The sequence below is a fragment of the Sinohyriopsis cumingii genome, chromosome 1 (genome assembly GCF_028554795.1).
Source record: "Sinohyriopsis cumingii isolate HCF-2022 chromosome 1, ASM2855479v2, whole genome shotgun sequence".
NCBI lineage: Eukaryota > Metazoa > Mollusca > Bivalvia > Unionida > Unionidae > Sinohyriopsis > Sinohyriopsis cumingii.
In genome coordinates this window covers 132708290-132829452 of record NC_142961.1, presented here as the reverse complement: position 1 = coordinate 132829452, position 121163 = coordinate 132708290, and the positions used below count along the sequence as shown (strand labels likewise).

At 37.9% G+C, this 121163-nt stretch overlaps 1 protein-coding gene and 1 long non-coding RNA gene across 3 annotated transcripts; one reads left to right on the top strand and one right to left on the bottom strand.

Moving 5' to 3' along the window:
- Positions 1-8039: 8039 nt before the first annotated feature.
- LOC149807884 (uncharacterized) lies at positions 8040-29596 on the top strand. The gene is made up of 5 exons (XR_016423679.1): positions 8040-8432; positions 8934-9055; positions 19452-19566; positions 28927-29033; positions 29486-29596. It is a non-coding gene; the product is annotated as an uncharacterized LOC149807884 (long non-coding RNA).
- A 7870-nt stretch (positions 29597-37466) lies between these two features.
- LOC149807883 (uncharacterized) lies at positions 37467-74955 on the bottom strand. 2 transcript variants are annotated; one of them, XM_089971580.1, is made up of 5 exons: positions 74493-74955; positions 50639-50789; positions 45798-46087; positions 42243-42415; positions 37467-39565 (listed from the first exon to the last, which is right to left on the bottom strand). In XM_089971580.1, exons 1-5 carry the CDS (start codon positions 74556-74558, stop codon positions 39445-39447), a joined length of 801 nt encoding a protein of 266 aa, XP_089827706.1. In that variant the 5' UTR covers positions 74559-74955; the 3' UTR covers positions 37467-39444. The 2 variants fall into 2 exon arrangements, with proteins under 2 accessions (XP_089827706.1, XP_089827709.1); XM_089971583.1 differs by lacking the exon at positions 74493-74955 and adding an exon at positions 65930-66157.
- Positions 74956-121163: the final 46208 nt, after the last annotated feature.

The following is a 121163-nucleotide window of genomic DNA, read 5'->3' as shown; positions in this document are numbered from 1 at the left end:
TGCATTTTCACCCATTTATATTGGCACAGATCTATTTAGACTGATAAAAATTTATCAACTGATATCAAACGTGTCAAAATCGTTCTTTGCGATTGGTATGACTTATTCGCCCATATGGAAAACTTTCGTATAGGTCAGATGTAGGCACACGGAAAGACAGATAAAGACGTGCTTAATAAGATACATACACATATTTTATAATTATGTACAGCTTTAATTCTATGCTTCAGATCTATAGTATTAGCATGGACGTATGTGCTACCATCGCAGAACGGGAACGGTATATGAACGTAGCAAGGATATGAAGATCAGTAAAGTCAAACCCAATATTCAGTAAAAAGTACACTTTTTTGTATTCTGCATGTTCACACATGTCTGTTGGCACAGATCGAGTTTGACAGATGAGAAACCTATATATTAATATGAAATTTGTCAAAATCGGTGTTTATTTACTATTGGTATGACTTATTCGTGTATATCGAAACCGTTCGTAGAGGAAGGCATTGGGCGCACGAACATACATTATGAAGACGTACTTAATAAGAAGATACATAAACATATTATTTACTGTTGTACAGCTTTAATTATATGCTTCAAATCTATAGTATTAGCATCCAAGTAGGTGCTACCATCCCTAAACGGGAAGGATGGAAGCATCAAGGATACGAAGATCGGTAAAATCGCAAGCGACAATGAGTCGCAAATAGCAACTTTTTTATTATTCATTTTCACACATTTTTTTTAATTTTTTTTTTTTTTTTTTTTTTTTTTTTTTTTGCACAGATCGATTTAAACTGATGAGAAACCTATAAATTGATATCATATATGTCGAAATCGGTGGTTGTTTACGATTGGTACAACTTATTTACCTATATGGAACATGTTCGTGTAGGAAGGCATTTTGGCGCACGGAAAGACAAATGAAGACGTATTTAATAAGATATATAAACATGTTATGCTGTTGTTTAGTTTTAATTTTATGCTTCAAATCAGTAGTCAGCATCGAAGTATGTTGTAAACTCCCCCTCCCCTTAGTATGCAACTGCAAGCACACTTTGTCAAATGCTAAAAGGCACTAACTTTCTTGAAAATTATAATAATCAAAAAAAATTCCGGATTCGTATATTATAACGTTATAATGCGCTTTCATTTTCCGTCAGGTGGGTCTCCAGGTCGAGTTGTTATGAACAACAGGAAACAGTATCGTACATTCTTTGCTAAGCGATCGCTCAGGTGGTGCAGTGTCTGTACAGAGCGTCCGCCTTGGATGCGAGAGGTCGCGGATTCAAACCCCTGCCGAATCACACTAAAGACATAAAAATGGTACTAGCAGCTGCCTCTTTTGGCGCCCATCATTAAGATATTGGTGTGAGGATAATGTGATTGGGTGGGACAAAATGCTGTATGTTTGTGGCATGATGCCACATTGCTAGACATCATTATAAACTGTCACAATGCAGACATGGTAGCGATATGATTGCATTTTTTTTTAAAGCTACGTTAAAAATTACACACACACACACACACACACACACACACACACACTTTGCTTAGTTATTTGCTATTTGAAGAGATGGAATATTGTTCATATTTCAACCGCTTTTTATTAATGATCATCGATGTGACCAACATATACGATAATAATACTCCCGATGATGATGATGATGGTTGTTGTTCTGATTTCTGTATTACTACTGCTCCATGGGTATATTATATATCGAACTTGAAAACAGAAGCACTACCAGCAATAAAGCAGCTTTGAAAACAAATCGCACTTAATCGATATCAATATATATTGACATCAAAATGAACGTCAAATGCTCTGTGCAACTGTATCGAAATGAACTATTACATGCTGGGTTTTTTTTCTTTTTTTTTTTGGGACAGTTTTAGACCGAAAAAAGTAGTACTTCAAGGCTCTGTCTATGGTATAAATATGTTCATGTACACTTTTCCATTGTAACTTTAAGTGTATAGACTGCAAATACGATGAAGCACAAATCGAGGACGTCGAGTGTTAGCATTGGAACAATGTTACTACTTCGGTCGAGAAGGATAACGACCTATATATGTATTCCTGCCCACTACCATGTAGGATGTATCAAACTGTATATTACTCAAGCGCTCTTTGTCGAGCGTGCTGGTGTGTGTGTACAAAAACAAATGGAATATAATAACTTTAACTGAAATATATACAATTAAATTCTATATAAAAGTGATGCGGCACCTGGGAGTAAAGCAAAAATGGAAGAAACAAATTTCCGGATCGCTACTATCAACAGCAATGGGATAGACAAAGCGAAAGCAGACAAAGTAGCCAAAGAAACAAACTTTGGTGTAATAATGATACAAGAAACACACTATAGAATTAAGCCAGAGTTCGAAATTTTAGTAGAAGACAAACTTAACGCAATAAAGATATGCAACAATTTTGCAAATAATGATATTAGAGTTGGTTGCAACAATAATATTTTTAAAAAGCTGGGAAAGGTTTGAGGAGGGGGGAATTTTTTAAGGGACGGTTGCTACGTGTTAAAATGTTTAATTGGCATATTATAAATGTGTACATGCCAGCTAATAGAAATAAGAAACTAATTTTAAAGAAAACTTATACACCTACCTACAACAATATTCGATGGAAAATCTAATCATAGGGGGAGATTTCAACTGGGTAACTATAAATTAAACCAGTCTAGCAGGATTGATAAATTTTACGGAAATTTTTATGATCCATTAATATATATTAATACTGCAATAACCAACCAAAAGCTATCAGACCATTTCATGCTCACTATTGACCTAAAAATGAAAAAAATAGAAAAATGTGGGTCAGGACTATGGAAACTAAATAATAAGATTTTAAATGACAAAGAATATGTCGAAATAATAATTAAAAAAAGAAATTGAAACCGTCAAAAATGAAGAAAATATTAATATAATAATTGATTGGGATGTTTTAAAAAACAAAATAAAAGGAATAAATATTCAGTACTCAAATAGAGGGCGGAAAAACCCCAGAAAAAAAAGACAAACACGAACTCAAATTAGAACTAAGCAAAACAACAAACGACGATGGAGAAAGAAAAAAAAAAACGATTGACAGACAAAATTAAAATCGTTGAAGAAGACGAAAATCAGGGGAGAATAATAAGGGCGGGAAAATTTACAAAGATCTACAACGAGGCAAAAAACGTATATAAGCGAGAAGAATTTAGAAAAGGGGGTGATACAATTTTAAACAATATCAAAATAAACAATGTAACCCATACTGTAAAAGAAGATATCCTAAATAATATTTCCAAATATTATAAAGAACTATACACCACACACCACACAGAACATATACTTCAGCACAATCGACAGCTACTTAAAAAATGTCGACTGTGAGATGACATCAGCAGTACATAGAGACCAATGTGATGATGTCATCTCAGATGAAGAAATCACAAAAAGTATATCAACACTCACAAAAGTCACCAGGGAAAGATGGACTCATCGTGGAATTCTACCAAAAGTTCCACGGTGAACTGACGCCGATCTTAAAGGCTTTGTATAATAATATAGTTTTAAGTAAAAATAAAATGACTAAATCTATGAGGGAGGGAGTTATCACAATTATATACAAAGGGAAAGGGAATAGAGACGAGATTAAAAACTGGAGGCCTATATCACTTTTAAACACGGACTATAAGATTTTAAGTGGGATTTTAACAAATACAGTAAAGGGTAGGATAAACAAGATAATTAATGTAAATCAAACTTGTGGGGGAGGGATATACAAAACAATATTTTAAACATTAAAACTATAATTAACTACATAAATGAAACTGGTATGATGAGTGCTATGGTACTCTTCGACCAGGAGAAAGCTTTCGACTGATTTGAACAAAACTGTATAAAGAATGTTTTTAAAAAATTTGGTTTCGGACCCAATTTCCAAAATGGACCAAAATCCTACACACTGGGATAATTAAACGGGAAATGCACGAAAGAATTTGAAATACAACGATCAGTGATACAAGGATGTCCACTATCAATGCTAGAATACGTAATGGCAATATAAATCCTACGTCACACGATAAGAAACAACCCAGATGTGCAAGCAGGGGCGTATTAACCATTAAGCAGACTAAGCACGTGCATAGGACACCAGGGCCAAAGGGGGCACCACAAAGTTGAGAAAAGGGTGAAAAGAAAGAAAGAAAAAAGAATGAAGATTTGTAAAAAAAACTGATACAACTAGTGCAAATTGATCATGATGTTCTGTTTCTTGATCATGGTACACCCTAGGGTTATCTTCTCAGGTGTACGTGGAAAAGAGGAGCGCGCCAAGATTTGTCAGTGCTTAGGGCACCAGTGAGCCTTAATCCGCCCCTGATTATACAAGGCATACAAATACCAAACCTAAAAAAGAATTAAAAAATGCTCTAACATGCATATGATTGCAACATCTTTAGAAGAGAGGGGAAATGCTATAAGCGTCGGGTTCCAAAATAAACCACAACAAGCACGAAATCTTAAAAATAGTTAACTGGAGGGGCAACCACCCTGGATTATCGCCCCCCCCCCCCACACACACACACTTACTGAGAGACACTGTAAAGGCTCTAGGGGTTTACTTTGGTAATAAAAAAAAGAAGCTGTAGAAAATTATGAACATATTATCAATAAAATAAGAGAAAATGTGAAAATCTGGCCATGGCGCCATTACCTATCATGGAGCGGGCCCAAGTGGCCAAGACTTATTTATACTCAAATATTAACTACATAATTAAATCCATAGATATGGATAATACAATTTTAAACAAAACAGACAACGAAATAATAGATTATATATGGAATCATAAAATGCATCATGTAAAAAAAGAGACATTATATAGGGCCAAAAGTAGAGGGGGCTTGGGGTTGCCGAGCCCTATACTACTATAATTAACTAACATAATCAATAGATTAAAAAAAAAAAAATGCACTCAGACCCGGCTACAGCGTGAGAAGCACCGTACATCTACTGGTTCGGCTTCACCTTGAGAAACCGACCAGAGATATACAAAAATAACAAATTAATATAAAAAAATCGAAGTGCCACGCAAACATATGAGAACTAATTTTAAAATATAGAGACAAAACAGATTTATGCAAAATTTAATAAGTAAAAGTCACGCTTGGATTAGGGAGGAGGTAACCAAAAATATAAAATGTAGAGTAGAGCAGGACAACTGAGGGTGTAAATTGGACAAAAAAATTGGAAAAATTGGGGAAAATAAGATCTGTCAAAACTCAAAGTATAATTTTTAAATACCTGCACAACACCTGGCTAACAGGCGAAGAAACAATCAAACATCGTATGCTGAGGATAATGCCGAAATGCCCTTTATGTAAAACAGCGAACTTCACCAAACTACATACGATTGTCCAATGTGATAAAACTAAACATAATAGGATAAAGTTAATAATGAAAATTTGCAAAAAATATAAGTATAACAAAAATAACATTTTATTCATAGATTTAGACTACGAAAACAAAATCGTTCTAAAATGTATAGACTATATAGTAACTACGATGATATCCTGTGGACAGGTGATAAAGATTTTTAAATAAGATACGTGGTAAAAATAAGAATATTAACCACAACAAGAACTCAGTACGTCTTACGACGAATAGATACTTACCGTCAGGTTGATATAACGCAATTGATGTTGGAATTGGGGGAGAGAGGGGGAGGGAGGAATAGGTATTACAGACCGAAGGGTCGCGTAGCGCAATTGCGAGCTGATGCCATACCCATACCCCCTCCTCGCACCCCACAACAGCCATATTTCAAAGAAAATTTCAAATTCTATTTCAAATATTTCAAAGAAACCCATATAACTTTTTTTTTTAAAAGAGAAAAGGGAAGAAAGGAAGAAAGAAAAAAATAAAAGAATTTTGTAATTTAATTTTTTTTCTTCTTTCTCTGAAAGAAAATTCTAAAGACATATATAGGAAGGGATACAGGGAAAATACAAGGGGGAAGTAAATGGCGATGACATCATGGGGCTAAGTCACAGGGCTCAGTGAAGTGCATAGGCCCATCATGAGTCTTTGAAAACACCCAATGTAGAACATAAACAGACAAAATAAAGACACAAATACATACTGTATAACACTTAGTTTAAAACCCTACTAACTTCTCCCGCACTGCATGGTTGACCACTATAGAATAATGTGGTCTCATAAATACGTTTGGATCTTTCAATAAAGCATAATCAGATAAACTAAATAAAGGAGGCCTAACGCGACCCAGGAAAAACACATAGAGAATAAAGAAGCGTGAACCTTGGATCGAGCGTAACCTACCTATCAACATCTTTAAAGACTATTATGAGGAACGACACATATTATCACTCGAATAATAAAATAGGAAATTATTTTTTTTAAACAAAATCTAAATAGTACACCATTCCATCGTCAAAATTAGAAAACCATAAAACAAATTAAAAGATACAATATAACATCATAAAGGAAGAAATACAACTGGGAAAGATATTTGATCTATACTTGCTGTCTCAAACATAAAGAAAATATAGCATACACACAATATAACACCATTACATATAGCAAACACTGAGACCTAGGCGACATATAGCAAAGGTTACAAAACATTTCAAGGGAATGAACTTCGAGCAAGGTGAGGGAAACCAGACTCGGACGAACAACCCTTTAGATAACACTATGGAAACATAAATACCCCATCAAAAATTCTAAAAACTAAATTTTTTATATAAAATTTTGTTTTAATAAAACGTAGAACACATCTGAGGGGGAAATACACAAATATAAAATACTTTTTATTTTTTTGGGGAAATGGGGGCATCTGTCCGTTGCCCCCCCCCCAAAAAAAGTGTGTGTGTGTGTGTGTGTGTGTTATTATACCCATTACATTACTTGCAAAATATATATGGTGCTGACATTTTTGGCAAGAGGGAGACCTACCGATATTCTGCATATAATTATTTTAATGTTTTTCAGAGCGAGAGTATTGGGGCCTGATCTGTTCAATATATTTCTCAACTGATACAGCAGGTATAATCAGAGGCGTAGCTGGGGGGGGGGGGGAAGGGGAGTACATATGTCCCCGGGCGCCAAGGTACAGGGGCGCCAAAATGAGGCTTACAACGTTACATTATAATAAGTAAACAAGGGTAATATTCAAAAATGTGATTAAACGGGGAGGGGGCTGGGGCGCCAATTTTATAGTTCGTCCCCGGGCGCAAAATATCATAGCTACGCCTCTGGGTATAATAGAGACCCGCCCCCCCCCCCCCCGAGTTTGCCACAGAGCGCTCGTGTAATATACGGTTTAATACAAAATACATGATTGTGGGCAGGAATATACAAAATTTGGTCGATATACATGATCGTTGGTATCTATTCAAACGAGGGCCATGAAATACATTAGCAAATTCCTACAGTATTTTAAGGCAGGCGATTACGAATTATTTAAACCACGTTTTTCATCTGTCACAGATTTTATAATCATTTTGAAGTGGCTGCTTTATCTCGAGGAAAACGAGCGGTAAGTGTTATACAAAACAAAATCTTAATAGCAATTTGATCACTTTTGCGTCATTTGACAGTAAGAATAGTAATAAATAGAGGATAATTTCTTTTCCTACGTTAGGCCTAATACCTGGTATGTTTTTTAGTGTGGTACACACACAAAAAACAACCCCAAAACAACACTAACAACATTTTAAAAAACCCACAAAAACGAGTGCCGTGCCGAAGCCACGGGCTAAAATGCTTTATTATCATTTTTTTTTATTTATAGCATCAATCACAAATTGAAATATATACAGTATTAGCGTTGGAAAAGAAAGTTTTCTTTTTGTTATATTTTTTTTTCTCACCCTAGCGAAACACTTTCTGCAAATGACCTTAATAAAGAAAAATAATAAATTAACCTAAACCACTTTGAATGTCGACCGTATCTTTTATTTACACGGCATCATGCGCGGAAGAAAATACCAACTGAACCGGGATTTCAGACAGCAGATGAATTGAAGTTGATTCATTGAACATCATTAGCAATTGTACAATCAAACAGATGCAACAATGAAAAGTGGAACTATGAAAAATCGAGAATGTTAGATTTGCGAAGGATTTATTCCGAATCATTGTCTGCTAATAGAGAATTCATGTCAGTTGCTGTGTCGGCGATGCCCACACAGCGCGCCGTCCAAATGTGAAGTTGCGTTTTGCTGACAGACATAACACTGTGCCATAATTTATCTGATGGCATGTAAAGAAGCTGCTTAAATTATAGTATTTAAAAGTTTCTTCATTTTGTAAGAGCTCAAGAAATTAATTCTGGTTTGAAAGACAAGATGACGGTAAAACTCAGAAGACGTAGCTGTACAGTACCGTTGGTGTTGGAGACATCATAATAAAGGTAACTGCGTTAACTTCGCTTTTTGTTTGGTAATTTGTTGGATATTATCTTTTGCTGATCTTCTTTGAGCTTGGAGTAAATTTTACATTCTGAACATTTTTATTTGCACTTATCTGCTTAATATGTATTGCTGGGATATCATATAGAATATGAAGTCAGTATAATGGTACTATATTACATATTTGAATGATAAAAGACTGGTAAATGATATAATGATAAACTACAAAATAAATAATTTGCCCAATATCCCAAATATGTTAATTAAAACAAACATTGAATGTAAATTCAGATATAATGAGCAGTTGTAAGAAGTAAGAAATAACATTTTATCCATTGAACCTGTTATGTGTTATCATCATCAGTTTTAAAATAAACACATGGAGACAAGTTTGCTTAAATTCTAAAATTAACACACACACACACACACACATATGGTATTTTAATCTAATACAGAAATGGTGACATTGATATATGCAGACCAATAGTTTTTTTCTTCTACAGATATAAATTAAAAAGCCTAATTCTGAGAGTTTCACTTACAACATTCATGATGGGAAAGGGCCACTAATTAAGAGCTGACATATGTGGAAGAAAAATACCATCCATGTTGAAAAGGGCTAGAGGTAATGTGAGAAAACATAATTTATCAATCTTATTTAACATTATTGTTGATATTTTATCTCAACTGGTCAAAAGGCTAAGTGGGTTTATGTAATGGTCCAGAGTGTGTTATTTATTTCACATCCCCTTCTGTCTTTCAACAGTAAGAAATTAGCTACTTTGGAGTCCATAGTTCTGATCAATTTGTTTATATAAAACTTGGTTTTGGGCTTAAATCAACATCTTGGATAAATCTAATAATGAGGAAAATCCAAGTATATACATGTGATCATGTATAAGATTAGTTGAGTTTTTTAACCAGCCTAAAAGCCATACTTCCACAATATAGGCTAAAATCATTAAGTTGTCCTTGAAGTTTGATGAGTGTTAACCATTAATAATAATAAGGTGATCTTTCATCTGAGTATGTTACCACCGCATGCAATATTTATACATGTAGTGCAGTTTTTACTAAACGTAGAATACATGCTTATATAAATGAGATCTAGATTGAAGAAGTGAAGATGCATACAAATACATGAGGTTATAACCACTACTGCTGATTCAAGTTTGATCATGCTTGGCCATTGGGCTTATAGAGTCAAGTTTCACAATGATGCTTATTATGAGTGTGATAAAGGTATGGTAGTGAAGTGACCTTGCATCTGATTGGCAGAGTTTCTTATGATTTGCACAACAGTGTTTATGATCCAATTTAGATCTGACTTGTTTAATTATTTGCTTGTATGTCTGAGGCTATAAGCAAAATCTATGCATATAATGTGGTGGTTCTACATCTCACTAGCCATTCTTGCTACTGCTCTTAAAACTATTTCTCATTAATTTCATCAGACTTGGTGAATAGATTTATCTCATCAAGATATAGCAAAAGAGCAATTTTGTAAAAAAAATATTCATTCATATTAAACTCAAATTCTGCATCTGATTGGTTGACCTTGCAAATACTATAAGGGCTCTATTTCTGACAAAAAGATTATTTTGATTTAATGTAGCAGAAATGCTTATATGATCAAAACATTGAACATATTTGATGACAAATAAGAAATAGTTTTTCATGCAAATTTGATAAACATTGATAAATCAGTTCATATCATTAAAAGCTTGGAAGAGTTTGATTACATGCGAGACCATCACATATTAATCATTCTTTATTTAGAGAATTATTTTTGTCAGGATTTAGTAAAATATGTAAAATCAATATGGACTGGTTTTGTTATGTACAGCAACACTAGTTGTTTACTGAGTACTGAGGGAATTGGAGTAAGGCAAGGGTACATTGCAGTAGGTAACCTGGTTGACTTGATAACAGGATTTTAACACAAACATTTTTATCAGGAGTCTAGCATACTAACCATTGATTCACTGCAGATCCTGCCCCCATTAGTTACCTTTTAATACATAAAGCATTTGGGTTTTTTATGTCACAAATCCCATAGGGATTAAAATTAACATCATAGGTCTCACTGGATAGTTTCGTATTTTGACATCCCTCAAATTTTTAAGGTAGAAGGCATGAACCTAATTATCACAAGCCTAGCATTTATAAATTTACACATAAGCTAAATCTATAATGTGGTTCAGATTTACTTTGAGTTAGGCATGGAAATAGGTTGGCTTGTTGGTGACTGCCTGTCACAGTTAGATGAGCATTGGAGATCATATGCGTAACTTAGTCTGCAAATGAGCTGCCGACTTTTATTTGTGTCTGCTACAGAGGTAAATATAAAAAAATCATGATGGTAGAGGGGTGATGAAAAGTATGCTAATTTGTTATAGTACTAGTGAACTTTATTCATGCATAAGGCACATACTGATTCTTTTAGTTGCCTTGTCACAGAAAAATATTGAAAATAGCTATTTCTAGTAAAAAATTAATGTAAAATGTACCTGCATCCTTTGACCCTACCAGAACCAAACTAAAAGCTCAAATTTGTGCAGCTGCTTTTGCTCATCACAAACATAATTGGGAGTATAACTGCTAACCCTACCCTCTAGCACACATTTCATTCATTCATTGGATTAAAGTCACGTGCACCTTTCGGTATGTGCGACTGTTTAGTTTGTACACGTTTGTGTACTTTTTGAATTTAGCGATTAACTTATACAATGCCCCCAAGCAAGCAAGCCGAAGCCCAGGTGCCCCAAAAGGTCCCGCCCAGGCTCTCGTCGCTGCAACCTTCTCCATCGTTGTACTCCGTTGGTGGTCTGTTTCTGCATCCTGCATCTCCTTCCTCTCTCATTTCAGGCAGTAACCGAAGCACACCAGCAGCAGTATTATTAAATTTTTGTTGCAATCAATGCCCAGTTCCCTATATTTATTGGGCTATTCCTGTACTATCTTGCCAAACATGTGATTGTCACATACGCTTCAGATATTCCTGAGTTGTGAATTTTCCTATCTTTTGTAAGGTCTATTAAATTTTGTGTACTTTGCGTACTTGAATTTTCCGGAAATTTTTTCACATCTAGTAGGCTTTTAGTAGCCCTTTATTTTGTTTTGGAGATCTCAATTTGGTTAAGTATTTCGTACGTGTGGCTTTAAACCAATCAGTGTGTTTCAGGGCCAGTAAGTTGTTGGTCAAAAGAGGGCTTTCGTGGGTCAGAATGAAAGCCCTATGTGGTAAAATTTGTTTGTAAAAAAGAAAAAAAAAAAGAAAAGAAAAGAAAAAAAAGGTGGGTAGGGAGTGTGTATGCTATATTTGTGTGATGGCTATAGACATTTTTGTTCGTTTTTCTGCTTTTCCCACATATCTCGACAACACACATTCACGCTCACTTTCTCATTCACACTTATAAGTAGATGTTGGGGGGGTGGCCTTATTTATTTTGTTTGATTTCGGGAAGGCAATTCTTTTCATACTGGGGGGTGGGGGTGGTTTGATTATTTGAGGCATACTCTTTTCATTGTTTCTGCCTTCATTCCCCAAGGTCTGCAAGTGTCCTGTTCTTTCTTCTTTTACTGCCTTAGGACGTTTAACTTCATTCTGTGCCTTTTCCTGCTCTTCTTTATTTCAGCTCTTTCTGCCTTATCCCGTGTCCGTTTCTGTTTTGGTCTTCTCGTCCTTTTGATACTGCCATGTTCGCCGTGAGATGTTTTCTTCGAGGGAGGTGGTTTGATTGCCTTTGTTTCCCTTCGCTTTGACCACTTGGCTATTTACCTGTTATTTTTGTTTAGCTTAGCTATTTGTGATTTATTTTAATGTATATTTTTTTTATTTTTATTTTTTTATATTTTTTTTTTTTTTTTGAATCTACGGGGCCTAGCATGCCATTATAATTCCAAAACAGTGATTTTGTAATATTCGTCCTTATCTGGTTTTTATTGTTCGGGTTATGAGCGGCGGTGTCAGTCTGTGAACCCACTAGCCCGAGCTGGCCGTCACAATTCCCAAACAGTGATTTGTAATATTTTGATTGGTTTTTTTCTTTTTTGGTTCGATCTTTTAGGTTTATTGGTTTTAATTTCTTTACATGGTCTCTCTTTATACCCAACCCTTCATTCGGTTTAGATTTGTCCCCTTTTGCCTATTTTGTTAATGAATGTCATGATGTTATTATAGGTCATTCCTATGTTATTGTTTTTTGCCACAAGTAACTCCGGGTATGTCCACCGTTCTCCTATTTGTTCCTGTTGAGATTTTAGTTCGGCCCTTTCCTGGTTGTATTTGGGGCATATATTTATTAAGTGTGCGATTGTTTCTGGAGTTGGGCAGTAGGGGCAGTTTTCGGTTGGTCCCCTTTTTATGTGTTTCCCTGCGCATCCTGCCAATAGTGTTTTACCTGTTCTTATTCTATTTATTATTGTTATATCGTATGGATTTTTGAAGGTCGGACTTTCGACTTTTCTACTTACTTTTTTCATCATCGTGTGTATTAGACTGTTTGCATCCGATTTTTCCCATAGCTCTTGCCACATGTCATTGATCTTGTCCCATGTTATTGATTTCAGTGACGCTGTATGCTATATTTTGGGCTTTTGGTTCGTTTGTGGCGTTTTTTGCTTCTGCATCTGCTTTGTCATTGCCTGGGATTATGGATGTGAGAGGGTATCCATACGAATTCAACGTGTTTGTTGTTTTTTTCAATCTCTTTAAGTAGCGATCTTGCATGATTAATCATATTAGGTCTGCTCTTGGATTGGTCCGTTGCTAACGATTGTAGTACACTGTAAGAGTCGCTTAGAATGACTGCCTTAGTTGTGGGGTATGTTTTGACGTATGTTAATGCCATTAGTATTGCCATGAATTCTACCGTGTATATAGCGCATTGGTCTGGGAGTCTTTTTCCAACGGTGACATCTAATTTTGGGATCACTATCCCTGCTGCAGTTTTATTTGGATTTTTGGTTTCTGATCCATCTGCGAAGATTTGCGTGTATGTCTCGTATTTGTTGTCAATGTACGTTAGTATTGATGCTCTTAGTCCTATCGGGTCATTTTGTTTTTGTCCTAGTTTACGTAAGCTAAGATCTATTTGTGGTGTGGGACAGGTCCACGGGGGGTCTGGGTAGTACCTTATTTTTTCTGGGTTGATATTTGCGATTTGAAATTTCCTTTTTAATTCTATAATTATTTTCCCACTAGGTATTTTTTTATTTTTTCCTTTTGTATCGAATGGTTTGTCGCATGCTAAGAGGGCTTGTAGCGTGAGGTGGTTGGGTTGGTGTATTGATATTCGAGTCGAGTATCGCAGCATCAATTCCTTCCGCCTTAGGTCTAGCGGGGGTTCTCCTACTATTATTAAGATATCTTGTGTGGGGGTACCATTTAGGACGCCGGTGCATACCCTTAGCGCTTTTGATTGGACTGTGTCTAGTTTCTTTAGTAACGTGGCGTTCGCTGCTCCATATACCTGGCAACCGTAGTCCAATTTTGCTCTTATAAGTGCTCTATATAGGGTAACGAGTGTTTTTTGATCAACCCCCCAATTCACCCCTCTGAGGTTTCTGTGGAGGTTGATGTCTCGTTTGCACTTCGTTACGAGTTCTTGGATATGAGCTGCCCACGTGAGTTCGTGGTCGAATACCATACCTAGGAGTGTCGCTTGTTTTTCGAATTTGATGGGTACCCCCTTTAGGGTTAACTTTGGAGTGGGTGGGGGGTGGCCACCTCCCGGATTGGAAACTATGCCTACTGTTTTTAGAGGTGACAATTTAAATCCCCATTTATCTGTCCAATTTCCTATATCGTTTAGTCCTTTTTGTAAGTGCTTGGTCGTTTCTCTGCTGGCCGGGTTGCCAGTTTTCCATACGGCGCTGTCATCGGCGAATTGGGATAAGTCAAGGTGGTTGGGTTTTACCGCTGTTTCCAGGTCGTTTATCATTATATTAAATAAAGTTGGGCTGATTACGCTTCATTGTGGCGTGCCATTTTCCAGTTTGTATCGTTCGGAGTAGTCTTGTCCTAGTCTGACTTGTATCTTTCTATCGGTTAGGAAGTTAGCAATAAATTTGTATATATTGCCAGTTATTCCGTATGGTTTAAGTTTACTTATCAGTCCCTTAGTCCACATTAGATCATATGCTTTTTCCATGTCTAAGAAGATGGCTGTAACATATCTGGATTTTTAAAATTTTTCTCTAGATGCTAATTTGACAGCGGTTTCTAGTCTCATGAGTTGGTCTATTGTGCTTCGGTAGTTGCGAAACCCGCTCTGTGTATTAGCTAGTAGTCCTTTGCTTTCTAAATGGTATTTCAGCCTGTTGTTTACCATAATTTCCATTATTTTACATATATTGTCTGTTAGTGATATGGGCCTGTATGATTTTATATCGCTTGAGGGTTTTCCAGGCTTAAGAATCGGGACCACTACTGCCTTTTTCCATCTTATAGGTATGGTACCGGTTTCCCATATTTTATTAATGAGGTTAAGTGCAATTGTGACAAGTTTTTTGGGTAGGTTCTTGTACATTTCATACCCCAAAGTGTCCTCCCCGGGGGATGTGGTCTTTTTGCCGGCGAGGGCCTTTCTCCATTCGGCTTCTGTAAACGGAAGGTTTAGTGGGCCGTCATTATTTCCTGCTTCCTTTATGTTGTCAGAGTTGCTTTCCTCAAATTGCCTTTTATGATTTTTAAACTTATCCTCTAAGTTGGTATTGCTACACATGTTGGCGAAATAGTTTGCGAATAATTCTGCCTTATGTTTGTTGTTTTGTCCAGGTATGTTGGGGGTTATTGATTTAGTTTTGCCTCTCATTTTTTTAATTCTTTGCCACACCTCCTTCGATTTTGTGTTAATATCTAGTTTTGAGCAGAATTCTCTCCATGAGTTTTGTTTAGCTATCATAATAGTTTGTTTGGCAGTTTTTTCCTTTTCCTTGTAGTAGTTAAAGTCCCTATTATTTTTAGTTCTTTTGAATTTGTTTAGAGCTCTTTTTTTCTCTTTAATTGCTATTTTACATTCATTATTCCACCAGGGCACCGTGGGTTTGGGTGCTACTCCTTTAGTTTTAGGAATTGTTTCTTGGGCCATTGTGTTAATGGTTTCTATTAATTTGTCATTAAAGGTGTCAATGTCCCGGTGATATATGGTTTCTGGGTTGATTGAGTCACCTATCTGTTTGAACCTAATCCAGTTGGCCTGTTCGTATTTCCATCTTGGTGTGAAGGACGCTTTATTTTGAGGTATTCTAATTTGTATTTCTATATTTATAAGGTAATGGTCACTTCCCATAGGGTCGCTTTCATCAACTTGCCAATCAGAAATGCCTGCTAATCTTGGTGTGCATAGAGATAGGTCTATTGCTGATGTGTGGCCTGTTCTGTCATCTATCCGGGTGTGCATTCCGTTGTTTAGAAAAACTAAGTTGCATTTTTGTGCCCATTTTTCTACAATTTTTCCTTTAATGTCCGTCTTTTGACTCCCCCATAGTTCATTGTGCGCATTGAAGTCCCCGCATATTACCACCCATTCTCCACAGTCTTTAATCATTTTGATTGTTTCGTCTGCACTTAAATTGCGCTGCTCATTTGTTTCATAGAGGTTAACGATTAGTACCTGCTTAGTTTGAGCGGTTATTTTGACTATCTGTATTTCGAAGTCATTGGGCGGTCTACTATCTGTTAATTTATGCATTTCTGATGTAATTCCATCTCTAACAAAGGTTGCTAACCCCCCTCCTCTTGCTGTGGGGGATCGATGCTTTAGGTATTTGGTGTTGTAGCCTATGATGTTTGGGATACGTGAGGTATCATTTAGGTGGGTGTCCTGTATGCATATAACATCTGGTTTTCTTTCCTGTTCAAGTATTTTGTTATTTAGTTGGTCAGCGTGGGCCCTAAGGCCGCGTGCATTCCATTGCCATATTTTGATTTCTGCTCTGGAATCCATCTCTAGTGCAAAAAGTCTTAATAGTTTGTTTAATTTACTGTTGTTTTCATTTTATGCGTGTTTCCTACCAGTGAGGGTGCTACCTATTTATTTTGTTTTTGGTATCCTGATTTTTGTTTTGGCCTGCTTATAGTTTACCCCATGGGAGATCATATATTCGACTATTAGGGCTTCTCTAAGAGCCCTGGGGCATTCTGCGTGGTTTGGTTTGTGGTTACCACTACAGTTAGCGCAGTGCTGATTGGTGGCGCTACATGTTTTCCGGTCTGGGTGGTGAAGACCACATTGATTGCACCGGAATAGGTTTCCGCAACTCTTAGAGTAATGCCCCCAATTTTTGCAGTTGCCACAGAACTGTGGTTTGTTTTTGAAAGCAAAAATTTTTTTAGCCTCGAGTTTTTCGGCTATTTTGATAGTTTCTGGGGTGGCGCCCTTAAAAAAGAGTACCACTGCAGTGCTATCCTTTCCCCTTCTTGTTTTTAGGCGGATTGCTTTCTCTACTTCCTGTCCTTTACTCCTTATGTAGTCTACTATTTCATTGGTTTTATTTTGAGTTGATACGTATATGACTCCTTTGTTGTGTGTTTTTGGGGGGTTTGGGTCTATGTGTTGTTTTGTTCTGTTGTGTCTAGTGACCTGAACATTTATTTGGCCTATTCTTTCAATTTCCATATATTTGGCAATCTGTTGTTCAGTGGTGCATTTGATTATCAGCAAGTCGTCTCTAGTGCTTTTAAGCGTGAATTTTCCTTGGTGATGTTTGTTCAATTGCCATGCTATGGTTTTAAAGGCTAACTTCGTTATTTTGGAATTTACTCCCTTGACGAAGAGAGTCAGTTCAGCGGGGTGTTTCTTGTTTTGGATATTTTGCAGACTGGTCTTTTTTCCCCTGGTGTTTGTCTCTTTAGCTGACTTTGTTTCGTTGTCCATAACCGGCTTGCTGGGTCTTGTATTGACAGTTAGTGTGTTCCTTATTCTTTCTAACTGGTATTTGGGATTTGGTTTTCCTATTATTCTTACCTTTTGTTGAGTCGTGTGTGACTGCTTTATTTGTGGTAGGGTGAGGGCGTTCTGTTTCATCTAGTAGGTTCTCAGTTTGAGTCCCCTGGCTGCTAGTGTTTTTAACCAGCGTGGTCTGGGTTGTTTTTGTGCTTGTTGAGTATTGTTCCTCAGTTTGGGTACTCATGTCGGATGTAGTTTTGCGGTTACTCGGTAGATTGTCCACATTCTCGTTTACGCTTGGTGACAGGTAGAGTCTACTCATCGAGTCAGTTGGGGTCGAGTTGAAAATTGGCGTTAAGAACTGTATCTGTCGTTTTTCTCTTGGGGGGATGAGACTGCTTCGGAGTAAGTTTGCCTTAGTTTATCTGCCTTTAGGTTGACCAGGCAGCTGAGATAACTATTTGATGATGTGACATTAATTTTGTTGTTATCCATCTTGAGTTTCTTTATTTGATGTAAGGTATATATGACGGGATATTTCTTTATCTGTCTTAACTATACTTTATTCTACTTAGTACTATGAAAAAGCAACAGCTGTAAGGGGATATGCAAATAGCTTTTATTCTGATTTGTGTAATTAATTATTATATTACTATTATCCAATTTAAACTTATTGAAAATTATTTTCTAGCCAAATGGTCAAAGTAAAAGGTTTTACTTACCCCGATCCAATTTTCTTTTTAAGATCTTTAGAGTTTTTAAATACAGCCTTCTAATTATACAAGTTTCATTACATTGGTCAATAATTAGTCACATGTGATGACACTTGTAACTAATCAAACCACAGCAACTGAGAGCAGACTAAGCACTGATATTTATATGGTACAGTGGCAATATACAGTCTGTCTGCTGCAACACATGAAACAAACTGGACAAATCTGAAAGCCTTGAATTTGACTTTATTTATCTGTATGGTAGAACAGAACCTGAGTTGAAAAGCTTTTAAAGAAAGACCTTGATATCAAACCTAATAATAACTGCAGGAGTTATATTATGGATAATTAACCATTCTCTCAGTTTCAAACTGGGCATTCCATCCCATGGGGTTCTAAATGTAAACCAAGTGTAACTGATATCCTAATGAACTGTAAAGACCATAGCAGCACAACAGCAGGGGACCAGGTATGTCCAGATCCAGAAATCACAGACCAGTTTCAAACTGATGATGAACCACATAAAAATTACACATCTGCTAGAACTTATGTTATGAAGATAACTTAAATTGCATTATTATTAATCCTCCTCCTCACATTCATCATAATTGAGATGCATCATATATGTTTTATTGTAAAATAGTTTATGCAACATAATTCAGTGAAGACCTTTGCTGCCAATTTACCAGTGAACCATTTGTTTCAATGAACATATTTTATGTTGTAACAAGGAGCATCATTTAAACATTATGATACACTTATCATACCTGTATATGAAATCTTAATACTAACACTTATACTTGCAATACTACTACTAATAAAAACACCTGCATTGATAATTTGATTATGTTCAATTGGACTTGTATCTAAATGATCACCAGCTGTATGAAAAGACATATTTTAATATATAGATATTGGATGGAATACTAGTTACCACAATTGAATAGTCATATGATAAATGATATATTATTTTAAACAATTTATATTTGCAGTGAAACATACTTTTACATTATTTTCACTTAAATTTCATTTATAGAGCAGTATACTCTGCATTCATTAAATTACTGAAATGGTTATAATACAACAACAAATACTGCAACTTCCAGAATCACAAAAATCAAAAGATATAAACAAAAACTTCCCTACATGTATCAACAGTTGTCACTTAATAGACAGAACTCTGAAGATTTAGAATAGGATGTTAACAAATTAGGTATTCAAGTTAAAAAGAAAAAAATACCAAGTAAGCTTACTACCAAAAAATCAAACAATAACAGTGAATTTTAGTACATTCCCAGGAAACAGAATATATGATTTTTCTTAACTTGATCTGATACATCTTAAATCTATAGAAAATGATTCATATTGTATGACTAAAATATTATGTAAACAAAAATTCCATCACTTTTTTCAGATGCAACATGCATACCCCAACCCATCCTTCTTGATCATAAAGTATACCAGCATTCCACTATAAGATGGGGAGCTGTAGTGGCTCAGTGGTTAGCTTTCTGGACCTGTGAAATAAGGTAGGTTCAAATTCTACCATCAGACCAACCTGGGTTAGCTACCATGGTGTGTCCTTGGGCAAGGCACTATACTTAAAGTGCCTTGGCACTAAATAACTTACTTGTGTTGGTTTACCATAAAAGGCCAAACCAAACACAAAAAAACAACAACTTTAAAATATGAGTTTTGTCAATACTAAGTAATTGAAAATCATACTGAAGAAATGTTTTTGTTAATACAGATTAATGGATCTAAAAAATCTCTTTCTTCTGCAGGAGTTTAAAATGTTAAATTAAAAAGGTCATGGTACACATTGCCTTGTTCGTACACATCAGGCTCCGTAACCCATATCCAACTAAAAATTTTAGTAGAGTCTGAATAAAACATATTTTAATCTGGATGATAATATTCTTTCTCCATTCATATATTACACCACCAAGATTGATCCAAATAAGATTACATTTTACTATAACACTGAGGATGAGTATGCCTCTTAACAACTTACAAATGTGGAGAGAATGGAGTTAAACTGAACTTTGATTTCTTTTCAACCATAGCACAAGATGATCATTTATTATGAAAAAACCTGAATAAAGTTGGAGTTCATAACCATGACAGTCTTGATACAATATAAATTCAATATATTATTGTTGTCTTGAGGTATAGTTCTGTATATTACAATCTCACACAAGATCAGGGTATATTTTAGTACCATACAGTTAATTCGGGATTGTATTAATACCTATTCTGGTGAATGAACATTAAATAAGATTTACTATTTTGGAACCAGTTGCAATAAAGTTTACTAAACAAGAGAAAATATGACTTTACTATAATATCTAAAATGTAAAATCTGCAAACAGAATACTTGCTTGACTTTACACTTCAACTATATCATAATATTTATTTGAAATGAATTTATACAAATGGCATTAAATTGGGTTTCAGGCTGGTAATGACAATGGTAGTAGTGAATAGGGACGGTCTACGGACTAGGGAACTTCCATGTTAAAAAGGGTATATCCACTCTGGGGACTATGTAATTTAACATGGGAGAAAAAAAAAATATCCATTCTAGGGACAAGGGGAATTTAACATGGGAGAAAAAAAAAAAACTATTCACTCTAGGGACAAGGGAAATTGAACATGGGGAATAAATCGTGGGACTGTCTTGGGACTAGGGGAAATGGAACAGGGTCGGGACCCTATTTTAATAAGGTCCCGACCTGATGGGTCTATGAAAATGGAACAGGCAATAATTGAAACAGGGAGGGGTCTCTATTTTTTTATTATTTTTTTAAACAAAAAAATAAAAAAAGGGGTAGGCAATTGAAAGTCAAGATCTTTTCGAGAGATAGGAATGGCCCTGAAAAGGGCCTTTGGTTTTATGTTAATATACCCTTAACATAAAGGGCATCTGTGACATCTTCTTCTTGACCTTAGGCTGTGCCTGACTGCAGGACCATAGATTAAGACTCTTTTGAGGCATCCTTGATGCTCCACATAAGATTCTTCGCATCCACAGGCTGGTGTCTGTCCTGTGGATAACTGTCCAGTTGGATCGGACATACATTGATATGTCCGTCCGGAACATCATCGAAGACGCAAGCGTTGAAGATTGTACATCGGTCCACATGTTGGGGTGCTGAGTAACAGGTGAAGGAATGCAGTGAACTGTACTTATTTATAGGGGGAGGAAGGATTGAAACGGATTGAGTTTGTTGACCAATCCAAACACGCGTTACAAAATTCAGTCAGCCCACGTCCAATCCGAAGAGAGCAGTCTGTGACGTCACATAGTCTATATAGATTCGCTAGCGCCTGTGCGTAGTCAATCTAAGCGACAGTTTTTCAACATGACGGAAACTCAGAAAACGATCAGTTTGGGTGCACTGATGGTGGAGACTACCCAAGGGAACCCAGACTTACTTTCAGAAGAGGTGAATTGGGATTTTGTGGATTTTTTTACCTTGCAAGAATTTGTTCCTGAACCTTCGTCACCTTCTCCTTCATTACCGCACATGGAAAATTTTAGACAGAGACAGAAAGAAGAATTGGAGAAATTTATACAACAGCAAAAGGAAGCGGAACAAGCTTTTCTCCTACAGCAACAGCAGCAAGAAGAAGAGGTAAGAAAAAAACAACAAGAAGAAGACGCAGCAGCAAAGAAACAAGGGTGTCAAAATCAAACGGTCACGGTACTGTTAGACATTTTAGTTAAGAAGTCTGAAACAGATGTATCAGACTTCTTTATTACGGCCGAAGAGAATACGACCTTCCCAAGCTAAACACTCCAACCCTGTGACTACGCCTACTGCACCATCCTTAGTGATTTCAACGAAATCATCATCAACAGTACGCAGTCCAGAAGTAGGCCTTGGCCATGGCAAAGGCTTAAGACAGTTAAAGTTGATTGTTTAAACTCACCCCTTACACCAAAAAAGGCCCTTTTCAGGGCCATCCACGTCTCTCGAAAAGAGATAGGCTTTCAATTGCCAATAACTAATAAAAACCATTTTACCCAATAGTACCTGTCTGTGTATGAGTGTGCGTGAGTGTAGGTTCTTATTTTAAAATCAAAACCCAAAGACACTTACCTTTTATAATTAATTTATTCTTTTATAAATATTTACAATTCACAATTCACAACAGAGCACTTTAAAAAGTTCATAGACTTATTCTGTCTCATTGTTCACTCTCTGTTTTTTTAATTTCTTCACCGTCATAGTCTTTTCCTCCTCTTCCTCTTCACTTTCTTCCCTTCTTTTCTTCTCCTGTTTCTTTTTCTTCACCTGTCTGTTTTCTTCCTCTTCTTCTTCCTCTTCCTCTGAAGAATCCCTCTCTCCTTCTGACTCCTCTTGTTTCTTTTTTGGGCAGTCTGGTGACCAATGTCCTTTTTCTTGACAATAATAACAGGTATCTTGACTTTTGTCTCTTCTAACCCCTTTTTTTTCTTTTTTGACGGTCTGGACACTCTGAAGACCAATGCCCTTTCTTCTGACAGATATAGCAAGTATCTTGACTTTTATCTTGAAAGGAAGGAGAGTAGTCCCTCGGCTGGTCTGAAGAGAATTTTCTAATGACCCCTCGCAAAGCTCTGATGAAACGTTCGATCTTGGTAGTCTCTTCCATTGTTGTGCTCAGTTTGAGAGTGAAATGAATAGTGAAAGGACAAGACACATACCCTTTATATACGCTGGTCTGCTATGACTATAAATTAATCCATGGTGTTTAAACTTTAGTCATTTGACTTTTTGCTATCGAGATGAAATGATCCAATTCATTTGAGAAGAAAGAAGAAGAAAGTAAGAGGCAGAAACGTGATCTATCGCCTCGTACTAGGGCTGAAGTCTTGGCACAAATTCATGCCAGTGATTTTGAAGAGGACATGAGTGAACCAGAATCCAAACCCTCTAAACAAAGTTTACCACCCTTAGTCAACCCTGAAAAGTACTATGACATTCGAGAGACGGAAAAGCGTCCCTCTAGAAAATTTAGAACTACGGCTTACAAATACACAGTGAAGTTTAAAGATTTCAAGTCTGAAGTACTGTTAGAGAAAGCAAAAGGGTTCATCACCGACATGTGGGATTCTTTGCTCACCACACTCAAGCGACAATGTCAACCCAAAGAAGATGATCGCTTGAGACTTTCCATACAACATGATGGCTTGAAATCCCCTGTTTGGATTGAGTTTAGCAGCCCTGCAGAATTGACCACTTCCAAAGTCATGGACAAGATTCAACACGTGCAACAATCTAATGACCAGTTTGACATCACCGATGGAAAAGCCACACTGGACATGACCCACGTCTCTCCTCCTCAAGGGACCGGACAATGCAGAAAGACCTTATTGGTCAACAACCTTCGCATTACCAAAACAAGTCTTGTCCAAATTAACAATTTTCAAGACCACATGTGTTTAGCCCGAGCCATCGTGGTGGGATGAACCTATGCCGACAAGAACGACACGGTAGAATGGAAAAGAGCCTGGGAGAACATTCGAAAATCGAACCGAGCCAAACAACGAAATGAAGCAGAACTTCTGTTACAACAAGCATGCCTGTCCAAAGACACATCCTGTGGCATTCCTGAGATGCAAAAATTGCAAGATGCCCTAGCTCCACGATACACCTTGAAAGTGCACCCTCAAGAAGTGCGCGGGTCTCTGTTGTTTCGAGGGAAAGACTTTAAGGATGGAAAATACATTCACCTCTATCATCACGATGACCATTTCGATACCATTACCACTATCACTGGATTCCTGGGATACAAATATTACTGTGAGAAATGTGACTTATGATGGTTATAATAATCGAGAGCAACACAAACATTGTGGATCGAAATGCTCAGGATGTTTGGCCTCTCAACCCTGTCTGAGCGAAGGGCAAGAACCAGTGCATTGTCCTGCTTGTCTGCGCACATTTGTCAGCCCTGCCTGTTACCAACAACATCTGAAGATGCAAGGTTCACAGAAGAAATGTGCTTGTCAACTCCTGAGATTGTGCCCAATGTGTGGACAAGGTCTATGTATCAACAGTACCAAGGCACACGTATGTTCAGGAAAGAAAAAATGTCACATTTGTCACTGCATTGTGGACTTGGAACACCAATGCTACATACAAAAATACCAATCCCAACCAGAGAAAGAGGATGGTCACAAGAAGAAGAAAGGCAATTTCATCTTTTTCGATTTCGAATGCATGCAAGAGACCAGTATTCACATTCCTAATTTCTGCGTGGCTCATCGAGCGTGCGAGAAGTGATTCAAGAACCTATCTTGAGTTATTGCCCTCACTGCAGTAAGATTCCTGGAGGGCGTGAAAAAATCTTTCAAGGACTGAACACACTAGCCGATTTCACACAATGGGTCTTAGACCCCATCGACAAGACGTGGAGCCAAGAGGACATCGAACATTATTATGGAGATTGTCATCACCATGCCACGGTGATGGCTCACAATTTCTCCGGATACGATGGACAGTTTCTTTTGAGATGTTATACGGAACGTGGCATCGAGCGTCCTAAAATCACTTTGAACGGAGCCAAAATCATTTTCATGCAAGTGGGACAAGTGCAGTTTAAAGATTCGATGAGCTACTTAGCCATGCCTTTGAGTCGAATGCCTAAAATGTTTGGAATGACAGAAATGGCTAAAGGGTACTTTCCACACTTTTTCAATACAGAAGCCAATCAACACGCCGTTCTACCCCATTTGCCTCAGGCTCACTATTACGACCCTGACAACATGCGTACTGAACGAGAAACTTTCTACGCTTGGTACCAGGCTCACGCCTCCGACCCTTTCGACTTTCAGGAAGAAATGCTAAAGTATCGTCGTTCCGACATGGACATTTTACGGCGATGCTGTGGAAAATTTCGAGAACTGTTCATGGAACACGGAGGGGTTGATCATTTAAAAGAGGCTTGCACCATTGCCAAAGCGTGTTCCTTAGTCTACCGACAACGATTCATGCTTGAAAACACTGTGGCTGTCATCAGTCCTCAAACGACCAACTATGTCAAACGTCAATACTCGGTCAAAGCCCCATGCTGGTTGCATTGCTTGTGCGACAAGGAAGACAAATGGATTCAGCATGCCCGCAACGGACAGGGCGAAAGATCATCGGAATGCATTCGGTCAATGGCTGGGACTTAGAAAACCCCAAGATCATGTACGAGTTTAACGGTTGCTTATTTCACGGATGTCCCGTCTGTTACCCTGACCGCGGCACTAAAAATCAGTTCTTACAACGAACCATGGAAGACTTGTACCAGGCCATTTGTCAGCCACGCCTAAAGTTAGAACAGGAAGGATAGCAAGTGGTGGAAATGTGGGAACACAAATACAATCACCGTTTGAACACCGATCCTGAGTTTAAACGCCTCATGGAAAGTTACCAGTTCATGGACCCCCTGAACCCAAGTAATAGTTTGTACGGAGGAAGGACCAATGCCACCTGTTTGCTGTACCAAGCTGACGAAGAGAAAGGAGAAGAAATCAAATACTTGGACGTGTGTTCACTGTATTCCTATGTGTGCAAATATTGTTGCTTTCCTGCAGGGCACCCACAATTGTTCACCGAACACATCGACCTAAAAAACATTCGACAATACGAAGGCTTGATCAAGTGCAAAGTTTTGCCTCCCACGAACCTATACCGTCCCGTCTTACCTCGCCATTGCCAAGGCAAACTTGTGTTTCCTTTGTGCCGTACTTGTGCTGAAACGTGCAACCAAGATCAACCTTGTCATCACACCCAGGAAGAACGGGCCTTGACGGGGACATGGGTCAGCGTAGAATTGTTCAAAGCTCTGAACATGGGATACCAACTGTTAGAAGTGTACGAAATTTGCCACTTTCCCAAGACACAATAATTCCACAAGGGTGACCCCACGCAGAAAGGCATTTTTGCAGACTACGTGGATGCCTTTTTGAAACTGAGCAAGAAGCCAGTGGCTATCTGTCCTGGTGTCACACTCCCGAAGACCAAAAGACATTCAGAGAGAAATTCTGGGCACAAGAAGGCATTACTTTAAATCACATTGAGAAAAACGAAGGCAGGCGATCGTTTGCCAGAGTGATGTTAAATTGCTTGTGGGGTAAAATGGCACAATGACCGTGTTTACCCAAGACGGAGTATTTGACCGAACCTTCCCGCTACTTTCAGATGATTCACGACAAAGCCAAATTCATGAAACACGTGGACGTCGTTCGTGAGGATTTGATCTTGGTGAATTACGAAGAAGATCTGAACTTTGTAGAAGATGACCCCTTTGGAAATGTCATCATTGCAGCTTACATGACAGCTCATGCTCGCTTAAAATTGTACGAAGCTTTAGAACTGTTAGGGGAACGTGTCTTGTACTTTGACATGGACAGTTGCATTTATATCGATCACCCGAGTCAACAGCACCCTGACATCGAAGGAGACCGTTTAGGAGCCTGGACAGACAAGCACCCCGATGACAAGATTCTAAGTTTCGTTAGTGGTGGTCCCAAAAATTACGGCTACGAATACTGGGACAAACAAGGAGAAGTGCACACGAAGTGTAAAGTGAAAGGACTTACTCTGAATTATCGTACCAGTCGAGTGGTCAACTTTGGCATATTGAAAGAAGCCTTGCAGTCTAGAGAAAGTGACCACCTATCAACCCAACAAGATTGTACGTTTACCCACACACCACATCGTCAGTTGACCCTTGGAAAAAGTCTATCAAATCGTGTAGCAGAAGCGAGTGCGGCTTCCCACCCACTTTACTTTGCCGTATGGACATGTCGGTATAAAACATTGGTTGTAAGAGGATAGCCACCCACCAGAAGGATGACTTCGCCGCAGCAAGAATCGAGTGAGAAATCCAGTGAGAACTCCAAGTTCAAACCCTACCATTTTCCAGTCTTCTTACCTGACTATTGTGATTGTGCCCGTCGATTGGACACGTTTCAAAAATGGCCTACGGATAGGGAAGGATTACCTTCTTCGTATGTTTTAGCTAGAACAGGATTTGTCTACTTCGGACCCGAGTCAGGATTGGGATACGAAGTACAGTGTTTCGCTTGCGGACTGAAGTTACGAATGGATCTATGTATCTACAAAGATTCAGCTATTCTGGAACATACTCGATGGTCTCCGCACTGCCCTTACCTTTCAATGGCCTTTCCACCCATTAAACTACGGTACAATTATGACGGTACCTTCCAAAACTAGACGTAAACACATTGCATCCTATTTCATTGTTGTTTCTTTTCCACATAATAGCTTATTTTTTATAAAATGTTAAACTTTACTAATCTTTTTTCAAGATCACTTTAGTTTGCAAAAATATATATTGTCATTTATTGGCATTCTACATTGAATTTTGTAAACTAGCTATAAACCTGACCTAATTACTCAACTTAACTGCTGACAGAAACAGTCTACAGTAAATGTATTTCATTTCTATAGCTCGATGGATAAACATTACATCTTTTAAAGCTGTGCACAGAATAGGCCGACATATCACGAGTCAGGAAAACATGGGGGTGGTATCCCCTGTGTCCAAAATTAATATCATTTTGAATAGAATATTCTAGTGACAATTGCCTCTTTTCAAATGGTAAGCATTGCTTTTTTTTATTTTCATCAATCTGTCAAATTCGGTATGCATTTTGCTTTAATATTTGAGATGGAAACCTTAGGTGCATAGAAATGTCAGACAGCATTGTACATCATGGATGGTGTCCAACATACTTTTATGATCATAAAACAAAATCCCATTTTTTAGTTATGGCCACTGATTTAAAAAATATTCATCCAAGCTAAATATAATAATAATAATAATGAGGACTTTGTATAGCGCCTAATCTTTAGAAGCTCTAAGCGCTTTGCAACATTAGACAACATAAAAACATACACAATGATATGATTACAAAAACAAACACCATGAAATTAGAAAACATAAAAAACATGCTGAGAATATTTAAGGTAGTTAACATTATTAAGTCATTAAGTTTGTTTTTGTAGTCAGAATAAGTAGTTTTGAGAGCACTCTTGAATGGGATCACTGCGTCTTTGTGTCTAAGTTCAGTGGGCAATTCATTCCATGTTGCTGGGCCCTGGTATGCAAAAGAATGCTGTCCATGTGACTTTGTTTTCATAGTGAGAATAATGAGTATATGATTGTCGGAAGAGGAGTGTAAGTATCTTGCTTGTGTGTACACATAGGTGAGGTCGGATAGGTATGTTGGACTAGAGTCTGTCAGTGAAACGTAGCACAGAGAACTAATGTTGTGTTTGATTCTGGATCGAATGGATAGCCAGTGTTGGGTACAGAGCAGCGGGGAGGTGTGCTCTGATTGTGGTACTCTAAGGGTGATCCAAGCAGCTATGTTTTGAACTTTTTGAAGTCTCTGCAGTAGATATTAAGATGAACCAGACAGAATTGAGTTACCATAGTCCAGTCTTGAAAGCAGTAATGAACACACAAGTGTTTTAGTGGCATCAACTGAAAGATATCTGAGAATGGAGCTGATGCGTCTCAGCTCAAGATACGCAGCCTTGCATATGTTCATGACATGTTGGTGCAATGTGAGAGTACTGTCCAGAGTAACACCTAGGTTTTGTACTGATTGTGTGAATTTAATGTTGGTGTTGCTGATATTTATTGTGTGAGGTAAAGGATGTGAATGAGAAAGTCTTTGATAAGTAAGTATGGCTTGATTTAAATTGTGTTTTTCATGTGACTTGCCAGAGATTTTTAAATGAATTGATAAAGTAACTTGAGACACATTTCAAAGTACATGTTTTAAAAATATTCCATTGATTATTGCTGGCATTTAGAAAAATGCAATGCATCCTTTGTTGTGAAACTTATTTTAAAACATTGTATTACTCATGCAGAAGCCTGCTTGAAAACTAATGGCAAAGCAAAGGCAAATGGAATGGAAGAGACCATATCAGAGACCCTCAAATATGCACCCAACCAACGCAGAATGATAAAAAACAAGGTAATCCAAATGACTCTTATTTCATCAATATTGGATTCAGTTTCGTCTTTTAAAGCATAGTATTTGCAAAGCGGATGCATTTCTAAACTGATAACAAAATCAGCTTATCCTATTGCCCAGGACTATCAGAGCTAGAGTCCAGCTAACTACAATATGCATATATCTTGTCTGATCGGACAAGTGCCTCCATTTGGAATTTTTATTCACATGAAATATTTGGATGAAATAAATTCATCTTTGTGCAAATTGATTGCACCATCCACTTGCCAGAAATGACAAGTAAGTGCAAAGTTATCTTGTATCATGGCTTAACGATAGTAAGGGAAGCACAAGTGCAGTGAAGAAAATTTCATACATTTTTATAATGCTGATTAACATGACTTCTGCATATGTAACTAGTGCTGAGATGATATGACTTTATTTAAGCATTACAATTTTGTTTTAATTTGCAGGTGCCTGAGCAGAAGAAGTAATAGATAAACTTTACAGTGGAGTTGGAGACTGATTCTGATTCATAATCTTAATTAAATCTAGAAAATAAACATTAAAGTCATATTAAAATATCTGTTGTATTGTTTCCTTCTTTCATTTTTCTCTTAAAAACAAATGTCTGAACCTTTAGTCTGTAAATTCAGTGGATTCCTTATCAGCCCATCTACTTTTACTTTACACCATGCTACTTTAAAAAAAAAATGAATTATCCCCATTGGGGTAGGTCCCCCCAACCCCCCACCCTACTTTGTCAACTTACCTGCCACATTTAAATCTAATGGAAGGCCCTGCTGTAAAGCCTGTTAGTAAAACTACCCAACAAGAGGATTTCATATATTTGCAACTCCTAGATGGATGGTAATGTTTTCATTTTTGTAATGTAGATTTGGACATTCTTGCCACCAGTATGGAATATGTGTTTCAGAAACACAAGCAGCTTTCATCAGATTTGCATATAGGTTTTATATGTTGTGAGTATGTTGTAGGAAGTTTTTTTAAATAACATCATATGAGATGATGCCAGTGGAAATGGCAGAAAAGTGTCTGTATTGTTCACCAACTACACCTTGTTCTTACAAAATGTGGCTGTTACACATTCCCATGATGATGTCACTGACAGCCATCAGTGAGGAATGCCCCAACAAGCATAATACAAATTGCTTCCATTGTAATTGTTACAATTCCATTCTGACCACTCCGGTGTCCTAGTGGTTAGAGCGTCCGCCTCAGAAGCGGGAGGTCATGGGTTCAAACCCCAGCCAAGTCATACCAAAGACTTACAAAAATGGTATTAACAGCTACCTCGCTAGACGCTCAGCATTAAGAGGTTAGTGTTAGGACTGATCGGCCTGGTGTCAGGATAATGTGACTGGGTGCAACATCATACTACATGTTTGCAGCATGATGCCCCAGTGCTATACATCACTATAAACTGCCACACTGCAGACATCGTAGCAATATGACTGAAAAATTATTCAAGCTACGTTAAAAATCCAATCACACACACACAATTCCATTCTACGATCCAGAACCAACACTAATTCCGTACTACAGTTCTTGCATTTCAATCCAATTTTGCTTTTGAAATGTAGTGCCACTCAATTCATAATGAACCCATTCATTTCAAACACTCGCAAATACTTATTATTCCTGTCTACAACTGAAAAATATCTATATAAAAAAACGTGTAACTGTGTTTTATGCAAGGGCATGGAGATGCACAAAAACTTGCACCTGAAGCTTGAATAAAACCCCGACTGTGGATAAGACTTTACCCATCGATTACCCCAGCTTGGGGATAAATTCCGACCGTGGCGATTTATTATATATCCTATGACTGCTCCAGCTTGAGGGCAAAATCCAAGCACATCCCTAAAAAGATAACAAGTATAGCGGCTCTTTACCTTCTGTAAATGCCACTTGAGCTTCCTGATGCTGTTGTATCTGCCATTTGACAGAATCACGAATGTGGATATATTTCTTAATTGCCTCTAGTTGTTGAGCTAGTTTAGCTGTATGAAATTCCTTTGTGCAGACTCACTCATTATTAATATTACAACAGTGATTTAATTACACATCACCTGTCAGCACACCGATGATAAGTCAGTTATTTTATAACACACCAACAAGCTTGCCCCTTGCACCCCCCCCCCTTTTTATTTTATTTGGGCACCTGTGGACATGAATCTGCAAGGCTCAAATTGTCATTTTTAATATAAGATCTCAACATTTTTAAGGCCTTAATTTTAAAGACATCCTTAAAACCCCCAAAAGGTTATCAACTGGATCACCAGCCTTCGTTTAGAGTAACAGCAAGTATATATATATATTTAGGTCTAAGGAAACACAATAAAAATGTTTGATTTAACAATGACATATTTGCCTCAGGTCTGTGATCCTGAAGTGAATATTAACTGTCCATTTATTTTCTTGGCTTTTCTTTACTAGGAAATTGATTATAGAGATTTCTGCAATGGTGAAGGCAATGTAAAAATTGGTTACTATAACATACTTTTTACGCCATGTTTGAAAAAATAAATCCAATGGAAAGGTTATAGTCTGAAAATCTTCATTAAATTAAGTTAATATAGGGGAAAAAACTTTAAGAGTTCATAAATATTTTTCAGTGCTGAATAAAGATATAACATAACACTTTCTGCTGTGATTTTAATAGTTTCTGAGAGCATGAAAAATTTCTAGAACTATAATGTATAAATGTTTTCAAAAGATTATATTAATATGAGGGAAAAGTCTGTTATGAAATAAACTGACAAGATCTTGTATGAATTCATGTTATCTTTAAATATGATATTTGTGTGAAAATATCTGGAAGAAAAAACAAGATGGTGCCACTCACACATACAATGTGGTTGCCACAGTAGCCATATTAAGAAACTTTTTATCGCTACTTCTGAATGGATAATTGTGTCAGCGTGTCAGCATGTGTACAAAATACTTATGTTGATGTCTAGCAGGTCCTGAATGAGAATTATGGTGCTGTACAGACATCCTATAAGGCCACCAATGTGGCCATCCTGAAAATCTTGGTATAACTACTTCTCCTGAATGAATCGTCATATCAGTGAAAGACTTCTTATGTCTAGTTGGACGTAAATGAAAATAGTGCCAATCTAACCTCCAATATGGCTGTTTTAATGGGCATCTGGAAAACCCCTTCCTTGCTACTTCTCCTAGATGGCTGGTCATTTTGACATTGTGCTTTCACTAGATGACCTATTTGATGTCTGGTTGGCCGTAAATGGAACTATGCATATGGTTTTGATGTCTAGTTGGTCCTAAATGTGGTTTTTGCTGCTCATAAACTTCTAATGGTATTATAGTTGGTTCCTTAATGAAACTGCTGTACAAAATTAAAAGGCCTTCTCACTTTCTGTCAAGTTGGATACAATTATCTTTACCAGCTAGGATTTCTTGATCCTCTTTTTTATACATCAACCCTTCGCATATGTAGTTAGCTAAAACAGTATTTTGAACAATTAATTGCCCTCTTGCAAATACAATCCCAATTGCATGCTTTTACCAGTGTGAGAGCTCCTTATATAAGTAGCTAAGTATTCAGTAACTGAATTTCCACATCCACATGCATCAACTCAGAATTAAAAGTTGCAAAACATATACAAATTTGAAAATCTTGAGACATGTGTCACTTTGCATGGTGGGTGTTATGATTTAAATGCAACAAGGAAATTGAATTAGGGTTAATTTCTTTAAGCTGTATTCAATCATGGGGCCCTGGATTATAGAATGGTCTAGGCATACACATCACTAATCAACTCTCTCTAGTCCAACCAATGTGTGTATATGAGAAAGCTTGCCAGTAGCGTTATGTGTGTTGATTTCTTCCAATAAATATGTTGGCTGCCATGTAAAGTCTATGATGTCCTGAAAAATTGTGTTAAGCTCCATACAAGCAAGCTAAACAATCAATGATATAATGGAACAGTAGACACCATTTTAGCTAAATATGCCAAGAATTGATTTAGAGACTTGGTTAGTGATGATGACTTAAAATTGGCAAGGGATTAAAAAGATAAAAGAAATGACCTTTCATGGCACTGTAATAAAACAAATGAGGAAAAACAAAAGTTTATTGCATTTGAACCTTTTGTTTTTTCACAGTTTCAATTTAAGTCATAAGGCCCCTTATTTTGCCTTACCAAACATATAGCAAGTTATTACCTCAAGCCCTAGCACTAATAATGCCTCACAAGTAAGCAGTCTTTTATGAAGTCTCAGGTCTGAGTATATGTCTAGCAATACTTATGTCCAGTTTGTTTATAAAATTCTTTCTCACATGGTACAGTTTTCAGAGAGACACGATAAATTCAACAAGTGTGGTAATGAAGGGACAGGCATTCTTTATTTATGCACACATCCCAAAGGGACATTGCTATGTTTGAATCAACACTGAACTGAAGAATGGAGCATCAGCTGCATCAATTAAAATATTGTGGCCCACACAAAATACTGCAAGGACTATAATCAATTTATGAGTGCAATGGGCATGAATTACTGTAGCAGACTGGAGGAAGTAATCCGAATTTATTAATATCTTGAAGCTAAATATAGTAAAGTTTTCATCTATAATCTGTGGAATCATTTTTGCACACAGTTTGCAGGATTTGTCTTTGGGTCATCGTTTTTCTTTTTCTTCATCTTTCTAGCTTATGGTATCTTGATAAGTCTTATGGTGCCGTGCAACTGCACTTGATGATTACCACAGCCAGTGACATTGTATCAAATCTTCTGGGAACAGATGATTCAATGCAAATTCCACATAACCTATCACCATCCTCATGTTTGCCATCTGACTTACTAAGTTATTTTGCCTAAATAATAATAAAAACAATCTGGTCTGATGTATTGATAGCGTTCTGAATGACCATAATATATTCTCTGTATCTATCCTAGAAAATCCTGAGTGGATTGCTGTTTGGTTTTAATAAACCAAAGTAATCCAATGAAAGGCATTTTACAGACACAAGTGTCTGTTTCCTGTATGCAGTGATTAAATGATAGTATTATGTCTTTATTCTTTTAAAACTGATGATACATATGATCACCTTCAATGTGCAATATTAGTTATGTTAATTAACGAGTGGGCAATATTTGAATTTCAAAGATAAAAGTGTATGCCATGATCACTTTAGTAGGATGATTTGTCAAGTGAGGTTATCTTTTCTGTTTGAATAAATATTGTTAACTAAACTATTTTCGCAAGTTATGACATAAGAATGATTCAAAGAAAGAAAATTCATTAAATTGAACATATAAAATGTAATACTGCAACAGAGTCTAGATGAACTATTTCTTCAGAGACACAATCCAGACTCTGTGGCAGCAAAATTATCAAATAGGACACAACTAAGAGACAATCACATTTTCAGTCACAATGGTTTGACAATTATCAATGGCTTGAATTCATTGACTGTGAAGGCAAAGTGATTTGCAGTTACTGCAAAAAAAGTTCCCAAACTGTCACAGATTTTAAATTCTACCAGTGGACTTGTAAGTGTAACTGACAAATTCAGGATTTAATCAAGCAAGTCTCATGATAGTATTATACCTAATAAAGCAAAATGTAGCACAGTATATTCATGACACTTAGGCCAGCATGTACAAAATATTCCTCAAGTTACAGTTGCTAGCACTCCACTAAGAAATGTCATTTTATAATAAATAAAAATGTAATGGAAAAAAAAATCGATAAAGTGATTGCACTCTTTAACATAGCCTACTACCTAACTCAATAATGAAAATGATTTGGTTCATTATATCTTTGTGTTTTATGGAATAAATGCATACATCTGATTGAATTTTAGGCAAGAGACTGAACTTTTGGGTTAAGTTAAAATGTATGTGGAACAAATGCATTTTCTAAAACTACTTGTATCAGTGTGCATTGTGACTTTTCTTTAAGATAACTCTAAATGGTACTGGGTATATATCATTTTCTTCAACTGCACACTGTTGTCTTCCATTTGATTTGATGACTTACAGCTATACTGTCTACACAGTAGGCCTCAACGTCAGGAAAAATTCTGTATACTTCAGTTACAGCTGAAATAAGTTTTGCATTAGTACCTGAATCAGACAAAAAAGGTTGTGTTCTGGTGTGTGAATAGAAATGGCTAAAAGTAATATAGACAAAAGCCATAAGAGTACACAAGTTACATATGAAAACCACCAATTCACTTGCATGTGTGGCATACAAGTTCAAAGATTTGCTTCAAGTTTATTTGTGTACACAGATTGTTCAACTCATAAGATATTTTAAGAGCTATTTCTCTATTGTATGCATAATTCATTTACAAATGTGATTAGTGGGCCACACCGAAGGCCATACTATTAGTTCACTTGGCAATATGGTAACGTCAGTTGAAAAGCATAATCATCCATTAAAAGAGCATTATGATGTGAACATTAGGTATTTAGGACATATAGATTTTTCTTTTCCAAATGGAGTCCAAGTAATTATTGCCCAATCCAGGTATAATTTTGTACACAAGTAAAGAACAAAATAAGATAAATCTTCATTTATTTGCAATTGACAATACACTTCTTAATGAATATACACTTTTGCATTTATTTTGTATCACTTGAATAAACAATATTTCTTTCAGTTCATTTTAAACTTTTATTTTATATCACTTGAGTAAACAATATCTCTTTCGTTTCATTTAACACTTAGAAACAGGTTCTTCCAGTTACAATAATCAACTCTGGAAACAATAAACAAACTGGAACTTTTGACCTAATTATATTACATTTACTAGGGTTAAAACAATAAATTCCTTAACATAATAAATTAACAGTTCCAGTTAATCAAACACAAAATCACCTTTTATACAGGGTGTGAACTGTTAATATTTACAGGATAAAGCTTATAGTTTCCAAATTGATTGAAGCTTACATGTTGCAGTTGCTGGCACATATCTATTTCCAGCATGGTTTGCATACATTCCACCTTTAATAATTTTGTTACTTCCCTACCCCACCCCATTCAGTAACAAGTATCAAAAATCAGGCTCATTCTAAGGCAAAGTCTGTAACTTGTGTACCACAGTCATCAGAGAGACAAAGATGCAAAACTTTATGATGCCTGTCAAAGGAAGAAAACAGTTTGTTGTTTACCCAAGTTTTGAACCAGTTAACTTGAATTCTCAGACCATCAATTGCTACAGCCCCACTAATTACAATTGTTAGGGAATAATGAGAACTCACCTTCAGTTATCTGTGTATATATATAATTTTAATAACCAAGAATACCGGATGTCTGGGAACATTATAGCATTCAATGGTAACGTCAGAACTGAGATGAGAGAATTAAACAAGCATAGTACATGACATAATATATCCATAAACTATTGACTGGGAAAAATACTACAGAACACCATTTCTGCTGGCAGTAAGATGTTGAACCTATATGTCATAAATATCAGGTTGGACATCTAGGACCAGTAATATTCATAATGGGCAGTACCCACCCCCCACCCCCAAGTGAGAAGGGCCTGATTTGTAATCTAAGCCACCCAACCTATCACAGCCTTTATAGTACTTGAAACAAATATTGAGTAATAGTAAAACAAACTCTGAAAGTTATTAAAACCAATTTGTTATATTTCCATAACTCTGCATAGTTAACTGTGCAAGCAGACTTAAACATATCAGTGTATGACAGTTAAATTGAGCTATAGCATCGATTAACAGAAGCTACGAATTCATCAACAAGCAGTGAACAATCATCTTCACAATAAATGTCAAACATTAGCATCCATAAGCTGTCAAGACAAGTTGTTACACTGGATATATAATCATCCATTTATTTCAAACAAGCTGTGAAAAACGAACCTCACGTCCGCTATATGTACGCTGGCCATTGCAAAGGATGCCTTAATAGATTAATGTTTATCGTCGTGTCTTGACAACCATTTTGCGCGCGCACACCGGAAAGTCATGCTATATATTTGTTACTTGTGAACGTATTCGTGGGCAGTACGCTATATATTGTTCCTATGGCCGTATTCACGGGCAGAATGCTATATGTTTGTTCTTCGTGAACGTATTTTTGGGCAGTTACTTTGTCATCTTCAACCTAAAGGTCAAAACTGCCCATGAAATATATATATCTGCCCACGAACCGAAAACATGAATAGGACTATAACATAAGTGTATATACTTATTTTCAACATATACATAATTACTATGTAAGAAATACAACCTATGTATATGTATTTTGATTCGAAATGTAAACTATATCATGTCCTTCCCGTAAACCCACTTTCGGGATGACTGCCCACAACGCACCTAAAACGTGTATATATATATATATATATATATATATATATATATATATATATATATATATATATATTCCGATTAAGTTCCTGGGGAATCACAAAGCTGCAAATAACAAATATATCACAATACATGTTTTAATTTCAAATTCAGATGAAAAATACAGAAACCCACATATCACAATAAACAGAAGTTTATCGTTTACAATGAAGAATTCACAATCATGACTGTGCAAAGTGCAGCATATTTCGCAAACCAGTGAAAAGTCAAAACTATTCACTGATTCTTTTTTTGCTAGCTTAAAAAACTCGTGTGATTGAAAGAATCACTATTTCTATAACTCATTAATGTGGCTTCTAAATGATGTTTTAACTGTAAATCGATTGATTTGCAAAACAACAGATATCACCGGTGAAATGTATGAGGTATTTATCGACGAGAGTGTATTCCTGTGGTAATGGTTACGATGACCTCGTTTTTCGGCTCGAAGTTGAATAGTGTTTTTATCGTCGTTATTGTTTTTGTTGTCGTTAACAATTAGAGTATCACACTTTGCGAAGGTGTATGGATGAAAACTAATTATATCACACAAGAAATATTGTCAATACTTGCTTACAAGTCGGATCCAGCTTAAAACAAACTGCAATGACCCAGATAGGGTTTTTCTTACTTGCAGTTAGACCAGCTTATAATCGAGTACAAATAAAATATACTGTCAAAGAAATACAAGATGCCTACATGACAAAACAATTCCTTCAAATAATTAGTAAAGCAAGGCTGTAAATATTCCCTCTCTTAAGTCTGACCTACCAAAACAGTATGTCCATTTAAGCTCCTATATACACTAGTGTTTTTCCTTTGCATCGATACGATTTCATTTTGAATAAATTGCAATAAATAAAAATATTTCTTGGTAGAGACAAAAATTAAATAAGATCTATCCCTTTAATTATTCTGATATTTGTGACAAAAGATAATTTTCTTGTCCATTATGTGTGTGTGTGTGTGTGTGTGTGTGTGTTAAATTATCAATTCATAACGGCGTCAATGCAAAAAAAAATAAATAAAATCCCAGCTTTTCAAGCTAAACCAGCTCTTCGTCAGGGGAATAAATACATCCACAAAACAAATACAAAACACAAAAGCCAAGAGAATTCTTGACTCTTGCATGTTTGAACAACTGGAAAATATACAAACAAAGGATAACAAATAGAAGAATGATAGAAGAATAAAAGATTGATAAATAGTCTTAAAATGGATAAGCTATGCATCTATTTTTATGCTGCTATCAACCCCTAAGGTTGTTTGACAAACATCAAAGAAGTATATATATATATATATATATATATATATATATATATATATATATATATATATATAGAGAGAGAGAGAGAGAGAGAGAGAGAGAGAGAGAGAGAGAGAGAGAGAGAGAGTGCGTATTCCGGGGAGCTGCATCTAATTTTAAGTGGTCAGCAAATTCACATAACCTTGCAGGCCTCAATGTACAACTATTAGTGTGATTATTTTGATATACGAAATATGTATCATGCCTTTGTAATATTAATCAATCACAGAAAAAGAACATTAAACAAAATTATAACTAAACACTGACATTAAAGTTAACATTACCAAGTCAACATTGAAGATGAAAAAATGATGTCCTTAAGTGGACAATGAAATTTATCATTTTCAGTATATGTTGTAAACATACAGATATAGTGAAACTGTATGCCCTAATGAAACATGCTAAAAGCAAATAAAATAAAGAAAATTGGGGAAAAACAAAACCTTCCAATGCTGACCCGTTTCTGCGAAAAAATGGCGACATAATGAAAAATCATTCACCCTTATTTTTAGTAACGTTCAATTATGGGAACACGCACAGCGTTACGGGGTCTAATATGCAACGGTATCTTTACTCGAATCTCTATGTATGTAAAAAGAAATATAGGTCACACTTTTCTGCAACAGTCACACATAAAGTCTCTTTTTCAATTCCGCATGCCAATTCCATGCACACCAATACCGGCCCTTGTTGGTCTGTACGATAGCAGAATTGTTCTTATGGAAGAAATCCCGTTAACCCGTTATTTATAGTCCGTCAAAATCTAGTATCTTTAGTAACCTCCGCTCGAGTCTCCCTTCCGTCTTCTTTCTTTTTCTTCATCTCTTCCAGACGTTCTTTAACCTTTATCTCTTGCTGTTGTTTTTTCTCGGCAAGTCTGGAAAACAAGATCATGGACTGACGCATTACTAGAGCTACGATAATGACTGCTATCTAGCAATACAAGTTCTCTAACAGGCAAAGCTTACGCTCAATGATAACTGATAGTGCAATGCATTTTATGTATAATTTATTATGTATTAACATAGCATATTTTTGCATTTGAAAAAAGACAATGGAGGGAAGAAAAAAAACAGCTTGGAACACAGTACGCGTAATTGTTATCAAGCAAGCACTATCTATATGTCGGAACGGTTTACATTCAAACGTACCCAAACCGAAACGTACCCAAGTCAGAACGTACCCAAACCGAAACGTACCCAAGACAAAACGTACCCAAATTAAAACATGACCCTCACTCATTCTAAAACCTGACATAATGTTAGTGTATTGTGTTTCATATGACAGAGGCCGGCCTGATAAGCAAAGGAAATCGGCAGACGCAGTGAAACTATCCTTAAAAATCGATATTATTTAGCAGAAAGAAGTCAAGTATGATTCAAGCTGGCATGACTAAAATACGTAATGTATAAATCGAACGCAATGGAAATAAAATAAAATACGAAATGAAACAAATGGAACGCGACGCAAATAAAGATGCAATGGAAATTATTTTTGTTTTTAATTTTTTAATTATAAAAAATCAGAAGAAGTGTGTAATTATCAAATGTATGCATATATGTTTGTACTGAGAAATAGAACAAAATTATTTTTCAAAAATGACGCTAATAATTATATGAACCATGCACATTCGAGTACTGTTTAAAACACATGAAACAGTCACCAAGCATGGTTTAGATCAGTTGGTACGATGTTCTCCACGGGAAAACATAACATAAATATATTCAAATAATACTTCTTAACTTAAAGATATATTTTTTAATGCGCCTTGGAGCTGGTTCATATTAGATAGTTCCATTGCCTCTGCCGATTTCCATTGCTCATCAGGTCGGTCATTGTCATATGAAACATAATGCACGATAATTATGTCATTATTTAAAGCGAGTGTCATTCATGTTTTAATTTGGGTACGTTTTGACTTGAGTACGTTTTGACCAGAGTACGTTTCCATTTGGGTACATTTCCATTTGGGTACGTTTTGATTTGGGTACGATTTGACTTAAGTACGTTTTGACTTGGATACGTTTCGGTTTGTGGACGTTTTGGCTGGGGTACATTTCGGTTTGGGTACGTTTTGACTTGGGTACGTTTTGGTTTGGGTACGTTTTGACGCTGATTTAGACAGTACAGTGGTGATCACGCAGTGAAGTACATATAGCCCAGAATGCTCAGCGGGCCAGTGTAGTTTAGAAACTTGAGAATTTATTTTACCAATGTCTGGGTGGGGTTAGCCATTTGCCAGCTGTCAACATCTGGGTTTTTTTTTAAATCATTATTTTGTTTTGTTTTATTATTTAAAGGCACGATAAGAAGAGTCAATTTAATGAACAATTTCAGTCGCAAGCATGAAATTAACGATCTTGTTTGGGATCTTTCCGTTTTGTATATTTCTATATCTGCATCTTCTAAAAAATATTCATATAAAAAAAAATTATCCTTTAGACAGTGCAAAGTTGTTAAGGCTACAACAATGAGGCGTGGGAGGATTAAACAACATCTTACATTTGAAATATAAAGACAACCAAACTGAAAAAATAGTCGTTTTATCCCAACATGTTCCTTGTCCACGCGAGTAAACTTGTACAGAATCTGAGTTTTTAAAGGATCACGTGACACACGCAGCTTCTTCGTTGACAGAAACTGATGTAAGAAATCTAATAAACAGGAATGAATACGGACCGACAAGCGGACTGTGTATATAAATGAATCTACTGACGCAAACGAAAGGTTTTTAAAATCAGAGTCGAAGGCAAGACGTAGTATTCTGCAAAACTCCTTTTGCTACGATTTTAGAAACACAATAACACTGACACAAATATGTTTGGATATTTTGGGATATTTGTTTTCATGCATTTTTAGTTTTGGCGTATTGTAAAACTTTATGAAAGAAAGTTTTTGTGTATATGAAAAACTGTATGCAATGAAAGATATCTTCTGTGGGAAAACTCTCTCAGGGCTTAAACATCTTTTAATGTCATAGTGTGTTATAATTGCAAATAAAATTAAAGATTGAAAATATGTTCATGCGAACATAGCAGTTTGTCTCAAAAATGAATTTACAACTATATAGCGAGAAGAAGATAACAAATATAAGAACGTCGAAATTAAATATCAGAATAGGAAGGGAAGAAGCAAGAAATAAGCTGAGAAACACACAGAAAGAACGGTAGCCGCCGAGGAAAACTGGGGGTGGTGGTGTAATATGAATACAAAAATAAGCTGTAACATTTTGACATACACCAAGAGATGCAACATACACGGTTCACGTCAGAAGATACAAACCCAGACGAGAAGCCATTGTATCATTCCCCAAGGCTGTGCATTTTAAAGCTAAGGCCTTTGGTTGGACCATATATTGAAAACGGTTGGGATGGTCCCATCTAAGGAAGACCACTGTATTATGTCATAACATGACCGTGCATTTTCTTGTTTACAATTAATCACTTTCAACAAATCAAGTACACTTTTCAAGATAAAAAAGAACCGTGTTTATTACTTGAGAAAATAAACCAAAAAAATAAAAAAAGTAAAAAAAGAAACCAAACAATACTCACTGTCTGTCCATCAATAAGGCTTTTTCTAGAAGTTCTAACGCCTTTTCTTCTGTGGACTGCTTCTGTTGGCGTCTCCTTTCCTTCCTTTGTTCCAGTAGTTCAGTCTGGCGCATGCGCTCTGACTCAATCTTAATATTTGCTGTTGTCAAGTTCTTCATAACCGATTCAGTTTCCTATAATAATAATAATAATAATAATAATAAATGATTTCAATCAGACTGATTTTACACAGTTCAAATTTCTATCATGATCGACCGTATCGTAAGGAAGATACTTTTCTTCCACATATTATATGCAACCCAACCGATCCCACTCTACTAAATCCATCCACACTGGATGAATATATCCAACCCAGTTCATCTCGCTCTGCCAGTCCCACCCTCCCCAAGTGAATATATCCAACCCAACTCATTTCGCACTACCAAACCGGGTTCCCGGGTGGCTGAGTGGTCTAAGGATTACTGACATATCACCTCTGTCCGCGTAGGTTCGAATCTCGGACTCAACGATCGTAGGTATGTTAGAAAGCATGCAAGTAGCTTCTCGTGGGTTGATGACTTGTCCCAGGGGCTTTCACTGGTTCTTCCTCCACCAGATATGCTGGCCACTATGTATAGTCTATTATGTGCTGAACTATGGTGTTAAACCCTCAGCAGCAACATCAACCACTTCCAAACCCACACACCACACCAACCCCACCCATCCCCAGACGAATATAAAACCCAACCAATCCCACTTTACCAATCCCACCCACGCATGGGTGAATATATCTCACCCATTTCATCCCCCATACTAATCCCACACACCCCGGGTCTATATATGTGAAAAAATAGTTACTGAACTCAAAATTTAGGTTAACAATAAAAATGGAACGTTTTATATTTCTTCAATTATGATCTATTTCTAAAATTGAAATCGGTGCGGGCGAACAGAAGAACTTCCAAAGGAAGTTCTTTTAAATAACTCTGAATCGTGTAGCGTGTAATTTTTGTATGGATATACAGCCAATAGCTGTGTTCAGTTACAAGTCACAGTCTCCTTCAGTCACTGAGCTTTGTTGTCCAAACAGAAAAAAATGTTACACAAGTCTGACACTGCAGCTACTTCGATGGCGAATCTACGCGCTTTCAGTTATATATTGCCCTACCCACATCAAACCCCTTCTTTTCCAGGACCGTGATCCACGGCTCAGAACCCGCAATTAGTCACATATAAAATTATCTTATTACTATGACATACAACAGGTTCTGTCAAAAATATTATAGAAAACCAGGTTTTCTTGGAGGTGACGTGTAACCAACAGACGGAAGACCTTATCTAACGGGCAAACGCGGTGGTAGGCGGTTATAAAACCGTACCCAACGCTAAAGGAAGGAAATGAATTTTTAACTTCTCCTTATACCTCAGTCACTGAGAGGAACTAATTGTAAAGCAGTCGACTGTGAACAACAACAACTAATGTGGAAATTTATTGCAGAGTTTAGCCATATAACTGCTGTTTAATTTAAGTGATACTAGATCTGATTCATTCAATTCGAATGCGTTTCCACAAAGCGTGCTTAATGGAACTAATGAAACATAATGTAGTTTGATTTTCCATTCCAGGCGGTTTTTAATCAAGCGTTTAAAAATTATGTGGCAAGGAATAAACTGCAGTTTATTTCTTCTATAGTGTGTGTTTGTGTGTGTGTGTGTGTAATCTTATTGCAGCTTTCGGTGATTGGACATTATACAATTATCAGAAAGCGTAGTGCAATCCTTCAAGTTCTATGATTACAGCAAAATCATTCTGACCACGTGATAATTAAATAGCGTATTTGGGACAAGATAGGTTCACTGTTTACTGCACATCTCGTATCCAGTCGCACCCCACCCCACGACAGAAACCCAGAATCATAATACAAAATTTGTCTTGTTTTCTTCTTCTTCTTCTTGTGGTGAGATCATTATTTTGAATGTTGCTATGGGCCAGTAGAGTCATTGTGTTTGTACCGCGCACACAGTAAAGTGTGGGTGTTACGAAATACCCGACATGGCTCATTTAGTCTTCCATACTTTTCATATAATCAGGTTGTCTTGTTTCACGCACCGTAATATTTCTGTAAATGTAATTTTTCGTCGTATCGCGTGACGCTTTTATTGCTCGCGCGGCACGTGCGAAATAATATATTATTGCGCACTACTATACATATCGGGTAGAGATATTGAAGGGCACAGCCAATATAGAGGGAAGCTCTAAACATATTCAGCTGTCGGGCAGGTGCCACTGTAATTAGTTAGAGCCAAACAGTTGGGTGAGTCGACTGTTTTTTAGTCAACTCTTTTTATTATTTACAATAATTATTCAGTTTCGTAAAAGCACGTTCATTGTTGTATTATGTGGTCACATCGTTTATCGTATTTGCAATTCAGTTTATTAAGATATAACCTAGGCAATGTGGTAGCGAGTTAATTTCATCTAGTCGCTATCACGACTAATTTCGAAAACATATTATGTATGTATTAATGTCATAGCATTACGTATATTTGTTTTTATTGCATAGCATTCCTATGTCATACTTCGTACCTATCGTATATTCTTAAAGTAGTTGCAACAAAACCCATTCCAATTAAATTAGACTATTGGAAAGGTGTGTTTATTTTCCATATTCAGCTCGCCGGTTATGAGCAGCCGGATGGGCTTGTGGATACCATGACGTCTGGTGTACCATTACTAGTATAACCCACCAATTCAGTGCCAACGTACGGGTACAAGTGCGGAGGGGAAAGTGACCGTGCCAGAGAGCAGGCCGTGTCAACCTGTATTTTCCAATCAAGTAGTGTTTTGACTACAAGTAAAGCACAATAACAAGTAGTGTATTGACTACAAGTAAAGCACAATAACAAGTAGTGTACTGACTACAAGTAAAAGCATAATAACAAGTAGTGGTTTGACTACATGTGAATTATGACAGTAGTGTCTGACTACATAAATGTTTGCAACCAGTAGTTGATTATATAGGTTTGCAGCAAGCATTTGTTTATATGAAAGTTTGCTAGAGATATTTGTATACATGAAGTTTATATGGAGTTGCTAGAACTTTTTGACTACATGAATGTGACATAGTAGTCAAAGTATATTTCATATGTGTTTTATATTCATTTTATATGCTTTTCTGTGTTATTTTCATATCATTAGTACCAGTGTTTAATATATTGTCATTTGTCATCCACGAACGTGTTTATTGTTTCTTTAAAACTCTGCCCGGTCTCAAAGGGTCAGCTCGACTACGTTACAGAGGGTAATGGTATTAAGGTCTTGTCAGCTGTTTTTCTGTTAAAATTAACATGTCACACCTTTATAGAGTATGTCATGCAGCTATTTACTAGTAATTTATTCGACATTGTTACGTAGATTGCTCGTTTCAATAGAAAGCCGATCATCGCTTCCAGACCTTTGCGTGACTCTTAAACATCTACATCAGTCTTGACGTAGGTCTTTCAAAGTCTCGCAAGAGATGAGGTAGACTGACTGAACATTTCAGGCTAACGCTACAAAGGACAAAGATTACAAACCTCTTCTATCGTCCTCGAAATTGCTGGAGTGGGCAAACTGCGGGTAGAACGAGTGCTAATGACGCTAATTGGTCGACTGCGTGACGTATCCTGAACAGAGGCTGTACTGCTACTTCTCGTCATTTCAACAGGATCCACATGTCGCTTGCCACGCTTTTTGCGAGAGTTATGCACGTAGTCTTGGTTCTTTTGTTCATCTACGTAAGAAAGACGTGAATTTCTGGAGGCAACGCCCTTCTTCCTGATGTCTTCGTCAACGCTCTTCTCTTCGCACTCCTTACGCCTTTGTTCTGGAAAGGTCGAAACGCAAAATACATAATAGAACTCGTGCATAGAAAATCATCTGTAAAAGTTTGTCTTTTCCTGCCAGCCCTGCTAACTTTACACGTTACTGAAAATGACGGCTTGTCGTGCTAACGTCGTACGTCGTATCAGACCGAGAAGCAGTTACTACCATGTTGATCTTTACGACTCATATTTTTCGGACTTCCCGTACCGGATCACATCAGCAAAATTAGTTTCCAAAACAAAATGCTATGAAATTAGTGGCGGAGACGGATTTCTGAATTTAATTTCTGAATTATAGTTTAATATTTGGAAAGGGCCAAATTTTAGCAAGCTCAAAAAGGTAGATCTACAACGTTGATTATTTTTTGAAGCATCAAAGGGTAGTGCAGTTATAATTATGACGCCCCAAATATTGCTCTGAATGTATAAAAATATCTTTTGTCAAAAAAGCGAAATATGGCTGTGATCATCATGTTGTGTTTTTTTTAAAAAAGTATATACTAGTTTTTTATGACAGTCTAAATGTGAGCGAGATACAGTTTTGCATGTTTTCAGTGCGTGGCAAGCCGGATTATTTTTCCGTCTTTGACTCGAACCCGTCACCTCTTTCACAAAGATATCTGGCTTAAATGATGCGCTTCTTTATGAATAGCCTCCCTTCAACTTTGGAATGCAACTTACGTCTACTCTGATACCGGAAGACATGGCTAAAATAGGTTTACAGTAGATAATCAAACAAGCCTTGTACACCATGTTTACTCAGAATGATCACCTCTTTTGCAAGGACATGATACCAGCCTATGTTATTTCAACATGAACTAGTGAGTTACTGATGTTATCAGACAAAACGTGAAGTATACAACTTTTACCGGATGCGTAAATATTACTTATATACAAACCAGACACCAAATATGGTGGTGTTATCTTGGTTTTAAATACAGCCGAGACTTCACAACGTCTCTGGTTTATGTTCGCATTAGAATCATAATACAGAAATTATTACTAAATCAACGTAATCTTTGACTGCTTGCTTACAGTTGAAACGTAATTAAATCTATATTTATGCCTGCGTAAGACTTCGAATTTAATTTTAATTAAGAACCGCTCAAAAGATTTCGTGCTTCTAACAACCGACATTGTCTATATACTAAGAATGAAGATTTCGTACAACCAGCATACAGCATTGTGAGAGAGAGAGAGAGAGAGAGAGAGAGAGAGAGAGAGAGAGAGAGAGAGAGAATTAGTAGAAGACAAAATACTGAGATAAAAGAAATGCCTCTGCGCTAGGACGACGTGGAATGGAAAGCCAGTGTCACCCAAGATCGGCAAGAATATTGTCTGAGCCATGTATGATTCGTCTTGGATATTTGAATAAATAGAATTTCTCAAACAAGATGACAGTATGCTTGGTACTTAGTAAATGACGCCATATTAATATTTGAAAGTTTTGTGACAGACTGGTTTCCTGCTCTTTCCGACGATAATAAGAATTTTTGTGGATGCGTTTATGGTGGAACAGAGATTGCTTGATATGTTTTGTCACTTCTATTATACAGACTTAGACGATTTGTACACGTATTAACTCCGTGATTCTTTCTGCATTAATACCTTTTTGGTATCAGAAAGATAACTAGAAGCTAACATTTTCTATGTCCAGACACCACAGTGCTGAATTAGATTACGCACAGTAATTACCATCTCTTTATAATTCATTAATTTTCTAATAAATCCATTCAGATGAGAAAGTCGCGTGTATCTTTGATTTTTTCTTGGGGTGGGGGGATCAATATTGTAGGACCAATGGTGTTATTCGCTCTGCCATGTTGCGTTCTTACCGCATATTTTCACTATGGTCTCTGAGCAGCAGCCTATGTTTCCAACGAATGATCTCATTAAAACTTGTGATCCTGTACGGTGAAAGTGATAATGTTGAAGTAAAGAATGTGGCTTTTGGTTTGATTTCCTTTTACCCTTTTCTACTGTAAAATGTTACCCGGTTATTAATCTCGTAAAATGTTTTTACTGTCCTTTTTTTGGGGGGGGCGGGGGTGTTTGTTGGGGCGGGTTTGCTTTTTTTATAGACGTATAGAGGACAATATTTGTGAAACTGGTTTAAGTAGAAACATTGTTTCAAGCGGTCGGTCTGAAGTGTTTCGCCGGCGATGTGAATCTTATCTAATGTGCATTGTATTAGTACACTTTTCGTTTTCTTTTCTTTTATAAATGACACAAAAAGATGAAATAAACGGATATTTAAAAAATAAAAATAAAATCTTTTTGAGCAGATCTCTACTATTGCGATCATTAATATTATTTGAAAAGACTGGGTGATAGCCTTCAATGCCTACATTTTTCCATTGCCCTTGGAACAGTTACAGCTTCTGTTATGATAGATACGACAGAAGGTATAGTCTAACATTTTCATTTCTTAAGGCACACCTATCACTATTAGAGAGAACAGGTAGCATATGCTATAGGGAAAATACGGGGTTTACTGTCTTAAATTTTTTTGCGAGGACGAAGAAAGAGTTTGAGTCCATGGTACGAGGTCTTTTCCGCTTGTTCCGGCAAACGTTTGTACACAATGAACCGTTTGTTGTTGTTATTGTATCATCAATTACAAACTAGAGAAACTGTCTATCAAATGCCAACAACAAGAAACTTTCAAACATGAAAAAAGACCGAAATAAAATCATAAGAACTGCACGAAATTAGGATGTCTGAGAACAGCTGATATAATAAACACGCTTGACGTGAAATACGTCTAAACACGCCCGATCATGTAAAGAAGTGTGTAAATGAAAGCTATTATGTGTGATGCTGGGCTGATGAAAGGGAAATACACAACAAGAAAATCGTTTATCAGTATTTTTATAGCATAGCAGTCTTTGATTCTGTATAAACGCAACATAGAATGTGGGTCAAAGAACCAACTTGGAGACCAAGTGAATCGGAATATATGATTAGTATTGATTTGGACACCCAAGGTTCCTCATGGAAAGAGGTTTAGCCTGGTACATTGTTTTTCTGTTTTCATTGTTGATACTAAGAAAGGCGTTGTCAGGAAACCATGCAACGCAGTGCGTCATTACACCTACTGACAAAAACATCCGTATTAGCTTGTCCTTTCTGGTTGACCTGTTTTGCGGGATATTCATATTATAGTTATAATTAAAAAAAGATTCGAACCATATTTCCTTTGATCCTCGATCATGCAAGAAGTAAAAGCTGGAAGCTTTTGAAGACATTGAAAGCATGGATGATGGATCCAGTAAACTGACCTTAATCAAAATACGTAAGGCGAATATAGATAACATTCCGGTAAAAGCGAAAGCGAAAACAGAAAGACATACGCAAGAACCTGTAACATGTTGAACAAACATCAGCGAGAATTCCATAAGTATGACTGATTAAGGGTGAAGTCTTTGGTTTAGAGAACCTTTATCTTGACCTGTCCCGGTAAAATTCTGTTCAAGTTCTTTTGACCATTTCTTCAGCGAGAATTCCATAAGTATGGCTGATTAAGGGTCAAGTCTTTGATTTAGAGAACCTTTACCTTTAATTGTCCTGGTAAAGTTCTGTTCAAGTTCTTTTGACCATTCCTGTTGTCTTTTGGAAAAAGGCATTGCATCAGGAGGAAGGGGGGGGGGGGTAGGAGAAAGGCAACGTTTACATTGGGTTTCATTTGGCATGGATGGAGCCATTTATTTATTTTGTGGATTCAATTATTGTTCAAATTTATATTTACTCGTCGACGGTTTTTTCCTTCCCGTGTTCATTATCTCAGGTGAATAGCATGCAAATAGATGAACAGTTAGACGAACCACACTACAGGAATCTCAAATTAGACAAATTCGTAAGTCTTTTCCGGCCCTTGTCGCTAGTAATAGAAATAAAATCAAAATAAAAATTCCAAGTTCTTATAAATAAAGAAGCTAACTGTGCTAGGTTACGATAAAATCTCACGAAAATTCGGAAAACTTTCACCTACAAAACTGTAAAAATCCATACCATAAATCTAAAAGACTTTTGTTGCGCGCCATATCCTTTAAAAAAACAACAAAAAAAACATGGGTGCACGAAATGTTTATTTTCTCCCAAAACATTTTACTTTAAGGGCAGCCTTGTACTACTTGCATTTTAACATCTGAATGTCCACTCAGTTTATATAAAACCATGAAAGCATGAGATATTTGGATTTATTAGCCAAAATCGCTTATGAACTTTGTAATGTATAAAGAAATTTCTCGTATTTCAAAACTGCTATAAATTCTGCAAAACAACCAAATCTGACACAAATCCACACATACGGTGAAAAATCCCACGTAATATCACCCTGAAACTGGTAGAAGTCATTGGCAAGAGATAATCAGGTCAGCTATAAGATTTAAAAGTGCAACAGAAAAAAAGAAGGGTGCCGGACGCAATATCTCAGATTCTAAGTGGCTGAGCAAGATATTTATATACAAAAAAAAACCTTTTTCAAACTTTTCTTTACGATCGCGACAGCGAACATCGTCACAGTAATTATGTGTGGGCCATGTACTGTATACCTAACATCCTTGACTCTGCCCTTAGACGGTCAGTGCCCTCTGTGAAGGAGAGGAAATCCCCTCTGAGCTCCATTCGACTTTCTTCAATGACGTCGATCATTTCCTCCGTCTCCTGTTCGTATAGATCAAGGAGCGACTCGATAAAGGCTCTCTGGAAAAAAATAGAATCAAGATTCAATGCTCTGAATATATAAACTGTGTCTCCAGTGTTGTGTTTCGTAAATGTTACCAACCTTAGGAATGCAAGACAAATAAATAGGGAAACCAGAATTTAACGAATTCCTCACCATTACTTGCATATTAATTTGTTTTATTATTTATGTCACCTTTATTGGATTAAATATGCTTAATATACTGAGCTTGGTCGTGGTCGAAGACCTCAAGCGGAATTATATGGGGGGGGGGGGGGTAATTCACGCTCCCGCCCCATCCTCATCCACACTCCAGGCCCTCGCACCTGTAGAGTTATGAAAGCCTCGAGTTGCAAAGTAGTGCTTGGTTGATACACACTGATACACTGTGACTGTTTTCTAACGAAATAAACGAATATAGCAAAGACTAGGAAATTATATAATAGATACAAGTCATAAAATGTCGCGTGTCTAATGCAAAATGTTGATCCCGATGGTGGATGTTTCCTGTCCTACACTGAAGCATAGAGATTCTTTTTCTGAGATAGCTAAACTAAAACGTGGCCAGAAGTAAAAATGGTCTATTGTGAATACTGCTGTAACTTTCCAAATGGCAGATCACCCATTGAAAATTTACCTACCGTATGTGCGTAAAATCGGTTTACACTGTAAAAATTTCGTGTATATACATATTTGTTTTCAAAGAACCGTGGTAATGGCAATACACGGTTCTTGAATTGTATGATGCAGATAGCATGTGCAATGAAACAAATAGAAATAGGTAAAATATAAAATTCACTGTTGTCCATAAAAACTAATCGGGACAGACAGAAACTAATGAAATAGTTCTCGATTCAACTTTGATCTGGAACTGATTTACCAATCAAATAATGGGAATGGGAATAACATTACAATGCTTTTTCGACTCGAAATGGACTACTGTTTCTAGGTCGATCAGTGTGAAACGGCCTGTTTGTGGAACTCTTGGCTTCAACGGCTGCTCGTTTTAGAACGTAAATATGCTACAATTAATGTTTATCTGGATTATTTAATTATTGTGAAAATATATTCATGTCATGATTGAACCTGGAAATGGTTTCGCTACTTGGTGTACACTTTTGCTCGCAGTAGAAGTTAAAAATAGTTCACAAGCCAGGATAAAGGTCACGTCTGAAGCATGATAGAGCTATCCTGACTTATGTTTAAAACTGGACAACACGATTATACCCATATAGGAATATGAGAAACCATAATTTTAAACGAAACAGCTTATTAAACGATTGCATATCCCGCATATTGCATATACACGTCTGACATGAAATATGTCTTTACCAAAGGTAGAAAAAATTCGACGGTCAAAACTAAGAGTTGTTTCACAACGTAACATTTAACTTAAACAACAATTATATTTACTTATTAATTAATTTATTTATGCAATGTTTCGTTGGTTGCAAATTAATAGTATCGGCATGAAACAATGTTTTAAAAAAAGAAACATTTGTATCTGTCTATAGCTAATTATATACCTGTAAAAGGTAGGTGTATAGAAACGTTTAATTTTGTAAGTGTACGTGCACTAGATCTGAGGTAATGGGTATGTTTTATCTAGTCTCATAAAAATTTAATGAACTGGAAAATTTATTCCGTCACTCATTCAAACTCGGTGACATTTTAACTATAAATTGAGGTTTCTGTATAATTTAGTGATAATGCTTTACCTCAGAAAACAAAAATTAATTTAGTAGAAAATCTATAACGAGTAACCGTGGTTGTTAATCTTATACATTGCACAGTTTATTAAATCAAAGAGACATACTGTTGTAGAAACCTATATAATTTTCCCTGATGTTTGCCTGCCAAACGTAACGTCATGCACGTCTGTGGAGATCCGAATTTAATCAGATTTTACAACACAGTTGAAATTAAGATATATTCTGACGGGCATTAATCTATTCACTATTGGGAGATCGATTCTTATTTCAGTGAAACTGTACATGCGATGCTGTTTATTGCAAGAAACTAATCAACGTGTTAATGACTCGTCACAGCCGTTATAATAGAATTGTATCAATTACTTCTGGATCCCCAGATTAATGTGAAACCAAAACTTTCCCTGTTAAGAAAAGAATTTTTATGACAAGAATAAATTTGCCAAACACGGACATAGTTCATAGGAAAACTATATTGTAATCCAAACACGGACATAATTCAAAGGAAAACTACCAAGTAATCTATACACGGACACGATTCATAGGAAAACTGCAGAGTAATCCAAATACGGACATAATTCATAGGAAAACTACAAAGTAATCCAAACACGGACATAATTAATTCTTCTTAAAACTGCCTGGTAAATTCAAAATGGACGTAATTAATTCATAGGAAGTCTGCAAAGTAAATCCAAACACGGACCTAATTAATTCTTAGGATCTGCCAAGTAAATCCAAACCTCTTATCTAGGAGTGGGCCTCGATTTGTCTCTTGGGGCAAATGCATCACTGGAGTAACGCATTATTTGCAACAATTGCAAGCATATGTGACCTTTAATCTTTAGTGTCGAAGTAATCAAGCTAATTATTAAATAACGATAGCGTTTTGATTTTTGCCATAAATATTTACTAACATGTATCCATTCAAAAAATAACTAGTTTTCAGAATATCTTTAGATCAGAAGATTACAGAATAACAGGTATTATGTGAACTTGTCTCAGTGTGTATCATATTCATCAGTGTTAGATTCCGCGCCCCTCACTGACAATATCAAACGTTGACAACTAGTTCAACCAGCAGAAAGAACAATCCGCCTGAAAGTGAAAGCGAGGTGCACTGCGTCCAACTAAAACTACCCACCTAAAATTGGGAGTCAGAAGCACTGCGTCCAACTAAAACAACCAACCTAACACTGACAGGTAAGAGCAATACGCCCACCTAAACAACCGTGATTAGTTCATTGTCCTCATATCAGTGTAAAGAAAATAGTCGATATTGTGTCATTAGTCTGGTACCATTTCGTCTTCGTATATTATGAAATAATTGAATTATTATTACTAGCCGCAAACAATTTATGGAGAAATCCCCATGCGCGGTTCTCTTTAATTAGTACTTGGCTAGATATTGTCAGTCTGAACTTGGTGCTAAATCTTGTCATGAAAAGAAGCGGTGATGATTTGTGAAAACATCGTAGCTCACCAAATAGACCACTATACCAGCCATTTATCTGGGCTCTTATTATTGCTTGCGCGACTCAGATGTTTAAAGATTATTAGATTGTTTTAAGAAGCTTATATTTATAGCTAACGCAGAAAAGCCCGAAGTAATCCAAACTCCACTGATGTAGAAAAGTGAAATTGTAATCTAACGACAAGACGATCTTCTAAACTACCACCACCCCAGAAGATATCTACTGCAAATCATTTACATTTTATATTGAATTATTTTTTCACGGCGAACGGTCTTTTTACTTATTCTCAAAGAGACTGCATGTGATTGAATTGCAAGATGGGTTACATGTGCAATGCGTGTAATCAAACGAAGCCAATATCTTGATAGAAATGCTGGATACATAATCCCCACTGACTCGATAGGACGAATATTTCAAAAGGACGACTTTTGGAGCAATTGTTTAGTTCCCCACGTATAGTGATGCCTACTGGCCACAAATTTAATAATTCAAATCATGAGTATGTTGGACCGTCAGGCATAAAGCATTCTGTTACTGTCAGACTGCCTAATTAAACTGAATATGTCACGTGACCAATTACGCATTAGTGAAGAAATAATTAAAATTGTGTTTGTTCCATGAGCCACTATAACGAATTTCCATAATTTTTGCTCGTTATCTTTGATCTTCCACCATAAACCAACTTGTAATAGATAGCCATATCACCTTTCTCCGCAAGAGAAGATTTTGTCGCAGTCGCTGAATGGTCAGGATCGTTTCTTCTTTGGGTAATGAAGGATTGGTAAACAATAACACGATTCTACAGATCAAATGACAAATTTATTTTATGTGAATTCAATACTGGTAATTTTACTCCCACGATACCGACTGTTTTATTTTATTTCCATAACCTTGCGTGACCGTTATATTGCAAGCTCCTTTCAGGACAAAAATGCATTTTTGTACTTAAAGGAGCTAATAACACAACTGCCGTGCAAGGCAATGGAAATAAAATAAAACAGTCGGGATCGTAGCAGTAAAATTACCAGTACTGAATTATGATAATGTCGAATTTAAAAGATACTTCACCCGCAATATGTATACACCTTATAAATTATTCTTACATGATCGTAAAGTAATGACTTCCGCAAATAAGATTGTATTCAGTTACTATGTTCATTTACTGTGAATTTGTTCTTTGTTCACAAATTGTTTTTTTTTTTCCCTCTGTTATATCTCTATCCCTCTAAGTTAGGTTTGTATCCATTCTTTTGGAGTATTTGCCAAAGTGCTGTGATTCTGTTTTATTCTACTTCATTGCAAACTTTCTTTATTGTCCATGGCTGTGCACTCATGCAAAGCTGAGATATCAGTTTAACCCCACATGCTACGTATTGCAACTCGAGTGGGGAATTATTTTTTTTTTTATATCTTGACTGGTCTGGTCCTACTGCGCATGCTAAGCATCAACACCAGAGTCATGGGAGTTATGGCCATCGAGAGTACTTTTGAAGTTGCAATCGATCAGCATTTTTTCACAAAGCGTGCTTGACAAAAATCTCCTTGCAGCCAAGCAACATCCTCTGGCAGATTAACGCTATTCTTTCTCGCCTCGTGTTCAGAAAATTGATCTAGGTTTTGTTACAAGTGAGAAAATCATTAGCTGTTATGTAATTCATCAGCTGTTATGTAATCCAATCAGTAGCTATGTAATCCAATCAGATGTTATGTAATCCTATCATATGTATGATGTAGCTTAGGAGTGAGTCTGAGTATCGGGTACCATCATAGCACCAATCCCTCTAAATTTGAAATGTCCTTGACAAATTATATGGGAATCCACCCAATAACAAATTAATACCACAAGGCACTTCTAGAGTATCTCTCTCTCTCTCTCTCTCTCTGGTTATAGAGAACATTTGATTAATGACATATTATCATCCATAGAAGCCACAAATTAAAAATAATCACTTCAAAAATGTATATTGTTAAGCATCGTGAATTCGATAAAAGTGAATAAATGTCAAGTGTGGTGAACCACATAAACGTTTTGCATCTTTAACAGCATAGGGTCTTAATATCCATAGTATGTCTGGGAAATACGGAGTCGTTTCATCGTTAAGTACGTAGCTTTAAATACGGAACGTTTTATCACGGAGTCAAATACGGAACATTTTAACATGGAGTCAACTATGGAACGTTTTAACACGAAGTCAAATACGGAACGTTTCTATCACGGAGTGAAATACGGAACGTTTTAACATGGGGTCAACTATGGAACGTTTTAACACGAAGTCAAATACGGAACGTTTTAACCCGTAAAATCGTCATCAAACTACAACTCTGACATTCATCTATCTAGTATCAATAAATCTTAGCGACATCTGTTTCAGAAATTTATAATGGCTCATTAGTGACGCAATCACCGAATGTCCCTGGTATTAAATCTAAGTTTCGCCTAGTGCAAGTGTGACACGCACAAATTGCCTATTGACCATGTCGAGGGAAGGAAAATATGCTTGTTATTCATTTATTTATGGTATTCATTTATTTATGGTATTCATTTCGCTTTGCTGTTGATATTAGCAAAGATAAGATATGGCATAGATTACCTTTTATATTTTCAATGTGTCCTCATCTGTCGCTTATCAGTTTTAATTTCATCAAATTTATCGACTGTGGAACTGTTTATTCACCGATTTTCTTTTTGTAGATGTAGTTCTCTATATTTATTTTTTAATTATATGAAACGGGTTGGTTTATTATTTTAAACTGACAAGAAAGACGTATTCTTTTCTAAGTAACATCTAATGGATTATCGATTTGGTTTGCTTCGGTCGATACCCATCATCATTTATTGAATCCTTTATCAAGGCAACGACGCATATACTTCTTTATATGTTTTTGATAATGAACGACAAGCACACATCTGCTTAATGGAATATCTTCCATGTCACTGGTAAGGTTTAAAGCAGTCAAGTATATTTTCAAGGTCATCTCTATTACGCAACAACCAATCTTAAATAATCATTTTCTTCTAGTTTCTTAAACTGAATTATCTTAGGAATGAACGTTTATCAAGCAACAGCCTGTATGAGGTGGCCAGCCTTTCCCTTCCCAGAGGTGGATGTTGAATACAGGTGGGTCATAAAACAGGTCGTAACTCTTTTATAAAATCCAACTGTGCATAAAAATCAGATAAAATAATAATTTTTTTTTATTAAGAAAACAAGACTGCTATTCCTATGGGAGATGTTTCAAGACAGGCTTCTACTGCAAAATAATTAATGAGAGACTAAACCAGCATGTGGGTGTGATTTGGATTTTTAACGTAGCTTTAACAATTTTTCAGTCATATCGCTACGATGTCTGCAGTGTGACAGTTTATAGCTGTATCTAGCACTGGTGCATCATGCCGCAGACATGTAACATGATGTCCCACCCAGTCACATTATCTTGACACCAGGTCGACGAGTCCTAACACTAACATCTTACGGCTGAGCGCCAAGCGAGGCAGCTGTTAGTACCACTTTTGTAAGTCTTTGATATGACTCGATCGAGGATCGAACACACGACCTTCCGCGTCCGAGGCGGACGCTCTGGTCAGTAGGTTACTAAACCAGCATAGAATGTCCTTAATGAAAAATACTCCACACCACACTGCTCTTATTCAAAGGACACTTATCGCTACAGGTTTAATTGTTTGCTTTTTCGTTGTTTTTAATCGACCATAACCTGTTCAAAACGATGCAACCAACTTTTCTAACACACAAAGTAAACATTACTATCGCCTTGGGGAGCACATATGAAATGTTACAGTAATGCCAGTCCTATTATCACTAGATTCAGAATTCAATTTCGTCTGCACATTAGACTGCAATTCGGTAGTTATCATCAGGCTTAATGTTTGTAAAACAAAAATAAAAACAACAAACAAGAAAACAAACACAAACCATGACGCATCCATGTTGGAGTGTTCAAAGCAAATACATCACCTACATATACTGGACTTAACTTAAACATTTTTGGTACAAAATGGTTCAAATACGGTATATGCTTTCAATTAGCTGTATCTGTTATTGGAAACATAATACAAACAGTGTTTCCACCGTAACGAGGCTTTCATTTGGCGGGTAGACAGCACCATTATTTCCACTTGGGTTTTTCCATCTGCGCCCGTAAACATTGTTCCTACCCCCACCCCAGTTTTTATTGTCACTAAAAGGATAAAGTTTCCCCGCAATCAACTGAGGGTACATGAAGAATCAATTTTAAAAGTCCCTTTAAAAGACATAACTTCTGACGCAGGTACATGTTCTGAATTTACACTAAAGGTTTAAAACTTCTGACTGAGTCACAAGTCCCAAATGCATAATAACCTGAAGGAGACAAAAGACCCGGATGTACACTTAAGACTTGCATATGTAGCTAGAGATGTGTGAAATAAATTCAGAGGTGTGACCAAATATTTTCATACACGTACCAGGTATTTTATTGTTTAGGACCTATTTGTGTTCATTTTTCAAAACTTAATGCTCCGACTGTTTTGGCCGTGACTTTGAACTTAACTGTTGATGTTTACTGCCGACAAATCTGCCACAAATGAACTGGGTTTTTTTAAATCATAGCAGTCATTTTCTAAATTTATGAATAAGAAACAAAGAATCCTGTTCAAGTGAATGCAATTCCTTTCGTTGGATCTTCAGTAACGGTAACGTACTTGCGACGTCACATGTTACCCACACTCCATTTTGTAAGTTGAAAGTGCAATTGTGGAATATTTCATTACGTGCAGTGTCAATCATTTGTCTTGTTTGGTTTCAGAGTTTACGTAATAATGAAAGACTCGCGTGCTTAAATTGTCCATATCTATTTTCCTGGGACTGAACATTTTTAATTAATGTCATTGGTTGGTCGATGTAGAACTGAAAACCTTAAATAGTGCCCGGAATTTATAGGTGTAAAAAAAAAATATTAAAAAAGAAAGTTGCCACCACGTGATCGTTTGCAGGCACTGACTTAATGATGTAGTAGTAACGGCCAATTTAAAACTGTGAATATTCAGTTATTCATTTATTATTTTATCATATACACAACTTCTTTAAACATGACTTCAAGTTTAATCTTTGTGAACCATTTAGCAACAAAAGTTGAATACTTAGTTTAAATAAACTGTGTAGATTATGGAAACCCCTTACTGTTTTTAATAGATGTTGCCAGTAATTGACTGTATTAATTGAAAACTAAATTATAAATGATGTCAGATTGATTAATTATGTTTTACATCACTCACTGCTTAATTGATTGTCCTTGTTTTATATTACGTTCGCAATTCCAATTTATCTGAAATCATTTCTATTACCACGAATATTCAATTAAAAGCACTTCATGATCCGTGTTTCACCATAGTTTACGACAATGAAACATAATGAAGATTGATACCAAAAATAACATCAAACGGTCTCTCTTTAAATGTGATCCACAAGTGGGATGCATTCAGTGATTTTGCCCGCTCATTTTGTGTTTCTAGCCTGGCTCCGTAAATTAAATTAATTTACGGATTTTACATCGCTGTAGATTTCATTTAATGTTAACAAGATAACGACCCCCACATCGTCTACTAGGCAATCGGCTTTCGCGCAACATATTTCGTCACTTTGGTAGGAATTGCAGAGCCACGGATTGTTATGCAAAAAGGATCTCTCCAAAGACAATTTGCCTAAAATCGAAAATAATAATAATAATAATAATAATAATAAGCCATCCAACATTGCGCCATCAGGCACAGTCAGGTGGTCAATTTTCATCAGAGAAAGAAACAATAAGTAACATTTCACTATATATTTAACCACTAAAACCAACCTAGATCACATCATAAAACACAACCACGTTTAGCTGAATAAAACACATATACACACAGCTGAAGAAATAAAAGGAAACAAAAACATCACAACAAAAAATCACATTACTGGCAGTAATGTCGCCCAATTTGTTTCTCGTATGAGAAGACGTAATAAATGACGTAGACAAGGTAAGCACCAGCATCCCACTTATAGATGGAAAGAATGAGACGTCATCGAACTAGTTCTACCTTCCCTAAAATTAGACCAAGACCTTTAAATACTGAAGAAAAATATCCGATTTTGATATCAATTCGAAAACTGTTAACGTGAAACAATATAAGGAAAATAGTTTTTATCGAACGTACACATTTTCAATATTATTAGTTATTCCCTTATGTAAAAAATAATGATTTCCATAAATTTTCTTACACAAAAGGTCACATTTTGAAAGAAGAATATGTGTGTGGTGCTATTTTATGTTATAGGTGTACAATTTAGATTAGTTTATTACTTGTTTCATCTTTAGATACTTCAATATAGTTTGACATCTAAATTTCTTTGTTTTTAAACATTACTTTTACATCTAAAGTGATAGATCAGGGACAATTATTTTCGTAAAAGTTTTAAAGAATGCGTGACACTAATGCATCTATTGATGAACGTTCTCTATCAATTCAATATATTTATGGTACATTATACTAATATCAAATAAGTATATTTATATTACAGTATACTAATATCAAGTAAATATATTTATGGTACAATATACTTATATCAAGTAAATATATTTATGGTACATTATACTAATATCAAATAAGTATATTTATGGTACAATATACTTATATGAAGTAAATATATTTATGGTACAATATACTTATATCAAGTAAATATATTTATGGTACATTATACTAATATCAAATAAGTATATTTATGGTACAATATACTAATATCAAATAAGTATATTGATGGTCCAATATACTTATATCAAGTAAATATATTTATGGTATAATATACTAATATCAAGTAAATATATTTATGGTCCAATATACTAATATCAAGTAAATATATTTATGGTATAATATACTAATATTACTAAGATCATGGCCATATTCCGCACCTTAAAGCCTCTTTTACTGGTTAGCTGGTCGGTTTCATTTCAGTGGCACTTAAAACACATTAATGACTCTATGATCGGTCATGTGTAAATTTCCATCGAAGAGACATTCATTATTTATATCCTGTTTCTCCCTCATTATTCGTAGTAATATCAAGAATTCATGATTTAATATTGTTTGTGCAAGGGACTGTATCTATTACATAAACATTTTTGTGCAAGTCGGCTTCAAGAATAAGTTTTAAACAAGGCAACAATGTATCAATACGGCTGCCCAATTTTTTTGTTGTTGCGCTGTTTTGATGTGCTTACCAAAAGTTTGATCGTGAGTGTTTTTTTTTTGTGGGAATTCGGTCCGTTCATTAAAGTAATATTTGTGACGCAATTTCACCACTTTGTATATGAGATTTTGTTTAATACAGGTTCTCGATGGTGTTACAATCGTGAGTTTTATGGATTTTTACGCGTGATGAGGAGGCGGATTGGTGTGAATATAAAGAGGTTTTTCCCAGAAAGCTGAGCTTTGTCATTCCAATCTTTTCACATATCTGGTTTCAACACTCCCAGTATTTATAGGTTACTGCATTTTGTCTTGAAAAATATGAACGAGTTTTTCTGAACAATGCTATTTTTAGGCGCGCGTGCCTTGCAGTATAAAGGTGTTCAGCATCGTAAAATACTGCACAATTCTGACAATGTAAAGTTAACGGAGAAAAAATGGGCATATCTTAGGTATAGAGATTAACAGTTATTGACTTTGTTTATGGCAGATGGATTCAAATGTTAGATGTATATCCTTAACCATAGCCGTCGAAGAAAACTATTTAATGCTACCTCAGTGAGTGTTCGTATACTGTTCTGACTTACTTATTTGGATTTTTAGTGCTACCTTAATAAGTGTTGGTATACTGTTCTGACTTACTTATTCGGATTTTTAGTGTTACCTTAATAAGTGTTCGCATACTGTTCTGACTTACTTATTCGGATTTGTTACTTTCATAATTGAAATTTGGATAATATAACTCGTGAGTTTAATTTGAAATGTTCCATTGGTGAAGTATAATTAAATAACTACCCGCCAAACCCCCTTTTCTCTTTGTGCATGCATAAGACGACGATTTTTTGTGCAGAAACAAATTTTTGCCTGTCAGGTTAGAGATTACATTTTGGCCACGATGTAAGATTATCCATTTTGTGTGAGCTCTTTTTTATCAAACTTTTCCGAGCGAGTATTTTTGTAGGTAATCTGTCGGTTCGTGTTTACCTTTCATCTTCGCCTGAATATCTAGAACGCAATTAACAACGCCTTACATATCGTACAGTTGGGGGGTGGGGGTGGTTGCGCGTTGCAGAGAGAGGTTGGTGCAACAATAACGGAAGTAATCAAAGACCGATGGGATTTGTCGTGCCAATCTTTTTACAAAATCGGTTTCTCAGTTTTCCGAGACTGGTAGTTATACGTATGAATTGTTATGGAACTTTATTTGACAGCAGGTGTGTTCAGAGTGAGGGGTTCATCCTAGACCGTCGCCGACATATATTTAATGCTGCCTTGATGACACCAAGAAGGTGGGAACTGAGTGTCTTTCCCCATGGGCACAATAAGGGTCCCACTAGGCTTCATGTATGTCAATAAATGCAGAGTGCACTGTGGTCAACATGAATAGATATACAAAATGTCACAAATCTCTAACACATATGTGAATATCACTAAGAAAACAACTATGTCTCTAATGTCATTTTGAAAACTTTCTAATTCTGGTAATATTTTCAACTAATGTTCGAACAAATTAAGCTCATTTAAAAATGATCAAAATATGAAAATCTGATTTCAAAACATAAATTTTAAACAAAATGATCGGGTGGTGAATGGAGATCAGAATTGCCACACTCCCTCTAACGTAACAGTTTTAAAAGAACCTTTTGTATTTTTTATTTCTCACCTCATCCGATATCATTATTACAACAAACCTCGATGACGTCACATAGCGTCAGCCATACACATGACGTCACACAAATGTGTGCTTTGTGTACCTTCTCTCTGCAGTTAGTTTTACGTCTGTTTGGACAGCCATAGCTGTTAGACGACTGTGCGGAAGTTTAATGTAATGTTTTCTCAACAAAACGACATACGATGCCCACCAATGTTCAGACAAGTTTCAGCTGCTATTACAAATGTGAGATCAAGTTTTATTGATATGCATATGAGAGAGTACAAACAATTTCGCGCAATTTTGCCGAAATTTCCTTGATTTTTATGTTCGTCGACACTGTTTATGCACGTGTGATACATGTGAACCAGTCTGTCATGTACGGCAGAGATGGTAGAATGTACTGCCGACGAATCGTACAATGCACGCCAGTTTATGCTCACGGTGACTAAACATAAAGGTCTGATGATTTTGCAAGAATTTCTATGGAGAAGGGAAAACTTGTACAATAAAACTTTTCAAAAACGAAGTCCTTCATAGAAGAACAATTTCTTTTTAATTTTGAGGGGTTTTCGATTTACTGGGGAGCTATTTTTTTCCACCTCAGAACGAAATGTGATCAGGTGATCATTCCAAAACAAGTAGAATATCAACAGCTCTTGATCAAAGCAAGTGACTATTTTTAGAGCAAACTATAGATGAACCAACCAAAGTAATTATTTTCTTACCAACAAGTTTCTTATCGACTAGTCGTGCCTGGCATATCTGCTCAAGTTACTGTCTACGTCGAATCCAGTCTCCGTCCAGTGAAACCAAAACAAGTGTGCATGCATAAAAAAATTCAAATATTTTAAAAAATGACAAAACTATGGAAACTTCAAGGAAAAGCTGATGGATTTACACCACTTTTCATAACAGACACTCAGATCAAAACTGTGTGACATTTGGCATTTGTTAAACAATAAAATGCATTCAGTAAAGGACACATATTCCCGGACCGCTCCGGTGGCCTAAGTGGTTAGAGCATCCGCCTCGGATGCGGGGAGGTCGCGGGTTCGAACCCTGGTTGAGTAATACCAAAGACTTTTTTAAAAACGGGTACTAGCAGCTGCTAGACTTGGCGATCATCATTAAGAGGTTAGGGCTGGTCGGCCTGGTGTCGGACATCACTATTAACTGTCACACTGCAGACATCGAAGCGATATGACTGAGTTTTTTTTTAAAGCTACGTCAAACACACACACACACACACACACACACACACACACATCCCCTCCCTGGTGGTATAATCATGAAAGCGTTCATTAATCGCTTGGTTAGGTACAAACAGCGTAGTAGAAATGAAGTGTTTTCTATACATAAAACACACAGAAGCACGGAATAAAAGAATATACAACAAGACGAAAAAGAAGTATAAAGATTATAGAAACTTGCATACGTGGAGAATCTGATTCTTTTCAATGACAAAGGTTCATAACTATAAATTGTTATGGACCTTCTTCAATCCATTCGGAAAATCGGCAGTGCTGGAGTTTCGCCCCTAAGGCACCAGGGAAAATTTTACTCTGAGTCGAAGGATAAGAAAATATCCTGAACCAACGGTACCAGTCTTCACCGCGGAAGATAAGAAATGTTTATGGAACACCGTTTCTCTCCACGTCTAAAGCAACTATCAGTACCGATGGCGTCTATGCGTTACCGAAGAAACTGAAACCTATCCCCGCTAGCCTACTGAAGTACCTGTCATATGAAATCTCATCACTACAAACTATCACTTTCTAAAAATGCCACAGCTCCCGAGAAGTTCAAAATGAGTGGAAGAAGGCAAATATGTCAGCAACTTTAAAACAAAGGGGGTAGGGAAAGTAGAACGTCAGCCGTTACTGTCAAGTATTTTTTACCAGTCGTGTGCTACAAGAAACACGAACATACTACATTAAGCACCATTACGAAACATCATGATTGGCACCGTTTCCTTATTGACTGCCAGCATGGATTAAGAAGCTGGCACAGCTGTGAGACAGAACTGATCACTAAGATACATGAATTGTCATCAACCTTTAATGTAGGCCGGCAAGAAGACATTATAGTCCTTAGCTTCATTAAGACATTTGACAGAGTACCACATGAAACCGTTCTAGCATTGTTAAATTACTGTGGAATAAGGGTACTACATGAACGCGTTCTAGCATCGTTAAATTACTCTGGAATAAGGGTACCATATGAACGCATTGTAGCCATGTTAAATTACAATGGAATAAGGGTACCATCTGAACGCGTTTTAGCATTGTTAAATTACTGTGGAATAAGGGTACCATATGAACGCATTGTAGCCATGCTAAATTACAATGGAATAAGGGTACCATCTGAACGCATTCTAGCATTGTTAAATTACTGTGGAATAAGGGTACCATATGAACGCATTGTAGCCATGTTAAATTACTGTGGAATAAGGGTACCATCTGAACGCATTGTAGCCATGCTAAATTACAATGGAATAAGGGTACCATCTGAACGCATTCTAGCATTGTTAAATTACTGTGGAATAAGGGTACCATATGAACGCGTTTTAGCCATGTTAAATTACTGTGGAATAAGGGTACCATATGAACGCATTGTAGCCATGCTAAATTACAATGGAATAAGGGTACCATCTGAACGCATTCTAGCATTGTTAAATTACTGTGGAATAAGGGTACCATATGAACGCATTGTAGCCATGTTAAATTACAAAGGAATAAGGGTACCATCTGAACGCATTCTAGCATTGTTAAATTACTGTGGAATAAGGGTACCATATGAACGCGTTTTAGCCAAGTTAAATTACAATGGAATAAGAGTCCCATATTGAACTAAATTAGAGCATTTCTATCGGGCAAGACAAAACAGTGAATAGTGGATAGAGCCACATCAGAGTCAATTCCAGTGCAAATATACCATCCTTGACCCATCCCATTTCTGTTATTAATTAACTATCTGCCACCGGGTGTCTGGTCCAAGACACGCCTCTTTGAATAACTGCGCGGTTTACTTAGAGCCCTCTCTGACGGGACTACAAAAGTCTTAAAGGCAATTTGAACCAAGGAACGGGCCGGGAAAAGTCATATCTTACCTCGTTCCACCCAGAAAATGGCAGCATCCTGTGAGGGACAATATAAAAATCCCCCATGACCTATAAGCACACGTCAGAAGGTCATCATCTGACAATCGAGGAATCTACAAGCTATATGGCAGCTGTATTGGCACATAACAAGTAATGTAAGATGCATACAGACAAAATGGTAAACAGAGCTAACATTACACTGGAGTGTTTGAAACGAGGCTGACAGATCAGAATTGAATCAGTCTAGGCCAGTTCTTATTTCACCCATTACAACGAAATCTTGAATATTGTTAATCAGATTTTAGCCTCAATACCCAGGACCATAACTGAACGATACACTGTTAATATGTATAGGAACACCAGGTATAGGAACACCAGCAATGTTGTATTAATCCTGGAGTACCTAAAGTGGAAATTACTTGAACCCAAGACCCCCAAAAAACAAGTAACAATGTTCTACAAGATAACGAATTACACTGCTGACATCCAAGCCTGAGATCACTTGACACCTGCATCCCGTTGCATCGGGGCCAGTCTCTATCTGAAATTTAGACCATTCCCTGCCTCAACAGATTAGTATAAATATAGTTAATTCCCCAGAACTCTCCGTCTTTGAAATACTTTGCCAGCCAGGGTAGCTAAAACACGTGACTTGGTCTCTTACAATCTTGAGCTATCTAGACTTATTTGCTATTTCAAAATGTATTACTACTACTACTACTACTATTATTATTATTATTATTATTATTTGTTGTTGTTGTTGTTGTTAAACCCACTAAATAATTTTCTCTTTCTTTTTCGCCTCTGTTATGTTTTTATTAATACTTTTTTCCACAAAGGTAATAATTCATTTTTGGCTGCATTGACGTACAAGATAGAAATAGAATATTGTTGTAACAACACATTTTCCATTCAGTGTTTAAAACGGACATACGTGATAATTCATTGCATCTGTGTTGTGTTTTATTTTCCACTGTTTCAGGTTTTATTTTCCACTGTTTCGGGTTTTATTTTCCAGTGTTTCAGGTTTTATAATGACCATTCTATGTTATACTATGTCAATCAATACTCTTTTACCTTACCTAACACATTTGGCTAACAACCGTGTCATCAGCGATGGGAACATTGTTCGGCCATTTCCGTAAAGTTGTTTCTTTCTTCTCTACCTGGTGGAAAAGGCCGATGATGCTACGATTAGGTAGGTCATCGACTGTTGTCTGGGGTGAAATTTTGACGGTATGGCATTAAAGCATATGAAAGCAGAAATTACCAAGGTCACTCAGTGTCAACTACAATGCAGAGAACGTGTAATTTTAATAATTTCAAAAGTATTCAATGAATTCAAATCGAATACTGAATTTAGGTCATTTGGATTTCCGTTTTAAATATACGAGGATTTTTTATACTAAATTTTAGAGCTATTAGTAATAATTCCTATGATAATTAGGTGGGCGGAGTCAAGGGCAAATAGTGAAACCACTGGCTGGCCATATGTCTGATTAAGTTCCGGTTTTAATAGGAATCATTGTTGTTTAAAAAAAAAATATTTGGTGCTGAATATTCCTTCCGGTTATCAGCGTAGAGGATTTTCAGTTTCTGTGTAAAAGTTTGCATAAAGCAAAAAAAAAAAAAACAAAAAAAAAAAAAACATTCGGGACTAGAAAATTGATTCGGTTTCAAGAGAATTTTTGTTTTCTGAGGTTTCTGTTTGAAAGGTTTCTTTTCCTGTAAAGAAAAAAAATTGATATCTGGAGATGGAAAGAAACCAGTGGGAAGATTGGTGACACGATTGATGTTTTAATGGATTGTGGATATACATGTTGATTGATATGTTAAAGACAGACAAACATACATTTGCAATATTGTTCATCCCATATGAGTCAGTGTCAAGGTCAAACGTTACAAATTATTGTTGTAAATGCATCTCAAGACATGTAAAATACACTCATTTGATTGATAAACTTTTTTAAAATTTATTCTACCAAAGAATATATATATATATATATATATATATATATATATATATATATATATATATATATATATATATATATATATATATATATAGATAGATAGAGAGAGAGAGAGAGAGAGAGAGAGAGAGATTTTTTTCATGTGTTGCTTCTGTATATGTATCTTACTTTTGGTACAACATCAAGTCGGTTAATGGATAAAATTTAATTTATAGTACCAGAAAATATCGATGATTAAGTGTTATTGAATTACGAATAATGTGTAGATGAAGTTTCAATTTTATGCGTAGTTCATCATTTGTCACACAAATAATTATTAAATTGGACATCTGAATTGCGAAACATTCCCTGATTGGGATGTTTAACTAAGGAAAGTATAACTATTTGAATTGGATAATTTATCGATTTTTTTTTTCTTCAGAAGTGTAAATATTTTTACGTATAAACTAATTAAATTGTCTTTATATCCTTTTGATGTCCTTTTGGTCCTCACGTGGTGAGAGCCGCGGTAACGCCTTTAGTGGAGCTTCCGACTCTTAATCCCAGGGTGGCGGATTCGATACCGTCGGTTGCCTCGGAGTGCCCTTCGGAAAGTCACTTAGCTTTCATTACCTGGGCATGATACAGCCAATAGTGTGTTCAGAGTGCCATAAAAACAAACAGAAAACAAGAAAGCATAGCATCTCAGGACGTACACCTATCAATGTAGTCACAATGAAAACTAAATAAAATTTTGGCATAATTTTACTAAAGATTGAGGTAGAATTATCATAATTTCGGAGTAAGTGTTTTGTACGAATGCAAAAGTTGATAATTTTCACTGGATTATTAATCTGGGTTTGCAACTTCTGCGTCCTAAATATTAGATAGAGTTTGTGCTCAGACTCCACGTGTGTGTGTGTGTGTGTGTGTGTTTAATATATTGCTTCTGTATGTGTATCTGCCAATAAAACAGTTCTTACAATTGGCGCAACATCAAGTCGTTTTATTGATAAATTTTATTTATTTACAGTACCAAATACTATTCCTGGCTAAGTGTTATTGAATTTCGATATCAGTATTATAACTGTACAAAGGAAAACGCATCGTGTGTGTTGGTGGGAAGGTCGGATCTATTTTTCTTTTTTGTGAAATTTATTTTTGAAAGATTTACCACAGACTTCAATGGGACCAAAACATTTAGAATAGAAATTTAAGTTAAGCGTGAATCCAGTGCTTTCCCGCTACATTGGAAGATTATAATTAACTCCAATTGAACGAATTTCCGGATATAAGAAAGTACTGATTTATAGATGCATTTTAATACAATCCACTACTTTAAAAAAAAATATTTTAACTAAACTTGATCAGTTAAAAAACATAGATCCCCACGTATTCCTGCTGTACCCTTCGCATTAAAAAACTAAAACTACAATAACGTGAACACGATCTGGATGCATTTACGTTAATTCACGTGCGTGTGATATGGTCTGTTTCAAAATATGACAAAAACGATCTCCTGATCTGCTAAAGGAAACACTCAAATCTCGTTTCGGCAAAAATTAATTATACATTAAAAAATATAAAGTAATATTCTTCTCAATGTAATGATATGGGCGTTTGCGTTTTTTTAAACAAATGCGTTGTGCCGTGGAAAGAAATATATCCCTTTGATGTTGTTCCTACCGCCCGGAAAAAAATTCCTGCAGACGCCCATAGCAATGAACATACAGATGTCCAAGTATCCTTAATATTCACGAATATCATTTGGAATAATTTCCGTCGGCGTTGTTGCAAAACAGACGATATCGTTCAAAAAGCCAATTCCATGAAAGGCAATTTCCTACATAGGTCCCGATCTTGTGATTCACTAAGGAATTCGTTTTTCGCGGGTATATGACAGCTTTATTCTTTGTAACATTGTTTCAGTAGATAGTATAGATTTGCCAACCAGGTAGTTACAGACTGTGCAAAAATTAGAGTCATCGACTTTGGCGAGCAAACCGTAGTGTTATTTTACAAAAGGAAAACTCACCAAAATATTATTGAACACGCCACCAAGGCTTATTCTACCATTTGCCTAGGGGGCCCGAGTGGCCGAGTGGTCTAAAGCACTCTCTGTTACGGATCACTGCCATCTTACCTCTGCCTGCGTGGGTTCGAGTCTCGGATTCGGCTAATGTGCGTATGTGAGAAAGCTTGCCATTAGCTTCTCGTGGGTCGGTGATTCTTTCCGGAGTTTTCCCGGGTTCTTCCTCTACCATTAATACTGGCCGCCATGTAAAGCCTATCGTGTGCTGAAAAATGGCGTTAAACCATACAACAACAACAACTATTTGCCTAGGTATGTTTATACGTAATGTGGATAGTTTGGGTTTTGTTTGGTGCTTTACGGCACAGCAGTACAAGTAGGTTATTTAAGTGAAGTGCCTTTCCCAAGGACACACACCGGTTGCTGACCCATACTATTCCGATGATTAGAACCAGACTCTGTCGCGATTTCGACACGTTGAGTCACCCTGGCTTCGTCTGGTAAATAGATTCATTCGCAGCCTTTCTCCAAATTAATGTTGGATAGGAACAATTGCTGGAGGCGACTACATAAGTTAGTAGTGTAAACATGATCGCAGCTTGTAGGATTAAAAAACAAGAACGTTAACAGCTTTATATTTCAATGAATTTTTAAGGGCAATATCGATCATATTGTTAATGGAGACCCGAACATGCCTGCATGGAAACCTATGAAGATATCGGCTAACCAAGATTCGTAATATCATCTTTACGAGCACCAAAAGGCGAATATATTCCTCCGATAATTCTGATTCAATTACGATATGTACTCGCTTACGAGTCGGATCCAACTGCAAACAGCAAAGAACCTGACCTCTTGTCGCATAATATGTTGTCATATCAAGGTCTATGTTGATTACTCTCCTGTCTAATCCTACCGAACTGCATAGACTCAGATCTGCCGGCGGATGATATCCAGTTTGCAGTTGGATCCTACTTGTATGTGAATAAAAACAGTAAATAACTTAATGCAAATTTGCAAAAAATCTCTCAGTAAATTGTGAACTGCGAAAGGTTAATCGATAAGGTAATACAATAAAACGCTAAACGATAAGGTAATACGATAAATCGCTGAAAGATAAGCTAACACGATCAACGCTAAACGATAAGGTAACACGATAAACGCTAAAAGATAAGGTAAAACGATAAAACGCTAAAAGATAAGGTAACACGATAAACGCTAAACGATAAGGTAACACAATAAAACGCTTAAAGATAAGGTAATACGATAAAACGCTAAAAGATAAGGTAACACGATAAAACGCTAAAAGATAAGGTAACAAAATAAAACGCTAAAAGATAAGGTAACACAATAAACGCTAAAAGATAAGGTAACACGATAAAACGCTAATAGATAAGGTAACACGATAAACGCTAAAAGATAAGGTAACACGATAAAATGCTGAAAGATAAAGTAACAAAATAAAATGCTAAAAGATAAGGTAACACAATAAACGCTAAAAGATATGGTAACACAATAAAACGCTAAAAGATAAGGTAACACGAGAAAACGCTAAAAAAATAAGGTACCACGATAAAAGCTAAACGATAAGGTAACACGATAAACGCTAAACGATAAGGTAACACGATACACGCTAAAAGATAAAGTAACACAATAAAACGCTAAAAGATAAGGTAACACAATAAAACACTAAAAGATAAGATAACACGATAAAATGCTGAAAGATAAGGTAACACGATAAAACGCTTAAGGATAAGGTAACACGATGAATCGCTAAAAGATAGGGTAACACGATGAAACACTAAAAGATAAGGTAACACGATGAAACGCTAAAAGATAAGGTAACACGATAAACGCTAAACGATAAGGTAACACGATGAAACGCTAAAAGATAAGGTAACACGATACACGCTAAAAGATAAGGTAACACGATAAACGCTAAAAGATAAGGTAACACGATAAACGCTAAAAGATAGGTAAACAAAATGTTCAAGCATAATGCATCGACACTTGTGCATATATTACGATTTTTTAATATATATTTTTGTCAACATTTTTACTGAAAATAGGGTTTAGTGGATCAATAATTAACATATCTGCACAAGTGAATGGAATTTCCTGGTCTCTTCAAAAAGCCAATAATCAGCAATATTAAGTCCATATTTGGGTCAAAACTAGTTGACCTCATTTTTCAGCTTTTCTTTTTATTACAAAATCTGAACAAACCAGTGTAGTCTTTTAATGAGGCTATTATATTTAATTACCATTCTTGTTCATAATCAATTTAGAATCATCTATGACAACACTATCCATAATTATTTTAGGATAATCTATGACAACACTATCCATAATTATTTTAGGGTAATCTATGACAACACTATCCATAATCATTTTAGGATACTCTTGAACAACACTATCCATGATCATTTTAGGATACTCTTTAACAACACTATCCATAATCATTTTAGGATATTCTGTAACAACACTATCCATGATCATTTTAGGGTAATCTGTGACAACACTATCCATAAACATTTTAGGATACTCTTGAACAACACTATCCATAATTATTTTAGGGTAATCTATGACAACACTATCCATAATCATTTTAGGATACTCTTTAACAACACTATCCATAATCATTTAGGATACTCTTTAACAACACTATCCATGATCATTTTAGGATACTCTTTAACAACACTATCCATAATCATTTAGGATACTCTTTAACAACACTATCCATGATCATTTTAGGATACTCTTTAACAACACTATCCATAATCATTTAGGATACTCTTTAACAACACTATCCATGATCATTTTAGGATACTCTTTAACAACACTATCCATAATCATTTTAGGGTAATCTGTGACAACACTATCCATAATCATTTTCTGGTTTCTAGGATTCTAAAAACAAACAATAAAATGGTGTGTGTGTGTGTGTGTGTGTGTGTGTGTGTCCTTTAGTTGGACTACAACAGACAAATCAAAAAGGGGAGATGTCCTCGTCGGTCATATTACCTTAATATAATTACTGAGGGTAAATGTTGCTTTTGTCAGTTTGCCACGTGAATTTAGTTAGAAAATATCAGTCTGGGACCTTTATGCCGGGAGAAATGATAACGAGAAAATATCCGTTTGGTCTGACTCATACCCTGTAGCAATTATGAAGGGAAAAGCTAAGTTTACATTGTTTATTGCGGAGTAATTCCGGAGGAAAAATAGGAGTTGACATTCTTATGACGGAGTAATTACGAAGGAAAATATCAGTTTGTATTCTTATCACTGAGTAATTACGAGGGAAAATATCAGTTTGCATTCTTATGACGGAGTAATTACGAGGGAAAATATCAGTTTGCATTCTTATGACGGAGTAATTACGAGGGAAAATATCAGTTTGCATTCTTATGACGGAGTAATTACGAGGGAAAATATCAGTTTGCATTCTTATGACAGAGTAATTACGAGGGAAAATATCAGTTTACATTCTTATGAAGGAGTAATTACGAGGGAAAATATCAATTTGTATTGCAGAGGAAACTTTTTTTTTATATTTTAGCCTGATTACCTAAACAGAATACACAAATTTAAAAAAATGTCTCTTCGCCCATCATATGACGGACTAAATATAAAAATATGGAGTAATCACGGACAGAAATTTCGCTTTGATCCTGGTCAATATCGAAATAACAGATAAAAACCAGAAGAAGCAACCAAAGTGTTAGATGATGATTTTTAATGACCAATCCCCAAAACAAGAAATGAAGAAAAATAACCTGAAATTTATTTGGGGAAATGGTACACCCCAATATAAGCTATGAACATACTAAAATTTAAAAGTTCTCATAATCCCAAGAATTCAAACAGGGGCATCTACAACATTTTTTTTTTGGGGGGGGGGGCAGGGGGGCAAACATGCAGTGGTCATCTAATACGCTTTACGGATATAGACCAAAACATATTTAGAGGTGAAATCCGGGGGGTGGGGCGGTGCACCCATGCCTTCAAAATAGCTTTCGAACCAAACTGTTATCTGGAATATGAGCATTTATCGACGAACATGTTTGTTAAATGTCATCTAAATAAATTATACATGTCATAAAATATGGAATAAGGTACTAAACAACTTAAAAAAAGACCTATAAGAAACAGAACAGAATCATAGTTGGATGCATGTATAGATATAAGAAAAGCCTTACACTAACGTTGTAACGGGGAAGTTTCTTTTTCGAAGTCCAAGAAAGAAAAAGAGGTAGAGAGAGAGGAAGAGAGAGAGAGAGAGAGAGAGAGAGAGAGAGAGAGAGAGAAAGAGAGGAAGAGAGAGAGAGAGAGAAAGAGAGGAAGAGAGAGAGAGAAAGAGAGAGAGAGAGAAAGAGAGAGAGAGAGAGAGAAAGAGAGAGAGTGATGGTGATGGAAAGGCAATAAATTTTAACGTGTTCAGTCTTATACTTTATGATTTCCTGATTTATTTAGATAATATATCTAAATCAAGAAACGACTGCTTGTTTTAAAAAGAAAACTGACCTTGCAATGGTGTGAAATAAAATGAACAGGGTATATAAAATATATATAGATTTGTTCTTACCTTCACTGGTGCAGACAAACTTTTAATTTTCGCTCGAACCGCATCGTTTTTCAGAAGTTCCTCCATTTTGATTATGTAGTAATTTCCTATATATTTGTCGATTCACGTATGGAATCAAAGTAAAAGACTGGATTGTTTCTTTAGTTATGCCTACAACAAATTATCAAATACAAGTACGTCTGTCTCTGTTACTGCTCGAAATGAATTTTCTGTAAGAATCCAAGTTCATTCCAGACATAAAATTTGACTTCAAAAGAATCCATACTTTGGGACTTGCGAAATGGGGTTCTAAAAGTCAACAACTGTTTCTGCTATGTTTGCCTTAGCTCAGGCAAGCGGAAATTTTATTGGGAGACTGAAGCAACTGGGTTGACAGGTCCCAGAGAAACATATCGATCGAAACAGGTACTGCCTGAAAAGGTTTAAACTAAATATGATCGATAGCTTAAAAGTCTGCTCAAGTCATAGCTGTGTATTCCAATGAGCATGCGCATGAGTCTGGGACATTGATGAAAAAATGTTGACAATAGATAGCAGGTAACCTGGTTCTGAGGCCGAGAAATATACTGCTTACTGATGGTCATGCTTAAATATTTATACATGATGAATACAGCACGAGATCTACAGTAATTAGCAAATAAATTGATCTTTGCGGGAATTCCTGTTTAAACATGTCCACGGTGAACCTTGCATGAGTCATTATTCATAACGGTCACAATCTCAAACATACATTTCATCCAATGTACAAAATAATCCCCAGTCGGTCTGAGCCATTTGTTTTCACATCGGACAAAGGGCACAAACAAGTTACTAGACCTTCCATCCCCTCCCAAGGATAAATTATTTAATGTATTGCAACTGCTTTCAAATGATCGTTACTTTGAATTCCAAAAACAAAACTTTATTTGTATTGTTTAAGGTACAGATAAATATGAACATGCAACTTATATGCCTTAAACAGAAACCATCTTTCATGCTATTATTCTACAGCATTTGATGGAACATCCACAAACCAATAAACCGATAATGATTTCACGGGTTATGCATAATGTGGCAAATCATTTTGCAACATTAGGGCACGGAAAACCCATGACAAAAAAAAAATGAGCCTATAAAAGTATCATAGCGTAGAAACAACATTCAGTCATATCGAGTTCTGTGGTCAATTTCGCATCCCGCATTCATCGATAGAGTCTTCCAGAGAGTCTGATTTTTTTTTCTTACAGTTAACCGGTTTTCTTTTCGTATGTACTGAAGTAAACGGCTTTCCAACGCCAAAGATGTTCGTGGCCGTTTAATTTCGAGGATTTATCCCTATTTGATTTCTCAGAACTGTGGATTGTAGCCGTCAGATTTGTACGGATAGAAAATACAAACAGCACGCGATCAGAAAAGGTAAAAAGTATAATGAAAAAGTACTGGTCAGAGAGGAAAACGTTTCGTTGTATTTTTAGCAGTTTAATTTTAATTCACTTGAATCAGAACGTTTTGACAACTGTTTGAATTAGCCGCCCGTGTATTATTGCGTGGCCTGGGCCTGACGTCCCGCTTGCCAAAGGAAAGTGAAGCGTCTCTCATAGCCTCTCCTTCTCAGGTGTAGTGATCGCCGCAGGACCACTGTCTCGCTCTGCGGGGCAGGAGGTTACTTGCATATGGCCTCTCCTACACTATTGTGTCCACAGCAGCACCTTCACGCGGTGCCCCGTTTTAACAGAGCCTGCTGTGTGGCGCGACCGAGTACCCGGCGGTATAACTGGGTGGGCAGACTGGGCTCATTAGCCTTGGCAGGCAACCAGTCTAAGAGAATGGAAACTCTGACCCCAAACCCGGGCAGATGAAGCTCGTTAGCCTTGTCAGGCAGTTCATCTAGGAGAAGGAAACTCTGATTCAAAACCAACCAAGTCCCATCCATTGGATTATGGCTCCACTGCCTTGTGGATATCTTCGGGAGAAGGAAAGGCTACGGGAGTAAACCCAGACAGAAAATCAGGAGTGGAGCCCCTAAGGCGGCTGGGGGTCGACTACGGCCTCCTTCCGGCAGCTCCTGCATCCAAACTGGTGCCAAATGTCATGCTCAGCATTCCTTTGGACCCCACCAGCAAGGACGAGAGGGGGATCCTGACGTCTGGGCAGCCCAGGATCTCCATACTCCACGCCCAGGCTTGCGCCCTGGAGAGGACACTCCAGTCTCGCTACTGAGTGAGGAAACAACACGGAAGCTGACAGTTTACGGGTTATAAGTCCCACCCGATTGGCGTAGGGAAGGGGCGCCACGGGTCAGCTTTGACGGTGGGAGGGATCATCGTGTCCCACTGGCCAACTATCGCCCGCCTCAAGCCGGGCAGCCCCCGGTCAATAAGGTGTTGACCCGCCATCGTCTGCCTGCTCCAGTGGGTGTCTGGAGCTCAGTGTGTTGTTCAGCATGACAAGCAGACGGTAATTCCACACCAGACAAAAGAAACAAGAAACCAATAAAGAAGACTCCAGCTCTTCGATTTGCAAGCTGGAATGTGCGCACCATGTGTACAGGCTTCTCCGACGACCTCAGAGAAGTGGACGACACCAGAAAGACGGCCATCATCGATAGAGAACTCACCAGACTAAATATCAGCATAGCTGCCCTGCAGGAAACCAGGCTCGCCTCTAGTGGCTCCCTCAGAGAGGAAAACTACACCTTCTTCTGGAAGGGTCGAGAACCTGAGGAGCCCCGTCAGCATGGAGTGGGCTTTGCCATCAAAAACAATCTCCTGGCCTCGGTTGAACCTCCCACAGGGGGCACTGAGCGTCTCTTGTCCATCCGCCTCACCACTGCTTCAGGTCCTGTCAACATCATCAGTGTCTACGCCCCAACCCTCACGTCATCAGATGACGTGAAGGATCAGTTCTATGGGCAGCTGGACGAACAGATCAAAGGATGCCCCAAAAATGAACCACTATTCCTCCTCGGCGACTTTAATGCCAGAGTAGGTGCGGACCACGAGTCATGGCCTACCTGCCTCGGATATCATGGCACTGGAAAGACCAACGAAAACGGCCAGAGACTGCCGTAGCTATGCACCTACCATGGCCTGTGCATCACAAACACCTTCTTCAAGTGTAAGCCACAACACAAAGTGTCATGGAAACACCCCAGATCTCATCACTGGCACCAACTCAACTTGGTCATCACCAGGCGCTCTGCCCTTAACAGCGTCCTCTCCACCAGAACCTACCACAGTGCAGACTGTGACTCCGACCATGCCCTTGTGAGCAGCAGAGTGCGACTACAGCCACACACGCTACACCGCTCAAAACCAAAAGGACGTCCTCGCATAAACACTGCGCAGATGTCAGGCCCTGCCAAGGTGGAGGAGTATGTGTCTGCCCTGAACAAGGCTCTCCAGGACCTGCCTGAGTACGACGCTACAGCCAAGTGGAACGCCATGTAGGGTGCCATCTACAGTACAGCTATGTCAACGTTTGGCAAGAAGGAACGACCCAGCCAGGACTGGTTCAATGCAAACCTATCAAGGATGGAATCACAAATCGAGGAGAAACGAAAAGCGTTCATAGCTTACAAAAAATGCCCTAATGAACGGACGCTTGCTGCTCTCAGAAGTGCCCCAAGTAACACCCAACGCATTGCTAGACAGTGTGCGAACGAGTACTGGCAACAACTGTGTGAAGGGATCCAGCGCAGTGCCGAGTCCGGACACATCCAAGGTATGTACAGTGGCATCAAGAAGGCTCTAGGCCCTACATTGAAAGGGGTCGCTCCCCTGAAATCCCTGACGGGAGAGAAGATCACAGACCGTGGGCAACAGATGGCCAGATGGGTGTAGCACTACTCAGAACTATACTCCCGAGAAACGTCAGTCACTGATGCAGTCCTCAGCAGCATAAAGAATCTGCCCACCATGGAAGAGCTCGACAAAGTGCCAACCTTAGAGGAGCTCAGAAAAGCAATCGACTGCCTTCCAAACGACAAAGCACCAGGTAGTGACAGCATCCCGCCCGAAGCTATCAAATGTGGAAAACCAGCATTGATTAAACCACTGCACGAGCTACTTTGCCGCTGCTGGGAGGAAGGAGTAGTCCCCCAAGACATGCGTGATGCCACAATTGTGACCCTTTACAAAAACAAGGGCGACCGCAGTGACTGTAATAATTACAGAGGGATCTCGCTCTTGAGTATTGTTGGTAAAGTGTACGCCCGCATCATACTCAACAGGCTGCAGTTGCTGGCAGACGGTGTGTACCTGGAATCACAGTGCGGCTTCAGAGCAGGCAGGTCGACGACAGACATGATCTTCTCCTTACGACAACTCCAAGAGAAGAGCAGAGAGCAAGGTCAACCACTCTACATGATGTTCATCGACCTCACCAAGGCCTTTGACTTGGTCAGCAGGAAGGGCCTTTTTGAACTTCTGAGTAAGATCGGTTGCCCCCCAAAACTCCTCAGCATGATAATCTCTTTCCATGCAGATATGAAGGGAACAGTCCTGTATGATGGATCCTCCTCAACCTCCTTCCCAATTAACAGTGGTGTGAAGCAGGGCTGCGTGCTGGCACCAACACGTTTTGGGATCTTCTTCTCCTTGCTCCTGTCCTACGCCTTCGACACGTCCACGGATGGCATATATCTACACACCAGGTCCGACGGGAGGCTGTTCAACCTGGCACGACTGCGCTCAAAGACCAAAGTGAGAGCTGTGCTCATCAGGGAGATATTTTTGCAGATGACGCAGCTCTTGTGGCCCACACCGAGGAAGCCCTCCAGAGACTGGGAGACCGTTTTGCTGTTGCCTGCACGCAGTTTGGTCTCACCATCAGCTTGGAAAAAACAAATGTCAGCGTGCAAGATACCACCATTGCCCCTTCAATCAAAATCAACCGTGTCACCCTGGAAGCAGTCAACAACTTTACCTACCTAGGGTCAACCATCAGCAACACTCTCTCGATTGATATGGAGCTGGACAGAAGGCTTGGAAAGGCAAATACCATCATGGCTCTATTAACGAAGAGGGTGTGGGAAAACAACGCGCTGACAGAGCACACCAAGGTCCGAGTCTACCAGGCCTGTGTTCTGAGCACCCTTCTATATGGAAGTGAGACCTGGAGTACCTACATGAGGCAAGAACGCCAGCTCAACTCCTTCCATATACGGTGCCTAAAACGCATCCTGAAAATCAGCTGGCAAGACCGTGTTCCACACAGTGAGATCTGCAGCGTGCAAGTACCCCCAGCATGTACTCCCTGCTAATTAAACGCCGCCTTCGATGGCTGGGTCACGTCCGACGCATGGAGGATGGAAGGCTGCCAAAGGACATCTTATATGGACAGCTTGCCACTGGCATGAGAAGAGGGGGACGCCCCTCACTCCGTTTCAAAGATGTGTGCAAGAGGGACATGAAGGCATGCAACATTTCACCCGATGGCTGGGAAGAGCTGGCCGAGGACCGAGGCACCTGGAGACTGATGGTAAACAATGGCATATCAGTCGCTGATGCGAGGAGAGGCCAGTTGGCGGCAGAGAAACGTAAGAGAAAGAAGAACGCATCAGCAACCACAGTAACGCAGACTTCCCAGTACGTCTGCACCAACTGCAGTAGGGACTGTCACTCACGTATAGGCCTGCACAGCCACAGCAGACGATGCCAAGAGTGTCATACAACACCCCAAGGGCGCTATTCGCATGGTCTTTCGAGACCGAGTCCCCAGTGATGATGATTATTGTTAAACGTACATAATCAAGCACGCGCATTATTCCAGTATTTGAGGACAGATAAAGTCACAAACTCACACGTTATACTAGCATGGACATCATTCATATGACAACAGTAATGAAATTATATCTACATTTAAACAAGTTTTGATATTTTATAGTAAGAACAAAATCGGAACACATTAACATGTAAACATAGCTCTTCGACAATGACGCAGACGTTCAGCCATTATCTTAATTCAATGTTAGCTTCATAAACAGCAGGAACGAGGATCTACAACTCATTCAAAATACACATAGTGAGTTGGCAGGGAAAAGATTAAACTTCCGACAAGGGTCGATAAAAGCGAATACAAAATTTTGTAATTCGCTTGGTTGCTAATGCAAACTACATGGTCGCTAGATTAAAAGACGCAGCGTCTAATTACAGGTATACACGGATATGACGGCACACTATTGAAGAATATGGGAGAGTCCAAGATTTTTTCATCTACAGGGGACGAAGGTTGCGAACAAGATATATATAGGAAATGTCACGAGCAGTTGTTTTATGGGGCTTTTGCACTCTGTATTAGATAAACTAATTCGTTCAAATGCATCGCTGTAACATAGGAAAATATCACATGAGGATGAAAAGTTTAGAAGAAATAAGCTTTCATTATGAATTGGTGTTGCAATAGGAAAAGTCCAACATTGGAATCAGAATGTTGCTGTCAGATACTCGGTAAAAAATTCAGTGTGAATTTAAAATGCAGGTTAAAAACATATCGAGACCACTGAAGTAATGGAAATACACCAAGCCCTAATTTTGTACAAAACGACATCAATACACAACGAGAACAATTGTGAATGGGTTAAAAATAAAAGTACACTCGAAAATTATACGACTAAACGAGACTGTAAACAAACATGACAACGTTGAACTAAGATTGATACTCATTTGATAAATGATAATGAGAGAATAAATTTTAGTATATAATAAATTCAAAATAACAGTTACAATATTGCGTTATCAATCCAGAATTAGACTACGTAATCTGCATAGGTGGATAAGCCTATCAGTGCAAAATGTCCTGTTTGCTAGACACTAACTTCAACCGCTGCACGTGTTAGGATGTAATTGTGTTGCACTTTAATATGTATCCTAAATTATTTTGAAAGAATGCATACGTGATAATGGAAATGAGACTGTGTACACAACGACCGCAGTCGAAGTTCATGTGATGAAATGACACCAGTCACGTCTTGTACATCAGTGCTCTAAACTGGAAAACACCATCATACATATACAGGAACGCAAGAATGATCAATCAATCTGACAGGCGGGTTCACGAACAACTTAGACCTGTTGCTAGTACAAACGGTTATCGTTTACGTTAAACAGACTATACTGTTTCTCGGTCAGTCCATGTTTCGTTGATTTCGGTATATACATGTATGCAGAACCCATGTGTACAATCAGATTTGTGTTTAACCGCATCCGACTAAATCGTTTGATAGAAACCTCAATGTTTTCTCCCTATTGCGCAACGCGTAAACAGTTTTGGAAGGTTTATAGGACCCAAACCAGCAACCATTAACTGCTTTAACTGCCACACCACCGAAGATCTACACCACGTATTCAATATATGCCCAAAATATCAACCCGCTCGGAAAATATTTATCAAAAACCAAAAAGAGATTGGATCACCACACACATACCCAGAGTTACTTATGGACTCTAATAAAAATAAACAATCAGCATATAAAAATATAAATCAATTCATAGACTCAGCAGGACTTAGGAACAAAATATAATTACTATCCCCACAAAACCAAAAGACCCAGTAACTAGCTAAATAAATTTAGAAGCCACCACATAAAAACCCATAACATATCATTAAATTTTATAAAAGTATTAATAAATAATTCACTTACGAAGTACCTATAAAAAACTAAGGAAACCGCAAAATCGGATGTCCTAGATGTCCTTAACGAACCGAGTAATCAGCTAGGATTCTGGTCCTAGATGTCCTTAACGAACCGTGTAATCGGCTAGGACTCCTGTCTCTTGCTAAAAAAAGTATAAATAACATTCAATCTCTAAAAACATTAATTAATAAATAACTTAAAGAGGTAATATCTAAAAACGTATAAATAACATAACGTAGGAAACACCCTAAACACCTCGACTAGTAATACCATAATAACCTTGAAAATCTCTCTTCATACATGATTTCTACTAAGAACCTCTATAAACAGCATAGAACATACCCCCCCCCCCTTTTTAGAACATTTTGAAGAAGAAAAAAAAAATCGAAAAAAAAAATAAATCTCAAGAAACACCAGGCAAATGCAATAAGAAACCAGCGATGTAAAGCAAGCAGGACGGTTCCCGAGCCCTCCTTCCAACTAATGACAGCCAACCATTCAACTGTAGGGACCTTTATGGACCCACAGATTGAGGCCAAACTATCAGGGTTCCTTTAATCCATAAAAGCCTGGGGGAGGTGGCACCATCCCCTTCCCCAGAAACAACTAGCAGGCTGCGGTGCAGTCAGAAAAAAGTGGCACATGCACAATTGTGCGCACGCCACTATAATTAAACTCAACAACAAAAACACAAGCGAAAAAGAACAATAAGCGAGCCATACGATCACCACGTTGGTTGTTCTAACTCTGTCGATCCACCATTTATTGCCTCTCTTGTTAGAGATTTAACATTCAACTTAAGTTGTTTTTTAAATAAAAAATAAAATATAATTTATCTTGTTTTTAGTCAGGCTCGACCCAGTCGCAAGGCGAACAAGGCAACCGCCTTGGGCCCTGCGCTTTCAGGAAATGAACTCCGTAATGCAATTTTTTTGCTTGGGGGCCCCGCGCTCATCGCTTGCTGCCTTGGGCCCCGCACATCCTAGGGCAGGGTCCGTTTTTATTGATGACTCGTCGTCCGAATCAGCGGTGGTTTCATTAGTTGAGTCATAGAAAGTGCCCAGCTGTGAATCAAGTGCAACTTTAAAAAGACGGTTTAAAGCACGATAATTTGATTTATAAACAAGTGATAATAAAGATTATACAAATGTCTTCACTCACCTTAATTAGACATGTTACATGTTTGCACCTTATGTTTCTTCATGCAAACCTTTTAATTACAGTTAGCTCATCATGTACAAAATGATAAATATTGTTTTAGGACTTGTTAATGAGTAATGCAGTGTTAATACATACTCTTTTGTTATCATTGAATGTTATTTTGTGAGACAAATCGCGAACCAGTAAGTCAACTTATTTTATTTCAGTCTACAATTTAAAATAATTACAATTGTGCATGTTTAAATGAATGTAAATATTTAATTTCAAGTTCATTGTAAATAATTTTAAATTTGATTTTTGAATATAGCTTATTTAAAGTCAGCATTCTTGATATATGTCAGCATATTAATTATTAATGTCATTTAATTATTTTAGTTTACTAATTAAGTTTAAAGTTTTAAGTTTTAAGGTTACAAGAAAAAAGTAATGTTAAGTGGTAATTCAATATATGTTTCTTGTTGTATCATGTTTGGATAGTTGTAAATAATTGTTTACTCATTGTTACAAATGCATTCTTCTTCTTCTTATTCTTCCGTTTCCGTAGTACGTTCGCCGGTGCATTATGCATATTAAGAAAGAAGCTTCTTATCTATGCAGATTACTAAGCTAGAATGATCGGTCCCTCAGCCAATACGAGAACTCGCGAGACAAATCTAGCTAAGGCTGATCGTTCGAGGCTGATCGCCAGAAATGAGTTGCTATTATACCTCAAAGACGGGCAGAATTAAGAGTGACGCATGTTCCTTTCCACCAGCGTTACATGAGTTTTTCATAAAGTGACGAAGGGCCGTTCCACCAGTGTTACAAGAGGGTTTCATAAAGTGACGAAGAGCCGTTCTGGTCTGAAGTTCTTGAAGGCATTTTCTCGAAAGCACAGAGTTTTTCTCGGTGCAGCATTTTGTCTACATCCATTAAATAAATTCGTTAGACAGTATGAATGATGCGTCCGACTGTTGAGTCCCTTGGATAGCAAGATCTATTGAGAAGACACGTCTTTGTTAAGGAGACCTATCCATAAAGAATATTTTAAGACATGCAAAACGAAAATGTTGATAGTATCCATCTTTTCGTATGTAAAATATTCTAATGTGAACAGGCGACGTCTCCACCGTCATTTCCCCTCCAACTTTCATTATGAACCTGATGACCTGGTGAATGTTAAGTTCGACGCTTCCTTGCATAAATTCAACAAATGATGTCGCTGACCAGTTAATCTTCATTAAAATCATTTTCTACTGTTTTCTGAAAACAGCGTATATACATGTATAACTTCTTGGCGTTTCTAGGAGACTGTCGTACAAAGGACACCTTTCCTTAAAAATCACTTAGCATATTCTGGAAATATTTTTGACCTGTAGATTTTTAGGCGAAGTTCACTGGATTAGAGATATAACCCTATTGATTGGGGGAGGGTAGCGGGTCTAAAGGCGAAAGGTCATGGTCACAGCAGTCAAAATGGTGATTTTAGTTTCCACATGCTAAATTAATTTTCCCGCGCGCAGTTCTCATTAAACTTTATACATAAAGCATACTTGGAAAACACTCTTTATAATAGAACAAAAGATCAAAGGTCAAGTTTCCTGCAGCTGCTTGGCAGGAAGCTTCTTAGGAATAGTGTACCCTGGAAAAAGCAACATAAAATACTCCAAGGGTCAAAGTCACTGTCGGATGATAAAGTTTCCTGCATTCAGTTTTTATCAACTTCAGCTAGAACTACGCTTATGAACAGGCGGCTTCGTTATGAATTTTGATTTGAGAGTCGAGGGTCAAGGTTGCTGGAGTTGTACAGGTGATTTTGCTTTAGAAAATATATTTTAAGTTTCTTTTAACTTTTCATTAATCCTATTATGTAGTCTGCACTTACGGAAAGGCAGGACCTTTCTTAATTTGAGGAGCAAATATTCAAAAGTTTTAAAGTGACTGAAATTGTGATTTTAGTGTCTGAATTATTACTCGTATTGCCTTCAGCCATTTGTCATGAACTACATGCAAGGCGCTTGGTTAGAAGCAGGTCTCTGTTAATTAAGGTGAAGGGATCAAATAGTTAAAGATCGAAATCGCTGAAAATTTTTACATTGATATTGCATTTTAAATGAAACACTCCTTACAACATGTGATTTGTCTTAAGTGAAAAGTTTCCATTTTAGCAAACTACGTGTTCATTATGGTGGCCAATACATACAACTTTGTCGCTTCAAGGTAAAAGTTTACGAGTATCGTGCTAAGGTATTGGAAAACCTGCATATTATATCTAGACCAGTAAAGTATCAATCACAAACTGGAACGCTTGTTAGTTTAGCAGACTGGTTAGTAGACAGATACTTTGTGAATTGATATAATCGTCTACAGATTCTGGGGAAAATAAATGAGAGATTGTAGCACTGTATGATTTATAATTAAAAACTGTATAGAAATATGCTCACTATTCAAAGAAAATGATACTGTTTATATTATACGTTCTTGTATAATACTTATTTCTATTAGGAAATGTGTCATATCAAAGAAATCATCGTAGTCGCAAGCAACTTGCAATAATCCGCTACGCTCCGTGATAACCCGGTGGAAGTCTGTGCTCCGATTGTATCGTTTCTTCTTAGTATGAATAAATCTGCATTACCAATCACTGCAACCGAGAGTAATTTTTTCCTGATAATCTTTAGCGTCGTTTTAATGAGTCAATCAAAGTTTCTTTTGCAAGCAGTCACTTATCGATCGATGAAACAGGAACTTGCGTAGATGGTGTAGTAGATTATTACATTGTGTTGTTGATGACATATTTTTGTTTATTCACAAACGTGAAAAAATGAGAAAATCTCATGACATGCCGCCACCAGACTTAGTAAAGTACGGTGCTTTTTTTTTTTTTACTGATCACTTCCATTTAGGCATTATGGGATTGCGGACTACATGCAAGGTCTTCTTACCGTCGAAAAATAGACGATCCAAACTTCAAAAGTTCTAGCATTTTTCATTTTTCAAATGCTATCAATTCTTAGGCATTCTGGGATGCGGATTACATGCAAGATTTACTGACCTTCGAAGTTGAAGAGCTTCACAACGCACAAAAACAATGAACTTCCGATACTAAAGATTTGTGACAACGGAAGTTCTCCAGCGAAGAGTAACAATTTTACGTTTTGCGAAAAACACGTTAGCACAGTTTTACAAAGTTTACTTAGTTAAGATTACCATCATGATACTTTAGCTTTAGCAAGTCATCACAAAACAATTAGTAATGGAACCAATCTGTGGAACTATTTTGTCGTACTGTTAACAATTATACGTGTCTGCCAAGCTGCACGACCTTGGGGTAACATTTAAAGCTGTATAGGAAATAGCCAGATAGAAGAGGCGCTTACATAGCAGAGTTGGTGCAGAGTGATTGACGAGCTTCACAATGCACACGAACTACGTACCTCTGTAACTGAAGATTTGACAACGGAAGTGCTCCAGTGAGCTTGGGAAATTTTCGTTTTGAAAATAATGCACATATTAAAATAAAATTGCCCAAACCTTAACTTAGTTCAAATTACAACACAGACATATATTAGATTGACCGTTGCAAGCCATGACAACATTGTGAGGGGGCCAAGTGTTTGAAACTAGTTTGTTAGTCTCTTAACATGCATACGTGTCGGCAGAGCTGATCAGTGTAGGGATAATTAGCAGTTCCGATTTTGAACGATAAGCTCCGCCCACTTAGCAACTGTTGCTGTGGCGCACAAGCTATTGTGAAAATGGCGGATCCAGCAACAGCAACATATTCATTTTTCCACAATATTTCTGAAACACCTGGCTGTAAGATTCTTTCAGATCGTGCATTAAAGGAAAGCTTGAATTACTACACACAATGATATATTCATGAAATTAGTATTTTCGATCGCGAAATTCAAGTCATGAGTTACAACATGGCGATTTATATGGAATAAAGACCATCCTGACAAACTAGAAGGTAAACATTTTGCAAGAATAGGGCAAAATAACAAAATCTTTAAATTTTTACAAAGTTATGCATCCTATTAATTATCAGATTTTCTAATATGGTTTCAGACAGTTTAAAAAAAACCAACACATAATAAATCTTTCGTTATGTACCCGTTATATTTATATCGTGATGTATAATTGGCATACAAGATTTAAACAAGTATTTTTATATCTGCATTTAATAATTTCATTATGTTTAGTTAAACAGATATTAAAGTTAAATAAATAAATAAACAAATACTTTATATTAAGATGCCTGAGTGATTGAAGGAAATGATGTATGTTCTTTACACCGCGGTAATGTGTGAAGTCGATACCTACTTTTGATTAGTCAATGTGCACAGTTTGATTGAAAGGTTGGAATTATCCATATCCAAAACTGGATAGTAAATCGCACGATAGCAGAGTCACTTAACTATGATTATAAAGGGCGTAACGGATTATCGCTTGTGACTTGCGACAATGAGAAATCATATGAAAACAAAAAATCCTCGAAATGAGATTTTTTATATATGCCGCTTTCTTACATTCGTGAAAACGTTTCACCTGTTCTTAGTCGTGATGTAGATATTTGAACTGTAAAAGTGAACACTTTTGAGAAGTACAGTTTCTTTTCTTGTTGCGGAAGATAACGTAGTTATTTATATTGAGAATATATTCCAGAATTTAATTTTACGATCTGTCAAAATCACAAGGGCGGGCTAAAAATCAGCAAAGTGACCTCAAGAGTATGACCAAAATCCACAGAGATTTTTGACCCCAAATCTACAAAATTAAAAATTGTCTAAAATGTATTAAACTTTTCTGCATGAAAACCCCTTGTATTTTAATACAGGAGTATGAGTCTATGTCATAACACACTCAACCTTACATCCAATCGAACATAATACAATTAATATTAACCTGCATAGATGTAGTTCGCATCCAACAACGGGGGTCTTTGTGATTTACTTTAAGCTAGAGTTTAAGTTTTACAAGATAAATACTGGATGCATCTGTTGAAACAAGAAAATTATTTTAATATCAGCATTAGTTCAATCATTCTAACTTATTCCAACATCAAAAAATTTTCATATTCATTGACACCAAAAAAAGTACGAATAAAATCATTATAAGAGGAAAACAAAATTCCACAAATATACAAATGAAAAAAATCCGCAAAATAGCTGATTCGGCACTTATCCACAAACACAGTAAAATCTCCACAGGTTGCAGAAAACTTTGGAAATTTGGTCACCTTGAATTAAAATCCCCAATAATTACATCTGCAACACAGTAATCAAGGACCTGCATTTGGCTTTATTTGATGGACAGAGAGTCGACAGGCGTTTATGTCTCATACGTACTAGATTGACATACATTTTTCTAACAGAACTATCTTTCACGGTTAAGAAGCCATCTCAAAAGCTGTAACACCACAGCCTGAGATAGATGCTGTACAACATATTTTGTCTGGTGGAGCCTGATGGTGTCATGGGGAAAGGTAAGAGATATATGCTATACCCCAGCAGCCATCAGAGCCCTGAGGGAAATGTTGCACCGCTGTAACATAGTTGAGCCTGAGGAAAAATGTGCACAGCGGATTTCATCAAAAATGGGGAAGAGGAAACACTTTTAAATCACACCTGTCATATGATAAGCCATAACACAGATGCTACGCACAGCTGTAATCATGTATGGTGGCGCTCACCAGATAATATGTACTTTTGAGAGAGTGACATATGTAAGGTGAAGTAGTTCGCATTTAAAACATGCACAATGGAGAGAATGTTGGCATATCTCTATGTAATGTGGATGATATTTCTTTTGGATATTGTACTTTTGGAAATTTTGCATGATTTAAGCACACTGCTAACTAAAATGACTGCTTCCTTGTGTTAAAAAAATCAGTCTGAATTAGTCTAAAGTGCACTATATATAGCAGCTATTAAAATAGGGAAAATGAATTTTGCCAGACTAGACAATACCAGCGTCTGAAAGTGCAATGAATGAATTACCAAATATATAAAATGTAAAAAAAAGTTATCGGCTCTTTTTTTATACAATTTACCTCTGAAGTTCAGGAAGTGAAAATGACCAAGTAGAGCTAGCACTTTTTTGAAAGGTGCACATTTAAAGTAAGGCCAAGCTGTATACTCTATAACCCATAGTACACCCATCAATCATACTCCAAAATAAAGGGAATTAAAGGTTCTTTGCATTATACCTAAGATATACAAGGTCTTTTTTAAATAGCCAGTATAACCAGTGAGGAAAGCCGGGGAAATTCTTTTTATTTAAAATCCTAACCCTATACAAAATGCGAAACTGTATAGCGCCACCTATACGCTGAAACAAATGGTTTACGATAGCCGTCAGCCTGAGGCAGACGCTGCAAAGGAACTAGCATCTGGTGGAGCACTATGCAGATGTGCTAGAGCTGACATCTGATTTAGCCCCAGCCAGATGGTGCACAACTGCTGACATCTGGATGAGTCCCTTGTAGATGCTGCACAACTACTTCCACTTCTATTATCTACCATCAGTATTAGCCATTAAAAATGCATTTCAGCAACTGAACTGACCACTCCATCATATATTTCAATTTCCTGTTGTTGTTCCCTTCTTTTTTATTTCCAATTTGACTTCACATGAAATGTACATTTTACAAACCTGCCAATTCTTGTTGCTTCGAATGAATACTGTCCTAGAAATTTCCTTATAAAGAGTATAATTGGCTAAAGTGCTGATATTGGCGGAAAGGCTGGCAGAGAAATTTTGTTTTTGTTGCTAACCAGCAGATGATGCTTCTAATTTTGTTATAATTTTAAGTTTATGGTATTGAATTTGCAAAACTCAGTTACATGTAAAATGTTTACAACAGCTCTGTGCCTATAAAACAAATGATCAACCCAATCTACATCATCCAATGGGCCCTAACGAGACTGACGTCATAAATGATTATAATTTATTGATTTTAAAGCGAAATGAAATTGTAACATGATGATCTGGATTGGGACAGATTACAGCAAAGCAGATGGGACAGCAAAGCAGATGGTACAGATTACAGCAAAGTCACTAAATGACACCAAACTTGTTCGCATAAAATCCAGCAGTGGATTTAACAAAGATGATTGACTTATGGATCTATCACCATGGATGATCAATGTTTAGAAATTAATACAAAACTAACAGTATTGCCCTTAGCACCAAAGGTATCAAAATATGAATTTACACAACAATGAATACGTGATGATTATTTACCAAGGGTGAATAACGTATGGAATTTGTACAAAAACGGATAATATAATATTGATCCACAAGTAGGATATTTACAAATGCACACATACACACACACACACACACACACACACACACACACACATATATATATATATATATATATATATATATATATATATATATATATATATATATATATATATATATATATATATATATATATATATATATATATATATATATATATTAAAAAGTGCCCATTCTTTAAAGACGTTTGCGAACACAGAAGATTCTTACTTGTAAGGAAAAGACAGAGCTAATTCTTCGTAAGTCTGCATCTCTATTTATGCAGTTTTTGCTTTCGCTCAGTCCAGTCAGAACAAGACTATCGACCTTTCCCAGGGAAATCATGTGAATCATCTGCCTAACTCATCCATTATTGATCAAATAATTTGCCTGTTCAGCAGCTTCCTAGCAAATCTAAGTTGCTGTCATTTAGATACAAGCGCAATGTATTTTATGGATTTCTGCACCTGATCGTAAAGTGCGATCTTTATAAATTAGCATACAGTTGTATTACACAAATAGACAAAATTTATCTTAATATATTTTAGTGTAAAATTACTTTCAATATAATTTAATGAAAAATTACTTTTAATAAAATTTAGGGAAAATTCAATCTTAATACGTTTACTTAAAAATTCTCTCCTAATAGCACACTCAAAATTATTAATATATAAATACTACTATAGTACACTCCAAATCATTAATACATAAATACTACCATAACACACTCAAAATCATCAACAAATAAATACTATTATAGCACACTCCAAATCATTAACAAACAAATACTATTACAGCACACTCCAAATCATTAACAAACAAATACTACTATAACACACTCCAAATCATTAACAAACAAATACTATTAGAGCACACTCCAAATCTTTAACAAACAAATACTACAATAACACACTCCAAATCATTAACAAACAAATACTACTATAACACACTCCAAATCATTAACAAACAAATGCAATTATAGCACACGCCAAATCATTAACAAACAAATACTATTAGAGCACACTCCAAATCTTTAACAAACAAATACTATTATAGCACACTCCAAATCTTTAACAAACAAATACTATTATAGCACACTCCAAATCATTAACAAACAAATACTACTATAACACACTCCAAATTATTAAAACAAATACTACAATAACACACTCCAAATCATTAACAAACAGATACTGCAGTAACACACTCCAAAATCATTAACAAACAAATATTACTACAAATAAATACTACCATAACACGCTCCAAATCATTAATTAATAAATATTTGATACATAGATTATCTTTTGGCTGTATATTTGTACGTTTTTTTAAATATTTGTTTAATAAAAAAGCCAAGATATATATTTGCTAACGCTGTGCCTCATCAATAAATTTCCACTAATTATTTTAATAAAGTAGCGTTGGTTAGCTATGGCCATGGCTTCCTTTTTGAGAATCCCACTACATAACTATAGGAATACTATAAATTGAAACAATAATAGAATAATCATTGGACAGCCGAATATTATTACGTTTTACAAGGTGGACCAAGTAAAGAAGTTCATTGAAAGCAATCATCGTATCGTATAAACATTGAAAGAAAATATTGAATGAATAGTACGGAGAAGAGAGCAAACATTGCTTCACAGAACACGAAAATGAGTACTATTTGAGAAACAGGGTCTTAACAAGTCATCACAGGCATGAGTATTTGCGACACAAAAAATACGATGAAAGGATGTAATGATATTTAAAAAAAACAAAACAATTACAAGTCATGAAAATTTCAGGATCTACTTGGATTATCATCTATTCAGTTTTCAATTTAATGTTATAGAGATTTTTTAAGTCGCAGGTATAGAAGATTCTCAGTTTGATTATTTGAAATCTTCAAGTTTTAAACTGTCTAATCCAGAAAATGAACAAGAATGTTTTAATTGGAGAAATCTTAGTGTTATTGATACGAAAACTGTTTTCAAAAATGAAAAATAGAAACGTGCTATGAAATTGTAGATATAGCATTGGTTTGGATTGTTCTATAACGTACCTAGGCATTCGAGTGAAATATTTTGAACAGATACACCTCACTTAAAATAATCCGGGCTGATCTGATCTCACCGAGGCAGAGATAAATACAGTTTTAACGGTCGAATAATGCATAACAGTTCAACCGATGGGTAAAACAATTCAACCTATGAGTAATACATAACAATTTAGCTGATGAGTTTGATAAGCATCATAACAATCTTACTATTGTACAGTTTCAGTTTCAGTTGAGAAATGAGAACTATAACCTCTTTTCCTTGTTTTATTCTGTTTTATTGTTTCAAGTTTTTCTTCCTGCGTGTCTAAAAGTATACTCCACATCGATTCTTTATGTTTGCTATGAACCATGAGATGAAATCTAACATTCCCACGTTGGTACTTCACGATTAAACAGCATTTCTGCATTATAACTCAATCCTTTATTCCAAAATGAATGTCGTTGTTTAATGACTTACATCAATTATTTTTATTATTTCCTTTACGTAGTAGTAATCTTGAAGAAATGCAAGCCTTTCGCTGACTGACTGATATATATAAAATTGCATCAACATAATTTTGTCTATATTTTTTAAAAATTACAGATAGGATAAGCTCTCAAGAGATATTTTTACTAAAATTTTAATTTTCATTATTAACCAATTATGGATCACCAAACCTGTATATATTCTATTATTTGTTCACCTATTTCTAGACTGGATAATGGAGAGTAAAACAATCAATAACAGCTGCGTATTTTCCGAAATCCCATCGATTCCATCCACAAAACCAGTCTTGAGTATGGTTCATTGAAAGAAATGCATTTATTGACATGAAACATTACTGTAAACAACAAGCTATCAAATATATGTATTCATTGTCTTTCCCTTTTAAAACTTACGTGTGATCCTTAAATAGGATCCATTAAATACTTCCAAAGAATAATGCCAAAAATAGACTATCCAGCTGTCTGCCTTACTCAAGCTTTCCACAGACGTACCCTTTTCGGTGTCACTAGCAGACGATTTTATAACTTGGTGGTCATCTGATTACCTGTACGAACAGGCTAGGACAAAATAATTGTGTGAGTTGTTAACTCATATTTTTGGGGGCCATATATCTTGAAGGTTATGATGTTTCTTAAAAATAACTCGCTTTCGAGAACGGAAACACTAACAATCAAAATTAAAATTACTAAACCACTCAGTTTATGATATCCATTAGCAAGGACTAATATGACATTTGTTACACATAAAAATGTCAAATATCGACATAAATCTACATTATTTGAATTTAACAGTATTCAGAAAAGTGATAAAATATTTAATGTAATTAAAATGAAAGCATCATTGTCAGAATCAAGAGATATTGTCCCTTTGCTTGTATGTTTTGGTGATATAAAGGTGTGAACAAAGCTAGTTGTGTTAGAAAATAAAACACAAGATAATACGAATGATATGATACTGGGTCAGTATCCGACCCTTGACATGGGCATGGCGGAGGATAAGTGAATTATAAATTAAAGGGATCTCAATTTAAATCAGACATGACTAAAATACATCTTTGACTGGATCTATGAATAAATAAATGACTGGGTTTAAATAGTACTTGTTTTTTTAGGCAAAACAATGAATGATGCAACCTGAAGCTGGTATTGCATCATACATGATATAAATTGCATCATGTTATTCCTAGAAGTCATGGATGATGCAATCATAATTAAGCTTACATCACTCTGCTGAACAATTGACATATATCAGCTCTAGAAATCATATAGTGTCATGCTCTATTATTTGTCAGTGTTTGATTTTGCAAAGGGACACATTTCTGTTTAGCCAAAGTGAGCAGAGATGCCTCGTACTTGTGTGAATAATGCAGATAACTTCTGCTATGTTTGTGGTGAAGTGACTTTTGCATCACAAAAGTGCAGTATAACCACTATGGTTAAGAAAGCATATCACTTTATTTTTGCTGCAAAATTGGATATCATATGCTGCAACACTTGTGCAACAAATCTTCGCCGGTGGTTGAACAGGAAAAGGGAATATATGCATTTTACAGTGCCAATGATTTAGACAGAGCCAGCAGATCATATAAGCAACTGGTACTTCTATATGGTGCCTCCAGTTGGTAAACGTATATCAAAGAAGAAAACGTGGGCTGTGTTTTATCCAAACTTTCCATCAGCTAAACTCCCAGTACCCTACGGAGAATGACTGTCGGTTCCTGATGCACCAGAATAATTCTCACTTGAGTCAGACAAGGAAGAAGAAGATGATGAAACTTCGAGTCCTGAACCATCAATGTCACATGACCCATATTTTCTCCCATCCTCCTCCTCTGAATCACACCTCATATCACGAGCTGAACTGAATGACCTTGTCAGGGATGTAGAACTATCCAAGAGTATGGCAAAGCTGTTGGGCTCCAGACTACACCAGTGGAATCTCCTGGCAGGTGATGTTAGGGTTTTTATGTTCCGTGACAGTCAAAAGGCTCTTGTATCGCTTTTCTTCATGGAAGGTGATCTTGTATCCTGCAAGAATATCGATTGTTAGTCCTAAGATTCGTGAACTTCTTCGAAATTATGCGTTTGATCGTGCACTGCGTGGCAAGGAAAAGACGGCATGGAAAGCCTTCCGGTTAGTGGCAACATATTTCTCGGAAACAACAAGGCAGACAACTACAGGGAGTGGGTGGAAAACCTCCTCAATGCATATAAAAATCTTGGTTGCAACATGTCATAAAAGATACATTTTTTGCAGTCTCATCTAGATTTTTCCCCCACCGAGATGCGGTATAATTCAATATCTTCTAATGACTGCATCTATTAACATTCATCTCGTGTAATCTTCTGGACCTTACATACGTTACAAAAGCTTTAAAATCATCACCACCTTCAAACCTTTTTAGTGTATTTAAATAGGGATAAAATGGACTAAGCATAGCTGTCGAAATAAATTGAATTTATCGAAGGCAAAGCTAGTAATAACTCGATTTCTACAGTAACTAAAGAAGCTGAATATAGCTAATGCAAAATATAACATATAAACTGATAATTGATAAATGTTTGAAATTGAAAAAGAGTTGGAAAAATGAACAAGAACCAATTAGAAGACGTATGAAATCGTTGATAATGCCATACCTGATAGGATTTCCACGTCATTGTCAGAACCTTTATACTCACGTCATTGATTAACGAATTTCTTCCAATCGAAAGCCTAGTACATCAAATATAACGACAGCTGGCTACATGACTTCAAACCGAATTATTACAGACTTGACTGGATTTTATCATTCAAAGATGAATTAACTCTTTCTTAATTAAGTATTTGTTTGATAACAAATCAAGTAACGTATACTGGTTTGTTTGTAGCTGATGCACTGATGCTATCAACCGCACTTGTTACAGTAGTTGTTATTACAGGACTGACTGGTTAACATGTAATACAATCTCACTTGTTACAGTAGTTGTTATTACAGGAGTAACTGGTTAACATGTAATAAAATCTCACTTGTTACAGTAGTTGTTATTACAGGGGTAACTGGTTAACATGTAATACAATCTCACTTGTTACAGTAGTTGTTATTACAGGGGTAACTGGTTAACATGTAATACAATCTCACTTGTTACAGTAGTTGTTATTACAGGGGTAACTGGTTAACATGTAATACAATCTCACTTGTTACAGTAGTTGTTATTACAGGGGTAACTGGTTAACATGTAATACAATCTCACTTGTTACAGTAGTTGTTATTACAGCGGTAACTGGTTAACATGTAATACAATCTCACTTGTTACAGTAGTTGTTATTACAGCGGTAACTGGTTAACATGTAATACAATCTCACTTGTTACAGTAGTTGTTATTACAGGGGTAACTGGTTAACATGTAATAAAATCTCACTTGTTACAGTAGTTGATATTACAAGAGTAACTGCTTACCATATAATAAGATCTCACAAGGAAAATAGATTAGACAAATGAGATAAAACAGACTAATGAATATTGTTGAACAAAAATGGCATCCTTGATAAAGTTAGTCATCTTGAATGAAGCAAGTTTATTTTATGTGCTATTGTATTTCATCTTCAGAAGGTGCTATATATGTTTTTACTTTCAACCATATACCCAGTGTTTGACCAGTAGAAACATTTTCTCTGCTGTTCGGGATCTGACAAATAAAGTCATGAAAATCAATGCGAAGGTCATCTGCAATGAAAGTTCATTATTTGGTAAAAGTTTGCTAACTTCTTTAAAATTAATTTGAAAATTTAAAAATGGAAAACCGGACATTTTTTACAATCTGATTTTACGTTTTGTTTAATTAACTGTAAAATTGTCCTTTTTGTATTGCGAATAAGCCTAAAAGTTTCGCCATCTTTACATTTGGCAGCTGTATTCATTTACGTGCTCGCTGTTTTCGTTATACCATTATGCAAGTATCCTTCATTTTCTTTGTTCCATATTTACAGTTTATAAAGGCCAGCTTCTCTTCTCCAAACAAATAGCATGTCTTGAAATCAGTCTCTTTTATCTACCCCCCAAAAATTCAAAATATTCTTCAGTACTTAAGTATACTTGAAAGTCAGTTTACAAGTAACTATTGATCCGATTACAATTTATATTGATCTAACCTTCTAAACTATATTGAAATAAATGGAAGATGAAGACAAAAATAAATATGAGTCAAAGATTAACAAACGACTCTAAAAGACTCCTTAACAAAAGACAATAAACCCAGTATACAACGTTCAAACAGCGCGATCTATTGTGTGTAGATGGTGTAGCGGTTTTTGTATCCGGTTCATTCGGTCAAAAAGAAAAATTGCTTCTGTCCGTAAACTTGATGAAATGACAAACTCCATACAACGCAAGTCGTTAGGAACCACGAAAATCAAAACATTTGAAAATACAAAATGGCAAGACATTGAAAACATAAAACCCAATGCCAGAGATGGTTTAGAATTGTTTCCAGCTAATAAAAACAGATATATGGCACACAAATGTCGAGCAAAACAAAACAGCGAAATGTATTTATAGTGCAGCGCACGCAATCTACTCTCACAGCTGCATGTGTTATGCTTTTAAAGAAGTTTTTTAAAATGTCAATAGTAGGCCAACCATTAAACACGGATATTTTGAGAAGTTGTGAAACTAATTATTCCAGCTCCGTTTAGTTCAAAATCCACTACTTAATACCACATGATCTTTTACCGGAAATGCTTCAGTTTTATTTGGCTAATAAATATCGTTGCTTTTATTTAAAAAAAAAAAATCACCATAATTTACCATGCAAAGCAAAGCCCTGGTGTTACTGTTGATTACATCATGTTTTGGAAAATGTTTGTAATTGATCCACCATCAATCCATGGATACTGAAAAAGCAGTAAAACCTGTAATTCCATTTTTGTTTAATGTATCTAGTACACATTAGACTACGTAATTGCACATGGACTTTTAATTGACAAAATTGTTTCTCCGAACAGAACCCGCATAGCATGTTTAACTAGCTTCGGATTATAATCTGTTCATTTCTGTATTTAAAGAAGTCAAGCCAAAGAAACTATTAAGTACAAATACAACAGAATAAACGAAAACGGTTCAGCCTTTTAAAAGAAAATCGACGAGTCGATAAAACAGGTTACCACTAAAATGTCTAATTTAATGTACTTAAGGGAACCTCTAACAGTGATAATTTGTCGAGAGAACAATTTGTGATAAAGCACTGTTTGAACTACACAGAGACTGAATATAGAAACTTGTTTATCATACCGTAATCATCTGTGCAATTTTTCTCCACAAGACTTAATATAGAAAGTGGTTACTCGATGACGAGAGGGTTATCCTAATAGACCCAAAATATAAAGTGTATAAGCAGTTCGAATCAATGGTTCATGTCAAAGAAGGAACACATACGGGTGGGTGGATAGGTGATAAAACTAGTTTTAATTATGTAATACCTACCTATCACTATTGCATTGCTTTCCGTTTCCTGAACTCTTAGTCCCCCAATCCATGCTAAATAATCCCCTTCCGCTTAGGATTGGAAGGCCAGAATCTGTAGTGATAGTCAAGACACAGAATAGTTATCTCTTTTAACTCAGACTTCGAGTACAGAATATCAGAGCGTGGTAGGGAGAGAGAATCTTCGCAATAGCATCGGACATGCACTGCATAATTAAAATTAGTTTATAACGACACCCCCCCAAAAAAAACTGGTACAAAAACTTATTCCTCTTACCATTATCGTAGGGGTATTCATTGCAGTAGGTTGGCAGAAGGTTGGGCGAGATGCTGCGCCGTCACGATACGACCGAACAAAAAACAGCGTCGCTCTTCCGGACCAAAGATCAGAGGTTAAAGGTAGATAAGGTAGTGAGACCACCAGGAGTAGTGAATGGGGCCACCCTAGGGACAATGGGACTTACCATTAAAAACAGGGTCCCGGCACTCTGGGGACTATGTAAATTTAACATGGGGAAAACTTGCCCGGCACTCTGGGGACAATGGGAATTAACATGGGAATCTATTTTGGGTTAGTCTAGGGACAAGGGAAATTTAACATGGGAGAAAAAAAGCAATTTTAGAGACAAGGGGAATTGAACAGGGGATTTGATTTTTTTTTTGTTTTTTTAAAAAAAGTAAAAAAAATAAATAAAATAAAATAAAATAAAAATAAAATATAAAAATGGGGGTAGGCAATTGAAAGTCGATCTCTTTTCGAGAGATGTGGGTGGCCCTGAAAAGGGCCTTTGGGTTTATGTTAATGTATCCATTAGTCCCCCAATCCATTAACATAAGGGGCACCGCATTGGTCTTCTTCTTGTCCTTAGGCTGCGTCTCACTGTAGGACCGTAAATCAGGACTCTTTTGAGGCATCCTTGTCTTTCTACGTAGATCCTACGTATCCACAGACTGGTGTCTGTCCTGTGGACAACTGTCCAGCTGGATCGGACATACATGGGTATGTCCGTCCGGAACATCATAGAAGACACAAGCGTAGGAGATTGCACATCGGTCCACATCTTGAGGCGCCGAGAACAGGTGAATCAATGCAGTGAACTGCGTTTATTTATAGGTAGAGGTAGGATTGAAACGGATTGAGTTTGTTGACCAATCCAAACACGCGTTACAAAATTCAGTCAGCCCGCATCCAATCCGAAGAGAGCAGTCTGTGACGTCACGTGGTCTATATAGATTCGCTAGCGCCTGTGTGCAGTCAATCTATGCGACAGTTATTCAACATGACGGAAACTCAGAAAACGATCCATTGGGGTGCACCAGCAGTGGAGACCGCCCAAGGGAACCCGGACTTACTTTCAGAAGAGGTAAATTGGGATTTTGTGGATTTTCTTACCTCGCAAGAATTTGTTCCGGAACCTTCGTCACCTTCATTACCGCAAGTGGAGAATTTTAGACAGAGACAGAAAGAAGAATTGGAGAAATTTATACAGCGGCAAAAGGAAGCAGAACAAGCTTTTCTCCTACAGCAACAGCAACAAGAAGAAGAGGTAAGAAAAAAAACAACAAGAAGTATCAGCAAAGAAACAAGAGGGTGAAAGTCGAATCGTCACGGTACTGTTGGACATATTAGCGGAGTTAAGAAGTCTGAAACAAATGTATCAGACTTCTTTATCACGACCGAAGAGAATACGACCTTCCCGAGCTAAACACGCCAACCCTGTGACTAAACCTACCGTACCACCCTTAGTGATTTCAACCATCATCATCAGAAGTAGGCCTCGGCCGTGGCAAAGGCTTTAGGCAGTTAAAGTTGATTGCTTAAACTTACCCCTACACCAAAAAAAGGCCCTTTTCAGGGCCACCCACGTCTCTCGAAAAGAGATCGACTTTCAATTGCCAATAACTCAAAAAAAAACAAAAAACAAAAAAACAACCCATTTTACCCCTATAGTACGTGTGTATGAGTGTGTGAGTGTACGTTCTTATTTTAAAATCAAAACTCAAAGACACTTACCTTTTCACACCTAATTTATTCTTTTATCAATAGTTACAATCCAATTCACAATTCACAACAGAGCACTTTAAAAAGTTCATAGACTTCTTCTGTCTCATTGTTTAGTCTCTCTGTTTTTTGAATTTCTTCACCGTCACAGTCTTTTCCTCCTCTTCCTCCTCACTTTCTTCCCTTCTTCTTTTCTTCTCCTGTTTCTTTTTCTTCACCTGTCTGCTTTCTTCCTCCTCATCTTCTTCCTCTGAAGAATCCCTCTCTTCTTCTGACTCCTCTTGTTTCTTTTTTGGGCAATCTGGAGACCAATGTCCTTTTTCTTGACAATAATAACAGGTATCTTGACTTTTGTCTTTTCTAACCCCTTTTTTCTTTTTTGACGGTCTGGACACTCTGAAGATCAATGCCCTTTCTTCTGACAGATATAGCAAGTATCTTGACTTTTATCTCGCAAGGAAGGAGAGTAGTCCGTCGGCTGGTCTGAAGATAATTTTTTAATGACCCCTCGCAAAGCTCTGATGAAACGTTCGATTTGTGTAGTCTCTTCCATCGTTGTGCTCGGTTTGAGAGTGAAATGAATAGTGAAAGGACAAGACAAACACCCTTTTATATACGCTGGTCTGCCATGACTATAAATTAGTCCATGGTGTTTAAACTTTAGTCATTTGACGTTTTTCACTCAAGATGAAACGATCCAATTCATTTGAGAAGAAAGAAGAAGAAAGTAAGAGGCAGAAATGTGATCTATCGCCTCGTACCAGAGCTGAAGTCTTGGCACAAATTCATGCCAGTGATTTTGAAGAGGACATGAGTGAACCAGAATCCAAACCCTCTAAACAAAGTTCACCGCCATTAGTCAACCCTGAAAAGTACTATTCCATTCGAGAGACGGAAAAGCGCTCCTCTAGAAAATTTAGAACCACGGCTTACAAATACACGGTGAAGTTTAAAGATTTCAAGGCCGACGTACCCTTAGAGAAAGCAGAAGGGTTCATCACCGGGGTGTGGGATTCTTTACTCACCACACTCAAGCGACAATGTCAACCCAAAGAAGACGATCGCTTGAGACTTTCCATACAACACGACGGTTTGAAATCCCCTGTTTGGATCGAGTTTAGCACCCCTGCAGAATTGACCGCTTCCAAAGTCATGGACAAGATTCAACACGTGCAACAATCTAATGACCAGTTTGACATCACCGATGGAAAAGCCACACTCGACATGACCCACGTCTCTCCTCCTCAAGGGACCGGACAACGCAATAAGGTGTTATTGGTGAACGACCTTCGCATCACCAAAACGAGCCTCGTCCAAATTCACAACCCTCAAGACCAGTTGTGTTTAGCCAGGGCTATCGTGGTGGAACGAACCTATGCCAACAAAAACGACACGGCAGAATGGAAAAGAGCCTGGGAGAACATTCGAAAGTCGAACCGAGCCAAACAACGAAGTGAAGCAGAACTCCTGTTACAACAAGCTGGCCTGTCCAAAGTCACACCCTGCGGCATTCCTGAAATGCAAAAATTGCAAGATGTCCTAGCTCCATTCTACACCTTGAAAGTGCACCCTCAAGAAGTGCGCGGGCCTCTATTGTTTCGAGGGAAAGACTTTAAGGATGGAAAATACATTCACCTTTATCATCACCATGACCATTTCGATACCATTACCAGTATCACTTCATTCCTGGGATACAGTTATTACTGTGAGAAATGTGACTATGGCTATAAAAATCGAGAGCAACACAAACATTGCGGATCGAAATGCTCAGGATGTTTGACCTCTCCACCCTGTCTGAGCGAAGGACCAGTGCATTGTCCTGCTTGTCTGCGCATGTTTGGCAGCCCTGCCTGTTACCAACAACATCTGAAGACGCAAGGTTCACAGCAGAAATGTGCTTGTCAACTGCTGAGATTGTGCTCTACGTGTGGACAAGGCATACGTACCAACAGTGCCAAGGCACAAGTATGTTCAGGAAAGAAAAAATGTCACATTTGTCACCACATCGTGGACTTGGAACACCAATGCTACGTGCAAAAATACCAATCCCCACCAGAGAAAGAAGATGGACACAAGAAGAAATGCAGTTTCATCTTTTTCGATTTCGAATGCATGCAAAAGACCGGTATTCACATTCCTAATTTCTGCGTGGCTCATCGAGCGTGCGAGAAGTGCATTCAAGAACCTATCTTCAGTCATTGCCCTCACTGCAGAAAGATTCCCGGAGGGCGTGAAAAAATCTTTCGGGGACCAAAGACGCAAGCCGATTTTGCCCAATGGGTCTTAGACCCCATCGACAAGACATGGAGCCAAGAGGACATCGAACGTTACGGAGATTGTCATCGTCATGCCACAGTGATGGCTCACAATTTCTCCGGATACGATGGACAGTTTCTTTTGAGATACTATACGGAACAAGGCACCGAACGTCCTAAAGTCACTTTGAACGGAGCGAAAATCATTTTCATGCAAGTGGGACAAGTGCAGTTTAAAGATTCGATGAGTTACTTAGCCATGCCTTTGAGTCGAATGCCTAAAACATTTGGAATGACAGAAATGGCTAAAGGGTACTTTCCACACTTTTTCAATACGGAAGCCAATCAACACGCCGTTCTACCCCATTTGCCTGAGGCTCACTATTACGACCCTGACAACATGCGTACCGAACAACGAGAAGCTTTCTACGCTTGGTACCAGGCTCACGCCTCCGACCCTTTCGACTTTCAGGAAGAAATGTTAAAATATTGTCGTTCCGACGTGGACATTTACGACGTTGCTGTGGAAAATTTCGAGAACTGTTCATTAAACACGGAGGGGTCGATCCTTTGAAATAAGCTTGCACCATTGCCAAAGCGTGTTCCTTAGTGTACCGGCAACGATTCATGCCTGAAAACACCGTGGCTGTCATCAGTCCTCTAACGACCCACTATGTCAAACGTCAATACTCGGTCAAAGCCCTACGCTGGTTACATTACTTGTGCGACAAGGAAGACAAATGGATTCAGCATGCCCGCAACGGAGGGGGCGAAAAGACCATCGGAACGCATTCGGTCGATGGCTGGGACTTAGAAAACCCCAAGATCGTGTACGAGTTTAACGGTTGCTTATTTCACGGATGTCCCGTCTGTTACCCTGACCGTGGCACTAAAAATCAGTTTTTACAACGAACCATGGAAGACTTGTACCAGGCCACTTGTCAGCGACGCCTAAAGTTAGAACAGCAAGGATACCAAGTAGTGGAAATGTGTGAACACGAATACGATCACCGTTTGAAAACTGATCCCGAATTTAAACGCCTCGTGGAAAGTTACCAGTTCATGGACCCCCTGAACCCAAGGGATGGTTTGTACGGAGGAAGGACCAATGCCACCTGTTTGCTGTACCAAGCCGACGAAGAGAAAGGAGAAGAAATCAAATACTTGAACGTGTGTTCGCTGTATCCCTACGTATGCAAATATTGTCGCTTTCCTGCAGGGCACCCGCAATTGTTCACGGAACACATCGACCTGAAAAACATTCGACAATACGAAGGCTTGATCAAGTGCAAAGTTTTGCCTCCCAAGGACTTGTACCATTCCGTCTTACCTCACCATTGCCAAGGCAAACTGATGTTTTCTTTGTGCCGTACTTGTGCCGCAACGTGCAACCAAGATCAGCCTTGTCAGCACACCCAGGAAGAACGGGCTTTGACGGGAACCTGGGTCAGCGTAGAATTGTTCAAAGCTCTGGACATGGGATATCAACTGTTAGAAGTGTACGAAATTTGTCACTTTCCCAAGACACAACAATACCACAAGGGTGACCCCAGTCAGAAAGGCATTTTCGCCGACTACGTGGATGCCTTTTTGAAACTGAAACAAGAAGCCAGTGGCTATCCTTCCTGGTGTCACACTCCCGAAGACCAAAAGACATTCAAAGAGAAATACTGGGCACAACAAGGCATTACTTTAGATCACATCGAGAAAAACGAAGGCAGGCGATCGTTTGCCAAAGTGATGTTAAATTGTTTGTGGGGTAAAATGGCACAACGTCCGTGTTTACCCAAGACGGAGTATTTGACCGAACCTTCTCGCTACTTTCAGATGATTCACGACAACACCAAATTCATGAAACACGTGGACGTCGTTCGCGAGGATTTGATCTTGGTCAATTACGAAGAAGATCTGCACTTTGTACAAGACGACCCTTTTGGAAATGTCATCATTGCGGCTTACGTGACAGCTCATGCTCGCTTAAAATTGTACGAAGCTTTAGAACTGTTAGGGGAACTTTGTACTTTGACACGGACAGTTGCATTTACATCCATCACCCGAGTCAACAGCACCCTGACATCGAAGGAGACCGTGTAGGAGCCTGGACAGACGAGCATCCCGACGACAAGATTCTAAGTTTCGTCAATGGCGGTCCAAAATATTACGGCTACGAATACCGGGACCCACAAGGAGAAGTGCACACGAAGTGTAAAGTGAAAGGATTGACTCTGAATTATCGTACCAGTCGTGTGGTCAACTTTGGGGTATTGAAAGAAGCCTTGCAATCCGGAGAGGATGAACACTTTAAAGTGACCACCTATCAACCCAACAAGAATGTACGTTTACCCACTCACCACATCGTCAGTCGGCCCTTGGAAAAAGTCTATCAAATCGTGTACCAGAAGCGAGTGCGACTTCCCAATCATTTCACTTTACCGTATGGTCACGTCGGTATTGGTCTGTATATAAAAAGGAACTCTAGGCAAGATCGATAGTTCATTGTGACTACCAAGACCAAGCAAACAAGATGAATACTTTCAGAGAAACACACAGCAAGTTCAGAAGGGCACACTTCAAGTTTGGGGGCTCTGAAGTGGAATGCGATTGTGAGCCTTGCGATGGGAACGATGCTGTACGCTGTGACCTTAGCGATGCCGTAAAGCATCATGGGAACTTTGTTCTCACTACCCCTATCATGGAAAGTGATGCTGTGCGTGTCAAACCGGAGGGATGCGAAAGTGATGCCGCTCGTCCTCTTGGACATTTTACTGGGTTTCGTTTTAAAGGTGGATGTTCACCTTCACGTCTACCTCCCTACGGATGTCATCCAGCCCTGAGCAAACTCCTGTCCATGTCACCCAACCCTCATCGAAACGAACCTGTGAAAGACGAATATTCGTTTCCTGTGCGTTTGTCGGAATACTGCGACTTTGAAAATCGTCTTCAATCGTTCAAAGGAAAATGACCTAAGTATCTGGTAGGCCCGACCCCCGAAGAATTAGCCAGAGCCGGATTGTTCTACTTGGGCGAAGGAGATAAAGTCAAGTGCTTCAGTTGCGGTGTGTCACTTCATCACTGGGAACCGCAAGATTCGGCCTACGTAGAACATGCTCGATGGTCACCGAATTGTCATTACTTACCCTTAGTTGGACCGAGACATTGAAGTAACTTACCATAATCTGTTTAAGGATACTTTACAAGAGAACATTCGTGCTTTGCCTGTGGAGTTGAGAGAACGCATTTACCGAGAGCTGGTCAAAATACAAGTCAAACGTAAAGAACAGTTGCATCCGTTACGTCACCGGTGTTTGAACCACTGGTACCTGAATGCTATACCAGGACTGATTAAGTTGAAAGTGTTCCATTGGACAGACATTGATCAACGACCCCCTGGTTATAAAAAGAATTGGTTTGGTATGGATTATTCTATCTACTACATTGTAAACGTACTGGATCCAATTCCAAAGGAAGAGTTAACGAATTACCAACATCTTTTACGCAATGTCAACTTAGTGAAAGAGGAAACGTCTGAACGAATTGTAATGTGTAGATTAGTGATGAAACGATTTAGATTTGACAATGAATTAAAACCATGTCTGTGCAAACAGTACATTTCTTGTGTCAGACAAAAGAGGATTTAGTATGACCTACTCATGGATACTTTAGAAGAGAACATTCGTGCTTTGCCTGTGGAGTTGAGAGAACGCATTTACCGAGAGCTGGTCAAAATACAAGTGAAACGTAAAGAACAGTTGCATCCGTTACGTCACCAGATCTTTAACCACTGGTACCTGAATGGTATAAGAGAACTGATTCGTCAGAAATTGTTTCAGTGGTCAGACCTTGTTCAATACTTCCAGGGCCCCGATGATCCACGTGTTGATCATTTTGGTTACTTCGAAATTCACCTAGTGCAACACATTGAGGAAGACAAGTTAAAGGATTACCAACATACTGTACGTGGAATCTACTTAGCGGAAGAGGAAACTTCTAATCGAACTCTGACGTTTCGGTTACAATATGCAAGATTTACATTCCCAACTGGAGAACGAAGATCACTGGCTAGAAAGTACGTGTATTCTTTTCGAAACAAAGAGACTATAAAAACAGGCTGCCATGCCACGACTTATGTCACATATAATTGAACAGATTCCGTGGAAGGAACTCAACGACCATATTCAAACCGTGGATCATTACCATCGATTATTACAAGAACTGTATCCATTCAATTTGGGTCGACAAGTGGTGTGTGTCTTAGTGACTTGTTTTCTGGGATTTCGTTTACCAGCCGATTCTTTGTGGACTCTTTACAGTCAGTACTTACCACCTCAATGGCCTTAAATGGTCACGAAAGACTCCTTTTGCTCAAAGCTTTGCGTTTTCATCAGGATACTTCTCGACCTCTACGGGAAAAAAAGATTCGTCAACTTTTAGCTACCCAAGACGTGTATGACGATGTGTGTGTAGCTTGTGATTTACACCCCCATTGGACAGATGTCCGTGACTGGAAAAAAGGGGGTTTTGAGGCTTGGACCCAAGAAGTGGCCCAGTATGCACGAGAGTTGTTCAAGGAAAAAAGTCACTTTTCAACCTGTGTTAAAGACGGTGCCAGAAGAAGCTGTCACCCAGGACAGGACTGTCGTGGACATGCCTGAAAGACCCTTTCGGGAGGATACTTGTGTGACCTTACCCCCTATAGATCTGGTCAGAACATTACCCAAAACATGTTGTACAGACACTTGTGTTTATTCCACGCTGATGGTTACCATGTGCCTTTTATCGTTGTACTTAAGTCTTTGCCTTTTATGTACTTTTGTCTTTCGTGTTCATCTTTAAAACATTCAATAAACGTGTCCTGAAAAAAGTATATAAACTCTTGCCTTGTCTGTTTTCGTGTCACAAGTGACATTCCTAACACTATGGCTACCTCTGCTGTCTCTGCTCCCTCTTCCTCTACTGTCAAAGTCATCGACGAACACTTAGATCGTGCCAGTTGGGAGGCTTTGTATCTTCGCCATCCCTTTAACATGCTCATTGCTGGACCTAGCGGTTCAGGCAAAACCGAATTCGTCAAACGTTTGATCGAACATAAACATCATTTGATCGATCGTCCACCTCAACGCATCGTGTGGTGTTACAAACAGTGGCAATCGGCGTACAGCCTCTTGCGAGAAAGTCAAGGCGATTCCATCGTGTTTGTGGAAGGCATTCCTAAAGAAGACGACGGCATCGTCTCTGACTCCCGTCAAACCCATTTGGTCATTTTCGACGACATGTTAGGAGAAGACGAAGAAGAAATTAAACTGTGGTTCACGCGCAAAGGGCATCACCGTAATGCCAGTGTCGTTTACATCACCCAAAATTTGTTTCAACAAAGTAAAGCCCATCGCACCATCAGTCTCAATGCGCATTACGTGGTCTTGTTTAAAAGCCTTCGAGATAAATCGCAAGTGCAAGTCTTAGCCAAACAGTTAGGGACGCCTTGGCTGACTCAGGCGTACGACGATGCCACCCAAACACCACACGCCTATTTACTCGTTGATTTGAAACCTACGACCCCCGATGATTTGCGATTTCGTACCCACTTGTTTCACCGCTGGTGCCAAGACGGAGGGCCTGTCCTGTACACGTCTCCGTCCTCGACTTAACTTCATTCCACAAAAAAATCTATAAAAACCTCAGACACTTTTCGTCTGTCTCACACAGTTTGAACATGACGTCCATTCAGTCGCATCTTCCCGTCAAATTGATTCGTGCCTTGTATGGCATCAGTCGAGAAAAAATCCACAAATACGAGCTCGTGTCTTAGAAGCTAGTCTCAAAGAAGTCTTACGATGGTTCACGGTGACAGCACGTCAATTACTCCAAGGGATCATTCAGATTCCTCATCAAACCAAACGCTTTTTTGATTGAAACAATGTCGCTTTGACCCAACTGGCCGATCAACGCATCGACACTCAAACGAAAAAAACAAATCATTTTGAAACCTGGAGGGAGCGGTACTCTAGGAGGGGTCATCATTCGCTCTCTCTTAAGATGGGATCCTAATGCCCCCAAACTTCTCCCCAAGAAAAAAGTCAAACGAAGTTCCAAGAAGAAGAAAAAGACCAGGTCCCCAAGGAGAACTTCTCCAGTGGCGGGACCCTCCTCTTACCAGACACCACCCCGAAAAAAGCAAAGCAGCCCCCAGAAAAGGAAACAGAGAAAAAGTCCCCAGAAAAAGAAAAGTCCACAGAAGAAAACTAGTCGCAAGAGAGGCACTTCGGCCAGGACGCAACCTTACACTCGCAAACCACGACCTGCCACGGCGGTGACCGCGTCTCCGGCAGCCTCAAGTTCATCCACTTCTCCGTTGATGACACCAAGAACTGAAGAGTACTTGGAGACGTTGATCACACCAAGAACTTCTCCGTTGATGACCCCAAAAACTTCGCCAGTGGCAGGACCCTCCAATTTAGTGGCAGTGGCTGCTGCTCACAAAGTACCTTCTCCCAAAATCAAAGTCCAAGAAAGATCGGGCATGTTACAAAGTTTACTGGATTTGTCCAAGCAAGAACTGGCTCGATTTAGTCCGTTGCGTACCCCTGCACGACGTGTCATGCCTGTCCTGAAGTTGATACGACGTAAAGACAATCAGTGGCGACGCGTTCCAGTATTAAAAAAAGCCTGTGACCGAGTAGGGGTATCAGTGTTTTGGTGCTCCTGAAGATTCAAAGATGTCACCTTCCAAAAAACATCCCTCTTTTAAACAACCCCAAGGAAAGAAAAGGAAAGGACTGCCACCACGTTTAGTCAAACATGGGGACATGTTATCTGTCCTGTCCAAAGCTTCTCCACCCCTACGAAAAAAACTCATTCAATCAGCTTCCAAAGAGGCCATCGATACCGTGTGCGAATGTTGTTTGAACGTCTTGAAAGGCACGATCCCTTTGTCCAAACACCAGAAACAATGCTTAGGCAAACATCGTCACGTTCTTCGCCAAATGATTCTCTTGTTAGGCCCCTTGCTGAAAGGAGTCTTGGGAACCATGTTGGGACGACTGGTAGGAGCAAGATAAAAAGGCCCTCTGAAGTCCCAAGATCTCAGAATCGACCCTTGACAACCCCATGGAAGGACGAAAACTAGCTTTAGTGCCTTACAAAAGATGGATGGAATACCATCGTTGGCAAGAACGCACCCCGCATTTACCTCCTAATCCCCATTTGAGCGAAATGTCCCAGTTACAACACGAATTGCAATCCTTGATGGATCGCCAAGATTTGTCCGAAACAGAAAAATCGGAAAAGTACGGTCAACTCTTGCAACGACTGCAACTCTTTCACTAGAAAGCTTTAGACGAAACAGCTCTACCCACTCTGAAAGATTTTAAGACCTTGATGAAAAGTCCAGCACCATCACCAGTACCACCACCACTACCAGTGACCAAGACAGAAAAAGAAGAAGAAGAAGGGTTTCAAACTCCACCAGAAAAAGTACGCAAGTTAACAACACCACCTACCTCCAGAAATGGATGGATTAAAAAGATGATGACCACCCCTTCTTCATCACAAGAGAAAAACAAAGTGAAGACAGAAGTGAAGACAGAAGTGAAACAAGAACCGATATCCCCCGCTCAGACATCCTCCTCTGTGACACCTATTGCTGGTCGCACACGCAAAGCATTGCAATCCAAGAAAGTACCCCAAGAGAAAAAGAGTAGCATCTTCCAAGAGTGAGTGCCTTATTAACACACAAACACACAAAAAATGGAAAAAGTGTTAGCCAGCATTTACTACGATCCCTCGCATCCTGCAGGTTACGCAGGAGTTCAAAAATTGTATCGTGCTTCCAAAATGCGACTGAAAAGTCTCCGTTTACCTCAAGTGCAACGATGGTTACATGAACAAGCTACCTACACTTTACACAAACCCATTCGACGCAAGTTTTCCAGAAGTCGCACCCGAGTGGAAGGCATCGATCATCAATGGCAAGCCGATTTAGCCGATGTCTCTCATTTGGCCAGCTACAATCGTGGCTACAAATATTTGTTTTGTGTCATCGACGTCTTTTCCAAATTTGCCTGGGTCATACCCTTGATTTCCAAATCGAGCAACGAGTTAGTGCGAGCCCTGCAACGAGTGTTGAAACAAAGCGGTCGTCACCCTCTTTGATGACAAACGGACAAAGGCACCGAATTTCTGAACCAAGCTTTCCAAAAAGAATTAAAGAAACGTGACATTCATTTTTTTACCACCGAGAATCCCGAAACCAAAGCCAGCATCGTGGAACGTTTTCAACGCACTTTGAAAGAACGCATGTGGAAATATTTTACTCATCACCACATTCTGAAGTACATCGACATCTTACCGCACCTGGTGCAAGCGTACAACCAAACTTACCATCGAAGCATCGGACGTGCCCCGCAAGAAGTGGCTCCCGAGAACGAAGTGTTGGTGTTTGAGCGCCTGTTTGGTACGTCCCCGACGAGGGCTGCCCCAAAGAAAAGTGGAGTGTTGACCGTAGGAGATTGGGTGCGTATTGGCAAAACCAAACGCCCTTTCGACAAAGTTTACTTACCTAACTGGACGACCGAATTGTTTCGTGTCACTGGACAAGTGCATGGCCGTCATCCTGCTGTCTATAAATTGGAAGACATGAACGGAGAAGTGCTCAAAGGAACGTTTTACTTACCCGAATTACAACGTGTCACCAAAAAAGAAGACGACTTGTACGACATCGAAAGCATTCTCGAACGCAGAACCCGTAAAGTGGGCAAAAGACGTGTCAAAGAAGTCAAAGTACGTTGGAAAGGATATCCACCCAGTTTCGATTCTTGGATCGACGCTTCGCAAGTCATCGACTATAAAAAGAAGTGACCATCATGCCCTTTCACACAGACGCAGCTACGTCGACCACTCCTTCACCTAGTTCTTCTGTGCAAGATTTACAAAAACAACCCTTGTGGATGTGGTGTGGAGAACGTGTGCCTAAAACGCAAATCGTCTTTTTCTGCCAAATCTTCGTGGTGTATTGTGTCATCGGGGCAGCCATTGCCAATTTGAGTTTGCAACAAGGAGATAAACAATTGTGGACCATTTTATTGAGCAGTTGCATCGGTTACCTGCTTACCAATCCCTCCCTGAAATTCTCCTCGAACGGGAACCACGGGAACCTTGTGTCCAGTACCAGTGTCAGTCACCACTCCAATAACAACAACAACAACCCCATTTTGGGCGGAGACACGCCTCTGACATCCAGTAACCCTTCGGACAGCCACAGAACTCTGGAATTATGAGTCACCAAAACCAATTTTACTTAACCTTACCCAGTGACAGTTCCATGGAGGTGTTTCCCAAGAACACGTTGTGCTGTTACACGGCCAAATTACCTCAGACCATCCCATTAGATCACGAAGTCCATTGGGAAGTGGCTTTAGTAGAAATCATTCACCCGACCCAAGTTCCTCATGACGAACAATTGCAACAGTACTTGGATACCTATGGCAAATATGACAATAAAACCCCTGGCACATAAAATCAAAAGTACACCACCTATCACTTGTTCGTTCCCCCAGGCTATTATTTTAGTGGTCAACATTTGGTGAGCACCATAACCTCCAGCTTTAATGTTGTGTTTCTGAAAGCTTTGGAAAGTGTCAAAAAAAGTGTCACCATGGAATACCACAAAGCAGCTCGTCGCTTCTTGATGAAATTTGACGGGAGTAAAATCGTGTCCATTTTATTTTGTCCTGAATTGTTTGACATGTTGGGCGGAAACATGGACATGAGAATGGCCATGCTCAAGAAAAACGAATTACCAATCATTTACGACAACGAGTCTTTTAGCAAGTTATTTCGTGCCCCGGTAGAACTGAACCAAGGACTGAATTTGATGTTTGTGTTATCCGATGTGGGGGAGTACAACGTGGTGGGACACACCTCTGTGCCGTTACTGCGTGTCATTCCTTTCAAAGTGGATTCTGCCACGGTCACTGACGAGGAAGGTGGAAACATTTACCACGTTCACCGCGAATTTGTACATCCTCACTATTTGCCTGTCAGCAAGTCGTATTTGGACACGGTCAACATTGCTATAAAAGGAGATCTGGGACAAAATATTCCATTCACCAAAGGAAAAGTCACGGTGAAACTCCATTTTCGAAAACGGTTCTCTCACGATTCGTAAGTCATGTATCCAGTGTACCGGGGGGTTGCTCGACAGCGAGGACACGGTTTAGGAGATATGTTAAAATCGGCCTTTCGTTCGGTGGCCCCGGTGTTGAAACCGATGGTGACACGCGGATTGCACGCCTTAAAAGATGCCGCACTGACACAAGGCAAAGAATTTCTCCAAAATGTCATCATCGACAAATAAAATCCTAAAGAAGCCTTCATGAGGGCAGGCAAAAATGTCTTGCTGCAAACGGGCAAAGACCTTTTGGGCCGACGAGACACACCTATAAATGCCCTGCACGCTACCAAGTCAAGCATTCAGCAAGGACAAGGCAGAAAGAGACGACGAAGAAAACACCCTTTCACCAGACTTCACACGTCTAAAGCTAGAAAGGCAAAGAAAAGAAGAACCGTTCGAGACTTAGACGTTTTCGATTATTGAGAAAGAGAAAAAAAATGATGCACCGAGAGTCTTGCGCCTGTTCCAAGTCGGAACTGGATCTGTTTGCCATGTCCCCCACCATGATGACCATGCAAGAATCCCAGTGGGTGGAATTTCATCCCGTCTCCTGTTTGACGGATTCCGCTCCCATCTAGTTTGAAATCAAAGGACAAACCGATGATTACATCGATTTGAATAGCAGTTACCTGTATTTGAAAGTGAAAGTGATCAAAACGGACAACACCAATCCAGGAGGCGATGCTAGAGTAGCTCCTGTCAACAATTTCATGCATTCCTTGTTCAGCGAAGTGGACTTGTACTTGAATAACAAACTGGTCATCAGCAGCATGGATACTTACCCATATCGTGCCTACTTGGAAAATCTCTTGACGTACGGAAAAGAAGCCAAGAATACCCATCTTGATGCTTGCGTGGTATGGAAACCTGACACGGCAGGTGTAGGCACGTTTAGCGACACAGTCCTGACAGAAGATGACAATCCTCACAATGTGGGGTTTAACGACCGTCGTAAGAAAATTCTGCAAGGGGGAAGTTTAGAACTGATGGATGGTTTGCATTTGGACATGTGGTTACAAGAAAAGTATTTGCTCAACGGGGTGGATATCCGTCTGAGACTGAATCGTAGCAGTGCCGCTTTCCATTTGATGGCCCATGCCAATGAATACAAAACTATCATTCAAGAAGCCCGACTTTACGTGCGTCGTGTGGAAGTGTTACCTAAAGCAGAACGACCGCCAAGTATCCGATACGACGCGTAGAAGTGAAAACGTTCACCATTCCCACTGGACAGCGATCTATGATCGAAGATCATCTGTTCCAAGGACAGTTACCCAAACGTTTGATTGTTGGTATCGTCAGGAATTCAGCCTTCAACGGAACCCACGATCAAAATCCTTTTGAGTTTCAACATTACAATGTGTCCAAGATCGAAGTCAGTCGTGACGGCAAGACCTTGTGTACCCGACCCTTTGAGCCCAACTTTGGTGTCACAAAGAATTATTTGAGATCGTACTTGTCCCTGTACGAAGCCACCGGACAGTTAGGAACCAACACCAGTCACGGTATTTCGTACGACGATTATGCAGGAGGCTATGCTTTGTGGGGTTTTGATTTCACTCCAGACCAAGGCAGCGACGAGGGACATTTCCACCCTATAAAATCGGGTCAGATTCGTGTGGAACTTCGTTTGCAAATCCACCTCCAGATCACACAGTGAACGTCCTCCCGTATGCAGAATTTGACAATACCATAGAAATCAACAGTTTGAGAGAAGTCATTCTAGACTATTAGAAGCCATGGAAGACTGTTATCCCTCTTTACCTAGTGGAGAAACTTTGAAGATGGAATGTGAGGAGACCGGGGAAGAAGAAGAAGAAGAAGAAGAAGAAGAAGAAGAAGAAGAATCCCAAGACGAAGAAGTTATCATGATGAAGTCAAGATGGCCAGAACAAGAAGCCCATTTAGTCTCCTGTTTTGCTACATTCCTGACAGATGTAATGAAAGAATTGATCAAAGAAGAGTGCTATGGATGTCACAACGATCATCCCAGTCAAATTCAACACGACAAATGTCTGATGTTGAGCCAAGAAGAAAAATTGGACGAATATCTGGACAAAGCTTGGGGTGTCATCGAGATAGAATTCGTGTTGAACGAGCGGTATAAAGGCTTGGATAAACATTCTTCTCCTCCACTAACGTCTCTGGAGCGCCGTCGCATCAAATCTCTCTTGGACCAGAGTAAGAAGTCGGAGCTAAACGCCTTTTACTTGTCAGAAATTTTCAAGCAAAAGGTCAGGATCGAATTGATGACTTATCATTACCTGTGAAGAAGAAGAAGAAAAAAACCACACAAAACATGGATACCTGGGAACTTTATTACCTTTTGAACCACAGTTCGTGCACGGCTTCTTGGAATCCTGTCGTCTGTGCTAAAGATGAACTCCCTCATCGCAAACCTCAAGACCATCTAGCTTATGTGATCAACACGGACGACAGTCATCTCCCAGGAACCCACTGGGTAGCCGTCTACTTTCCTCAAGAAGGATGTGTGGAATATTTCGATTCGTATCGATTACCTCCTTTGGAAGACGATATCATTGTCTTTATGAGAAGAAATGCTCAGACCACCCGATTCAATAATGTGAAATTACAAGGCGCAGATTCCTTGGTGTGTGGACAATATTGTGTGTATTTCCTGCATCATCGCAGCCTGGGCTATTCCTTAGAACATTTAGTGACTCATTTTGATCCTCGTTCTTCTTCTAGAAACGATGTGAAAGTACATCGATGGTTTTGTGGCGAGTATGCTTATCTTTTGTCTCAAGCTAGGAAACGTAGTGTCCATCAATGGCCTAATGACTTCCAACAGTGGAAATCACAATTTCATTCACAACGTTGTCAGCCCTGTCCAAAATAATGTGTAAATTGAAAAAAATGATTGTGATTAGAAAAAAAATGTTTGATGTTATATTGTTGGATTATTGTTAAAAATGTTAGAGTTGTTGGTTAGTGTTAAGTGATTTTTGAATAAAAAATGTTGTGTTTTGAAAAAAATGCCTTTGTCTTTTGTTTGGCAATAAGAATTTTGATTCATGCTCTTTGACTTCTCTCTATCTCTCTCATGACACTCATTGATCGTTCCGGCTCGAAAAACGTAGAGGGATGTTTTCCTTCACGTCCGCGCTTTGACTTTAAGAACCGGGGTAGTTTCCAGTCTAACCATCCATTGTCGACTCGTCCTCCTACGAAGACGTGCTCCAAACTAGCTAAGCTAAACGAAGCCTACGTGAATTTGCATAGGGTCAGACACAGTCTGATACCGAAGCCTGAAGAGATAGAGAATGTAAGAATGCTAAAAGTCACTGAAGACCTGATAGAAGAGCTCTTCAGAGAAGAAGTGAACAGGGAGAAAGAAGAATGGACAGAGAAGTACAGACTTCAGAGACAGCAGCAACAGCAACAACAGCAGCAGCGGCAGCTACCTGAACCTGACAGAGGCTTTGTCGATTGTCGTATCGACACCAAAGATTTCTTCTTCTCTTTCCGAAGAAGCAGACCTATCGTCAGAAAGTCTATCCTCAGAGGACGTCGCATTCTTAGAAACTAAAAGATTGCCATAGCAAAAAAAAAAAACAAAAAAAAAACAGCCCTTTTCAGGGCTACCCAATACTCTAGAAAAGAAATAACAATCGATTTGCCAATGTGTGTATGTAGAGTAGTGTGAATATAAATACTGACTCTTTTGTGGTGTGAGTGTATGTGTTTGTGTGGATAGTAGATAATGATCATGTTTTTTTGCTGTTTGACGTGCGTGGAGAGTAGATTTGGGGTTTGATTTGATTGCTTTGCGTATGTGAATAGTATATTGAAGTGATTAATGAAAATTTTTAAATTAGTAATGGGTAGTATAAAAAAGTGAGTGTTTCTTTTAGGTCCGCGCGTTGTTTGGTCATGATCTAGGTAATATCAATTTTGTTTTAGGGGATATTTTCGTTCACGTCCGCGCTTTTAGTATAAATTGAAACTCGCTCGGCAATCTAGCTACCCTTGTTGATTGATCAACACTTGAAAATGAGCAGAAGGCTAGCAAAACTGTTGGAACTTCATGTGCACCTGGAATATGCCAGGCACATACTAAATGAACTGGCCGCAGAAGCCATTGTAGAAGAGGGAAGTATGAAAGAGGAGGAGAGAAGAAACAAAGAAGAGGAGGAGAGAAGAAAAAAAGAAGAGAAGGAAAAGGAGAGAGGAATGGCTGTACCACAACCACAAGAAGAAAATTTCAGAATCCCAGAGACAGAAAATTGGGATTCTGAAGCCACTTATCCCGCCTCTGCTCTCCCCCAAAAAAGAGTGAAAAGAGACTGGGGAAGAAGATGTGCGTGTGGTGCCAGGCCTGGAAGGTGCCATCATTAACCAGGTGCCATGGAGTTCAAAAACAAAGAGCCCTTTTCTAGAAAAGAAATAATAATCGATTTGCCAATGTGTGTATGTAGAGTAGTGTGAATATATACACTGACTCTTTTTTATGTGTGTGTGTGTGTGTGTGTGTGTGTGTGTGTATGTGTATCTGTGTGTTTGTTTGTAAGCGCTCACGTAAGTTTGTGTGGATAGTAGATTTGGGTTTAATTTAAATGATTTACGTGTGTAGATAGTAGATTTGGGGTTTGTTTATTGCTGATTGATGTACGTGGATAGTAGATCATATGAAATGATAAAGTAGGGGATGTTTTCCTTCAGTCCGCGCGTTTTAAGTGATAATAGAGGTAATATCAATTTTGTTTTAGGGGGATGTTTTCCTTCACGTACGCGCTTTAACTATAAGAACCCACAAGGTTTGATGTTCGAACCATTCTACGGAATAATAAAAACGAAGATGGTGGTTGCAAGTGAGTTGTTCAACAACTTGGTACATATATACAATTGGATAATGGATGGTATCTATGTAGTGGAGAGACTAGAAAATGAATGGAAGATAGCAGAGTATCTGGACTACGCTAAATGCCTAAACGTAGCAAAAGAAGTGATAGCAGAAATGATAGAAGAGGAGGAAAAGAGATTGAGAGGTATGATAAATCCCACCTATGTCAGAGTGGGAAGCCTAAAGGAAGCACTTGACAATGCAAGCAAAATCAGGTGCTTTCTTGAAAATATGTCACATGGGACAGAGTGCTCTTTTGTGGAGAGAGGTCAGGACAGACTGAAGAAAGGAGAGGAGTTGATGAGAAAAGTGATGGAGGTAGAGGTAAAGAAGATTAAAGAGAGATGGAATAAAGAAAGAAAAGATCAGGAAAACAAAAAGAAAGAGGCCGAGTTTGAGAGACTCAATCAAAATTGGATCAAAGTCCAGGAAAAGTTCCGAGCCATGGGTCACCCGGACTGGATAACGGAAACAGAAAAGAAGAAGAAGAAAGGATTGATGGAAAAAATAAGGGGATGGATAAAGAAGTTAGAAGAAGAAGAAGAAGAATAAGAAGAAGAAGAAGAAGAAACCCAAAGGCCCTTTTCAGGGCCACTCCAATTTCTCGAAAAGAGATCGACTTTCAATTGCCTACCCCCATTTTTATTTTATTTTTATTTTATTTTATTTTATTTATTTTTTTTATTTTTAAAAAAATCAAAAAAAAAAATCCCCTGTTCAATTCTCCTTGTCCCTAGAATTGCTTTTTTTCTCTCATGTTAAATTTCCCTTGTCCCTAGACAAACCCAAAATAGATTCCCATGTTAATTCCCATTGTCCCCAGAGTGCCGGGCAAGTTTTCCCCATGTTAAATTCACATAGTCCCCAGAGTGCCGGGACCCTGTTTTTAATGGTAAGTCCCATTGTCCCTAGGGTGCCCCCATTCACTATTACCAGGTTATGCCCTTAGCATCATCCATAGAGGAGATATCAATCTTAATAAGATGTAGCAATAGCCGTAACTTCGTAGACTTTAAATTCTTGTGAAAGAAATGTCCCTCCCGGTGAAGAAATGATAATCTCTCTCTTTGTTCTGCAAAATCCACATGGAGATGGTTTCCGTCGTAATATCATAGGAACCCTTGCGAGGTAGAAAGAAATAGCTCCGACTCTTCATTTCCCTTTCAGAGGAAACAAAAGAACCCACCTTAAAGCCCTAAATAGGCAAAGAAGCCTATCTTGATCATCCCCAGCACAGATAAGACTAAAATTGTTAATCTCAATAGAATCTGAAGCCAGAAACCACGGCTGGCGAAGAGAAGAACCCGAATCATATTTACACGAATTATCCATCCATGCATTAGTTGGCGGGATACTCGGCTATTAAGCTGAAAAAAGAGATCAGAAGGGAGAGGGTCCGATCCCATGACAAAATCCTTAGAGAACTGGAGAGTGTTAGAAAGCTCTGCTCTATAGCCCGAAATAGTGAACACGGAACATTCTCGTTTCTCGAAAAAGAAAAGAAGAAAATCTTCAACTGCATTTAAAGAGGGACATCGAGGATCAATGCGTTTCCTACAACACCAATAAGAAACGATTCTCCAATTTGCATAGTAAACTTTGGAAGTGGTCTGCCTTCTAACCTGGACAATAGTTGGCAACCTTATAAGAAAACTCGTCCAGGCGGATCGTTCACTTAAGATGAGCCATGCTTGAAGGTGGAGAAACTGCATGCTGTTGAGGAGAGACTTTCTGTGGTAATCTCCTGAGTTAGTTTACCAACAGATCGAATATGTCGATGAAGCACGACCGTAGGGGCTAAAACGATGAGACAAGAAGTCTATATTCTGACATGGTGGATCACATGCAGAATTATTTTGAAAGTCGGAAAAGCTTTCGCGTACACATTATCCCAATTTAGACTAAAAGCATCCACCGACCAGGTTATCTGATATGCTACCGGAGAGGCATAAAGAGGCATTCTGTTGCTCAACCTCGAGAAGCAGTCAGCGTCTACCTCACATTTTTAAAAGCGGCCTTGCTACCGACTTGTGCAAAGACCACACTGATCCGTCTAGACAGACCGTCCGCCAAAAAATTCACTTCGCTAGGAATAATGTCCATCGGAGGAGCAAAGGTGAGCATGTGTTCCTTTCTGACGCCAGAGGTACACTACAAGTGACATGTCATAACACAACGACACCTTATGAGGTTGACATACCCTTGTATGGCTAGGAATAGTGTTGTCTACATGAACTGTTGCTTCTTCTCGAGACCAAAATTCCTGAGGAACTACCCCCTCTGGCTCCAGGTGAGTACCCCAACCCGATTCCGGTCAGAAATCTCTCCAGATTTATCCACAGATGCTGCTGGTGACAAATTCGGATTCTAGTAGGACATGAGCTGTTAGCGGGTTCTTGTGCGATCTCCAGTTTGCCAATAGCAGGCGCAACTAAAGTTTCTCTGGTGCAAAAATTTCCACAGCCGAGTTTACAGTTCCCGGGAGAGAGCGGTAAATGAGAATGACAAGGCTTTTGTCATTAGTGCCGTTATGAGGAACAGAATTTGGTCGATCCTGTCTGGAATAAAACGAATCCTGGTGAGAAAATTCATCCGATATATAAGAAGTCCCGAAATGGGATGAAATCCGACATCACCAGTTTGGGGATAATAAAGCCCAAGGACTGGTGAAGTGAAGCCTGCTGATTAGTCAGGCGATGAAGATCTGACCAATGAACCCACTTGAGATCTAATAGAGCAAGATCGCTGCACTTCCTTCTCAGGCAAGCATTTGCTTATCTGTCAATGGGACACCAACCTTGAGAGGGTGTTACAAGTCTGAAACTGCGAGGCACAACTCATTCTCAGGCATTTTCCCTACCTAGGCCATGGATTGATCCCTCACCAGCATTACCAGTGTCATGGATCCTGGGCCTCTGCATGATCTCTGAACCACAGGGACCGCAGTAGTACATTCCAGTCCTGCAGGTTAGATGACTTCCCCAACATGTGAAGAGATCCAGAACCCTCCTGATAATGAAGTGGGGCGGCCTAGTGATGATTTGAAGGAAGAGGGGCCCTTCTTTCTTTCTTTATATATGTGGCAATTTCTATTAAGTCCCATACTTGGACTGTCCTGAGACAACAGGTGGACATCCATCCGAGCATGCACAACCAATGCAAGGCAAGTGTGTGTATATCTTACAATGCCCTCCTCTACCAACACTTCCCGACACACTGCAAAATTTTACACCATATTTGGGGACAAGATCATTTCTCATTCTTGACCCTGTACAGTATATTTTTGAACTAGAAGAAAGATTAAAATGTAGTACAAAATACATTTTTTCTGAAAATTACCCAAAA

Bases quoted from the DNA above. Each gene is read 5' to 3' on its own strand.
- LOC149807883 (XM_089971580.1), bottom strand. From the start codon at position 74,558: ATGGAGGAACTTCTGAAAAACGATGCGGTTCGAGCGAAAATTAAAAGT. The intron at 42,416-45,797 runs GTTTGTAATCTT...TTATTATTATAG, and splicing joins TTTCGAGGACGATAGAAGAG to GAAACTGAATCGGTTATGAA. The intron at 39,566-42,242 runs GTGAGTATTGTT...CTTGTTTTCCAG, and splicing joins GCCTTATTGATGGACAGACA to ACTTGCCGAGAAAAAACAAC.